General features: G+C 50.2%; 2 protein-coding genes across 5 annotated transcripts; one reads left to right on the top strand and one right to left on the bottom strand.

The window, feature by feature from the left end:
* Positions 1 to 13,099: 13,099 nt before the first annotated feature.
* On the top strand, positions 13,100 to 14,897 carry LOC144485997 (uncharacterized). The gene is made up of 2 exons (XM_078204104.1): positions 13,100 to 13,257; positions 13,392 to 14,897. The coding sequence occupies exons 1-2, from the start codon at positions 13,173 to 13,175 to the stop codon at positions 14,198 to 14,200; spliced, it is 894 nt and encodes a 297-aa protein (XP_078060230.1). The 5' UTR covers positions 13,100 to 13,172; the 3' UTR covers positions 14,201 to 14,897.
* A 4,549-nt stretch (positions 14,898 to 19,446) lies between these two features.
* On the bottom strand, positions 19,447 to 79,781 carry LOC144485998 (tectonic-3-like). Of its 4 annotated transcripts, none has more exons than XM_078204105.1 (16): positions 79,016 to 79,742; positions 77,699 to 77,819; positions 73,638 to 73,753; positions 72,148 to 72,266; positions 70,740 to 70,769; positions 60,218 to 60,280; positions 59,427 to 59,532; positions 50,406 to 50,524; positions 49,145 to 49,174; positions 48,365 to 48,436; positions 37,604 to 37,852; positions 36,060 to 36,151; positions 34,992 to 35,093; positions 31,023 to 31,179; positions 29,774 to 29,911; positions 19,447 to 20,881 (listed from the first exon to the last, which is right to left on the bottom strand). In XM_078204105.1, the coding sequence occupies exons 1-16, from the start codon at positions 79,737 to 79,739 to the stop codon at positions 20,663 to 20,665; spliced, it is 2,457 nt and encodes an 818-aa protein (XP_078060231.1). In that variant the 5' UTR covers positions 79,740 to 79,742; the 3' UTR covers positions 19,447 to 20,662. The 4 variants fall into 4 exon arrangements, with proteins under 4 accessions (XP_078060231.1, XP_078060233.1, XP_078060234.1 ...); XM_078204107.1 differs by having other exon boundaries at positions 37,604 to 37,726; XM_078204108.1 differs by lacking the exon at positions 60,218 to 60,280 and having other exon boundaries at positions 37,604 to 37,726; positions 79,016 to 79,781.
* Between the last annotated feature and the right edge of the window lie 30,924 nt (positions 79,782 to 110,705).

The raw sequence follows: 110,705 nt of genomic DNA, 5'->3' as shown, positions 1-110,705 counted from the left end.
CCCCCTCCCACCAGCTCCCCTCTCCCCCCAGGGTCCCTCTCCCCCCCAGCCCCCCTCTCCCCCCCCACCTTGCCCCAGCCCCCTCTCCCCCTCACCCCAGCCCCCTCGCCCCAGCCCCCTCTCCCCCCTCTCCCCCCTCGCCCCAGCCCCCTCGCCCCCTCTCCCCCCTCGCCCCAGCCCCCTCTCCCCCCTTGCCCCAGCCCCCTCTCCCCAGCCCCCTCTCCCCAGCCCCCTCTCGCCCCAGCCCCCTCTCCCCCCAGCCCCCAATCCCCCCTCGCCCCAGCACCCCTCCCCCCAACCCCCATTCCCCCCAGCCCCCTCTCCCCCCTCCCCCCTCGCCACAGCCCCCTCGCCCCAGCCCCCTCGCCCCCCCACCTCGCCCCAGCCCCCTCTCCCCCCACCTCGCCCCAGCCGTTTCTCCCCCCCACCTCGCCCCAGCCCCCTCTCCCCCCCCACCTCGCCCCAGCCCCCTCTCCCCCCCACCGCGCCCCAGCCCCCACTCCCCCCCTCACCCACCCCACCCAGCCCCCACTCCCCCCCTCACCCACCCCAACCAGCCCCCTATCCCCCCCTCACCCACCCCACACCAGCCCACTCTCCCCAACCTCGCCCCAGCCCCCTCTTCCCCCCTTTGCCCCAGCCCCCTCGCCCCAGCCCCCCCTTGCCCCAACCCCCTCTCCCCCCCTCTCCCCCCCCACCTCCCACTTCCCCCGCAGCTCCCTCTCCGCCCCCCGCTCCCTCTCCCCCTCAGCTCCCTCTCCCCCCCCCGCTCCCTCTCCCCCTCAGCTCCCTCTCCCCCCCCCCAGCTCCCTCTCCCCCTCCCACCAGCTCCCTCTCCCCCTCCCCCCGCAGCTCCCTCTCCCCCTCCCCCCCAGCTCCCTCTCCCCCTCCCCCCCAGCTCCCTCTCCCCCTCCCCCCCCAGCTCCCTCTCCCCCTCCCCCCCCCCAGCTCCCTCTCCCCTCCCCCCCCCCAGCTCCCTCTCCCCCTCCCCCCCCAGCTCCCTCTCCCCCTCCCCCCCCAGCTCCCTCTCCCCCTCCCCCCCAGCTCCCTCTCCCCCTCCCCCCCAGCTCCCTCTCCCCCCCCCCCAGCTCCCTCTCCCCCTCCCCCCCCCAGCTCCCTCTCCCCCTCCCCCCCCCTCCCCCCCCCAGCTCCCTCTCCCCCTCCACCCCCAGCTCCCTATCCCCCTCCCCCCCCAGCTCCCTCTCCCCCTCCCCCCCCAGCTCCCTCTCCCCTCCCCCCCCAGCTCCCTCTCCCCCTCCCCCCCAAGCTCCCTCTCCCCCTCCCCCCCCAAGCTCCCTCTCCCCCTCCCCCCGCAGCTCCCTCTCCCCCTCCCCCCCCAGCGTCCTCTCCCCCTCCCCTCACAGCTCCCTCTCCCCCTCCGCTCCCTCTCCCCCCCCAGCTCCCTCTCTCCCTCCCCCCCCAGCTCCCTCTCCCCTCCCCCCCGAGCTCCCTCTCCCCCTCCCCCCCGAGCTCCCTCTCCCCCTCCCCCCCCCAGCTCCCTCTCCCCCTCCCCCCCAGCTCCCTCTCCCCCTCCCCCCCAGCTCCCTCTCCCCCTCCCCCCCCAGCTCCCTCTCCCCCTCCCCCCCCAGCTCCCTCTCCCCCTCCCCCCCAGCTCCCTCTCCCCCTCCCCCCCGAGCTCCCTCTCCCCCTCCCCCCCCAGCTCCCTCTCCCCCTCCCCCCCCAGCTCCCTCTCCCCCTCCCCCCCCAGCTCCCTCTCCCCCTCCCCCCCAGCTCCCTCTCCCCCTCCCCCCCAGCTCCCTCTCCCCCTCCCCCCCCAGCTCCCTCTCCCCCTCCCCCCCCCAGCTCCCTCTCCCCCTCCCCCCCAGCTCTCTCTCCCCCTCCCCCCCAGCTCCCTCTCCCCCTCCAGCTCCCTCTCCCCCTCCCCACCCAGCACCCTCCCCCCCCCCCAGCCCCCTCTCCCCCTCAACCCCCAGCTCCCCCTCCCCCTCCCGCCCCAGCTCCCTCTCCCCCCCCCGCCCCAGCTCCCTCTCCCCCCCAGCTCCCTCCCCCCCTCACCCCCCAGCTCCCTCTCCCCCTCCCCGCCACCTCTCCCCCCCACCAGCCACCTCTCCCCCCCACCAGCCACCTCTCCCCCCCACCTCGCCCCAGCCCCTTCGCCCCCCCCTCACCCCCACCACCCCAGCCCACTCTCCCCCCCCCCTCGCCCCAGCACCCTCTTCCCCCCTTCGCCCAAGCCCCCTCGCCCCAGCCCCTCTTGCTCCCCTCGCCCCAACCCCCTCTCCCTCCCCAGCCCCCTCTCCCTCCCCCCTTCACCCCCTCTCCCCCTCACCCTCCCCAGTCCCCTCTCCCTCCCCCCCTCACCCCCTCTCCCTCCCCCCCTCTCCCTCCCCCCTCGCCCCAGCCCCCTCTCCCTCCCCACCTCGCCCCAGCCCCCTCTCCCTCCCCCCCTCGCCCCAGCCCCCTTGCACACCCCCTCGCCCCAGCCCCCTTGCACACCCCCCAGCCCCCTCTTCCCCCCTCGCCCCAGCCCCCTCTTCCCCCCCCCTCGCCCCAGCCCCCTCTTCCTCCCCCCCTCGCCCCAGCCCCCTCTTCCTCCCCCCAGCCCCCTCTTCCTCCCCCCTCGCCCCAGCCCCCTCTTCCTCCCCCCTCGCCCCAGCCCCCTCTTCCCCCCACTCGCCCCAGCCCCCTCTTCCCCCCCCCACCTCGCCCCAGCCCCCTCTCCCTCGCCCCAGCCCCCTTGCACACCCCCCTCGCCCCAGCCCCCTTGCGCACCCCCAGCCCCCTCTTCCCCCCCCTCTTCCCCCCCACTTCGCCCCAGCCCCCTCGCCCCAGCCCCCTTGCACACCCCCTCGCCCCAGCCCCCTCGCCCCAGCCCCCTTGCACACCCTCTCGCCCCAGCCCCCTCTTCCCCCCCCTCGCCCCAGCCCCCTCTTCCCCCCACTCGCCCCAGCCCCCTCTTCCCCCCCCCCCTCGCCCCAGCCCCCTCTTCCCCCCCCCCTCGCCCCAGCCCCCTCTTCCCCCCCCTCGCCCCAGCCCCCTCTTCCCCCCCCTCGCCCCAGCCCCCTCTTCCCCCCAGCCCCCTCTTCTCCCCCCCTCGCCCCAGCCCCCTCTTCCCCCCCCTCGCCCCAGCCCCCTCTTCCCCCCAGCCCCCTCTTCTCCCCCCCTCGCCCCAGCCCCCTCTTCCCCCCCCTCGCCCCAGCCCCCTCTTCCCCCCCCTCGCCCCAGCCCCCTCTTCCCCCCCATCGCCCCAGCCCCCTCTTCCCCCCCTCGCCCCAGCCCCCTCTCCCCCCCCATTCGCCCCAGCCCCCTCTTCCCCCCCTCGCCCCAGCCCCCTCTTCCCCCCCTCTTCCCCCCTTTGCCCCAGCCCCCTCGCCCGAGCCCCCCCTTGCCCCAACCCCCTCTCCCCCCCACCTCCCACTTCCCCCGCAGCTCCCTCCCCCCCCCCCCACCTCCCACTTCCCCCTCAGCTCCCTCTCCCCCTCCCACCAGCTCCCTCTCCCCCTCCCCCCGCAGCTCCCTCTCCCCCTCCCCCCCCAGCTCCCTCTCCCCCCCCCCAGCTCCCTCTCCCCCTCCAGCTCCCTCACCCCCTCCCCCCCCAGCTCCCTCTCCCCCCCCCAGCTCCCTCTCCCCCTCCAGCTCCCTCACCCCCTCCCCCCCCAGCTCCCTCTCCCCCTCCCAGCTCCCTCTCCCCCTCCAGCTCCCTCTCCCCCTCCCCCCCAGCTCCCTCTCCCCCCTCCCCCCCCAGCTCCCTCTCCCCCCCCAGCTCCCTCTCCCCCTCCAGCTCCCTCACCCCCTCCCCCCCCAGCTCCCTCTCCCCCTCCCAGCTCCCTCTCCCCCTCCAGCTCCCTCTCCCCCTCCCCCCAGCTCCCTCTCCCCCTCCAGCTCCCTCTCCCCCCCCCAGCTCCCTCTCCCCCTCCCCCCACAGCTCCCTCTCCCCCTCCCCCCCCAAGCTCCCTCTCCCCCTCCCCCCGCAGCTCCCTCTCCCCCTCCCCCCCAGCGTCCTCTCCCCCTCCCCCCCCAAGCTCCCTCTACCCCTCCCACCAGCTCCCTCTCCCCCTCCCACCAGCTCCCTCTCCCCCCAGGTCCCTCTCCCCCCAGCCCCCTCTCCCCCCCCACCTTGCCCCAGCCCCCTCTCCCCCTCACCCCAGCCCCCTCGCCCCAGCCCCCTCTCCCCCCTCTCCCCCAGCCCCCTCGCCCCCTCTCCCCCCTCGCCCCAGCCCCCTCTCCCCAGCCCCCTCTCCCCCCTTGCCCCAGCCCCCTCTCCCCAGCCCCCTCTCCCCAGCCCCCTCTCGCCCCAGCCCCCTCTCCCCCCAGCCCCCAATCCCCCCTCGCCCCAGCACCCCTCCCCCCAACCCCCATTTCCCCCCTCGCCCCAGCCCCCTCTCCCCCCTCCCCCCTCGCCACAGCCCCCTCGCCCCAGCCCCCTCTCCCCCCCACCTCGCCCCAGCCGTTTCTCCCCCCCACCTCGCCCCAGCCCCCTCTCCCCCCCACCTCGCCCCAGCCCCCTCTCCCACCCACCGCGCCCCAGCCCCCACTCCCCCCCTCACCCACCCCACCCAGCCCCCACTCCCCCCCTCACCCACCCCACCCAGCCCCCTCTTCCCCCCTCGCCCACCCCACCCCGCCCCCACTCCCCCCTCACCCACCCCAACCAGCCCCCTCTCCCCCCCTCACCCACCCCACACCAGCCCACTCTCCCCAACCTCGCCCCAGCCCCCTCTTCCCCCCTTTGCCCCAGCCCCCTCGCCCCAGCCCCCCCTTGCCCCAACCCCCTCTCCCCCCCTCTCCCCCCCCCCCACCTCCCACTTCCCCCGCAGCTCCCTCTCCGCCCCCCCGCTCCCCTCTCCCCCTCAGCTCCCTCTCCCCCCCCCGCTCCCTCTCCCCCTCAGCTCCCTCTCCCCCCCCCAGCTCCCTCTCCCCCTCCCACCAGCTCCCTCTCCCCCTCCCCCCGCAGCTCCCTCTCCCCCTCCCCCCCCAGCTCCCTCTCCCCCTCCCCCCCCAGCTCCCTCTCCCCCTCCCCCCCCAGCTCCCTCTCCCCCTCCCCCCCCAGCTCCCTCTCCCCCTCCCCCCCCAGCTCCCTCTCCCCCTCCCCCCCCAGCTCCCTCTCCCCCTCCCCCCCCAGCTCCCTCTCCCCCTCCCCCCCGCTCCCTCTCCCCCTCCCCCCCCCAGCTCCCTCTCCCCCCCCCCAGCTCCCTCTCCCCCCCCCAGCTCCCTCTCCCCCTCCCCCCCCAGCTCCCTCTCCCCCTCCCCCCCAGCTCCCTCTCCCCCTCCCCCCCCCCCTCCCCCCCCCAGCTCCCTCTCCCCCTCCACCCCCAGCTCCCTATCCCCCTCCCCCCCCCAGCTCCCTCTCCCCCTCCCCCCCCCAGCTCCCTCTCCCCCTCCCCCCCCAGCTCCCTCTCTCCCTCCCCCCCAAGCTCCCTCTCCCCCTCCCCCCCAAGCTCCCTCTCCCCCTCCCCCCGCAGCTCCCTCTCCCCCTCCCCCCCCAGCGTCCTCTCCCCCTCCCCTCCCAGCTCCCTCTCCCCCCCCCAGCTCCCTCTCTCCCTCCCCCCCCAGCTCCCTCTCCCCCTCCCCCCCGAGCTCCCTCTCCCCCTCCCCCCCGAGCTCCCTCTCCCCCTCCCCCCCCAGCTCCCTCTCCCCCTCCCCCCCCAGCTCCCTCTCCCCCTCCCCCCCCAGCTCCCTCTCCCCCTCCCCCCCCAGCTCCCTCTCCCCCTCCCCCCCCAGCTCCCTCTCCCCCTCCCCCCCCAGCTCCCTCTCCCCCTCCCCCCCGAGCTCCCTCTCCCCCTCCCCCCCCAGCTCCCTCTCCCCCTCCCCCCCGAGCTCCCTCTCCCCCTCCCCCCACAGCTCCCTCTCCCCCTCCCCCCCAGCTCCCTCTCCCCCTCCCCCCCCAGCTCCCTCTCCCCCTCCCCCCCCAGCTCCCTCTCCCCCTCCCCCCCAGCTCCCTCTCCCCCTCCCCCCCCAGCTCCCTCTCCCCCTCCCCCCCCAGCTCCCTCTCCCCCTCCCCCCCCAGCTCTCTCTCCCCCTCCCCCCCAGCTCCCTCTCCCCCTCCCCCCCAGCTCCCACTCCCCCTCCCCCTCCAGCTCCCTCTCCCCCTCCCCACCCAGCACCCTCCCCCCCCCCAGCCCCCTCTCCCCCTCAACCCCCAGCTCCCCCTCCCCCTCCCGCCCCAGCTCCCTCTCCCCCCCCCGCCCCAGCTCCCTCCCCCCCTCACCCCCCAGCTCCCTCTCCCCCTCCCCGCCACCTCTCCCCCCCACCAGCCACCTCTCCCCCCCACCTCGCCCCAGCCCCTTCGCCCCCCCCTCACCCCCACCACCCCAGCCCACTCTCCCCCCCCCCCCTCGCCCCAGCACCCTCTTCCCCCCTTCGCCCCAGCCCCCTCGCCCCAGCCCCTCTTGCTCCCCTCGCCCCAACCCCCTCTCCCTCCCCAGCCCCCTCTCCCTCCCCCCTTCACCCCCTCTCCCCCTCACCCTCCCCAGTCCCCTCTCCCTCCCCCCCTCACCCCCTCTCCCTCCCCCCCTCTCCCTCCCCCCCTCGCCCCAGCCCCCTCTCCCTCCCCACCTCGCCCCAGCCCCCTCTCCCTCCCCCCCTCGCCCCAGCCCCCTTGCACACCCCCTCGCCCCAGCCCCCTTGCACACCCCCCAGCCCCCTCGCCCCAGCCCCCTCTTCCCCCCCCCCTCGCCCCAGCCCCCTCTTCCTCCCCCCCTCGCCCCAGCCCCCTCTTCCTCCCCCCAGCCCCCTCTTCCTCCCCCCTCGCCCCAGCCCCCTCTTCCTCCCCCCTCGCCCCAGCCCCCTCTTCCCCCCACTCGCCCCAGCCCCCTCTTCCCCCCCCACCTCGCCCCAGCCCCCTCTCCCTCGCCCCAGCCCCCTTGCACACCCCCTCGCCCCAGCCCCCTTGCGCACCCCCAGCCCCCTCTTCCCTCCCCTCTTCCCCCCCCACCTCGCCCCAGCCCCCTCGCCCCAGCCCCCTTGCACACCCCCTCGCCCCAGCCCCCTCGCCCCAGCCCCCTTGCACAACCCCTCGCCCCAGCCCCCTCTTCCCCCCCCTCGCCCCAGCCCCCTCTTCCCCCCCCTCGCCCCAGCCCCCTCTTCCCCCCACTCGCCCCAGCCCCCTCTTCCCCCCCCCCTCGCCCCAGCCCCCTCTTCCCCCCCCCTCGCCCCAGCCCCCTCTTCCCCCCCCTCGCCCCAGCCCCCTCTTCTCCCCCCCCTCGCCCCAGCCCCCTCTTCCCCCCCCTCGCCCCAGCCCCCTCTTCCCCCCCTCGCCCCAGCCCCCTCTTCCCCCCCTCGCCCCAGGCCCCTCTCCCCCCCCATTCGCCCCAGCCCCCTCTTCCTCCCCTCGCCCCAGCCCCCTCTTCCCCCCCTCGCCCCAGCCCCCTCTTCCCCCCCTCGCCCCAGCCCCCTCGCCCCAGCCCCCTCTTCCCCCCCCTCGCCCCAGCCCCCTCTTCCCCCCCCTCGCCCCAGCCCCCTCTTCCCCCCCCCTCGCCCCAGCCCCCTCTTCCCACCCCCTCGCCCCAGCCCCCTCTTCCCCCCCCCTCGCCCCAGCCCCCTCTTCCCCCCCCCTCGCCCCAGCCCCCTCTTCCCCCCCCTCGCCCCAGCCCCCTCTTCCCCCCCCCCTCGCCCCAGCCCCCTCTTCCCCCCCCCCTCGCCCCAGCCCCCTCTTCCCCCCCCCTCGCCCCAGCCCCCTCTTCCCCCCCCCTCGCCCCAGCCCTCTTCCCCCACCCTCGCCCCAGCCCCCTCTTCCCCCACCCTCGCCCCAGCCCCCTCTTCCCCCACCCTCGCCCCAGCCCCCTCTTCCACCCCCCCTCGCCCCAGCCCCCTCTTCCCCCACCCTCGCCCCAGCCCCCTCTTCCCCCACCCTCGCCCCAGCCCCCTCTTCCCCCACCCTCGCCCCAGCCCCCTCTTCCCCCACCCTCGCCCCAGCCCCCTCTTCCCCCACCCTCGCCCCAGCCCCCTCTTCCCCCCCCCTCGCCCCAGCCCCCTCTTCCCCCCCTCGCCCCAGCCCCCTCTTCCCCCCCCCTCGCCCCAGCCCCCTCTTCCCCCACCCTCGCCCCAGCCCCCTCTTCCCCCACCCTCGCCCCAGCCCCCTCTTCCCCCACCCTCGCCCCAGCCCCCTCTTCCCCCACCCTCGCCCCAGCCCCCTCTTCCCCCACCCTCGCCCCAGCCCCCTCTTCCCCCACCCTCGCCCCAGCCCCCTCTTCCCCCACCCTCGCCCCAGCCCCCTCTTCCCGCCCCCTCGCCCCAGCCCCCTCTTCCCCCCCCCCTCGCCCCAGCCCCCTCTTCCCCCCCCCTCGCCCCAGCCCCCTCTTCCCCCCCCCTCGCCCCAGCCCCCTCTTCCCCCCCCCTCGCCCCAGCCCCCTCTTCCCCCCCCCTCGCCCCAGCCCCCTCTTCCCCCCCCCTCGCCCCAGCCCCCTCTTCCCCCCCCTCGCCCCAGCCCCCTCTTCCCCCCCCCTCGCCCCAGCCCCCTCTTCCCCCCCCCTCGCCCCAGCCCCCTCTTCCCCCCCCTCGCCCCAGCCCCCTCTTCCCCCCCCCTCGCCCCAGCCCCCTCTTCCCCCCCCCTCGCCCCAGCCCCCTCTTCCCCCCCCCTCGCCCCAGCCCCCTCTTCCCCCCCCTCGCCCCAGCCCCCTCTTCCCCCCCCCTCGCCCCAGCCCCCTCTTCCCCCCCCCTCGCCCCAGCCCCCTCTTCCCCCCCCCTCGCCCCAGCCCCCTCTTCCCCCCCTCGCCCCAGCCCCCTCTTCCCCCCCCTCGCCCCAGCCCCCTCTTCCCCCCCCTCGCCCCAGACCCCTCTTCCCCCCCCTCGCCCCAGCCCCCTCTTCCCCCCCCTCGCCCCAGCCCCCTCTTCCCCCCCCCTCGCCCCAGCCCCCTCTTCCCCCCCCTCGCCCCAGCCCCCTCTTCCCGCCCCCTCGCCCCAGCCCCCTCTTCCCGCCCCCTCGCCCCAGCCCCCTCTTCCCCCCCCTCGTCCCAGCCCCCTCTTCCCCCCCCCTCGCCCCAGCCCCCTCTTCCCCCCCCTCCCCCCAGCACCCTTTTTCCCCCCCCCTCGCCCCAGCCCCCTCTTCCCCCCTCCCCCCAGCCCCCTCTTACCCCCCCTCTTGCCCCAGCCCCCTCTTCCCCCCCCTCCCCCCAGCCGCCTCTTCCCCCCCCTCTTGCCCCAGCCCCCTCTTCCCCCCCTCGCCCCAGCCCCCTCTTCCCCCCCCTCGCCCCCGCCCCCTCTTTCCCCCCCCTCGCCCCCGCCCCCTCTTCCCCCCCCCTCGCCCCCTCTTCCCCCCCCCTCGCCCCCTCTTCCCCCCCCTCGCCCCAGCCCCCTCTTCCCCCCCCCTTCGCCCCAGCCCCCTCTTCCCCCCCCCCTTCGCCCCAGCCCCCTCTTCCCCCACCTCGCCCCCTCTTCCCCCACCTCACCCCCTCTTCCCCCACCTCGCCCCCTCTTCCCCCCCTCGCCCCAGCCCCCTCTTCCCCCCCCTTCGCCCCAGCCCCCTCTTCCCCCACCTCGCCCCAGCCCCCTCTTCCCCCCAGCCCCCTCTTCCCCCCCCAGCCCCCTCTTCCCCCCCCCAGCCCCCTCTTCCCCCCTCGCCCCAGCCCCCTCTTCCCCCCCTCGCCCCAGCCCCCTCTTCCCCCCCTCGCCTCAGCCCCCTCTTTCCCCCCCTCGCCCCAGCCCCCTCTTTCCCTCCCCCTCGCCCCCGCCCCCGCCCCCTCTTTCCCCCCCCTCGCCCCCGCCCCCTCTTTCCCCCCCTCGCCCCCCTCGCCCCAGCCCCCTCTTTCCCCCCCCTCGCCCCCTCTTTCCCCCCCCTCGCCCCCGCCCCCTCTTCCCCCCCCCTCGCCCCCTCTTCCCCCCACTCGCCCCCTCTTCCCCCCCTCGCCCCCTGTTCCCCCCCCTCGCCCCCTCTTCCCCCCCCTCGCCCCAGCCCCCTCTTCCCCCCCCCGCCCCAGCCCCCTCTTCCCCCCCCGCCCCAGCCCCCTCTTCCCCCCCCCGCCCCAGCCCCCTCTTCCCCCCCCCTCGCCCCCTCTTCCCCCCACTCGCCCCCCTCTTCCCCCCCTCGCCCCCTCTTCCCCCCCCTCGCCCCCTCTTCCCCCCCCTCGCCCCAGCCCCCTCTTCCCCCCCCGCCCCAGCCCCCTCTTCCCCCCCCCGCCCCAGCCCCCTCTTCCCCCCCCCCGCCCCAGCCCCCTCTTCCCCCCCCCTTCGCCCCAGCCACCTCTTCCCCCCCCGCCCCCAGCCCCCTCTTCCCCCCCCCTTCGCCCCAGCCCCCTCTTCCCCCCCCCCCCCCCAGCCCCCTCTTCCCCCCCCCCTTCGCCCCAGCCCCCTCTTCCCCCCCCCCTTCGCCCCAGCCCCCTCTTCTCCCCACCTCGCCCCAGCCCCCTCTTCCCGCCCCCTCTTCCCCCCCTCGCCCCAGCCCCCTCTTCCCCCCCCTCGCCCCAGCCCCCTCTTCCCCCCCCCTCGCCCCAGCCCCCTCTTCCCCCCCCCTCGCCCCAGCCCCCTCTTCCCCCCCCCTCGCCCCAGCCCCCTCTTCCCTCCCCCTCGCCCCAGCCCCCTCTTCCCCCCCCTCGCCCCAGCCCCCTCTTCCCCACCCTCGCCCCAGCCCCCTCTTCCCCCCCCTCGCCCCAGCCCCCTCTTCCCCCCCCTCGCCCCAGCCCCCTCTTCCCCCCCTCGCCCCAGCCCCCTCTTCCCCCCCCCCCGCCCCAGCCCCCTCTTCCCCCCCCCCCGCCCCCAGCCCCCTCTTCCCCCCCCCCGCCCCAGCCCCCTCTTCCCCCCCCCTCGCCCCAGCCCCCTCTTCCCCCCCCTCGCCCCAGCCCCCCTCTTCCCGCCCCCTCGCCCCAGCCCCCTCTTCCCCCCCCCTCGCCCCCTCGCCCCAGCCCCCTCTTCCCCCCCCCTCGCCCCAGCCCCCTCTTCCCCCCCCTCGCCCCAGCCCCCTCTTCCCCCCCCCTCGCCCCAGCCCCCTCTTCCCCCCCCCTCGCCCCAGCCCCCTCTTCCCCCCCCCTCGCCCCAGCCCCCCTCTTCCCCCCCCCCTCGCCCCAGCCCCCTCTTCCCCCCCCCTCGCCCCAGCCCCCTCTTCCCCCCCCTCCCCCCAGCCCCCTTTTCCCCCCCCTCGCCCCAGCCCCCTCTTCCCCCCCTCCCCCCAGCCCCCTCTTCCCCCCCCTCTTCCCCCCCCTCTTGCCCCAGCCCCCTCTTCCCCCCTCCCCCCAGCCCCCTCTTCCCCCCCCTCTTGGCCCAGCCCCCTCTTCCCCCCTCGCCCCAGCCCCCTCTTCCCCCCCCTCGCCCCCGCCCCCTCTTTCCCCCCCCTCGCCCCCGCCCCCTCTTTCCCCCCCCTCGCCCCCGCCCCCTCTTTCCCCCCCCCTCGCCCCCGCCCCCTCTTTCCCCCCCCCTCGCCCCCGCCCCTCTTTCCCCCCCCCTCGCCCCCTCTTTCCCCCCCCCTCGCCCCCGCCCCCCTCTTCCCCCCCCCTCTTCCCCCCCCCTCGCCCCCTCTCCCCCCCCTCGCCCCAGCCCCCTCTTCCCCCCCCCTTCGCCCCAGCCCCCTCTTCCCCCCCCCTTCGCCCCAGCCCCCTCTTCCCCCCCCTTCGCCCCAGCCCCCTCTTCCCCCACCTCGCCCCCTCTTCCCCCCGCTCGCCCCAGCCCCCTCTTCCCCCCCCCTTCGCCCCAGCCCCCTCTTCCCCCACCTCGCCCCCTCTTCCCCCCCTCGCCCCAGCCCCCTCTTCCCCCCCCTTCGCCCCAGCCCCTCTTCCCCCACCTCGCCCCAGCCCCCTCTTCTCCCCCCTCGCCCCAGCCCCCTCTTCCCCCCAGCCCCCTCTTCCCCCCCCCAGCCCCCTCTTCCCCCCCCAGCCCCCTCTTCCCCCCCCCAGCCCCCTCTTCCCCACCTCGCCCCAGCCCCCTCTTCTCCCCCCCTTGCCCCAGCCCCCTCTTCCCCCCAGCCCCCTCTTCCCCCCCCCAGCCCCCTCTTCCCCCCCCAGCCCCCTCTTCCCCCCCCAGCCCCCTCTTCCCCCCCTCGCCCCAGCCCCCTCTTCCCCCACCTCGCCCCAGCCCCCTCTTCTCCCCCCCTCGCCCCAGCCCCCTCTTCCCCCCCCCTCGCCCCAGCCCCCTCTTCCCCCCAGCCCCCTCTTCCCCCCCCCAGCCCCCTCTTCCCCCCCCCCAGCCCCCTCTTCCCCCCTCGCCCCAGCCCCCTCTTCCCCCCCTCGCCCCAGCCCCCTCTTCCCCCCCTCGCCCCAGCCCCCTCTTTCCCTCCCCCTCGCCCCCGCCCCCTCTTTCCCCCCCTCGCCCCCGCCCCCTCTTTCCCCCCCCCTCGCCCCCGCCCCCTCTTTCCCCCCCCTCGCCCCCTCTTCCCCCCCTCGCCCCAGCCCCCTCTTTCCCCCCTCGCCCCCGCCCCCTCTTTCCCCCCCTCGCCCCCGCCCCCTTTCCCCCCGCCCCCTCTTTCCCCCCCCTCGCCCCCGCCCCCTCTTTCCCCCCCCTCGCCCCCGCCCCCTCTTTCCCCCCCCTCGCCCCCGCCCCCTCTTCCCCCCCTCGCCCCCTCTTCCCCCCCTCGCCCCCTCTTCCCCCCCTCGCCCCCTCTTCCCCCCCCTCGCCCCAGCCCCCTCTTCCCCCCCCCGCCCCAGCCCCCTCTTCCCCCCCCCGCCCCAGCCCCCTCTTCCCCCCCCCCGCCCCAGCCCCCTCTTCCCCCCCCCCGCCCCAGCCCCCTCTTCCCCCCCCCCGCCCCAGCCCCCTCTTCCCCCCCCCCCGCCCCAGCCCCCTCTTCCCCCCCCCCCGCCCCAGCCCCCTCTTCCCCCCCCGCCCCAGCCCCCTCTTCCCCCCCGCCCCAGCCCCCTCTTCCCCCCCCCTTCGCCCCAGCCCCCTCTTCTCCCCACCTCGCCCCAGCCCCCTCTTCCCCCCCCCCCTTGGCCCAGCCCCCTCTTCCGCCCCCCCCCTCGCCCCAGCCCCCTCTTCTGCTCCCCAATAATGCATTCCACTGCCCCTGCACTCTCTTCCCCCTACTCTCTACCCACCCACTCTTCACTTCCCTCCCACTGGCTCCCTCTCCCCTCCCCTGTTCCCTCTCCCCACTCCGCTCCTCCTCCCCCTCTCCACTAATCCACTCTTACCACCTCCTCCACTCCCCCTTAGTGCAGCCATGCCCCGCCCATCCCCTCACTAACTCAGTCCCCTTCTCTTCCCTCTGTCTGCAGGACAAGCTGGCCCAGAAACAGAGGAACCCCCAGAGCTGTGGTGCTGAGCGACCGGCCTCCATTCAAGCCCCAACCCAGATGGAGCAGGAGGCCCTGGACATCGTGGAGATCTACAGCCGGCGGAGCATCGAGAACGGCGAGGCGGGGGGCCGAGTCCCACAGGGTGGCTTCTGGATTTTCTTTATCTGGCTGGCTTTCTAGCCGGGGGGGGGGGGGCTTGCATGTCCTTGGAGCTGCTTTGTGCTGCAGTTGCTTCCACCTGGCTGACCCTTGTCCTCCTTCTCCCTCTCGTTCCAGGTCTGTCTCATTACTTGGCGCTCACGGGGCAGGAGCTGGAGGAGCAGCACCACCTGATGGAAGAAGCCCCCTCGCCAGCTCCGTCCTTCCAGTACACCAGCAGAGAGATCAGCGTCTCCGACGGCAGGGACAGCGAGCTGGAAGAATCGGCGTCGGGCGAGTTATTCAGCCATTGTGAGCAGGAGCTGAGTATCCTGGAGAGGACAGTGCAGGAGGCAGACGGCCATGGGGCTGGCTCAGACTCCAGCTACGCCGATGAGGACAGAGACGCTGACTTGAGCGGCCCGGCCTTCAAGCGAAAGATCTTCCATGTGCACCACCAGTTGCTGGAGGCTTTGGGCAGCCTGTCTCGGAGCTGCCTCACCCTGTCTGAGAGCGTCGAAGACTCAGCCTCTATCCTCTGCGGCATCCTGCCACAAGGTATCAGCGCCCTGCAGTCCACCATGGAGCGGGTGGTCAGCTCGGTGGAGGCTGTAGCCGGCCCCCCGGCCCAGGAGCCCGCCGCACCGGCCCTGGCATCGTTGATCGAGGCCCAGACGGGTGCCATCCAGAGCCTGGCCTGTGCCATCTCCTCCGGCCTGGAGAGGCTGTGCACGCGCGTCGACCGGGGCTTCGGGCAGGTCACTGACCTCCTGCAGGCTGCCCTTCCGCAACTCGGAGCCGGCACGGCAGCAGGAGGGGTGCCTGCCGGCCTCGCTCGGGGTGCCTCACCCCATCGCCAAACGCCCACTGCCCTGGAGGCAGGAGCGATGCCGCAGGGTGAAGTCAAGGCCCCTCGTGTCCGAGCTACGAGAGATCGACGGACATGAGTTTCTCACCCGGGGCTGGATTGTATCTCATTTGGCACATATTGAAAAGGCAGGGGAGATGAAGGAACCAATTTGTTGAATAAAAAAAACATGAGGCTAGTAAAAAGAACACTTAGCAGAAACACTGTGCAAAACGAGAGCTGGGAGGTGGGCGTAATATTGGCTCATGGTCTAAATCAATGAAGTGTTACCCCTCTGCAGTTCTGACTTTATCTCTGGGTGGCCCATGTGCCAGACTAATCAATAAACTAACAGCTCCGGGGACCCAGAGGCAAGTGGCAGACTGGATCCAAAAGTGGCTCAGTAACTGAGGAAACAAAGCATTCCAGCTAACAGATGTGCTGGAGACTGTTTCTGCCAGGGCTCTGGAAAAGATTCCTTGCTATGTGCGTGTGTTAAATATCAATCATTTAAGACTTAATGTTGGGAGTGTAAGTGAGACGTTTGCAGACAGCATCAAGAAGAGCCGCGCGGTTGAGAATGAAGAAGATATCAGTGGACTGAGGGAAGATATCAGTGGACTGGACCCATTGAATTCCAATTTCTGCCAGTCAGACGTGGAAGATAATGACATTTTCATAATGTAGCTGAACTAGTAATCCAGGCAAATTCTCTGTGGGGGAACAGGTTCAATTCCCACCATGCCAACTGGAGAAATTTGAGTTCAATTAAATAAAGTCTAGAATTTTAAAGCTGGTCTCAGTAACACTGACCATGACAGCTATCATGGATTGTGGTATTTTTGTTTAAAAAGAGAATTACAGATTCCCATCACCCTGCAGATGAAGAAGTTTCTCCTCAATTTCCCCCTCAAGCTCCTGCTCATAAATCTGTGCCCCCTGGTTACTGACCCCTCCACTAAGGGGATACGTTTCTTCCCATCTACCCTAGCTATCTCCCGCATAATTTTGTACACCTTGATCAGTTCCTCTCTCAGCCTTCTCTACTCTCAGGAAAACCCCAGCCTAACCAGCCTCTCTTCATAGCTAAAACGCTCCAGGCCATGCAACATCCCGGTGAGAATGAAGAAGATATCAGTGGACTGAGGGAAGATATCAGTGGACTGGACCCATTGAATTCCAATTTCTGCCAGTCAGACGTGGAAGATAATGACATTTTCATAATGTAGCTGAACTAGTAATCCAGGCAAATTCTATTGTTACACCATGGGCGGTTTTGAATGCCACTTTGTTAGTTGAGAAGAATAGGAGAAACTGCAAAATTATAAGCTATTAGTCTGACAGCAGTTGTCAGCAAAATACTAAAGGTTGTTATTAAGGACAGTGTGACTGAACATCTGGATCATTTTGAGTATAGATTTGTAAAAACTAACATTTGATACTTCCAAGCATTACTCAAACTAGCAGGATGTGAGAAGCTCACTCCCTCCCCTCCCGAAACTGCGCTGGGACTGCAGCTTTCCACTCTCGAAACATATGAATTAGGAGGAGGCCACTCAGCCCCTCGAACCTACTCCACCATTCGATAAGATCACATTGTAACCTCAATCCTACATTCCCACACCTGATAACCTTTCACCTCCTTCCTTACCAAGAATCTATCTAATGTTGCCTTGGAAATATTCAAAGATTCTGCTTCCACTGCCTTTTGAGGAAGAGAGTGCCAGAGACTCACCATCCTCAGAAAAAATTCTCCTCATCTGCCTTTTAAATGGGCCATCCCTTATTATCTCGCTAGTGCAGTCACATCCTTCTGATAACCAGAAGGATGTGACTGCAACCAGAACTGCACACGGTACTCTCGCTGTGGCATAACGAGCGTTTTAGACAGCTCCACCATAAACTCCCTGTTCTGATATTCTATACCTCGGTTAATAAAGGCAAGTATCCCATCTGCCTTCTTCACCACCTTATCTACCTTCCCTGTGGAGAGCTACAAACATGCACCCCAAGGTCCCTCTGGTACTTCCTGGCATCCTACTGTTCACTGCATATTCCCTTGCCTTGTTAGTCCTCCCAAACTGTATCTCTCACTTTTCAAGGTAAAGAGCCATTGCATCAATCCACTAAATTGCTCGATCTCAGTTTTGGATCCATCCTTGGCCTCGTCTGTTGCCCCCAGAGCACGAGCGTACACGCTGATGGCCCTGACTTGCTGATTTACCACTTAGTGAAACCAGGCAGTCACGAGGCCATTGTCTATCCCATGGTTGGGGAGGCAGCTGCTGAAGCACCAGACAAGATCGGGGCGAGGGCCAGCTCCTCCCTCTTCTAGAAGGCCCTTCCAGGAATATGGTTCTCAGGTCCATCCGTCACCTTGTTTCTCCATGAGGGTCCTGATGGTCCGGGATCCAAAGTTCATTTTAACGAGTGGAAGGTACCTGTGGATGAGTTTTACAAACCCCAGACCCAATCTTGACCCCTACATGGTCTTGACAAGATTGGTGCCGTGATCAGATTTCAGGCCAGACTCTGCCATGAGACACCAGTGCAGTCCGTACCTTTGTACACCAATGTGGTTGACTCTTAAAAGTTCTCGCTGAGGTGGCTCCGGAAGTTGTCCAATTGTACCAGGGATTGCCATGACCTCTTCAAGATAATGGACAATCATCGCTGGCCTTGCAAGTGATTTCTTATTGTTACACCATGGGCGGTTTTGAATGCCACTTTGTTAGTTGAGAAGAATAGGAGAAACTGCAAAATTATAAGCTATTAGTCTGACAGCAGTTGTCAGCAAAATACTAAAGGTTGTTATTAAGGACAGTGTGACTGAACATCTGGATCATTTTGAGTATAGATTTGTAAAAACTAACATTTGATACTTCCAAGCATTACTCAAACTAGCAGGATGTGAGAAGCTCACTCCCTCCCCTCCCGAAACTGCGCTGGGACTGCAGCTTTCCACTCTCGAAACATATGAATTAGGAGGAGGCCACTCAGCCCCTCGAACCTACTCCACCATTCGATAAGATCACATTGTAACCTCAATCCTACATTCCCACACCTGATAACCTTTCACCTCCTTCCTTACCAAGAATCTATCTAATGTTGCCTTGGAAATATTCAAAGATTCTGCTTCCACTGCCTTTTGAGGAAGAGAGTGCCAGAGACTCACCATCCTCAGAAAAAATTCTCCTCATCTGCCTTTTAAATGGGCCATCCCTTATTTTTAAACCTTGACCCCCTGGTTCGAGATTCTCCCACAAGAGAAAACATCCTCTCCACATCCACCCTGTAAATACCGCTTAGGAATCACAGAAACCCTACAGTGCGAAAGGAAGCCATTCAGCCCATCGAGTCTGCAACAACTCTCCAGGCCCTTTCCCATAACCCCATGTCTTTAACCTACACAACTTGGGGCACTATGGGCCAATTTAGCATGGCCAATCCACCTAATCTGCACACCTTTGAACTGTGGGAGGAATCCCATATAGACACAGGGAGAAAATTCAAACTCCACACAGTCAACCAAGGCTGGAATTGAACCCAGGTCCCTGGTGTCGTCAGGCAGTAGCACTAACCACTGTGCCACCGCCATCTAACACGTTTCAAACAAGTCATCTCTTACTCTTCTAAACACCAGCAGATACAAACATAACCACTCCAACCTTTCCTCATAATACAACCCACCCTTTCCTAGTAAACCATCCCATGAATCTAAATTTGTTGATGGCACTTGGTTAGATGGCACTTGGTTAGATGGCACTTGGTTAGATGGCACAGTAAATGGCGCAGCTCGAAGTGGAATCTTTCACCTGATGAGATGCCTGGAACGCATGCAGCTTGCCCCGAAGATCCAAACGGTAGTCCCAGCGATGCTGTCTGAGTTCAACACCAATCTCCTGTGGCTCTGATCCTCGGTCAGCGGATCACTACATAGAATCACAGCACATTTACCAAGACAGGAACAGGCCACTGGGTCCTGCTGACCTTGCATTCTTTCTTCACACAGCTCACCTTTAAAAAATTCTTCTTCTGCCATGGGATGTGGGCATTGTTGGCAAGCTCAGCATTTGTACCCGCACCCGCCTTGAACTGCCCTGGCATTTCAGAGGGACGTTCAGGGTGGACTACGTCTTGGATCTGACATAGGCCAGACTGGGTAAGGATTGCAGATTTCCCTCCCCAAAGGAGATTAGTGAAATTGTTTTTACAACAATCGGCAATGGTCTCCCAGTCACCATCAATTCCGGATTAGCTGCTGCAGTGGGATTTGAACCCAGAAGATCAGCCTGGTCCTCCAGATTACTAGTCCAGCGATATTAACCAGTCCACCATGGTCTTTCCCTCAGCATCCCCTTAAACACATCTTTGGTTACCCTAACTCTGTGATACCGACCTTCCCAATATTTCATCACAAGGATTGATTGAAGACTGTCGTGTATTTATGATCCCTTCTTTTCATCTCCGTCAGATTTTTGCTGCATCCACTCTATCGAACCCATTTAGAGTCACAGAGGTCTATAGAACAGAAGGCCCTTTGACCCATTACATCTGTGTCAGTCACAACCCAACTATTTTAATCCCAGCACTTAGTCCATAGCCTTGTATGCCTAGGCATTGCAAGTGCCCATCTAAATGCTTCTTAAATGTTGCAAGGGTCTCTGCCTCCACCACCCATTCGGGCAGTAAATTCCAGACACCCAGCACTTTCTAGGTGAGAAAACTTTTCCTCACATCCCCTCTGAACCTCCTGCAATTTACCTTAAATCTAACAGATTTAATAATCATAAACGATCTGTTCAGATCACCCCAAACCCCCCACCACCGCCACCAAGCTTTGCATTTCAAGAGCAAGCAGTCTCAACCTATCCAGGCCTTCTCTGATGAGATAGATGCCGAGTAAGTTTGAAGGGCCAAATGGCCTACTTCTGCCCCTATCTCGTGTATTCCCAAGAGACAGTGGGGCATTCCACAAAAGACTGAAAAGCAATTTCTTTTTAATTTGGTCCCAGGAAGGGGGAGGTGGTCCTTGGTAGGGCCTGCTGGAGCGACGAGGTTGGAGGGGAAGGGGGGCGGAGGGGTGGGGGGGAAGACAGTGGTTCTTGGTAAGTTCTGCTGGAGGGGGGGGGGTGGTCCTTGGTAAAGCCTGTTCTCGATCTTCAATCCCCTCCTCAGCCATTGGGAAGGTGGCAAAGGTTTTTTTTAAACAAACCGCTGAGAGTTATTCCACAGATTGCATGCCATGTTTCCCGAGCCAATTGCCAGGTGACCAAGAACCTCTCAAATCAGCGCAGAAGCCCCCTTGACACAGGATTTGCATCACAAACGCACAAGACAGCTGTCAACCGTACAACTAAAGAATCATATTTATTTACAGAGATTCCAATCTGGACCAATATAAAGATGACACACTCGTAACTGAGCTACAGGACAGGATCTGCTGGACTGCCCATAAAGCAGTACAGTGGGAAAACCACACAACCCACAGATACCGTGGAGAGTGCAACTTCTGGTGATCACTTTTCTGTAACGGAAGGGTGAGCTGGACTCAGGTTTGGTCCCCACTGAATCAGGAAGGGGCTGTGGGGCCTGGGATGTGAGAAGTTGAAATCCCCAAAAATTATCAGCAAGGAGAGTCAGAGCATTGAAGCAGGAAAAGTGAGGGACAATGCTCAATGTCCCATTGCAGAGACACAGAGCCACTTCCCTAATGTCCGAGTGCAGAGGGATTGAGAATTACTCCCCTAATCCCAGTGCAGAGACAGTGAGTTACTCCCTAATCCCAGGGCAGAATCATAGAATCCCTACAGTACAGATGGAGGCCATTCAGCCCATACTGACCACAATCCCACCCAAGCCCTATTCCCATTATCCTCATTTACCCTGCTAATCCCCCTGACACTCAGGGTCAATTTAGCATGGCCAATCAACCTAACCCACACATCTTTGGACTGTTGGAGGAAACCAGAGCACCCGGAGGAAACCTACGCAGACACAGGGAGAAAGTACAAACTCCACATAGACAGTGACCCGAGGCCGGAAATGAACCGGGGTCCATGGCGCTGTGAGGCTGCAATGCTAACCACTGTGCCACCGTGCTGCCCACAACAATGAAATAAGGTGAGGCTGAGAGAGCTGGGAAAGTGAGGACTACTCCCCTCATTCCAGTGCAGAGACAGTGAGAGTTACTCCCCTAAACCCAGTTCAGGCAGTGAGAGTTGCTCCCCTACTCCCAGTGCAGATATAGTGAGAGCTACTCCTTTACTCCCAGTGCAGAGTGAGTGAGAGCTACTCCCCTAATCTCAGTGCAGAGACAGTGAGAGCTGCACCCCTAATTCCAGTGCAGAGAGAATGAGAGCTACTCCCCTAATCCCAGTGCAGGGAGAGAGAAAGAGTTACTCCCCTAATCCCAATGCAGAGGAATTGAGAGTTACTTCCCTAATCCCAGTAAAGGGACAAAGCGAGATCTCCTGTTGCAGTCTGCTGCTAACCTTTTTAATATCTTGCTCCCACCGTATTGGAACAGGCTGAAAGCTCAGCGGATTTAAGTAGTGGGGACTCACCGCTGACCCAGCAAGCTGGTCACAATGACAGTGCAGACAGTACCCAGTATTGAACCTGCCGCCACACCTGTTCCACTGCTGATGACTTTGAAGGGATTAAAAAAATCGAAGGGCAGCTTCTGTTCGATGGTTGGCTGGTCTCTAGGTGCTGGAGGATATCGCGTGGTCTCGATGAAAGTGACAGAGGTTTTCAAAGATGCTCTTCTAGTTGAACACTTTAAAAAATACAACCACAGATTAGTTTCAGATACGTCCCTTTGCCTTCCCACAGACTCCCCCAATTAACTGTTGAAAGTTCCTGTCTGATACCATCAAAATTGGCCTTGCCCCAATTTAGAATTTTAACTTTTGGGCCAGACCTATCATTCTCCATAGCGATCGTAAAACTAATAGAATTATGGTCACTGGTCCCAAAGTGATCCCTCACTAACACTTCTGTCACCTGCCCTTCCTTATTTCCCAAGAGGAGGTCAAGTTTTGCCCCCTCTCTAGCGGGCCATCCATACTGAATGAGAAATTCCTCCTGAATACAAAGAACAAAGAAAATTATAGCACAGGAACAGGCCCTTCGGCCCTCCAAGCCTGCACCAACCATGCTGCCCGACTTAACTAAAACTCCCTACCCTTCCGGGGACCATATCCCTCTATTCCCATTTCAGTCATGTACTTGTCAAGACGCCCCTTAAAAGTCACTACCGTATCCGCTTCCACTATCTCCCCCGGCAACGAGTTCCAGGCACCCACTACTCTCAGTGTAAAAAATCTGCCTCGTAGATCTCTTTTAAACCTTGCCTCTCGCACCTTAAACCTATGCCCCCTAGTAATTGACTCTTCCACCCTGGGAAAAAAGCTTCTGACTATCCACTCTGTCCATGCTTCTCATAATCTTGTAGACTTCTATCAAGTCTCCCCTCAACCTCTGTCGCTCCAGTGAGAACAAACCAAGTTTCTCCAACCTCTCCTCATAGCTAATGCCCTCCATACCAGGCAACATCCTGGTAAATCTTTTCTGACCCCTCTCCAAAGCCTCCACATCCTTCTGGTAGTGTGGCAACCAAAATTGAACACTATATTCCAAGTGCGGCCGAACTAAGGTTGTATAAAGCTGCAACATGACTTGCCAATTTTTAAACTCAATACCCCGGCCGATGAAGGCAAGCATGCCGTATGCCTTCTTGACTACCTTCTCCACCTGCATTGCCACTTTCAATGACCTGTGTACCTGCACCCCCAGATCCCTGTGCCCATCAATACTCTTAAGGGTTCTGCCATTTATTGTATATTTCCTATCTGTATTAGACCTTCCAAAATGCATTACCTCACATTTGTCCGGATTAAACTCCATCTGCCATCTCTCCGCCCAAGTCTCCAACTGAGACACTCAACAATTTTCTCTCCATCCAAGCCTCTAATGCCATGGCTGTCCCAGTCAATGTTGGGAAAGTTAAAATCCCCTACTATTACCAACCTATTTTTCTTGGAGCTATCTGTAATCTCCTTACATATTTGCTCCTCAATGTCCGTCGACTATTTGGGGGCCTATAGTACAACCCGATCAAAGTGATTTCCCCCTTCTTATTTCTCAGTTCAACTCATATAGACTAGGTGGGTGAACCCTCGGATATATCTCCTCTCAGTACTGCTGTGATGTTTTCCCTAATCAAAAGTGCAACTCCCCCTCCTCTCTTACCTCCTGTTCTATCTTTCCTACAGCATCTGTACCCTGGAACATTGAGCTGCCAGTCATGTCCCTCCCTTAGCCATGTTTCAGTAATAGCTATAATATCCCAGTCCCAAGTACCCATCCATGCCCTGAGTTCATTTGCCTTGCCTGTCAGGCCTCTTGCATTGAAATAAATGCAGTTTAATCAGGAGTTCTCTTGCTCTCTGTACTGCTTTTGCCTGACCTGTCTAGTACTTGGATTACTGACACTGCCTTTACTATTTAATCTGCTCTCTTTAACTTCTGTGCTGTCCTCAACCTTCTATTCTGTCTGCCTTCTGCTTTGGGTCCCACCCTCTGCCAAACAATTTAAACCCTCCCGAGTGGCTCTAACAAATCTCCCCGCCAGGATATTCGTCCCCCTCCAGTTCATGTGTAACCTGTCTCTCTTGAACAGTCATGATGTGGAGATGCCGGCGTTGGACTGGGGTAAGCACAGTAAGAAGTCTCACAACACCAGGTTAAAGTCCAACAGGTTTATTTGGTAGCAAATACCATAAGGGTATTTGCTACCAAATAAACCTGTTGGACTTTAACCTGGTGTTGTGAGACTTCTTACTACTCTTGAACAGGTCAGCCCTTCCCCAGAAGAGATCCCCATGATCCAGAAATCTAAATCCCTGCCCCCTACATGGGCTCTCAAGCCACACATTCTTCTGCCTAATCTTCCTATTCCTACTCTCAACAGCATGTAGTAGACCAGAAACTACTCTCTTTGAGGTCCTGCACAGAGTAAAGTTCCATCTACACTGTCCCCATCAAACACTCCCAGGACAGGTGCAGCACAGGGTTGGATACAGAGTAAAGCTCCCTCTACACAGTCCTCATCAAACGCTCCCAGGACAGGTACAGCACAGGGTTAGATACAGAGTGAAGCTCCCTCTACACAGTCCTCATCAAACACTCCCAGGACAGGTACAGCACAGGGTTAGATACAGAGTGAAGCTCCCTCTACACAGTCCTCATCAAACACTCCCAGGACAGGTACAGCACGGGGTTAGATATAGACTAAAGCTCCCTCCACACTGTCCCCGTCAAACACTCCCAGGCCAAGTACAGCATAAAGTGAGATACAGAGGGGATGATTTTACTATTTTTTTTCTAAGTGCTGGGCAGACTTGAAACAGAGAGTTTCAGATCCGTCTTTTGGGCACGTTTTCAGGCCCCCCCATACGCACTCTGCCTGCAACGTTTTGAGTAAGTCTGTTGCTCGCTGCAGAAGCCTGTGGGCTGGGCTTAACGTGCCCGAAACCTTGCAGAGGGAGGTGTTGCCTCTGACGCTGCACATACACATTAGCAGTAGCGGGGGTCTTACTAGTGCAGACTGCCTGAAGCAGCTCCCCCCCGGAAATTGCAGGTGCCCACGGCCCGAGATACAACCCTTGCGGACTGCCTCCCTACCGATCACAGACCTGCCGCCTACCCCCCCATTAGTTCCTTTCCCTGCAGAGTGGCAGCAGGCCCCCTCCCCCATTAGCCCCTCCCCAATTAGCCCCTCCCCAATTAGCCCCTCCCCAATTGGCCCCGCCCCCTGGGCATTGCCCATGTGCCCAGTGGGCTTTGCCCAGATGCCACAGTGGCACTGCCAGTCTGGCACTGCCCAAGGGTCACCCACTCCCCCTTGCCCTTGGCCTCCCCGGGGGTTCTCAATGGCCTCCAGTTCCACTAAGTCGACTGCTCCCTGTTCATGGGGAGCATGTTTATTCCTCGCCGGCGAGAATCTTTTCCGGCGAGGTTACAAAGGCGGGCGGGCTCGGACGATTGAGCGCCAGGCTCACTAAGCGGATGTAAAACAACATTACAATAAATTTGAATGCATTAACCTGCCCCTCGCCCAGTTCCGGTAAGAAGCTGACCGCACCGGAAATCCGGCACTTGTAAAATGGCACCAGTCGTGAAAAGCGGCGCCAAACGCACTAAGCGCTTTACACCCAACTTTACCACCACATCACGCCCGAAAACGGGTGCTACGCGATTGGAAAATCGCCCCCGAGTAAAGCTCCCTCGACACTGTCCCCATCAAACACTCCCAGGACAGGTACAGCACGGGGTTAGATGCAGAGTAAAGCTTTCTCTGCACGGTCCCCATCAAACACAGTAAGAAGTCTCACAACACCAGGTTAAAGTCCAACAGGTTTATTTGGTTGGATTTTAATCTGGTGTTGTGAGACTTCTTACTGTGTTTACCCCAGTCCAACGCCGGCATCTCCACATCATGCCCATCAAACACTCCCAGAACAGATGCAGAATAGGGCTAGATACAGAGTAAAGCTCCCTCTGCACTGTCCCCATCAAACACTCCCAGGACAGATGCAGAATAGGGTAGTAGAAAGCTTCTTGGGGGATTCCAACGCAGTGCTGGGCGTGCAAGATGAGGCGTGCTCCCTTGCCTCAGACTGCATGTCGTGGGAAGGATAAATGAGAATGTTCGGAGATGAACTTTGCTGTGACCACAGCCTGTGTGTAACCATCACCTTTCAGAATACACCAGACAACAAGGTGTGCTGAGACATCCAAAGCACCAACTAGGTCACATCATCAGGGGAAGTGTCACTCTGAACAGATTTCTCAACACACTGCTAACAAGCATTGAAATCATAGAAATCATAGAAACCCTACAGTACAGAAAGAGGCCATTCGGCCCATCGAGTCTGCACCGACCACAATCCCACCCAGGCCCTACCCCCATATCCCTACATATTTTACCCGCTAATTCCTCTAATCTATGCATCCCAAGACCTAAGGGGCAATTTTACCATGGCCAATCAACCTAACCCACACATCTTTGGACTGTGGGAGGAAACCGCAGTACCCGGAGGAAACCCACGCAGACACGAGGAGAATGTGCAAACTTCACACAGCCAGTGACCCGAGCCGGGAATCGAACCCAAGTCCCTGGAGCTGTGAAGCAGCAGTGCTGACCACTGTGCTACCGTGCCGCCCCCCACTGTGCTACCGTGCCGCCCCCCACTGTGCTACCGTGCCGCCCCCCACTGTGCTACCGTGCCGCCCCCCACTGTGCTACCGTGCCGCCCCTTTGATTGCCTCTTTCCAGTCAGGTGAAAATGTAATGCTTGAAACTGTGAGGGCAGGAATGGAGTGAGGTGGAGGATGAATGTGTGGCTGAGGGACTGGTGCAGGGGGCAGGGATTCAGGTTCCTGGACCATTGGGACCTCTTTAGGGGCAGGTGTGACCTGCACACAAAAAATGGGTGGCACTTGAATCCCAGGGGGACCAATATCCTGGCGGGAAGGTTGGCTAAGGCTACTGGGGAGAGTTTAAACTAGATAGGTTGGGGGGAGGGGATCGAGACAAGGTGACTGGGAGCGAGGAACTTAGTTCGCAAACAGAGAAGGGTTATAGACGGTGCAAGAGGGAGGATGGACTGGGGATAGAGAAGGGGAGAGCTCAGACCAAAGGATTGAGATGTGCTTACTTTAATGCCAGGAGTAGAGTGAATAAAGGGGATGAGCTCAGAGCGTGGATCGATGCCTGGAAGTGTGATGTGGTGGCCAGTACGGAGACTTGGATGTCTCAGGGACAGGACTGGATACTACAGGTGCCGGGATTCAGATGTTTCAGGAAGGACAGGGAGGGAGGCAAGAGAGGGGTGGAGTGGCACTGCTGATCAGGAACAGTGTCACAGCTGTAGAGAAGGTGTATGCTGTGGAGGGATTGTCGACAGAGTCTCTGTGGGTGGACGTTCGGAGTGGGAAGGGGTCGATCACTTTGCTGGGAGTTTTCTATAGGCCGCCCAATAGTGACAGGGAGGTGGAGGAGCAGATAGGGAAACAGATCCTGGAGAGTTGCAATAATAGCAGAGTTGTTGTGATGGGAGACTTTCATTTCCCAAACATAGATTGGAATATCCCTAGGGTAAGGGGATTGGATGGGGAGGAGTTCGTTCGGTGTGTTCAGGAGGGTTTCCTGACACAGCATGTGGACAAGCCTACAAGAGGAGAGGCTGTACTTGATCTGATACTGACCAATGAACCTGGACAGGTGTCAGATCTCTCAGTGGGAGAGCATCTTGGGGATAGCGATCATAACTCTATCTCCTTTATGCTTGCATTGGAAAAAGAGAGGATCAGGTAAGCTAGGAAAGCGTTTATATGGAGTATGGGGAAATATGAAGGCATAAGGCAGCAAATTAGAGGAGTAAATTGGAAAGAGGTATTCTTGGGGAAATCTACTGAAGAGAGGTGGCAGTTTTTCAAGGTATGTCTGTCTAGGGTTCGACAGGACAATGTTCCGAGCAGACAGGGAGGAGTTGGTAGGTTAAAGGAACCGTGGTGCACGAAAGCTGTGCGGGACCTAGTCGAGAAGAAAAGGAAAGCGTACAAAAGGTTCAGAGAGCTTGGCGAAGATAGGGATTCCAGATGAGTATACGGCTTGTAGGAAGGGACTAAAGGAAGAAATTAGGAGAGCCAGAAGGGGTCACGAGAAGGCCTTGGCAAGTAGAATTAAGGAAAGCCCTAAGGCGTTCTATAAATATGTGAAGAGTAAAAGGATGAGATGTGAAGGAATAGGGCCCATAAAAGGTGAAGGCGGGAAAATCTGTACGGAACCAGTAGAAATGGCAGAGGTGCTTAATGAGTATTTTGCCTCGGTTTCCACAGAGGAGAAGGACATGGATGGATGTACTGTGGGCTTGCGGTGGACTGAAAAGATTGAGTATGTGGACTTTAACAAAGAGGTTGTGCTGGAATCTTTGAATGGCATCAAGATAGATAAGTCACCGGGTCCGGATGTACCCCAGGTTACTGTGGGAGGCGAAGGAAGAGATTGCAGAGCCTCTGGCGATGATCTTTGCGTCGTCGATGGAGACGGGAGAGATGCTAGAGGATTGGAGGATTGCGGACGTGGTTCCTATTTTCAAGAAGGGGAATAGGGATAGCCCAGGAAATTACCGACCGGTGAGTCTAACCTCAGTGGTTGGTAAGCTGATGGAGAAGATCCTGAGGGACAAGATTTATGAGCATTTAGAGAGGTTTAGTATGCTCAAGAATACTCAGCATGGCTTTGTCAAAGGCAGATCGTGCCTTACGAGCCTGGTGGAGTTCTTCGAAAATGTGACTAAACACATTGACGAAGGGAAAGCGGTAGATGTGGTTTATATGGATTTTAGCAAGACGTTTGATAAGGTCCCCCATGCAAGGCTTCTAGAAAAAGTGAGAGGGCATGGGATCCAAGGGGCAGCTGCCCTGTGGATCCAGAACTGGCTTGCCCAAAGGAGGCAGAGAGTGTGTATAGATGGGTGTTTTTCTAATTGGAGGTCGGTCACCAGTGGTGTGCCCCAGGGATCTGTTCTGGGATGTTTGTCATTTTCATAAATGACCTGGATGAGGAAGCGGAGGGATGGGTTGGTAAGTTTGCCGACGACACGAAGGTTGGTGGGATTGTGGATAGTCTGGAGGGATGTCAGAAGGGACATAGATAGGATGCAAGACTGGGCGGAGAAGTGGCAGATGGACTTCAACCCAGATAAATGCGTAGTGGTCCATTTTGGCAGGTCGAATGGGATGAAGGAATACAATATAAAGGGAAAGACTCTTAGTACTGTAGAGGGTCAGAAGGACCTTGGGGTCCGCGTCCATAGGACTCTAAAATCGGCCCCGCAGGTGGAGGAGGTGGTTAAGAAGGCGTATGGTGTGCTGGCCTTTATCAATCGAGGGATTGAGTTTAGGAGTCCGGGGATAATGATGCAGCTATATAAGACCCTCGTCAGACCCCACTTGGAGTACTGTTCTCAGTTCTGGTCACCTCATTACAGGAAGGATGTGGAAAAGATTGAAAGGGTGCAGAGGAGATTTACAAGGATGTTGCCTGGATTGAGTGGCATGCCTTATGAGGATAGGCTGAGGGAGCTCAGTCTTTTCTCCTTGGAGAGATGTGGGATGAGAGGAGACCTAATAGAGGTATATAAGATGTTGAGAGGCATAGATCGGGTGGACTCTCAGAGGCTTTTTCCCAGGGTGGAAATGGCTGCTACGAGAGGACACAGGTTTAAGGTGCTGGGGGGTAGGTACAGGGGAAATGTTAGGGGGAAATTTTTCACACAGAGGGTGGTGGGCGAGTGGAATCGGCTGCCGTCAGTGGTGGTGGAGGCAAACTCAATCGGGTCTTTTAAGAGACTCCTGGATGAGTACATGGGACTTAATAGGATGGAGGGTTATAGGTAGGCCTAGAAGGTAGGGATATGTTCGGCACAACTTGTGGGGCCGAAGGGCCTGTTTTGTGCTGTAGTTTTCTATGTTTTAATGAAACTTTCAATCAATACAGAAATGCTGTCCTCAAAGCTACATTGACCAAACTGCCGACATTGAAAACCCAACAATTTGACACATTCCTATTCCGCAAATCCTTGATTCAATTCACACTCCGCAAACCTGAATTCAGTTCCCATTCCCCAAAACTGAACATCTGAATTCAATTCCCATTCTCTAAAACAGATAATCTGGATTCAATTCTCACTTCGTAACCTGGATTATCCGGATTAAATTCCCATTCCGTAAATCAGATTATCCAGATTCAATTCCCATTCTGTAATCCGGATTATCCAGAATCGATTCCCATTCTACACACTGCTTCACGTTGGATCACAGAATATATGTCAAAGAATCTGGCCATTCAGCCATATCAGCCAATTCCACCATTTCTGTTCCATTCCACCTGCTTTAGTCTGTGCTCTACTTTCTCATCTAAATCTGCCATCCTCTCCATCTATTCCCTCCTCCCTCACCTCTGCTTTGTCTAAACTGCCCTCGAATGCATCAATAGAACTTGCATCAGCCGCACTCAGAAGATAAGCCCCTCACCCCAGGAATGAGTTGAGTGAATCTTCTCTGAACTGCTCTGAACTCAATGATATTTTGCTCTTCAACTAAGGAGACCAAAACTGTACATGGTACACCAGAGGTGGTCCCACCTTTACTACTTTTTTCATTCCATTTCCCTTATGCTAAAGTCATAGCGTCATTATGAAGTCACAGTTTTGGATAGTGAACATCAAATCAGATTTTGCAACATAGTAATCCCGTCTTTGCTCTTTCTGCCAATTACCTTAACCCTCATGTCCTCTAGTTCTCTTGACCTTCCTTCCAGTGAAAACAAATTTATTTTCTCAGAATCCACAGCAGCTCCATCAAATCCACCCTACCCCCTCTCCGCTTAACCTTCTGTGCTCTCAGGGAAACTCCTCCAGTCTCTCCTCGCAACTGAAGTTTCATCGCTGGTATCATTCAAGTAAGTTTCTGTCTCCCCTCTAAGGAGTTCAAAAGTGTGATGCCTAGAATCGGGCAGGTTTATCAAGGGCAACGGGCCACACCATTGATTTCAAAAGGGATCCGCACCTTTTCCTCAGCTGTTTCCCACTGAACATACCTGCACCTCCTGCTGCTGGTATTGGAAGCGGGCACCGAGCACAGCCGCCTGGGGGTTGGCGAGGGGGCCCAGGCTGGCCCATAGGATCTGTATGTCCAACGCCAGGGACAAGACACAACTGACCTGGCATATCAGATCCTGCAACAGGAAAATGATGTAATTAGTATCTCAGACACGACAGAACAGTAAATCATAGCGATTCGAAGGGCACTTTATTCCTAATAGTCCAACCTCGAAGTCCTATGTGGATGGTAGCCTTGCTTTCAGCTGCCCCGTTAAATAAGGCAGCCCCAGCTATGCCCTTTGACCCTCAGATGCATGGCCTTAAGATAGACAGCCCCACTGTCAGGAGAACTTTTGCGAGGAAGACTTCAAGCTCCAAACCTAATTAAAGGGGTGCAGACATTTCCAGAGGACTTTTTGCAAAGGAGACAAGAACTGTTCTCTAAACTCTCTGCCATGTACTTCCAGACATTTGCTCTGTAATTTTATCCTCCTTTGGGAATGGCAGAATCTTCTCTCCCTTCTCAGGAAACTTCTGGATCCTTCTCCCTGCTCGCCGAGAATGAGCCAACCCATCATTCCCTCTCTCCCAGTAATAGACAATCCATTATTGCCCCTTTCCCAGGAATGCCTCATCCCATCATTCACCTCTCCTAGGAAGCCAAACCCATTATTCCCATCCCATGGCATGGCATTCACCCAGTCCAGCGGGAATGATCCAACCCTTTTCCTATCTTCTCATTGGGAATGAACCATGTTGCCGGGAATGATCCGACCCTTTCCCCTCGGTCTCCACAATACCAAATTCTTCTCCTGGGAAATGATCCAACTTTTAAGATGGCAGAACCCTTAGGAGCATTGACAGGCAGAGAGATCTGGGTGTTCATGTCCATCGATCACTGAAAGTGGCAACGCAGATGGGTAAGGTAGTCAAGAAGGTATACAGACGGGTACATGAATAGGATGGGAATGGAAGGATATGGACTCCGTAATTGCATACGGTTTTGATCGGTGTAGGCTTGGAGGGCCGAAGGGCCTGTTCGGTACTGTACTGTTCTTTCATTCTTTCCCCAGGATTGACCCAACCCTTTTCCCACCACTCCTCGGTACTGATCCACCCGCTTCTCCCATTTCCGCAAGGTCCCTCCCGGGAATTGATCTAACCCCTCTCCCTCCTGCATGGCTTGGTTAATGGATGAGTATCAGTTGGGCATTTCAGTGAGGGTCAGGGAGGGGGGAAGTTTACCGGGGCCATGGGCGTGAGGTTGACGATCCGGGTCAGACTCTCTGGATTTTTACCGCTGGCGTTCCCCAGGATGCCGAGGGAATCCGGGGGATTGTTCCCCAGGAGGAGTAGGTTGATTTGTGTTTGGTGCTGGCTGCACGTCAGGTCAGGGTCGAAGCTGAAAATTGAAACAGAAATTATTTTCAGGAGTACATTTTTATTTTCTTTTGTGGGATATGGGTGTCACTGGCTGGACCAGATTCATCGCCCATCCCTAACCAGACCTTGTGAAGGTGGTGGCGGGCCACCATCTTGAACCTCCGCCAGTTCTGAGGTGTAGATACACCCGCAGTGCTGTAAGGTAGGAAGTTCCGGGATTTTGACCCAGTGTCGGTGAAGGAATGGCCGATACATTTCCAAGTCAGGATAGTGAGTGGCTTGGAGGGAAACCTCCAGGTGATGGTGTTTCCAGGTATCCGTTGCCCTTGTCATTCTAGATGGTAGTGGTCATGTGTTTGGAAGGTGCTGCTGAAGGAGTCTTAGTGAGTTACTGTCCAGTAGATCATTCCTGGGAAGGTGGTGAGAAGAGCTGGATAACTGCTAACCAGCAATGACTGCCCATCTCCAGTTGGCCTGGAACCACCGGCAGGGGACTGCCTTCTCAGCTTATTGGAACAAAGTGTATTCTTAGATTACCTCAAAGAGGCAGTCACAGGTCCACCATGTTGGTGTGGGACTGCAATCACACGTAACAAGAATCCAAGGAGAGGCCTGATTCAAGCCCTCCTCTGTGTTGCAGCCAATTCTGAGCCCCGTTCTTCAAAAAGGATCATAGAATCATAGAAACCCTACAGTGCAGAAAGAGGCCATTTGGCCCATCGAGTCTGCACCGACCACAATCCCACCCAGGCCCTACCCCCATATCCCTACATATTTACCCGCTAATCCCTCTAACCTACGCATCTCAGGACACTAAGGGGCAATTTTAGCATGGCCAATCAACCTAACCCGCACATCTTTGGACTATGGGAAGAAACCGGAGCACCCGGAGGAAACCCACGCAGACACGAGGAGAATGTGCAAACTCCACACAGACAGTGACCCAAGCTCGGAATCGAACCCAGGTCTCTGGCGCTGTGAAGCAGCAGTGCTAACCACTGTGCTACTGTGCCGCCCTTATATATTCTCTCCTGGGAGGATATATTAGCTTTGGAGGGGGAAAGATAACAAAAAGGCATTCCAATATAGATACAGGTCTGGTATCCCTTTCAATGTAGAAGATTAAGGGGCATTCTAATTGAGGACTCGGCAGAGTAATGAGAGGAAAAACTCTGCGTTGTAGAGTTTTACAGTGCAGAAAGAGGCCTTTCTGCCCATCATGTCTGTCCCAGCCATCAAGCACCTATCTATTTAATCCCATTTTCCAGCACTTGGTCCATAGTCCATGCCATGGCATTTCAAGTGCTCATCTAAATGTTTCTTAAATGTTATGAGGGTTCCCGCCTCTACCACCCTTTCAGGCAGTGAGTTCCAGATTTCCACCACCCTCTTGGTGAAAAGGATTTTCCTCAAATCCCCTCAAAATCTCCTGCTCCTGATGTTAAATCTATGCCCCTTGGTCACTGACCCCTCTACTAAGGGGAAGAGTTCTTTCCTATCTCCCCAATACATCGTCCCTCATAATCATAGAAATCATAGAAACCCTACAGTGCAGAAGGAGGCCATTCGGCCCATCGAGTCTGCACCGACCACAATCCCACCCAGGCCCTACCCGCTAATCCCTTCTTTTTTTTACCCGCTAATTTACCCGCTAATCCCTCTAACCTACGCATCCCAGGACTCTAAGGGGCAATTTTTAACCTGGCCAATCAACCTAACCCGCACATCTTTGGACTGTGGGAGGAAACCGGAGCACCCGGAGGAAACCCACGCAGACACGAGGAGAATGTGCAAACTCCACACAGACAGTGACCCGAGCCGGGAATCGAACCCGGGACCCTGGAGCTGTGAAGCAGCAGTGCTAACCACTGTGCTACCGTGCCGTAATTTTGTACACCTCAGTCAGGTCCCCTCTCAGCCTTTCTCTGCTCGAAGGAAAACAACCCCAGCCTAACCAGGCTTCCCTCATAGCAGAAACGCTGCAGCCCAGGCAACATCCTGACGAATCTTCTCTCCAGTATGATCACATCCTTCCCATAGTGTGGCGGCCAGAATTGCACACAGTATTCTCGCTGTGGCTTAACCAGCATTTTATACAGCTCCACCATAACCTCTCTGCTCTGATGAGGGCATTCTGACCCAGAACCTTAAAATTATAGTTCATATCGGCATACCTTTCACACAAGCAACCAATCAGCAAAGCTAATAGATTATCATTTATAGTGAGGGGAATTGAATACACAAGTAGCGAGGTTATGCTTCAGTTGTACGGAGCATTGGTGAGATCACATGTGGAGGAGGACTGTGTACGATACTGGTCCCCTTACTTAAGGAAGAGTCGAAGTGCTTTGGAAGCTGTTCAGAGAAAGTTTACTGGAGTAATGCCTGGAATGGGGGGGGTTGTCTTATGAGGAAAGGGTGGACAGGCTAGGCTTGTGTTTACTGGAGTTTAGAAGAGTAAGAGGCAACTTGATTGAAACTCTGAGGGGTCTCGACAGGGTGGATGTGGAGAGGATGTTTCCTCTTGTAGGCGAATCTAGAACTAGGGGTCACTGTTCAAAAATCAGAGTTTGCCCATTGAAAACAGAGATGAGTTTTTTTTCTCTCAGAGGGTTGTGGGTCTTTGGTACTCTCTTCCTCAAGTGTAGGTTGAGGCGGAGTCTTTGAATATCTTTTGAGACAGAGGTGGATAGAATCTAAAGAGCAAGGGAGTGAAAGGTTATTGGGGCGGGGGGGGGGGGGAGCAGCAAGAATGTGGGGTTGAGGTTTCATTCAGATCAGCCATGAGTTTAGCCTTCCCACGATTGAAGTTGAAGAGATTTCTCTGGATATTAGATGGAAGGTCTGACAGTTTGGACTCGGGGGAGGTCAGGACGTGCTTGGGAAGGACAGCTGGGTGCTATCGGCACACACCTGACAAGTAATGCCATGTTTTTGGGAATCAGGCGAGTTGCAGTCCACCCAAACTGGACAGCAAAGGATACACCTCACAGGAAGGTGTATGGTGAAACACATCAAAGGCCTATTTTCTCAGGAGGCTAAGGAAATTCCACATGTCCGCCACGACTCTTACCAACTTTACAGATGCATCATAGAAAGCATTCTTTGGTATGGCTCCTGCTCTAAGACCGCAAAAAACTACAAAGGGTTGTAAACGAAACCCAGTCCATCACACAAACCAGCCTCCCATCCACTGACTCTGTCTATACTTCCCGCTGCTCAGAAAAGCAACCAGCATAATTAAGGACCTCACGCACCCCGGACATTCTCTCTTCCACCATCTTCCATTGGGAAAAAGATACAAAAGTCTGAGGACACGTACCAACCAACTCAAGAACAGCTCCTTCCCTGCTGCCATCAGACTATTGAATGGACCCACCTCATATTATGTTGACCTGTCCCTACACCCTAGCTATGACCATAACACTACATTCTGCACTCTCTTCTTTCCTTCTCTATGAACGGTATGTTTTGACTGTATAGTTTGCAAGAAACAATACTTTTCAGTGCATCCCAATACGTGACAATAATAAATCAAATCAAATCAAAGGCCGCAGGCATCTCGAGAAGGCCAAGGTGGGAACCCTCCACCTTCTGCCACCTGAGATGTCAGTTGTGACTCCAAGTACCTCGGCACTACAGTAGGTGGAAAACCGATTGGAGGGATTCACAGATGGAGGTCCAGGAATAATGGGCATGGCCTGGGCAGCAACAAACTGTTCTGGGACATTGGAGAGGAAAGGGAGGTCAGATACTGGATGGTAGTTGACAAGAAGAAAAAGGTTTGATTTGGAAAGGAGGGGGACTGAGTACCTGTGGTCTAAATCTCACCTGTACAAACAGCTGGTCCTCATCTGGTGCGTGAACAATACGGGGCTCCGAATCAGCTGGGAACAGGATCCGTCACCGGTGCTCCTTAGGACGGACAGGCCAGTGCAATAAGTGGTCAAGGATCCTCACGTATGCTCAAACCTACCCGATGTCTCGCTCCTCAGTGGCAAGACGGTCTGTTCAACCCTGGCTGCTTCGCAGGAATTGAGGTAACATAGATTCAGCAGTTCACAAAGTCGCAACTCTCTGTCAACCCAGGCCCGTGCCCAGTCAGGGATACAGTGAGGACTGACCCAGCCCAGAGTCCAGTGCCCAGGGGATACAGTGAGGACTGACCCAGCCCAGAGTCCAGTGCCCAGGGGATACAGTGAGACTGACCCAGCTCAGTGTCCTGTCCCCAGTGGATACAGTGAGGAAGGACCCAGCTCAGTGTCCAGTGCCCAGGTGATACAGTGAGACTGACCCAGCTCAGTGTCCAGTCCCCAGTGGATACAGTGAGGAAGGACCCAGCTCAGTGTTCAGTGCCCAGGTGATACAGTGAGGAATGACCCAGCTCAGAGTCCAGTCCCCAGTGGATACAGTGAGGAATGACCCAGCTCAGTGTCCTGTCCCAGTAGATACAGTGAGACAGACCGAGCTCAGTGTCCAGTCCCCAGTGGATACAGTGAGGACTGACCCAGCCCAGTCCCCAGTGGATACAGTGAGACTGACCCAGTTCAGTGTCCTGTCCCCAGTGGATACAGTGAGGACTGACCCAGCCCAGTGTCCAGTGCCCAGGGGATACAGTGAGGCCTGACCCAGCCCAGTGTCCAGTGCCCAGGGGATACAGTGAGACTGACCCAGCTCAGTGTCCAGTGCCCAGGGGATACCGTGAGGAATGACCCAGCTCAGTGTCCAGTGCCCAGGGGATACAGTGAGACTGACCCAGCTCAGTGTCCAGTCCCCAGTGGATACAGTGAGGACTGGTGCTGACCAGTGAGCATTGCCATGTGACTCCTCACTCTCAGCATCAGGAATCGCTATTCCAGCATTTTGCAATGCCAGGCTCCACAGAACGTTTAAAGATATGTAGCCACACCACCAGTAAAGGCCAGGACGGGTTTCCCTTTCAGGTATCCAGGATTCCCGCTCCGACTCTCACCTGTGCCATTGGTTAGATCCTGATCACAAATGGGAAACAAGACAGTTCACTTCTGCATCAGGTCAGTCAGACAGGATTAATGAAAATAACATATAACAGCACGGTGAAAAATACCTACAACTTTACAATAAGAGCACTGCAAAAATAGCTACGACTGTACTGTACCATTACGAAGAATACCTCCAATTGTACTGTAACAGCACTGTGAAAAATACCCACAACTGCACTGTAACATAAAAAAATATCTCCAACTGCACTGTAACATTAAAAAAATCTCCAACTGTACTGTAATAGCACTGCAAAAAATACTTAAAACTGTACTGTAACAGCACTGTGAAAAATACCCACAACTGTACTGGACCATTACAAAGAATACCTCCAACTGTATTGTAACAGGACTAGAAAAAAATACCTAAAACTGTACTGTGACATCACTATGAAAAATACCTATAACTACTGTAATAGCATTACAAAAAATACTTCCAACTTTATTGCAACAGCACTACAAAAAATACCTACAACTGTACTGTAACAGCACTGTGAAAAATACTCACAACTGCACTGTAACAGCACTACGAAAAATGCTTCCAACTGTACTGTAACACTACAAAAAAATACCTACAACTGCACTGTAACAGCACTACAAAAAATAACCAACTGTACTGTAATAGCACTGCAAAAATACCTACAACTGTACTGTAACAGCATTGTGAAACATCCCGACCCCTGTATTGTAACAGAACTGCAAAAGATACCTACACCTGTACTGTAACAGCACTTCAAAAAATACCTATAAGTGTACTGCAACAGCACTGAAGAAAATGCCTACAACTGTACTGTAATAGCACTGCAAAAAGTACCAAACACCATACTGCAATGGCACAGTGAGTAAACACCAAACACTGCACTACAATGCCATGGTGACTAAATCCAAACACCATACCGTAATGGCATGGTGAGTAAATGCCAAACACAGCAGGATGAGGAGGGACCAAACACTGTACGGCAACAGCTTAGTGAGTAAATACCAAACATTCATTTGTAACAGCGCTGTACTATAACAGCAGAAGGTGCCGGTACACTGTCCCTCACTGCAATCTAACGGGACCTGTGCCCTGTCCCTCACTGTAAAGTTACAGGAGATGCCTGTACATTGTCCCTCACTGTAATCAAAAAGGAGACTCCTGTATACTGTCCCTCACTGTAATCAAAAAGGAGACTCCTGTATACTGTCCCTCACTGTAATCTAATGGGGCCTGTACACTGTCCCTCACTGTAATATTACAGGAGACTCCTATACACTGTCCCTCACTGTATTACAGGAGATTCCTCGACACTGTCCCTCACTGTAATATTACAGGAGATTCCTCTACACTGCCTCTCACTGTAATCAAATTGTCCATTTGCTGAAATGAAGCAATTTCTCGCTCTTCACGTGTTGAATCGAGAACAACCTGGAACTGGAACTTACGCTTCGGAAGGCAATGTGAAAGCTCTGCTGGATGCTGGTCTCAGACAATGGGATATCGTTGAGGTCAAAGCTCACGCTGGCATGAGTGATCCCATCATGCCCGTACTCAATGTTGTAGGTCACCTGGAAGGAACAGCAAATGTCAGCCTCCCAGGCTGTGACACAGGAACAACAGCTCCTATTTAGAAAGTGTCTTTGGTGCGGAAAGACGTCCCATTTCACAGGAAGGCTAATAGGGAATAACTGGAGCTGAGACACAGAAAGAGACAGGAGGGACACATGAGGAAAAATCAAGTTCAAAGTAAAGTTCCCAGACCATGTAATAGAACAGAGAGTATAGAAGGTGGCAGGAACCTAACTTCAGGCAGAGCAAAAAAGGTGACAAGTATGAGAAGGGAGGTGGTCAATGCAGGACTGAGGGTGTTGTACCTAAATGTGCACAGTATACGGAACAAGATAAATGAGCTTGTTATGCACATTGAAATTGGCCGGTACAATGTTGTGGGCATCACAGAGGCGTGGCTGCAAGGGGATCAGGGCTGGGATCTAAATATGCAAGGATATGTGCCTTATCGAAAGGACAGGCAGATGGACAAAGGGGGTCAGGTTGCATTGTTCATAAGGAATGAAGTTAAATTGATAGCAAGAAGTGATATAGGATCAGAAGGCATAGAATCTCTGTGGGTAGAATTGAGGAATCACAAAGGTAAAAAGACACGGAGTTATGTACAGGCCCCATAGTAGTCAGGATGTGGACTGAAAATAAATCAGGAGGGAGAAAAGGCAATATTACAATAATCATGGGGGACTCCAATATGCAGGTGGATTGGGAAAATCAGTTAGGTAGTGGATCCCAAGAAAATGAATTTGTGGAATGTCTAAGAGATGTTTTTTTTGGAGCAGCTTGTGACAGCCTACTGGGGAACAGGCAATTCAGGATTTGCTGATGTGTAATGAGGCAGACTTGATTAGGGAACTTAAGGTGAAGCAACCCTTGGGGAGCACCGACCACAATATGATCGAATGTACCCTGCAGTTTGAGGGGGAGAAGATGGAATCAGATGTAACGGTATTACAATTAAATAAAGGTAACTACAAAGACATGAGGGAGGAGCTGGCCAGATTGGAGGGGGAGCCTAGCTGGGAAGACCATGGAACAGCAATAGCAGGAGTTTTTGAGGGTTATTCAGGAGGCACAACAGAAATTCATCGCAAAGAGGAGGAGGAAACATGCTAAGGGGAGGACAAGGCATCGATGGCTGACGAGGGAAGTCAAGGACAGCATAAATGCAAAAGAAAAAGTATACAAAGTGGCAAGGATTAGTGGGAAGCCAGAGGATTGGGAAGTCTTTAAAAGTGAGCAGAGGACAACTAAAAAAAACAATAAGGGGGGAGAAGATGAAATACGAGTGTAAGCTAGCTAGTAATATAAAAGAAGATGGGAAGAGCTTTTTCTCAATATATAAAAGGTAAGAGAGAGGCAAAAATAGACATTGGACCACTGGAAAATGAGGCTGGAGAAGTATTAATAGGAAACAAAGAAATGACAGAGGAACTGAATAGTTACTTTGCATCAATCTTCACGGTGGAAGATAGCAGTGGGATGCCAGAGCTCCAGGAGAATCAGGGGACACAGGTGAGTGTTGTGACCATCACTAAAGTAAAGGTTCTGGGGAAACTGAAAGGTCTGAAGGTGGATAAATCACTTGGACTGCATGGAATACACCACAGGGTTCTAAAAGAGATAGCTGAGGAAATTGTGGAGGTATTGGTGGTGATGTTTCAGGAATCACTGGAGGCAGGGAGGGTCCCAGAGGACTGAAAAGTAGCTAATGTAACACCGCTGTTTAAGAAGCGGGGGGAGCAACAGACAGGAAATTATAGGCTGGTTAGCCTGACTTCAGTCATTGCTAAGATTTTAGAGTCCATTATTAAAGATGAGATCGCAGAGTACTTGGAAGTGCATGGTAAAGTAGGACTGAGTCAGCACGGCTTTGTCAAGGGGAGGTCATGTCTGACAAGTCTGTTGAGAGCTCTTTGAGGAGGTAACAAGGAAGTTAGATAAAGGAGAACCAGTGGACATGATTTCATAGAATCATAGAAACCCTACAGTGCAGAAAGAGGCCATTTGGCCCATCGAGTCTGCACCGACCACAATCCCACCCAGGCCCTACCCCCATATCCCTACATATTTACCCACTAATCCCTCTAACCTCCGCATCTCAGGACACTAAGGGGCAATTTTTAGTATGGCCAATCAACCTAACCCGCACATCTTTGGACTGTGGGAGGAAACCGGAGCACCCGGAGGAAATCCATGCAGACACGAGGAGAATGTGCAAACTCCACACAGACAGTAACCCAAGCCAGGAATCGAACCCAGGTCCTTGGAGCTGTGAAGCAGCAGTGCTAACCACTGTGCTACTGTGATTTATTTAGATTTCGAAAAGGTCAATACGAGACTGTTAAATAAGTTAAGTGTCCATGGTGTTAAGGGTAAGATCCTGGCATGGATAGAGGATTGGCTGACTGGCACAACGCAGAGATTGGGATAAAGGGATTTTTTTCAGGATGGCAGCCGGTGACTAGCGGTGTGCCTCAGGGGTCGGTGCTGAGATCACTACTTTTCACACTATACATTAATGATTTGGAAGAAGGAACTGAAGGCACTGTTACTAAGTTTGCAGATAATACAAAGATAAGTAGAGGGACAAGTAGTGTTGAGGAAGCAGGGGGGCTGCAGAAGGACTTGGACAGGTTAGGAGAGTGGGCAAAGAAGTGGCAGATGGAAAACAATGTGGAAAAGTGTGAGGTTGTGCACTTTGGAAGGAGGAATGGAGGCATAGACTATTTTCTAAATGGGGAAATGCTTAGGAAATCCGAAACACAAAGGAACTTGGGAATCATTGCTCAAGATTCTCTTAAGGTTAACGTGCAGGTTCAGTCAGCAGTTAGGAAGGCCAGTGCAATGTTAGCATTCATGTCGAGAGGGCTGGAATACAAGAGCAGGGATGCACTTCTGAGGCTGCAGAAGGCTCTAGTTAGACCCCATTTGGAGTATTGAGAGCAGTTTTGGACCCTGTATCTAAGGAAGGATGTGCTGGCCTTGGAAAGAGTCCCGAGGAGATTCACAAGAATGATCGCTTGTCGTATGAGAATGGTTGAGGACGCTGGATCTGTACTCGTCGGGATTTAGAAGGATCAGCGGGGATCTTATTGAAACCTACAGGATACTGTGAGGCCTGGATAGAGTGGATGTGGAGAGGATGTTTCCACTAGTAGGAAAAACTAGAACCAAAGGGCACAAACTCAGGCGAAAGGGACGATCCTTTAAAACAGAGATGAGGAGAAATCTCTTCAACCAGAGAGTGGTGAATCTGTGGGATACTTGCTGCAGAAGGCAGTGGAGGCCAGATCATTGAGTGTCTTTAAGAGAGAAATAGATAGGTTCTTGATTAATAAGGGGATCAGGGGTTATGGGGAAAAGGCAGGAGAATGGGGATGAGGAAAATATCAGCCATGACTGAATGGTGGAGCAGACTTGATGGGCCGAGTGGCCTAATTCTGCTCCTATGTCTTATGGTCTTATGGAATAGGTTAGAAGAATAAAGGGGTAAGTGAGCTGGAGAGTTCTCGAGAGGGAATTTCGGAGCTTCACACCCTGGTGGCCGATGGGCTGGCTCCCCCTGTGAAGTGAAGGAAATCAGGGCTGGATGAGGGGTCAAAACGGGAGGAAGGCAGAGTTGAAGAGCTGGAGGATGTTACAGTGACAATGACCTGCAAGGGCATGGTCTGATTTGAACACAGAGATGGAGTTGGAAAAGAGTTTCAAAACAACAACAGGTTAGAGAGAGGCTGTATTGCCTGTCCAGTGTTAAGGTGATGGATACCACCTTAATGCTGGGGAGCCGGGGGGTGGGGGGGTGGGGGGGGGGGGGTGGGGGGGTGGTGGAGTCAGAAGTGAGGGGGCCAGGATCCAGTTATCCTGCTGATTGTGGGTGCCAACGCTATCAGTAGAATTAATAAAACAGAGTCTCTGGAGGAACATAGCAGCGAGGGGCTAAATTAAAATAACAGAATTACAAATCTCTGGACTGCTACTTAAGAAACAGGCAAATTGACATGTGGCTCAAAGGCTAATGTGGGAAAAATTAGTTTCCATTCATGGGGCACTGGCAACGTACCGGGGAAAGAGTGGGGTGTACCAAGGGACAGCCTTCAGCCAAAAAGCACTGGGACCAGAGAACTGGCAAATTGTTTAACTAGGGCTGTAGAGAGCGTTTAAGGGTGCGGACTCCTCGTGAGAGAAGGTTTGGAAAGTTAAAGAGAAAGGATATAACAGCTGTGCAAGGTAGTGACATGGGTAATGGTAACCAGAGTGCGACAGGAAGGGACAGGGTGTACAAAGACAAAAGCGTACACCAGCAAAACACAGTCAGGATAGATAAAAATAGTCATAAGACAGAATTAAAGGCTCATTATCCAAATGCAGCATTTGTAATCAGATGGATGAATTGATGGCACAAATAGGAAAAAAATGATACATTAGCCATTGCAGAGACATGGTTGCAAGGTGATCAAGGCTGGGACCTGGATATTGAAGAGAATTTGATATTTCGAAAGGAAAGCCAATGGCGGTGTGGTAGCTGTGCTTATAACAAATGAGATCAGTACAAACATGAGAAATAATCTTCGTTCAGAAGATCAAGATGTAGAGTCAGTTTGGTTAGAGATAAGAAATAGCAAAGGCAATATGTCACTGATAGGAATAATTTCTTGGCCCCCTAATAGTAGAACATAATATAAATCAAGAAATAATAGGGGATGGCAAAAAAAGTACTGTGATAATTATGGGAGACTTTAATCTTCACAACGATTGGACAAATCAATTGGCAAATGTACGCTGAAGGATGAGTTGATAGAGTATATGCTGGACATTTTCTCAGAATACATTCTGGAAGCTAGTGAGGAATGGACTATTTTAGACTTGGTAATGTGTAATGGGACAGGATAAATTAAAGACCTCATAATAAATGACTCTCTAGGCAAGAGTAATCATAACATGCTGGAATTTCACATTCAATTTGACAATGAGAAATATGAGTCCAAAACTAACTTTGTACACTTTAAAAAAAAGGCAATTACAAGGATATTAAGGCTGAGCTGGATAAAATGGACTGGGGAAATAGGTTAAAAACAAAGGTGATAGAAACACAGTAGCACACATTTAAGGAACTATTTCATAACCCACAAATCAAACCCAGCCAAGTAACTCTAATCTCAATCATCGGTAAAGTGAGGAAGCGGTGTCATCAACAGTGCTATCAGAGCAACACTTTCTCAACAATAACCTGCTCACTGACGCTCAGTTTGGGTTCTGCCAGGGCCACTCAGCTCCTGACCTTATCACAGCCTTGGTTCAAACATGGATAAAACAACTGAACTCTAGAGAGGAGGTGAGAGTGACTGCCTTGGACACAAAGACCCCATTTGACCAAGTGAAGCATGAAGGAGCCCTAGCAAAACTGGAGTCAACGGTATCAAGAGGAAAAACTCTCTGCTGGTTGGAGTCATACCCGGCACAAAGGAAGGCGGTTGTGGTGCTTGGAGGTCAGTCATTTCAGCTCCAGGACATCACTGCAGGAGTTCCTCAGGGTAGTATTCCTGGCCCAACCATCTTCATCTGCTTCCTTCCAGAAGGCTGGAAATGAGGATGTTTGTTGATGACTGCATAATGTTCAGCACCATTTCGCGACTCCTCAGACACTGAAGCAGTCCATGTCCAGATGCAGCAAGACCTGGACAAAATCCAGGCTTGGGCTGACAAGTGAGAAATAACATTCGCGCCACACAAGTGCCAGGCAATGACCATCTACAAGAGAGAATCTAACAATTGCCCCTTGACTTTCAGTGACAATACTATCACTGAATCCCCCATTATCAACATCCTGGTGATTATCATTGACAAAAATCTCAACTGGATCAGTCATATAAATATTGTGGCTACAAGGGTAGGTCAGAGCCTAGGAATCCTGTGGCAAGTAATTCACCTCCTGACACCCTACAGCCTATTTCACCATCTACAAGGCACAAGTCAGGCACAATTCAGAAGGGTGATGGAATATTCGCCACTTCCCTGGACGAGTGCGGCTCCAATAACACTTAACAAGCTTGACACCATTCAAGACAATGCAGCCCAGCTTGATCAGCACCCCATCCACAAACACTCACTCCCTACACCACCAAAGCACATTGCAGCCGTACCATCTACAAGATGCACTGCAGGACCTCACCAAGGTTCTTTAGGCATCACCTTCCAGACCTACCACCTCTACCATCTAGAAGGGCAAGAGCAGCAGATACATGGGAACACCGCCAAGTCAGGATGGTGAGTGAGTTGGAGGGGGAGGTTCCCCTCCAACTCACTCACCATCCTGACTTGGAAAAATATCGGTCGTTCCTTCACTGTCGCTGGGTCAAAATCCTGGAACTCCCTCTCTAACAGCACTGTGGGTGTATGATACCTGCCCTGGGAGTGTTTGATGGGGACAGTGTAGAAGTCCCTCAGGAACTGCAAGCAGTTCAAGAAAGCAGCTCCCCACTATCTTCTGAAAGGCAATTAGAGATGGGCCTAGGCAGTGACATGCACATCCCTTGAGCGAATAAATAAAAAACAAACCAAAGATATATTCTAGTGAGGAAGATAAGGGTGGTATCAAATTGAAACGAAAAACGTAAAGCACTGTGAAGATTAGTACGAGCCTGACGATTGGGAAAGATTTGCGAAGCCAACAAAGGATGTCTAAATGAAGAGTAAAGAGTAGCTTTATTAAAGAAGAGGAGAAAATGAGCAACAAATATTAAAGAAGAGTTACAGCTTCAACAAGTACATGGACAGGAAAGAGTAACTAAGGGGAGCACTGGTCTCTGAGAGAGGGGTGTGTGCGTGCGTGTGTCTCTTTCCTTTGTTGGACAGTTGGACCTTTGCAAGTCAGTGTCCAGACAGGTGTGGTCAGTGCTTACTTCAAACAGAAGCACGGAGAGGAAAGAAACTCAAAATTGACCAGATCACAACCAGAGCAGGTGGGCGAGTGGATCTATGAAAGAGGACTCTGGATGGGAAATTCCAAATCAATGTCCCCATGCCAAATAGTTACAATTTTAACTTTGAAAAGGAATTATGGGAGATTTATAAAAATTTTAAAAATCAAAATGATAGATTCTAGGTTAAAAGATTTAATAGATATTAAATAGATTTAACAGCAAAATGGACTATTATTTAAATGGTAAAAAATTGCAGCATGCTGCTGTGCAGAGAGACCTGGGTGTCCTTGTGCAGGAATCTCAAGGAGTTGGTTTGCAGGTGCAGCAGGTAATTAAGAAGGCAAATGGAATTTTGTCCTTCATTGCTAGAGGGATGGAGTTTAAAAACAGTGAGATTATGTTGCAGCTGTATAAGGTGCTGGTGGGGCCACACCTGGAGTACTGTGTACAGTTTTGGTCTCCTTACTTGAGAAAGGATATACTGGCACAGGAGGGGGTGCAGAGGAGATTCACGAGGTTGATTCCGGAGTTGAGAGCGTTGGCTTATGAGGAGAGACTGAGTACACTGGGGCTATACTCATAGAACATAGAACATAGAAAGCCACAGCACAAACAGGCCCTTCGGCCCACAAGTTGCGCCGATCACATCCCCACCTCTAGGCCTATCTATAGCCCTCAATCCCATTAAATCCCATGTATTCATCCAGAAGTCTCTTAAAAGACCCCAACGAGTTTGCCTCCACCACCACCGACGTCAGCCGATTCCACTCACCCACCACCCTCTGAGTGAAAAACTTACCCCTGACATCTCCTCTGTACCTACCCCCCAGCACCTTAAACCTGTGTCCTCTCGTAGCAACCATTTCAGCCCTTGGAAATAGCCTCTGAGAGTCTACCCTATCCAGACCTCTCAACATCTTGTAAACCTCTATCAGGTCACCTCTCATCCTTCGTCTCTCCAGGGAGAAGAGACCAAGCTCCCTCAACCTATCCTCATAAGGCATGCCCCCCAATCCAGGCAACATCCTTGTAAATCTCCTCTGCACCCTTTCAATGGCTTCAACATCTTTCCTGTAATGAGGTGACCAGAACTGCGCGCAGTACTCCAAGTGGGGTCTAACCAGGATCCTATAAAGCTGCAGCATTATCTCCCGACTCCTAAACTCAATCCCTCGATTAATGAAGGCCAGTACGCCTTCTTGACCGCATCCTCCACCTGCGAGGCCGATTTAAGAGTCCTATGGACCCGGACCCCAAGGTCCTTCTGATCCTCTACACTGCTAAGAATGGTACCCTTCATATTATACTGCTGCTTCATCCCATTGGATCTGCCAAAATGGATCACCACACACTTATCCGGGTTGAAGTCCATCTGCCACTTCTCCGCCCAGTCTTGCATTCTATCTATGTCTCGCTGCAACTTCTGACATCCCTCCAAACTATCCACAACACCACCTACCTTGGTGTCGTCAGCAAACTTACCAACCCATCCCTCCACTTCCTCATCCAGGTCATTTATGAAAATGACAAACAGCAAGGGTCCCAGAACAGATCCCTGGGGCACTCCACTGGTCACTGACCTCCATGCAGAGAAAGACCCCTCCACAGCCACTCTCTGCCTTCTGCAGGCAAGCCAGTTCTGGATCCACAAGGCAACAGCCCCTTGGATCCCATGCCCTCTCACTTTCTCAAGAAGTCTTGCATGGGGGACCTTATCGAACGCCTTGCTGAAGTCCATATAGACCACATCCACCGCTCTTCCTTCGTCAATGTGTTTGGTCACATTTTCAAAGAACTCAACCAGGCTCGTAAGGCACGACCTGCCCTTGACAAAGCCGTGCTGACTACTTTTGATCATACTAAACTTCTCTAGATGATCATAAATCCTGTCTCTCAGGATCCTCTCCATCAACTTACCAACCACTGAGTTTAGACTCACCGGTCGGTAATTTCCCGGGCTGTCCCTGTTCCCTTTCTTGAATATAGGGACCACATCTGCAATCCTCCAATCCTCCGGAACCTCTCCCGTCTCCATCGACGATGCAAAGATCATCGCCAAAGGCTCCGCAATCTCCTCCCTCGCCTCCCACAGTAACCTGGGGTACATCCCATCCGGTCCCGGCGACTTACCAACCTTGATGCCATTCAATAGTTCCAACACATCCTCTTTCTTTATGTCCACATGCTCGATCCTTTCTGTCCACCGCAAACCAGCAGTACAACCACCCAGATCCCTTTCCACCGTGAATACCGAGGTAAAGTATTCATTAAGCAGCTCCGCCATTTCTAACGGTTCCGCACAAACTTTTCCCCCTTCACCTTTTAAGGGTCCTATGCCTTCACATCTCATCCTTTTACTCTTGACATATTTGTAGAAAGCCTTGGGATTCTCCTTAATCTTACCCGCCAAGGCCTTCTCATGACCCCTTCTCGCTCTCCTAATTTCCTTCTTAAGCTCCTTCCTACATCCCGTATACTCCTCTAAATCCTTAACACCTCCTAGCTCTCTGAACCTTCTGTACGCCTCTCTTTTCTTATTCACCAGGTTCATCACAACCTTCGTGCACCACGGTTCCCGTACCCTACCAACACCCCCCTGTCTCATCGGAACGTTGTCATGCAGAGCTCCAGACAAACATTCCTTGAAAATCCTCCACTTTCCTTCGGTACTTTTCCCCAAGAATGCCTCCTTCCAATTTACCCGTCTAATTTCCTCCCTGATGACACTGTATTTCCCTTTACTCCAGAGAAACACTTTCCTAGCCTGCCTGATCCTATCTCTTTCCAATGCTATCGTGAAGGAGATAGAATTATGATCGCTATCCCCAAGATGCTCACCCACCGAGAGATCCTCCACCTGTCCAGGTTCATTAGCCAGCACCAGATCAAGTACAGCCTCTCCTCTAGTAGGCTTATCCACATACTGTGTCAGGAAACTCTCCTGGACACACCTAACAAACTCCTCTCCATCCAAACCCCTAGCCCTAGGGATATTCCAATCTATGTTTGGGAAATTAAAATACTCATTGGAATTCAGAAGAATGAGGGGGGATCTTATAGAAACATATAAGATTATGAAGGGAAAAGATAAGATAGAAGCAGGGAAGTTGTTTCCACTGGCGGGTGAAACTAGAACTCGGGGACATGGCCTCAAAATAAGGGGAAGCAGATTTAGGACTGAGTTGAGGAGGAACTTCTTCACACAAAGGGTTGTGAATGTGTGGAATTCCCTGCCCAGTGATGCAGTTGAAGCTACCTCATTGAATGTTTTTAAGGCAAGGATAGATAGATTTTTGAACAGTAAAGGAATTAAGGGTTATGGTGAGCGGGCGGGTAAGTGGAGCTGAGTCCACAAAATGATCAGCTATGATCTTACTGAATGGCGGAGAAGGCTCGAATGGCCAGATGGCCTACTCCTGCTCCTAGTTCTTATGTTCTTATATACTATATATATATATATAAACATATACAATTACAAAAAGATACAATATATTTATATACGCTCATATATAGTCTTCAATATTTTTCTATCCAAAGGAAAGCTTAAAAAAAGACAAATACAGGAGGAAATGTAACAATTTGACTGCATCACTAAAGAAATGAATTGGAATGAAAAAGGGACGCCTGAAAAACATAAAAATGAATAAAGTAATAGAAAGCAATCGGAGTTCCTCACTTCCCACACATTGACAAACACACTGGTGTTTGTTCTCTTACCTCTGACACCACATCATGGCACAGATTATCTGACACAGACGGTGAGGATGGCATTTCATTTCCAAGGTTCACCTGTAACACAGGAAGAGCCAGAGACTGAAAGAAAAATCCTGGCATCCACTCACTTCCCCAGGTGGAGCCTGGGCATCAGACAGAGCACAGAGTACAACATCGATTAAATACAGCATAAAGCCCCCCATCAAACACTCCCAGGACAGGTACAGCACAGGGGACAGTGGGAGCGGGCGACGGGGCGAGAGTGAGAGAGGGAGACAGAGTTGAGGAACAGCAAACAAGGGAATGAGAGATGGTGTGTGGGAGAGAGAGTGCAAAAGAATAATGAGGCAAGATTTAAGACGAAAGAAAGTTGATTAAGAGACACACAGCGAGAACGAGAGAGATGGAGGAACAAACAAAAAGGGAGAGATGTGGAAAAAGAGAATCTCAAGGACAGAGGTAATGGCTGGGATTTTCTGGCTCTTGCTGAACCTCCCCCGGTGGGATCTTTTGATGCTGCCGAATTTGACTGCCGTCCCATGGACGATGAACCGTTTAAGTTGCCACCGACACCGCCAGGACTGGAAAAATCCCAGCAGCGACCAGTGCCATTCAAGGAGGGGTGGAGGGAGGGAGGTGGTGGTGGTGGGCGTGGGGGGGGGGTGGTAGTTTGGGTGCCTGAGGGGGTGAAGGATGGGGTTACAGGGTTGGAAAAGTTCCGTTAAAAAATTCAACATAAAGACAGATTCTAATTGCAATCTCTTAACGATTCAGCTGTCTTACCATGGTCCCTGGATTGGTAAGATTCGGGCTCTGCAAGACAAAGAGCAGAATGAGACCAAGATAAATCTCAGGGCCCGAGTCAAAACCCAAAGGTCCCCCCACAACATCCTGACATGATGTGAACTTGTCCACATCAGCTCAGCAGAAATTCTGCTTCCGTATCCAAACTCGCACTCAAGTCTCGAACAGCCATGAGCCCACCCACTGCAATCCTTTCGCTTCCAATTGGATTGCACTTTTAGAACCATAGAACCATAGAAAATTACAGTTCAGAAACAGGCCTTTTGGCCTTTCTTGTCTGTGCCGAACCATTTTTTGCCTAGTCCCACTGACCTGCACTTGGACCATATCCCTCCACACCCCTCTCATCCATGAACCCGTCCAAGTTTTTCTTAAATGTTAAAAGTGACCCCGCATTTACCACTTTATCCGGCAGGTCATTCCACACTCCCACCACTCTCTGCGTGAAGAAGCCCCCCCTAATATTCCCTTTAAACTTTTCTCCTTTCACCCTTAACCCATGCCCTCTGGTTTTTTTCTCCCTCAGTGGAAAAAGCCTGCTTGCGTTCATTCTATCTATACCCATCAAAATCTTGTACACCTCTATCAAATCTCCCCGCATTCTCTACACTCCAGGGAATAAAGTCCCAACCTATTCAATCTCTCTCTGTACTCATCTTCTCAAGTCCCGGCAACATCCTTGTGAACCTTCTCTGCACTCTTTCAATCTTATTTACATCCTTCCTGTAACTAGGTGACCAAAACTGTACACAATACTCTGAATTCGGCCTCACCAATGCCTTATATAACCTTACCATAACACTCCAACTTTTATACTCGATACTCCGATTTATAAAGGCCAAAATCAAATCAATGTTTTCTTATCCCTCCAAGCTTGGCCCTCCCTAGCTCAGTAATCTCACGCGGTCGACATCCCTCGACCATCTCCTCGGCCTCCAGCACTGGGGAGTGGCTATGCCCAATTTTCGTTGTTCTGGCAGTAGTGGCTTTACTGTCAGCACCTGCACTCCAATCGCTGGAATGCTCTCCCTAAACCAGTCTCTGTTCTTGAAGAGCCTACTTGCGACACGCTTTTTGAAAAATAAACCTGTCCAAACATTTCTATCTATATGATTTGCGGCCAAAATCTTTTTGATATCAATCCTGAGAAGCACCTTAGGGCGTTCTGGCATTTCATAGGCACTATATATAAATAAAACCGGGCTGCTATTGGGAAAAATCAATGTAACCTCTGCCTCACCGGTAACAGGTAAAAGTTCTTAAAGTACGTTTCTGCATTCAGAGCCGTTAGGAAAATGCAAGTAGCATTCAGATTTCCAACCCGCCGAGTACACCTGGAGCTACGATCCTGCAGGAAACCTAGATAAATATTTAAACAGGAAGAAGTTGTAATATCACGTGATATCAAGAAATGGCTGAAGTACTGATACTGCACAGGCTATAGGCCCTGACAATATGCCAGCAATAGTACTGAAGACTTGTGCTCCAGAACCTATTGTGCCCCTAGCCAAGCTGTTCCAGTACAGCTACAACACTGGCATCTACCCGGCCACATGGAAAATTCTCCTGTCCATAAAAACCAGGACAAATCCAAGCTGGTTAAGTAATATGCCATCAGTCTCGATCATCAGAAAAATAATGGAAGGGGTCTTCCACAGCGCAACCAAGTGACATGTATTCAACAATAACCTCCGCACAGACACTCAGTTTGGATTCCGCCAGGGTCCCTCAGCTCCTGACCTCATTACAGCCATGGTTCAAACATGGGCAAAAGAGCTGACCAGAGGTGATGTGCAAATGACTGGCCTTGACATCAAGGCAGCATTTGACCGAGTATGGCATCAAGAACCCTTGTGTGGCACAAATATTGCTTGCCACTTTTTAGTCTGAGCCTGGCTATCATTCAGGTCTTGCAGCATTTGGGCATGGGCTGCTTCAATTGTACAATCATCGGCGAACATCCCACTTCTGACCTCATGGTGGAAGAAAGGTCATTGATGAAGCAGCTGAAGATGTTTGGGCCTCAGACACGACTCTGAGTGACCCCTGCAGTGATGTCCCGAAAATGATTAACCTCCAACCACAACAACCATCTCCCTTTCTCTGGCTATGACTCCAACCAATGGAAAGTTGACCCCCCGATCCCATTGACTCCAGTTTTGCTAGGGCTCCTTGATGCCACATTTGGTCAAATGCGGCCTTGATGTCAAGGATTGTCACTCTCACCTCACCTCTGGCATTCAGCTCTTTTGTCCATGTTTCAACCAAGGCTGTATTGAGATCAGGAGCTGGTGGGACCTAAGCTGAGTGTTCGTGAGCAGGTTATTGCTGAGTAAGTGCCACTTGATAACACTGTCAATGACCCCTTCCATCATATTGCTGATGATCGAGAGTAGACAGATGGGGTGGTAACTGACCGGGTTGGAGTCTTTCGAGAACAGGTCGGGTGATTAAATAGTGAGTGAGTCGACAACACTGGGTCTATGGGGAGGACACAGTAAGAAGTCTCACAACACCAGGTTAAAGTCCAACAGCAAAAGCCACTAGCTTTCGGAGCGCTGCCCCTTCGTCAAGTGAGTGAGAGTTCTATCCATAAACAGGGCATATAAAGACACAAACTCAATTTATGAAATAATGATTGGAATGCGAGTCTTTACAGGCAATCACGTCTAAAAGGTACAGACAATGTGAGTGGAGAGAGCATTAAGCACAGGTTAAAGAGATGTGTATTGTCTCCAGACAGGACAGTTAGTGAGATTTTTCAAGTCCAGGCAAGTCGTGGGGGTTACAGATAGTGTGACATGAACCCAAGATCCCAGTTGAGGCCGTCCTCATGTGTGCGGAACTTGGCTATCAGTCTCTGCTCAGCGGCTCTGCGCTGTCGTGTGTCATGAAGGCCGCCTTGGAGAACACTTACCAGAAGATCAGAGGCCGAATGCCCGTGGCCGCTGAAGTGCTCCCCAACAGGGAGAGAACAGTCTTGCCTGGTGATTGTCGAGCGGTGTTCATTCATCCGTTGTCGTAGCGTCTGCATGGTCTCCCCAATGTACCATGCCTCGGGACATCCTTTCCTGCAGCGTATCAGGTCGACAACGTTGGCCGAGTTGCAAGAGTAGGTACCGTGTACCTGGTGGATGGTGTTCTCACGTGAGATTATGGCATCCGTGTCGATGATCCGGCATGTCTTGCAGAGGTTGCTGTGGCAGCGTTGTGTGGTGTCGTGGTCACTGTTCTCCTGAAGGGTGGGTAGTTTGCTGCGGATAATGGTCTGTTTGAGGTTGTGCAGTTGTTTGAAGGCAAGAAGTGGGGGTGTGGGGATGGCCTTGGCGAGATGTTTGTCTTCATCAATGATATGTTGAAGGCTCCGGAGGAGATGTCGTAGCTTCTCCGCTCCGGGGAAGTACTGGACAACGAAGGGTACTCTGTCCACCGTGTCCTGTGTTTGTCTTCTGAGGAGGTCGGTGCAATATTTCACTGTGACGCGTCAGAACTGTCGATCCATGAGTCGAGCGCCATATCCTGTTCTTATGAGGCCCTCATAAGGCATCTTAAGATGCCCTCATAAGAACAGGATATGGCGCTCGACTCATCGATCGATAGTTCCGACGCGCCACAGCGAAAAACCGCACCGACCTCCTCAGAAGACAAACACAGGACACAGTGGACAGAGTACCCTTCTCCAGAGCCTTCAACATGTCATTGATGAAGACGAACATCTCGCCAAGTCCATCCCCACACCCCCACTTCTTGTGGGCAGTTCAAGAAAGCAGCTCCCCACTATCTTCTGACACCACACAACCCTGCCACAGCAACCTCTGCAAGACGTGCCAGGTCATCGACACGGATGCCATCATCTCACGTGAGAACACCATCCACCAGGTACACGGTACATACTCTTGCAACTCGGCCAACGTTGTCTACCTGATACGCTGCAGAAAAGGATGTCCCGAGGCATGGTACATTGGGGAGACCATGCAGACACTACGACAACGGATGAATGAACACCGCTCGACAATCACCAGGCAAGACTGTTCTCTTCCTGTCGGGGAACACTTCAGCAGTCATGGGCATTCAGCCTCTGATCTTCGGGTAAGTGTTCTCCAAGGCGGCCTTCACGACACACGACAGCACAGAGCCGCTGAGCAGAGACTGATAGCCAAGTTCCGCACACATGAGGACAGCCTCAACCGGGATCTTGGGTTCATGTCACACTATCTGTAACCCCCACGACTTGCCTGGACTTGCAAAATCACACTAACAGTCCTGTCTGGAGACAATTCACATCTCTTTAACCAGTGCTTAACCCTCTCTCCACTCACATTGTCTGTACCTTTAAGACTTGATTACCTGTAAAGACTCGCATTCCAATCATTATTTCGTAAATTGAGTTTGTGTCTTTATATGCCCTGTTTGTGAACAGAACTCCCACTCACCTGACGAAGGGGCAGCGCTCCGAAAGCTAGTGGCTTTTGCTACCAAATAAACCTGTTGGACTTTAACCTGGTGTTGTCAGACCTCTTACTGTGTTTATCCCAGTCCAACGCCGGCATCTCCACATCTATGGGAAGAGACAGAGGGGGTTTTAAACAGGCTGCGGCATTTATAATATTAAGTGGGGATTTGATCAAAATTGTCAAGATGTTCATGGGAATAAATCAGGCAGATAGAGACAACTACTGCTGCTGGTGAGAAGCCCAATGGCTTCGCGGCATCAGTGAAAAATTAGAACCAGGTTTTCCAGGAATCATTTTGAAAGGACATTCGCAAAGCATGGTTCAAAATTAGAAATCTATTCAGCAAATGGCAATTGATGAGAGATCAATTGTTAACTTTAACACTGAAACTTGGTAGATTGTTTTAATGAAAGGTATTAGGAGCAATTGGGCAAAACACACACGTGGGCGTTCAGATGCAGATCAGTGCTAACCCCAATGATTGATAGAACAGGTTTGAAGCAGTAAATAGCATACCCCTGTTCCTGTGTGTGTGTGTGTGTGTGTGTGCATGTGTGCATTGGACATGCATGTATGCGTGCATGCATGTGCGTGCATATGCATGTGTTCATGAGTGCAAGTGTACATGTGTGTGCATGCATCATTTGATTTATTAGTGTCGCAAGTATTGGGATACAATGAGAAGCATTGCTTCTTGCATCCTACACAGACAAAACATATACCATTTATATAGTGCATAGAACATTACAGCGCAGTACAGGCCCTTCGGACCTCGATGTTGCGCCGACCAGTGGTACCAATCTAAAGCCCCTCTAATCTACACTATTCCAATATCATCCATATGTTTCTCCAATAACCACTTGAACGCTCTTAATGTTGACGAGTCCACTACTGCTGCAGGCAGGGCATTCCACGCCCTTACTACTCTCTGAGTAAAGAACCTACCTCTAACATCTGTCCTATATCTATCACCCCTCAATTTAAAGCTATGTCCCCTCGTGTTAGCCATCACCATCCGAGGAAAAAGGCTCTCACTATCCACCCTATCTAATCCTCTGATCATCTTGTATGCCTCTATTAAGTCACCTCTTAGCCTTCTTCTCTCTAACGAAAACAACCTCAAGTCCCTCACTCTTTCCTCATATGATTTTCCCACCATACCAGGCAACATCCTGGTAAATCTCCTCTGCACCCTTTCCAACACTTCCACATCTTTCCTACAATGCGGCGACCAGAACTGTACGCAATACTCCAAGTGCAGCCGCACCAGAGTTTTGTACATTTGCAGCATGACCTCCTGGCTCCGAAACTCAATCCCTCTACCAATAAAAGCTCACACACCGTTCGCCTTCTTAACAACCCTATCAACCTGGGTGCCAACTTTCAGGGATCTATGCACATGGACACCCAGATCCCTCTGGTCATCCACACTACCAAGTATCTTACCATTAGCCCAGTACTCTGTATTCCTGTTACTCCTTCCAAAGTGAATCACCTCACACTTTTCCGCATTAAACTCCATTTGCCACCTCTCAGCCCAGCTCTGCAGCTTATCTATGTCCCCCTGTAACCTGCCATTTCCTCCGCACTGTCTACAACTCCACTGACTGTAGTGTCATCCGCAAATTTACTAATCCTTCTACGCCCTCATCAAGGTCATGAATAAAAATGGCAAACAGCAGTGGCCCCAAAACAGATCCTTGCGGTACACCACTAGTAACTGACTCCAGGATGAATATTTCCCATCAACCACCACACTCTGTTTTCTTACAGCTAGCCAGTTCCTGATCCAAACCACTAAATCACCCTCAATCCCATGTGTCCGTATTTTCTGCAAAAGCTTACCATGGGGAACCTTATCAAACACTTTGCTGAAATCCATATACACCACATCAACCGCTTTACCTTCATCCACCTCTTTGGTCACCTTCTCAAAGAACTCAATAAGGTTTGTGAGGCACGAACCTACCCTTCACAAAACTGTGCTGACTATCCCAAATCAAATTATTCCTTTCTAGGTGATTATAAATCCTATCTCTTACAATCCTTTCCAATACTTTGCCCACAACAGAAGTAAGGCTCACCCGGTCTATAATTACCAGGGTTGTCCCTACTCCCCTTCTTGAACAAAGGGACAACATTTGCTATCCTCCAGTCTTCTGGCACTGTTCCTGTAGACAATGACGACACAAAGATCAAAGCCAAAGGCTCTGCAATCTCCTCTCTAGCCTCCCAGAGAATCCTAGGATAAATCCTATCCGGCCCAGGGGACTTATCTATTTTTAACCTTTCCAGAATTGCTAACACCTCCTCCTTATGAACCTCAATCCCGTCCAGTCCACCAGCCTGCATCTCAGTACTCCCCTCGACAACACTGTCCCTCTCCAGTATCAATATTCATTTAGTGCCTCTCCTACCTCTTCAGACTCCACGCACAACTTCCCACTCCTGTCCTTGACTGGCCCTAATCTTACCCTCGTCATTCTTTTACTCCTGACATACCTATAGAAAGCTTTAGGGTTTTCCTTGATCCTACCTGCCAAAAACTTCTCATGTCCCCTCCTGGCTCTTCTTAACTCTTTCTTTAGGTCCTTCCTGGCTAACTTGTAACTCTCAAGCGCCCTAACTGAGCCTTCACGTCTCATCTTAACATAAGTCTCCTTCTTCCTCTTCACAAGAGATTCAACCTCCTTAGTAAACCACGGTTCCCTCACATGTCTGCTTCCTCCCTGCCTGACAGGTACATATTTATCAAGGACGCGTAGTAGCTGTTCCTTGAACAAGTTCCACATTACAATTGTGCCCATCCCCTGCAGTTTCCTTCCCCAACCTATGCCACCTAAATCTCGCCTAATCGCATCATAATTTCCTTTCCCCCAGCTATAACTCTTGCCCTTTGGTATATACCTATCCCTTTCCATTGCTAAGGTAAACGTAATCGAATTGTGGTCACTGTCACCAAAGTGCTCATCTACCTCCAAATCTAACACCTGGCCTGGTTCATTACCCAGTACCAAATCCAATGTGGCCTCGCCTCTTGTTGGTCTATCTACATACTGCATCAGGAAGCCTTCCTGCACACATTGGACAAAAACTAAATTACTTGAACTACTGGCGAATGCTCTACGGACGAATGGAGCGGTAACTAGGGGGCATAACTATAGGGTTCATGGTGGGAGATATAGGAAGGATATCAGGGGTAGGTTCTTTACGCAGCGAGTGGTTGGGGTGTGGAATGGACTGACTGCAGGGATAGTGGAGTCAGAAACTTTAGGAACATTTAAGAAGCTATTGGATAGGCACATGGAGTACTTCAGGATGATAGGGAGGAAATAGCTTGATCTGGGTTTCAGACAAAGCTCGGCACAACATCGTGGGCCGAAGGGCCTGTTCTGTGCTGTACTGTTCTATGTTCTATGTTCTATATAGCTTTTCCAGTCAATATTTGTAAAGTTAAAGTCCCCCAGAACAACTACCCTGTTACTTTCGCTCCGATCCAGAATGATCTTTGCAATCTTTTCCTCTACATCTCTGGAACTGTTCGGAGGTCTATAAAAAACTCCCAACAGGGTGACCTCCTTTACTTTTTCTAACTTCAGCCCAAACTACCTCAGTAGATGAGTCCTTATCAAATGTCCTTTCTGCCACCGTAATACTGTCCTTGTCTAACAATGCCACACCTCCCCCTCTTTTACCACCTTCCCTGCACTTACTGAAACATCTAAACCCTGGAACCTGCAACAACCATTCCTGTCCCTGCTCTATCCATGTCTCCGAGATGGCCACAACATCGAAATCCCAGGTACCAACCCATGCTGCAAGCTCACCCACGTTATTCCAGATGCTCCTGGCGTTGAAGTATACACACTTCAAACCACCTTCCTGCCTGCCAGTACACTCCTGCGACCCTGAAACCTCATCCATGACCTCACTACTCTCAACCTCCTGTACACCGGAGCTACAATTCAGGTACCCACCCCCCTGCTGAATGAGTTTAAACCCTCCCGAAGAGCATTAGCAAATTCCCCCCCCCCCCCCCCCACCCCCCCACCCCCCAAGATATTGGTACCCCTCTGGTTTAGGTGCAGACCATACTGTTTGTAGAGGTCCCACCTACCCCAGAAAGAGCCCCAATTGTCCAAGTATCTGAAACCCTCCCTCCTGCACCATCCCTGTAACCATGTGTTCAACTGCTCTCTCTCCCTATTCCTCTCCCCACTATCACGTGGCACGGGTAACAAACCAGAGATAACAACTTTGTTTGTTCTAGCCCTAAGCTTCCACCCTAACTCCCTGAATTTGTGCCTTACATCCCCATCCCTTTTCCTACCTATGTCTTGAGTGCCTATGTGAACCACAACTTGGGGCTGGTCCCCCTCCCCCTTAAGGATTTCGAAAACACGATCCGAGACATCGCGGACTCTGGCTCCTGGGAGGCAACACACCAACCGCGAGTCTCTCTCGTTCCCGCAGAATCTCCTATCCATCCCTTTAACTATGGAGTCCCCAATGACTAATCCTCTACACCTCTCCCCCCTTCCCTTCTGAGCAACAAGGACAGACTCTGAGCCAGTCACCTGTACACCATGGCTTACCCCTGCTAAGTCGTCCCCCCCAACAGCATCCAAAAGTGTACTATCCCCAATTTCTACTACATTTCTTGTTTCTCCCCCAACTTGGACGGCTCCCTGTACCTTGGTGCTGTGGTCAGTTTGCTCATCTTCCCTTTCCCTCCCCTTCTGAGCTGCCGGGCTGGACTCTGCGCCGGAGGCACGGCCACTGTTGCTTCCCCCAGGTAGGCTGCTCCCCCCAACAGCACTCAAACAGGAGTACTTATTTTTAAGGGGCACAGCCACTGGGGTACTCTCTAGTACCTTAACCTTCCCATTCCTAACCGTGACCCACTTGTCTGTCTTCCGTGGCCCCGGTGTGACCACACGCCTGTAACTCCTATCTATCACCTCCTCATTCTCCCTAACCAGACGAAGGTCATCGAGCTGCAGTTCCAGTTCCCTAACATGATCCCTTCGGAGGTGCGAGAGAGGGCGCGAGTGTGTGAGTGAGTGAGAGTGAGTGAGAGCGAGTGTGTGAGTGTGAGAATGTGCGTGAGTGAGTGTAAGAGTGTGAGTGTATGTCTGTGTGTGTGTATGTATGTGTGTAAGTGTGTGAGTGTGAGAATGTGCGTGAGTGAGCGAGTGTAAGAGTGAGTGTGTGTGTGTATGTGTGTAAGTGTGTGTGTGTGAGAATGTGCGTGAGTGTAAGAGTGTGAGTGTGTGTGTATGTGTGTAAGTGTGTGAGTGTGAGAATGTGCGTGAGTGAGTGAGTGTAAGAGTGTGAGTGTGTGTGTGTATGTGTGTAAGTGTGTGTGTGTGAGAATGTGCGTGAGTGAGTGTAAGAGTGTGAGTGTGTGTGTATGTGTGTAAGTGTGTGAGTGTGAGAATGTGCGTGAGTGAGTGAGTGTAAGAGTGTGAGTGTGTGTGTATGTGTGTAAGTGTGTGTGTGTGAGAATGTGCATATGAGTGAGAGTGTGTGTGTAAGAAAGTTAGTGATTGAGTGTGTGTTTGTATGTCTGAGTGAGTCTGTCGGCCTGTGTGTGAGAGTGCGTGGCTAAGTGCGCACGGGCGATTGCGTGTGGGCAAGAATGCTGGGATTTTGTGTGTGTTAAACCTCAATGTTCTGCATTTTGTTCCCTTTATTAGAAGGCAGCAGCAGCAAGGTGAGAAGTGAATGATGGTGTGGTGCAGTCACTGGAGGAAGAAGCACACATCGCTCATTTTGGATGATACAGTGTCGTGGGGGTTTGGTACCTGCCGGATTCCTATCGGTGCATTCCCCTCCTGTCAGTGCCGTCGGCAGCATGAGAAATCCTATCGCCGAAGCATCTGAAAAAAACGTAAAGATCCGGTCCCCAACCTGGACAGGAGCAGGCAAAAAGCGAGAGGTGAAGGACACAAACTGAACATGTAATCTATCCCCCCTCTAACACCTGATCATAAAGCAGGCACAGCCAGCGGGAAGGTGGGTAGAAGGTTGATCTTTATTGCAAGGGAGATGGAATATAATAGTAGGGACAACTGCACAGCGCCTTTAGTGAGACTCCACTGAGAGAACTGTGTACATTTTTGGTCTCCTTGCTGAAGAGCCATGGATAGAAAGCAGTTTCAAGAAAATTCACTCGGCTAATGCCTGCGATGAAGGGGTTATCGAGTGAGCCAAGGCTGGGCAGGTGGGGTCAATGCTCATTGGAGTTCAGAAGAATGAGAGGTGATCTTATTGAAACATGTCAGATTCGGAGGGGATTGACCCTTGACAGATAGCAGCTGAAAGGATGATTGCCCATGTGGGAGAGCCTGGGACCAAGTAAAAATGAGGGCTCTTCCATTTAAGTCGGGGGTGAAGAAGAATCCTAATTTTCTCTCGGGGATTTTTGGAGTCTGGAATTCTCTCCTGCAGCGAGTAGTGGAGGTTGGGTCATGAAATATATCCCTAACCGAATGAGACAGATTTTTGACCTATAAGGGAGTTCGGGGTCATGGAAGGGAATGAGCAAGCTGGTAAATGGAGGGAAAGCCAACATTCAGATCAGCCATGATCTTACCTGCAAGGATATTTGACCCAATGCGATTGCTAAAGTTGAAATCGTGCTGCCAGAGGGATCAGGCTTTAAGCAGAAAGATGACAGACGTATGAAAAACAGTTCACACGGGGTACATTTTTTTGTCTATATTCACTTACAGGGTGTGGACGTCACTGGCTAGACCCAGCATTTATTGTCTATCCCTAACTGCCCCTTGAGAAGGTGCTGGTGAGCCGCCTTCTTGAACAGCCGCAGTCCCTGAGGTGTCAGTACACCCACAGTGCGGTTAGGGAGAGGGTTCCAGAATTTTGAACCAGCGACAGTGAAGGATATATTTCCGAGTCAGGATGATTTGGAGGGGAACCTCCCGGCAGTGGTGTTTCTGGGTATCTGCTGTTCTTGTCCTTCTAGACAGTAGTGGTGGCAGGTTTGGAAGGTGTTGCCAAAGGAATATTGGTGAGTATCTGTTGTGCATCTGGCAGATGGTACACACAGATCACTGTGCGTCGGTGGTGGAGGGAGTGAATTTTGGTGTATGGGGTGCCGGTCAAGCGGGGCTGTTTTGTCGAACTTCTTGAGCATTGTTGGAGCTGCACTCAACCAGGCAAGAGGGGAATAGCTGAGAAGAGGAGGAACCTTTACATTATAGTCATGGCAATAAAATCTGATTTAAGGTAAAGGACTGGTTTCAGATTCATCCTTTCCTCAATACATGACCATTTTATCATAGAATTCCTACAGTGCAGAAAGAGGCCATTTGGCCCGTTGAGTCTGCACTAACCACAATCCCACCTAGGCCATATCCCCATAACCCCATGTATTTACCCTGGTAATCCTCCTGACACTAAGGGACAATTTGGCATCATCAATCAGCCGAACTCGCACATCTTTGGACTGTTTCTTTTTATTATTGGCACCGTGAGGACTGTAGTGGCATTTTTTTGTTGTGTAGAACATAGAACAGTACAGCACAGGCCCTTCGGCCCTCGATGTTGTGCCGAGCTTTGTCCGAAACCAAGATCAAGCTCTCCCACTCCCTATCATTCTGGTCTTTCTTGCCTTACTGGCATGAAAATTTTGCTGTTGGTGGTTTGGTAGCTAGAAGCAAGCCGTGGCTCTATCTCTATCTCAAGGAGTGCTGCGAGCTACAGGACGGTGAAGTCAGAGTTTCAATTCTCCATTCAAAGGACTAATTCACAGCAGGGTTTACAGGATCCAGCATCACATGAGCATATGTATTTTCTGTGCTAAATCAAAACCTGAGGTGCATGTTAGTAAAAATATTGTGTTGGAACAGTAATTGTAGCTGTTAAGGTTTATATATCATGGTTGTTTTTATTCCTTGTTTGTAATTGGTAAAACGTTATTGCTAATTGTCTTATTATATGTTAACTATATTCTTAATTAAACTTTGTTTGATAAAAGTTCCCCATTGGGTCATTCGAATCATACCTGGAGTGAAACATTTAATACTTACCCGTGCCAAACTTCAAAGTGCTAAACATGTGACCTAGGCTGAGTCCATCAAGCACTTCAGAGTTTCTGACCTCGATCATAACTGGGGGCTCGTCCAGGATTAAAAACTATATTCTTTGATTGATTTGGGATTATTGCACTCAACGACAATGAGCAGTGAGCATATTTGTGTTTTCTTTTCACGTGTTGTATTCAGGTTTAAATAGGAAGCGCCTTTTGAATAATGGCTCTTTCAGATGCTCAGAAGTTCCTGGGAGTGAAAGAAGTCACTCAGGGTGGTTTACAAAAGGTGACCAAAACAAAGCTTTTGGAATTGGCTAAAATATTGCAGTTGACATTACCTGACAGGATAAAAGGGGGAGATAATTGTGATGATAGCTCAGCATTTAAAATTGCCAGAAACAGTCAGAATCATTGGGAATGGCTAAAATTCAATTACAAATGATGCAGCTTGAACATGAAAAAGAATTAAAGCAGTTTGAATTTTAAATAAAAGAGAGAGAACAGCAAAAGCAAATGATGCAATTGCCATAGAAAACGTCAGAGAAAGGGAGGAATAGCAAGCAAAAGAATTGAAACAGTTTGAATTGCAACAAGAAAAAGAAATGTGACTGCTTGAATTACAGATAAGGGCAAAAGAAAGGGAAAGGATAATGCTCGCAACACAAAAAGAAAAAGAAAGGATAGCCCGAACAGAAGTAAAAGAAAAAGAGAGAATTTAAATTTCAGAAACTGGCAATAAAAGTGAACATCAATTTAAAATGACGGAGGTAAAGGGAAAAGAACCGTCTGGAAGCAGTGATGAGGACAATGAGAAAGAGCCATAGCGTCATAATCAAAGGCTTGGTGGGAATATATTTAAATATGTTCAAACATTGTATTTGTGAAAGTGGCCAAACAAATGAAATGGCCACAGACCATGTGGGTAATGCTGATTCGAACAAAGTTGGTAGATTAAGCTAGTGGGGTATCAGAGGAGGTATCTGGGAATTATGAGGAGGTGAAAAAAGCCATCCTAAGTGCATATGAACTCGTGCCATAAGCCTACAGACAACCTGGTCAAACATATATAGAATTTGAAAGGATCAAACTAAGTAATTTTGATAGGTGGATAAGAGCTTTGTAAATAGACCAGACATATGAAGCTCTTTGAGAAACTATTATTTTGGAGGAGTTTAAAAATTCACTTCCTGACATAGGGAAATCTCATATGGAAGAGCAGAGGGTTAAAACTACGAGGTTAGCAGCAGAAATGGCAGATGATTATGAATTGGATCATATATCAAAGTTTGGTTTCCAACATCAGTTTCAGCCTGTGAGATAGAAACTGGGCAAAAGAAAAATCCTCAGGTGGCAAAAGTAAAGGAGATCTTGTGGGAGGTAATAAAGACAGTGTACCTCAGGTTAAAAAAGAAACACACCAAGGGTGGAAGAGAAATGAAAAGCCTCAGATGTTTTCACTGTAATAAATTAGGCCACGCAAAGTCTTTACAACAAACGTTGTTTAAGAAAAGCACTGGGAAGACTGACATGGTAAAACAGGATAAGCCAGTGGAGTTTGTTAAAGTGGTAAAGGAAAGTCCAGCTGAAGCTAAAGAGATGCAAAGGAATGTACAGCCTGGTCCGAGGTTGATTGATAAGGTGCCAGATCTCTTTTAAAAAATTACTTTGCTGGGTAAAGTTTACTCAAGTGTACCAGGAGGAGGAATAGGTAAAGAAGTTACAATTTTAAGAGATATGGGAGCAAGTCAATCGTTGATGGTAAGAGATGAGGAGTTGTGCAGTTTGGATTGAGCATTGCCAGAAAAGGTGGTATTATGTGGAATTCAACTTAAGAGTCATGGTCCATTATATAAGGTGAGGTTAGAGAGTACAGTGAAGAATGGTGAAGTGGTAGTAGGAGTAATAGAGAAATTAACTTGTCCAGGAATACAGTTTATCTTGGGTAACGATGTCACTGGATCACAGGGAGTGATGCCAACTGTGGTTGAAAAGCCAGTGGAAAATCAAACAAGTTGTTAAAGGACGCATATCCTGGAATTTTTCCTGATTACGTGGTAACAAGATCACAAAGTCACAGATTAAGATGAGAAGAAATCAAAGAGTGAAAATAAGAAGGTTGAAGTTCAATTATCAGAAACAATTTTTAAATCAGATGGTTGGAAAAAATCAAGAACAGGTGGAGGATGAGGTGGATATTTTTAGCTCGGGAAAGTTGGCAGAGTTACAACAGGAAGATCTGGAAATAAAACAATTGTATCAGAAAGCCTACACGGAAGAGGAATCTGTGTATGCACAAAAATGTTATTACCTTAAAAAATGATGTCTTAATGAGGAAATGGAGACCTTTATATATTCAGGCGGGTGAAAAGTGGGCAGAAGTTCATCAAGTTGCATTATCAGTATGGTAAGAAAGGAGGTGTTGTGGTAGACATGAGGTACCAGTAGGAGGTCATTTTGGAGTAAGGAAAACTCAAGCTAAAATACAAAAACGTTTTTATTGGCCTGGACTGCATAAAGATGTGGTTAAATTTTAATGGCCATGTCACACATGTAAGGTAATACAGAAACCTCAAGCAGTGAAAAAACCAGGACCTTAATAATACCCATTCCAGCATTTGTGAAACCTTTCACAAGGATCTTAATTTATTGCACAGGACTCCTCCCTAAACAAAAAGTGGAAATCAACATCTATTGACTATAATTGATGTGTACGAGGTTTCCAGAGGCCATCCCATTACACCATATTATAGCGAAAAGGAGTGTAGAGAAGTTACTTAAATTTTTACAAGATATGGTCCTCCCACAGAAATACAATCAGATCAAGGATCAAATTTTACATCAAAGTTATTCAAGGAGGCAATGGATAGCTTGGGAGTAAAACAACTTAAATGAATCAGAATCGCAGGGAGTGTTAGAGTGGTAGCCTCAAACTTTAAAGACAATGTTGAGGGCTTATTGTCAAGATTATCCGGAGGATTGGGATAAAGGAATTCCATTTGCTCTTTGCAATTAGGGATGCACCTAATGAACCAACCAAATTCAGTCCATTTGAATTGATTTTTGGTCATGAGGTAAGGAGGCCACTTAAATTGATTAAAGAGAAATTGGTGAGTCAGCATTCTGAGACTATATTATTGGACTATGTATCAAATTTTAGGTAAAGGTTGAATAGAATAGGTGAATTGGCTAAACAACATTTAAAAGTGGCATAGCATGTGATGAAACAGGAAGCAGATAAGGCATCAAAAATCTAGTTTTGCTAGTAGGGATAAAGTTTTAGTATTGTTACCAGTGGTCAGTTAACCTTTAAAAGCAAGGTTTGTGGACCTTATCAAATTGAACAGAAATTGAGTGAGGTGAATTATTTGATAAGTATGCCAGATAGAGGGAAAACTCTCAAGTGTCTTGTGACTATGCTCAGACAGTATTTTGATAGGGAAGGAAAGCAGAAGTAGGATATGTTAGTGGTTATAACTCAGAATGAAGAACCAAATCCAGGTGATTCTGAATTTGAGATCCCTCAAATTAAATTGGATAATGAGGAAGCTATCAGAAATTGGGATAAATTATTGAGTTACTTTCCAGAGGAAAGTTGATATGTGGGGATAAGTTGGGACGAACTAGAATGGTTACACATTAGGTAGTGGTAGAAAATGCTGTTCCAATTGAACAACATCTTTGCAGACATAACCTTTTGAAGTTGGCACAGGTTCAGAAGGAGAAGCTGATGTTTATTCAGTCTGAGATGGAAAAGCCGAAAGTCTCGATCGATAACATAAAACTGGTGAAGGTAGAGGAGAACGAGTTGCTGGACAATAATGTGATTAAAGAAAGTGAGTAGGTATGGAAACTGATACAACTCAAATTGACTCTTTTGGAATCTATTCCTGAGTTGTTCAAATGGCCTGAACATAAATTGCAAGACTGTCAAAAACAGTTCATCATCAATGCAAAGAAAAGTATAGATGACTCACAGTCATATGTAATCCCTAAAGGAGTGAAGAGTGGAAGTATCATAGTACTGTGGATCAAAGGAAAGGACAACAATGTGAAATAAGACTGTTTGCCAAAATTCTGCCACTATCTAAAATGCACTGCTGGCATAATGATTCTGTAGAGTTTGTACAGACGTGGCTATCCAGTGAAACAGTACTGTACACAGCTGGTGTTCGAGTAAATTACAGTGGTTTTCGCAGCAGCGCAACTGCCACAGTGATCTTTGAAGTCGTGGTCGAAATAGGTTCCGACACAGTGGAAGACAATCTGCTGTGTGTCTTTCCCGAAGAAGGTGTAGATGTAGAGCAAACAAAGGATTCGAATTGCTTGGCACAGAAGCTAAGGCCAATTAACAAGAAAGGGGACAGAGATAAAATGACCTTTCTGAATGATCCTGACTACATATAATGTGTTATCCTTCTGATCCTGCCTAGTTCTTGGAGGACAATACCAGAGCCAATTTTGTATCGTAACAGGAAAAAATGAGCTCGGATTTGGAATCAAAGCAGGATTAAGGACTGAAGGAGAATTGTGGAAAGGAGCAGTGATAACATGTGATAAAAAACTCCAGACTGCAAGAAGCGTGTGTCTGTCTCTCACTGGTATTGGAAATTTAGCTCTTGGTGGCTTGGCTAGCCAGTAACTAGAGGCAAGGAGTGCCTCTATCTCTTGGAAGTGGTTTGCTCGCTAAAAGCTACAGGCCAGCAGTGGCTCTATCTCTACCTCGAGGTGTGCTGGGAGCTCCAGGACAGGGAAGTCAGAGTTTCAATTCTCCCATCCAAAGGACTAAGTCACAGCAGGTGTTGCAAAGCTGCAAGATCCAGCATCACATGAGCGTACTTACTTTCTGTGTTAAGTCTGTGTTAAGGAGATGTATGTTTGTAGGGCTGCCTGTGTTGGATCAGTAATCATAGCTGTTAATGTTTATACAATATCATGGTTGCTTTTTTTTCTTGTTTGTAATTGGTAACAGTTATTGCTAATTGTCTTTTTATATGTTAACTGTATTCTTAATTAAACTTTGTTTGACAAAAGCTCCTTCATGGGTCACTTAAATCATAACTGGAGTAAAACATCTTATGTTTACCCGCACCAAATTCAAAGTGTAAGACTTATAGTCTAGGCTGACTTCATAAAACACCTTGGAGTATAACAATTCATAGATATGTCTAAAGGGCTGGAAATGTAATTTGGAAAACGGAAGTTTATAACTTTCATAATTATAAATATTATTAGCACTTGATTATTAATACAGATGCTTAAATCACTGTGGGAATAAGATTGTTGTGCACTTCCCAGGCCACAGAATAAAGAGATAATATAACTTGTTAAACTTGACTCGGACTGAATAAGCCCTTGTCTAAGAGACACTCAACTCCAAATGATAGACCACTATTTAACCAGCCAGGGACCTGGGTTCAATTCTGGCCTTGGGTCATGTCTGTGTGGAGTTTGCACGTTCTCCCCGTGTCTGCGTGGGTTTCCGCCAGGTGCTCCGGTTTCCTCCCACAGTCCAAAGGACGTGCTGGTTAGGTGCATTGGCCATACTAAATTCTCCCACAGTATACCCGAATAGGCACCAAATTGTGCCGACTCTGGGATTTTCACAGAAACTTCATTGCAGTGTTAATCTAAGCCTACTTGTGACACTAATAAATAAACTTAAAACAGTTACTGATCTATACTCAGCCCCCCTCAAGGAAAGGGATATAGTTTGAGCAGAAGCATTGTCTAAAAGCTGAGACAATGTGCGTAATTAGCTAAAAAAAACAATGGGCTTATTCTTATTTAATTATTGACAAGTTATAGACCAATTGGACATATTCCATACAATGGATAAGGTGGGATTTCAATTTGTAAGGTACAAAAAAGGTGTCTCGAGAAGCCATTTTAGGAGGCAGAGTTAGAAAAGAGGAGAGGAGAGGCGAAGAGAGAGTGATGTTTGTGGGGAGCTGTTTTTGACCATTTTCAGTGTGGTCACTTCACGATCTGGTCTGAGAAGGATGGTGAGAAGTCTGTACAATTGTTAAAGTTAAGCGTTCACCCCTTAATGTTAATTACTGCCAATTTCCGTTAATTGACATTTTGCTTTTTACCTTTTAATTATTAATTTTTTAATGGTGAATAAAACTTCTGAATTCACCATTTAAAGTGTTCTTTCTTGCCATATGGTTAGATCTCTAGAGCCTGATGTGATTTGTGTTGGGGGGGGGGATATTACTGAAAACAAACAAACCCCATAAATCTTAGTTTATAGTTCAAAACACTCTTATAATGCCCAGAGTAAGAAAGAACAACGGAGTTTAACAGGGTGGATAAGTTGCATGTGAAGGTAGGGTCTGAACGGATCATTAGCTTAAGAACTTGGCAAACAGCCAAAAGTCAACAGTTGTGAATTTGAAAGGGTAGTTGTAAGTAACACAAGGAGAAAGTTTCGTCCAGGAGCAAGACAGAGCAAACTGGGCTGGGGAGGGAAGGGGAGAGGTGGGCGCAGAGTGACACAGAAAAATGATCAGCGATTGACACTAAAATAAATGTAAAATACTGTGGATGCTGGAAATCTGAAAAAAAAAACAGAAAATGCTGGATAAACTCCACAGTTCCAGCAGCATCTGTGGAGACAGAAACAAGAGTTAACGTTTCAGGACCGTATGACTCTTTTTCACAACTGGAGAGGGGTAAAAAATCTGATGGATGATATAATTGGAGAGGGTGGGTGGAGAAAGTGAAGCAGAATAGATTAGGGATAGATAGAAACAAGTAAACTCCAGTGTTGCACGCATTTTGCTGGAGTGGGGCATCTTGTCCTGCGTGTTAGTTTACATAGAAACTAGAAGCAGGAGAAGGCCATTCGGCCTTTCCATAAGACCATAAGACATGGGAATAGAATTAGGCCACTCGAGTCTGCTCCACCATTCAATGATGGTTGATATTTCTCTCCCCATTCTCCTGCCTTTTCCCCATAACCCCTGATCCCCTTATTAATCAAGAACCTCTCTCTCTTAAAGACACTCAATGACCCGGCCTCCACAGCCTTCTGCGGCAAAGAGTTCCATAGATTCACCACTCTGGCTGAAGAAATTCCTCCTCATCTCTGTTTTAAAGGATCGTCCCTTTAGCCTGAGGTTGTGCCCTCTGGTTCAAGTTTTTCCTACTAGTGGAAACATCCTCTCCACATCCACTCTGTCCAGGCCTCGCAGTATCCCGTGAGTTTCAGTAAGATCCCCTCTCATCCTTCTAAACTCCAACGAGTACAGAGCCAGAGTCCTCAACCGTTCCTCATACGACAAGCTCTTCATTCCAGGGATCATTCTTGTGAACCTCCTCGGAAGCCTTTCCAAGGCCAGGACATCCTTGGGCGGCACGGTAGCACAGTGGTTAGGGCGGCACGGTAGCACAGTGGTTAGCACTGCTGCTTCACAGCTCCAGGGGCCTGGGTTCGATTCCCGGCTTGGGTCACTGTCTGTGTGGAGTTTGCACATTCTCCTCGTGTCTGCGTGGGCTTCCTCCGGGTGCTCCGGTTTCCTCCCACAGTCCAAAGATGTGCGGGTTAGGTTGATTGGCCATGCTAAAAATTGCCCTTAGTGTCCTGAGATGCGTAGGTTAGAGGGATTAGTGGGTAAAATATGTAGGGACATGGGGATAGGGCCTGGGTGGGATTGTGGTTGGTGCAGACTCGATGGGCCGAATGGCCTCTTTCTGTACTGTAGGGATTCTATGATCTATGATTCTATGATCCTTCCTTAAGAGACGGGGCCCAAAACTGCTCACAATACTCCAAATAGGACCTGACCAGAGTCTTATACAGCCACAGAAGTACATCCCTGCTCTTGTATTCTCGCCCTCTTGACATGAATGCTAACATTGGTTTTGCCTTCCTAACTGGCAACTGAACCTGCACGTTAATCTTAAGAGAATCTTGAACAAGGACTCCCAAGTCCCTTTGTGTTTCTGATTTCTTAAGCATTTCCCCATTTATAAAATAGTCAATGCCTCCATTCCTCCTTCCAAAGTGCATCACCTCACACTTTTCCACATTGTTTTCCATCTGCCACTTCTTTGCCCACTCTCCTAACCTGTCCAAGTGCTTCTGCAGCCCCCCTGCTTCCTCATTACTACCTGTCCCTCTACATATCTTTGTATCATCTGCAAACTTAGTAACAGTGCCTTCAGTTCTTTCTTCCAGATTGTTAATATATATTGTGAAAAGTTGTGGTCCCAGCAGCAACCACTGAGGCACACCACTAGTCACCGGCTGCCATTCTGAAAAATATCCCTTTATCCCCACTCTCTGCCTTCTGCCAATCCTCTATCCATGCCAGGATCTTACCCTTAGCACCATGGGCTCTTAACTTATTTAACAGTCTCCTATGCGGCACCTTGTCAAACGCCTTTTGGAAATCTAAATAAATCACGTCCACTGGTTCTCCTTTATCTAACTTCCTTGTTAACTCCTCAAAGAACTCCAACAGACTTGTCAGACATGACCTCCCCTTGACAAAACCGTGCTGACTCAGTCCTATTTTATCATGCATTTCCAAGTCCCCTACGATCTCATCTTTAATAACATACTCTAAAATCTTGCTAAAGTCAGGCTAACCGGCCTATAATTTCCTGTCTGCTGCCTCCCTCCCTTCTTAAACAGCGGTGTTACATGAGCTACTTTCCAGTCCTCTGGGACCCTTCCTGCTTCCAGTGATTCCTTCGATCCTGCTCCTGGCTGATCATCCAATTCAATATCCTGATCCCCCCCTTTCCTCCCATACTCCTTGATCCCTTTAGCCCCATGAACTATATCTAATTTCTTCTTGAAATCACACAATGCAAACTCTCCCCATTTAAATGTCAGCTTTCACTTCAAAGACTGGCATCAGAAGGGTAGAAATCTGTTACAGCTGGACAGAACCCGGAAACAACCCCATCGAGGATACTGCGATCGGGTCTGGCTGTCTCAAAGCTGTGGATCGTCCCCGGAGTGGCACTGTACAGGTTTCCCAGGATCGGATCAAGGCGAAAGGATGAACTTGGTTTTCAAAATGAAGGAGGTGATCACAAATTTTCAACTCACCTTATAGACATCCCTGGATACCGCCGAGATCTGTATGGAAAAGACAGAAAATACTGTGATGATTATATACCAACTGGAAGGAACACCTCTTAATTTGAGAGGTCAGTGTGGAGATTGGGGGATGGGAGTCATGTACGTTTGCATGGAGGGGCTTGCACCCTCTTGAACCTGAGCTTATCTCTCCACTCCAGCCCTACAATGATCATCCTTGTGTTCAAATCCCTCTGTGGTCTCACCTCTCTGTCTCGGCAATCAGTTTACTTATTAGTGTCACAAGTAGGCTTGCATTAACACTACAATGAAGTTACTGTGAAAATCCCCGAATCACCAGATTCCGGCGCCTTTTGGGTACACTGAGGGAGAATTTAGCATGGCCAATGCACGTAACCAGCACGTCTTTCGGACTGTGGGAGGAAACTGGAGCACCCAGAGGAAACCCACGCAGACACGGGGAGAACGTGTAGACTCCACACAGACAGTGACCCAGGCTTGGAATCAAACCCGAGTCCCTGGTGCTGTGAGACAGCAGTGCCAACTGCTGTGCCACCGTGCTGCCCAACATGGCCACAGAACTTCTGTCAGATCTCTGTGTCTTTCCAGTTCTGGTCTCTTGCACATCAGCAACTTAATTATTTAGTTAGTTAATGGATAGATGCAAAAATCTCCTGTAGCACAGCCAGCAATTGTGAAAGCTCAGAAAAAGCTATGTTAATACAGCCCCTGCCAGCACCACAGGACGTCCCAAAGGGCCTGCAAGGTTGGTCATGTTTTTCATGCAGGAAATACAATTCCTGATTTGCATACAGCAAGATCCCAGAGCCAACAATGGGATCATTATCAGCTAACCGGAGTGAATTTGATTGACAGAACAGATTTCTCTCTGTCCCATGTGGAATCTCCAAGTAGATTTAAGTCTCCTGGATCTCCGATGTGGCGAATCAGAATCCGTTTGGATCATACTCGCTCTGCATGTTTAGCATCCCAGGAAATACCATCCGCCTCTGAAGCCACCTTCACAAACACACAAACTCTCCTTCACTCTGCCCCAAACGCCACCCTCATCCAGTAACTCCTAAAGCCCCCTCTACTCAGCCTCTTCTGCTCACCCCGAATGCCGCTCCACTTAACCCACAAACACCTCTCTGCTCACCCCCTTGCCCCCAGTGAGTGAGGACAGGACAGGGCATCCCGTGAGCAAGGATGGGAGAATCACACGAGCGCAGATAGGATGAGATATCCCGCAAGCACAGACCAAGCAGGGGAATCTAACCAGCGCAGAAGCAATAGGGGGACCCTGTGATTGCGGACAGGATAGGGCGATAACGCAAAGATGATGGAGTCTCGGAAAGCAATCCCATCATGTGAAGCTTAGCAGCACAGGATTGCTGGTGACAGAGTATGGCCTTACCCAGCTGCCGTTTTGCTGCTCCGAGGGCACAACGAACGATCCTCTACCAAACTGCGAAACCAGCAATGGCAATCTCTCTCTGCTGATGGACTGTGGTGTGAGAAAATAATTTGTTTTTGCTGCAAGAGAAAGACAATGTTTCATTCGGATTTCTGCACAATGATTTCTAAACATTGCTGCACACATTACACAACCTGTATCACCAGTAACAAAAACTCAGCCCCACAATGGGACAGGAGCAGAGGCAGCAAAGAGCTCTCTCTGATAGAGGAGTTACTGTATATACTGTCACTGGGGAGGTGATGACCAAGTGTTATTATCACTAGACTATTAATCCAGAGACTCAGCTAATGTTCTGGGGACCCGGGTTCGAATCCCGCCATGGCAGATGGTGGAATTTGAATTCAATAAAAAAAATCTGGAATTAAGAATCTACTGATGACCATGAAACCATTGTCGATTGTTGGAAAAACCCATCTGGTTCACTAATGCGCTTTAGGGAAGGAAATCTGCCGTCCTTACGAGGTCTGGCCTACATGTGACTCCAGAGCCACAGCAATGTGGTTGACTCTCAATTGCCCTCGGGCAACCAGGGATGGGCAATAAATGCTGGCCAGCCAGCGATGCCCATGTCCCACAAATAAATTTTTAAAAATTCATCTGCAAAGTTTATATAATTCATGTATGGCAGGTGGGCATTGGTGGCTGGGCCCAGCATTTATTGCCCATCCCTAATTGCCCTGGAGAAGGTGATGGTGAGCTGCCTTCATGTTCTTGAAACGCTACAGTCCCCGAGGTGTAGGTGCTCCCAAAGTGCTGTTAGGGAGCGGCGGGGGTGGGGATTCCAGAATTTTGACCCAGCGACAGTGAACAAAAGAAAGAGATCTTAAACCCATCTGCCCTATCACACCCTGTAAGAATTTTGTACGTTTCAAAATGATCACCTCTCATTCTTGAAACTCCAGCAAATAGAGGTCTAGTTTCCTCAATCTCACCTCATAAGACAATTTTCCCACCCCAGGGATTAGTCAGGTCAACCTTTGCTGCACGCTGTCCATGGTAAGTATATCATTCCTTTGATAAAGTTACCAAAACTGTCCATGATACTTCAGGTGAGGTCTCACTAAAGCTCTGTGCAAATGCACCAAGACATCTTTACTCCTCTCCTCCTACCCCCGGCAACGAAGGCCACCTCCTTGCTTCTCTGAAGAACAGTCGGATGGACTCATAGCATCAACTCAGCTTCTCAGATGCCGCCAGATCAGCTCAGCTTTTCCGGCACTTTATATTTTGATTTCAGACTTCCAGCTGCCACCCCTGTCTTAAAACCTACCTGATCGACCCAGGTTTCAGCTGCCTTTTGTATTGGGGCTCAGTGTCAAATATTGTTTGATAACAACTTGTGAAGCACAGTGGGAAGTTTTACTCTAAGCTGCTATAGAATTGCAAACTGTTGTTGTTGCTCTGGAAGTGTCTTTAGTGTTACTTACGGTTGTTAACAATTACACAGAAGAGAGTGCCCATATCGCCCTCGTTGATAACAGTCTGGAAAGGGCTGTTACTGGTGAAGATCACCGATTCCTCGATGCAAACCTGGCTAACAACCCTAGAGGTGAAAGAGAAGAGAGCAATGATTGCAGCCATTTGAGACAGGCAATGGAAGAGGATTAGTTAGTAATGAGAAGCAATTCAACCACACAACACACTGAGCTCATCCCCAAAATGCCAGGGATCTGAATCTGGTAACAGAAGACCATTCAGCCCCTTTCGAGTCTGTTACACAGTAACAGGAGGAGGCCATTCAGCCCCTCTCGAGCCAGTTACACAGCAACAAGAGAAGGCCATTCAGCCCCCCTCAAGACAGTTGCTAAAAGAGGTGATTCCCCTCCCTGCCGAGCCTGTTACACAGCAACGAGGGGAGGCCATTCAGCTCCCTCTTGTGCCTGTTCTACAGTAATAGGAGGCCATTCAGACTCTCAAACCTGTTACACAGGAACAATAGGAGACCATTCAGCCCCTCCAGCCTGTTACACAGGAAGAGGAGGAGGCCACTCAGCCAATTAAGGCAAAATGCTGGAATCTATTCTTAAGGACATAACCGGGCACATGGAAAATTAAAATATTATGAAGTGAGTAAACGAGGAATTCTACAAGGGTTGACAAATCTAATAAAGAGTGTGCTAAGAACTTAATTATACTTCGACACTAGTGGATGCCACATATTTGGATTTTCAAAGAGCATTTGATAAGGTGCGAGACATAGAGGGATGCAGGTACAAAGTGAAAGAGTGATGATATGGGGCCTGGGTGGGACCAGACCAGGAGTATTATAGAAAGATCTGGCCTCCTTACCTAATACTTGCCCAGAGAGAGCGCAAAAAATGCAGTGGACTGATTCCTAGGAGGTACTATCCGGAGAGATCAAATAAAGGTGAAGTGAAAGGGCAAAAACCTGGCTAGCTGACCACACTGTCAGAAAATGTGAAGTTATGCATTTTAGTCGGAAGATTAAAGTGGCGACTCTGAAATGCTCCTCGGAAACGGCTGAGGAAGCTACTCGGTTCAAGGGGCAATTTGGGAAGGGCAACAAATGACGAACGCACTTAAGAGCAGGAGTAGGTCACTCAGCCGCACTAGCCGGAGCTGCCTCAATACCCAGCACTGGATAGTAACGACACTGACCCCTGTACAGTGCCAGCACTGGATAGTAACGACACTGACCCCTGGACAGTGCCAGCACTGGTTTGTAACAACACTGACTCCTGTACAATACCCAGCACTGGATAGTAATGACACTGAACCCTGTGACAGTGCCAGCACTGGATTGTAACAACACTGACCCCTGTACAAAACCAATAGTGGATTGTAATGATACGGATTCCTGTACATTACCCAGCACTGGATAGTAATGACACTGAACCCTGTACAACACCAGCACTGGATTATAATGACACTGACCCCTGTACGATAGCCGACACTGGATTGTAACAGCCTGACTCCTGTTCATTACCCAGCACTGGATTGTAACAATCATGACTCCTGTACAATACCCAGCACTGGATTGTAACAATCATGACTCCTGTACAATACCGGACACTGAATTGTAATGACACTAAACTTGTACAATGCCCCGCACTGGATTGTAATGATACTGACCCCTCTCAATACCCAGCACTAGATTGTAACAACACTGACCTCTGTATAATAACCAACACTGGATTGTAACAACACTGACTCCTGTACAGTACACAGCACTGGATTGTAACGACACTGACCCCTATACAATAACCAATACTGGATTGTAACGACACTGACTCCTGTACAGTGCTAGCACTAGATTATAATGACACTGACCCCTGTACAATAGCCGACACTGGACTGTAATGGCACTGACTCTGTACAGCGCCAGCACTGGATTGTAACAACATTGACCCCCTTACAACAGCTGACACTGGATTGTAATGACACTGACTCCTGTACATTACCCAGCACTGGATTGTAACAACACTGACTCCTGTACAATACCTGACACTAGATTGTAACAACACTGACTTCTGTACAATACCCAGCACTGGAATGTGACAACACTGACTTCTGTACAATATCCAGCACTGGATTGTAACGACACTGACCCCTGTACAATACCCAGCACTGGATTGTAACGACACTGATTCCTGTACAATACCCAGCACTGGATTGTAACGACACTGACCCCTGTACAAACCCAGCACTAGATTGTAACACTGGCTCCTGTACAATACCCAGCACTGGAGTGTAATGGCACTGAACCCTGTACAATATGCAACACTGGATTGTAAGAAGGAGACAGGTTAGAGTGGGTTAGACTGGCAGAGAAATTGAGATGGCCGGTGTCACATCGGCGGTTCTCGGTAAGAGACCAGAGGGAAGGGTGCAGGTGGAGGGGGAATGCTGGAGGTGGGTGAAAGGGTCCATTGAATGGGGGGAGGACTCCTGCCCAAAGAAGTGAACATGGAGCCGAAAGCGGCAGAAGAAGAATTCAGCATCAAGCTGAGCCCGAAATTCATAGTGATGAGGATGCAATGGTACGAAGCTGAGTCCTTTGCTGAGTACATCATGTTCAGCCTCAGAGGGCATGGTGAATACATGGCAGGGGCTGGGGTTAGGAGGGTTGGGGTCCAAGGGACAGGAAGGGGGAGGGTCCTGGGTGGGCGTTGGCATCGATGAGTTGTTGGAGCTTACGTTCCTTAAGATCTGAAAGGAAGATACAAATTTTCTTGCTAGGATGAGACAAAGAATGAAATAAAACTGGGGATAAGGACAGCTTTGAGATAGAGTGAGTTGGTGCTGCTGGAAAGAGATATCAAGTGTGTGCATTTGGTGGCGCATGGCACTGAATGCGGATCTCAGGATGCGGTGAGAACAGCAGTCTGCGGAACATTGTATGTCCTGGAGATACCTGTAATCCTGGGTGGATTCAAAACATGAGGGAGGGAACTGCAGTTGGAATGGGGTGTGTCAGAAATGGAGACAGTCGCTAAGGAAGGCAATATGGCAGCGAAAGTGAGTTTTGGTAAACACCTTGTGGAACACCAGGAGGGAAGTGGAAAGCAATGAAGGTAGACAGGGTAAAAGAGACAAATGGAAATTCTGACAGAGAAGAGAGCAGTACCTCTTCAGGGTAGACATTCCTGGAAGAGAAGTGGCAGTGAGTTAAACTCTAAGATAAAAGTAAATTACTGTGGATACTGGAATCTGAAACAAAAACAGAAAATGCTGGGAAATCTCAGCGGGCCTGACAGCATCTGTGGAGAGGGAATAGGGTTAATGTTTTGAGTCTGGATGAAGAGAAGAGAGTTCCAGAGACACCACTCACAAATAAATTATCTCTCCTCCTCTCCGTCTTAACTGGGTGCTCCTTTATTCTTGAACAGCGATCCCTAATTCTAGATTCTCCTACAAGAGGAAACATCCTTTCCAATCCACCCTGTCAATAGCCCTCAGGATCTTAAAGGTTTTAATCAAGTCGCCATTTACTCTTCTAAACTCCAGCGGATACAAACCTAACCTCTGCAACCTTCCCTGGTATTAGTCTGGTAAACCTTCACTGAACTGCTTTCAACACATTGACATCTTTCCTTGCATCCCAAGGAGACCAATACCGTGCACAATATTCCTGCTGTGGTCTCAGCAATGCTCTGTACAACTGAAGCATGACGTCCTTATTTTTATCATCAATTCCCCTCACAATGATAACATTCTATTAGCTTTCCTTACTACTTACTGTACCCTCTTTTTAGGTCAAACCAAATAAACAAACTCAGATTAAGTCAGGACAAAGTAAAAGGGGCAGCTCCCCAAAAAGGAGGGACTCATCTTTTGTGATTCAGACTGCCCTCTGAAATGGCATTTGGTTCAGGGGCAAATAAAGGTGGAGCAACAAATATTAGCCTTGCCAGCAATGCCCCCCATCCCACGAAAGAATTTAAAAAGAGGTTACAGAGATGAGGGGGAAGTTAAGGACCAAGCAGGGATCTGAGCATGCTAAAATCAAAGCATTTAAGACACTTACGGTTGACTACCAGGCAGACATGAAGAGAAGGCATTAATGTCCATAGGAGAGCAGTCAGTATCACAGCAGCAGTCCAGTTCACAGCTTCCGTCAATCAGGTCACAGATACAATAGGGAACGGCTGGAAGCAGACACAAAGAGAGAGAGTTCTTAGCAGTGCCTGGACGATCCCAAAGAACAACCCCCCCCTCTCCACCTTTTCCGAATCCACAATCCCTTGCTTCTTCATATAGCAAAAATCCATTTGCAACTTAGACAGAGAAACAGCTAAATCCGATGAGTTCGACAAGGCAGCTGAGGCAAATTGTTTAAAAGAGAGTGATTTGGAACACTCAGTCTGAAAAGAGGGGAGCAAGCAAGATAAAATATAAATAGTTGCAGCTGAAAACTCGACAAATTAGGAGCAGGAGTAGGCCACTTGGCCCCTCAAGCCTGTAGATGTTGGAGGTGAAGGGGAGGGGGGAGAAGGGGAGGGGGGGTGAAGGGGAGGGGGGGTGAAGGGGAGGGGGGGTGAAGGGGAGGGGGGGTGAAGGGGAGGGGGGGTGAAGGGGAGGGGGGGTGAAGGGGAGGGGGGGTGAAGGGGAGGGGGGGTGAAGGGGAGGGGGGGGGAGGGGGGGTGAAGGGGAGGGGGGTGAAGGGGAGGGGGGTGAAGGGGAGGGGGACTAATTGAGATTTGAGATGGGCTGAAAGAGCATGGAAGTCAGCCAATCATTGATTGATTCATTGTAAATTTTGGGCTGTGCCTCATGTTCTGTTTGACGGGATGGTCAAGGACTGAACTGCACGCCCCCCACAGGCATTGCCAGACTCCCTGGTCTGTCCACTTCTCTGCTACCATGTTCATCTCCTGCACGCTCTACATCCCAAATGTCTCTCCTGAGTCAGAGATCAATAGATTGCTAATCAGGGCTTCAGGAATATTGAACAATGACTGGGGTGGGGTGACGGTGTGTGTGTGGAATGACCTCCTCCCCGGAACAGATGCTCCTCTCATTGGAGAATCTAGAACTAGGGGGTCACAGTTTAAAAACGGACACCCACTGAAAAAAGAGATGAGGATACAATCTTCTCTCTGAAGATCGTGAGTCTCTGGAACTCTCTTCCTCAAAGGGCAGTGGAAGCAGTCTTTGAATATTTTTAAGACAGAGCTAGATAGATTAACAAGGAGGTGAAAGATTATCAGGGGTCGGCAGGAATGTGGGTTTGAGGTTAAATCAGATCAGTCATGATCGTATTGAATGGCAGAGCAGATTCAAGGGGCCGAGTGGCCTACTCCTGTTCCATATTTGTATGCTTGTATGTTATCCTGCACATTACCTGCCGTGAGGCTTTTCTCTGTCACATGATCCGGCTTCTCTGGGTCAGGTGTCCCCCTGGTGTCAAATCTCCCGGGTTCAGGGCTCTCGGTGTCAAGAGTGCTGGGGTCAGGGGTCCTATGGTCAGAGGAGCCGGGTTCAGGGGTGCTCTGGTCAGGGGAGCCAAAGTCAGGGGTCCTGAGGTCAGAGGTCCTATGATTAGGGGAGCTGGAGTCAGGGGTCCAAGTGTCAGGAGAGACCAGGTCAGGGGAGCTGGGGTCAGGGGAGCTGGGGTCAGGGTTCCCATGGTCAGGGGAGCTGGGGTCAGGGTTCCCATGGTCAGGGGAGCTGGGGTCAGGGTTCCCATGGTCAGGGGAGCTGGGGTCAGGGTTCCCATGGTCAGGGGAGCTGGGGTCAGGGTTCCCATGGTCAGGGGAGCTGGGGTCAGGGTTCCCATGGTCAGGGGAGCTGGGGCCAGAGGAGTGACGGTCAGGGGTCGTGGGGTCAAAGGAGGCAGGGTTAGGAGTCCTGGGGTCAGGGGTCCTGGAGACAAGGGAGCCAGGATCAGGGGTCGCTGGGTCGGGGGTGGCGGGTCCTGCCGCCTCCCTGCCCACTCCAGGGTCGGATCCGTATTCCGGGCCTCCCTGCGCGGCTGCGGGAGCTGCCTCCAGCAACACGCCCACCACCAGACCGAGGATGACAAACCCAGAGAGACAGAGGGGGACAGACGGAGACATCACCATCATCCGGGACACAGAGAGCCGTCACCGTGGAAACGGCGCGCCAGTGCCGTCATCGCGCAGGAGGCGTGGCCGCGCCCCATCGTGACTCGGAACGGACTGGGACCGCCCATTGAGCGGACTGGGACCGCCCATTGAGGTCACTGGGACCGCCCATTGAGGTCCAGCCTGGAGTTCACTCTGAAGCAGCGGCGTTGGACTGGGATAAACACAGTAAGAAGGATCACAACACCAGGTTAAAGTCCAACAGGTTTATCCTGTACACACAGGATCTGCTCAGATGAGGAGGATCGCAACAGACACTGACAGACGCTGAAAGATGCCCTCATAAGAACAGGATATGGCGCTCAACTCATCGATCGGCGGTTCCGACGCGCCACAGCGAAAAACCGCACTGACCTCCTCAGAAGACAAACACAGGACACAGTGCACAGAGTACCCTTCATCATCCAGTACTTCCCTGGAGCAGAGAAGCTACGGCATCTCCTCCGGAGCCTTCAACATGTCATTGATGAAGACAAACATCTCGCCAAGGCCATCCCCACACCCCCACTTCTTGCCTTCAAACAACCGCACAACCTCAAACAGACCATTGTCCGCAGCAAACTACCCACCCTTCAGGAGAACAGTGACCACGACACCACACAACCCTGCCACAGCAACCTCTGCAAGACGTGCCGGATCATCGACACGGATGCCATCATCTCACGTGAGAACACCATCCACCAGGTACACGGTACATACTCTTGCGACTCGACCAACGTTGTCTACCTGATACGCTGCAGGAAAGGATGTCCCGAGGCATGGTACCTTGGGGAGACCATGCAGACACTACGACAACGAATGAACGAACACCGCTCGACAATCACCAGGCAGGAGTGTTCCCTTCCAGTCGGGGAACACTTCAGCAGTCACGGGCATTTAACCTCTGATCTTCGGGTAAGCGTTCTCCAAGGCGGCCTTCACGACACATGACAGCACAGAACCGCTGAGCAGAAACTGATAGCCAAGTTCCACACACATGAGGACGGCCTCAACCGGGATCTTGGGTTCATGTCACACTATCTGTAATCCCCAAGACTTGCCTGGGCTTGCAAAATCTCACTAACTGTCCTGGCTGGAGACAATACACATCTCTTTAACCTGTGTTTGGCCCTATCTCCACTCACATTGTCTGTACCTTTAAGACTTGATTACCTGTAAAGACTCGCATTCCAACCATTATCTTGTGAATTGAGTTTGTGTCTTTATATGCTCTGTTTGTGAACAGAACTCCTCATTCACCTGATGAAGGAGCTTAAGACTCCGAAAGCTAGTGCTGCCAAATAAACCTGTTGGACTTTAACCTGGTGCTGTGAGACTTCTTATTGTGTTCACTCTGAAAGCAGAGAGCAAAAAGAGTTCCTCTGCTACTGTTAACAAATGGTGAATTTGTTATCCTATAATCCTGCTCTTTCTTTTAAGCAGTTAATCCTATTGTTATTCCCTCATTTAACGTGTAATTTCTAATTTATTTTCATGTTTGAAGCTGAGCATTATTTAATATGTATAAATGGACACGGGTTTCATCATAGAATCCCTACGGTGCAAAAGGAGGCCATTTGGCTCATCAAGTCTGTACTGACAACAATCCCACCCAAGCCCTATTACCGTAACCCCACGTATTTACGTTGCTAAACCCCCTGACTATAAGGGGCAATTTCGGGTGGCACAGCGGCTAGCACTGCTGTCTCACAGCGCCAGGGACCCTGGTTCAATTCCCAGCTTGGATCACTGTCGGTGTGAGTTTGCATGCTCTCCCCGTATCTGCGTGGGTTTCCTCTGGGTGCTCCGGTTTCCTTCCACACTCCAAAGATGTGCGGGTTAGGTGGATTGGCCATGCTAAATTGCCTCTTAGTGTCAGGGGGACTAGCTAGGATAAATGCAAGGAGTATGGATTAGGGCCTGGTAGGATTGTGGTCGGTGCAGACTCGATGGGCCGAGTGGCCTCCTTCTGCACTATACTCTATGAATTTAGCATAAGCAACCAACCTAATTCACACATCTTCGAATTTTTGTTTAAATCTGCATTACATTATTTTATAACTTTACGTGTGACATGCTTGTAAGCATCTGTTTTAATTTAGAATACGGAAGCTGAAATATGATTGGAAAGGAGAGAGGTCAGAACTTCTCAAACGTTGGGCGAGATTCTCCAGATTGCAGCTGTATGTTTCCCAGTGCCGAGATTCTCCAGCTTCCCAGCCATATTAAGCCTAAAAGTTTTATTTATTAGTGTCACAAGTAGGCTTACATTAACACTGCAATGAAGTTATGTGAAAATCCCCTAGTCGCCACACTCTGGTGCCAGTTCAGGTACACTGAGGGAGAATTTAGCATGGCCAATCCACCTAACCAGCAGGTTTTTGGAGTGTGGGAGGAAACTGGAACACCCGAAGGAAACCCACGCAGAGAAAGTGCAGACTCCGCACAGACAGCGACCCAAGCTGGGAATCAAACCCAGATCCCTGGCGCTGTGAGGCAGCAGTGCTCACCACTGTACCACTGTGCTGCCCGCAACAAGTTCCCCGATGGCAACTTTCTCTGGTCTCCCAGCTGTATATTTCCTGGCGGCAGGAGGCAGCGAACTATTCGCCAGTGGTGGGATTCTCCATTCCCACTGCTATCAACGGGATTTCCCATTGATGTCACCCCCCTCCCCCCCAATAAATAAGTAATTTTATTTATTAGTCACAAGTAAGGCTTACATTAACTTTGCCATGAAGTTACTGTGAAATTCCCCTCGTCGCCACGTTCCGGCACCTCTTCGGGTCATTTTTAGGACAAACTGCCTTTCAGATTAGCTTACTGAGAAAGTTGAAATTTGAGTACACATTTCACTGTCTTCGACAGTAAATCATTCCAGCACCAATCCTGGTCGGAAATATTCTTGAAACCTGCCAGCAGGGTAGGGCTGCAAGCAGGACTGGAGAATCCCACTGGCGTGAATGGCCAAAGAATGCCAGCCTTATTCGCAGAAGGTTCAGCAAATGTGGGTTCACATTTTGGGCTGTGAAAAATCTAAATGGGTTTATTGTTAGTATTCTTCTGCCCTTTTTAACTCATTTATAAATATCTTACATTTAATTGCTCTGTTCTCATGTTTCAATAAAGTATTTGTATAATTTCATATTTAAATGTTTTGTTTCATTAAGTCATTAGTAGAATTTTGTAAAGTTTAATGGACAACATGTCAACAAAAATAATGTTACAAATACAAAACTTTGACACCGTGTTAGCACTTAAACCATTTTACTTCAGCAGCTGCAAAATGACATTCCGTTTAATTGCCTCATCCTTTCAAATTCCTTGCAATAAAATAGACTTTTTCTCTTGAGTGCAACAATCAATGATTTTTTTTACACAACAGTTCTGCTGACTCTGTAAACAAGGAGGTAAGGGATGGATGTGAGGAGGGGTAAGGAGGGGAGGGAAGGGTTTGGGCAGAAAATTGTGCAATTTACACGAAGCCTGACTCTCTCATATCTCTGTGTCTACATCAAAACCTCAACAGAACTTTTAAGAAGCCAAGCTGAAGCGTGATGTGGTGGTAGAACATGATTCCAAATTTTCAATCTGCACTGGATTCTGCAATACCTATCAGAGAGATAGTTCACATCAGCTAACGACTTGCATGTAACATTTCAAGGAACGCACTTTGCTGAAACTTTTGAAATTACCAAGTTGCATACTTCACACTGTAATTGTAGAACTCATTTCACCCTATATCTTAAGTGGCTTCTAAGGATCAATTGCATCAGGGAGTCTCTTAAAATTGGGTTAAAACAACTCTGCTTAAAAGACATAGCAAAATCTAAATGGACTTTAGCTGAAACTTATTACAGACATTGCAAACCCACTTTGCTACGTATGAACGTACTTTTTACTGGAATTAGTATGTCATGACAAATTTTATGAAACATCTTTCACTTTCTGTGCATTACATGTATTTTAAACATCTTTTAAACACATTTACAGAAAAATACCCACCCAGAGAATGTCTGCTGCCTCTACTCATTGCAGCTGGACCAGATAATAAATGCAAATAAGTAAGTGTAAATACTCACCTCTCATCAGCACAAGTGACAGAAGTTAGGGAGAGGCAGCAGCGCAGCGCTTCAATACCGGCAGCTCTACAAAGCAGAGTCGGAGGTTTCAACGTGGCGCATGTCCCTGCGGTTGGACTTCCGTATTGTTCCGACATGCCTGCACAGCGCACAATCCACATATATCAGGACATTTCAGGCCAGCGAGAGAAATAGATAGCAAGGGGGGGAAAAGAGAGATTTGGACAGGCTGAGTGAGTGGGCGAGGATCTGGCAGATGGAGTATAATGTTAACAAATGCGAGGTTATTCACTTTGGAAGAAATAATAGCAAATTGGATTATTATCTAAATGGAAAGAAATTACAACATGCTGCTGTGCAGAGGGACCTGGGGGTCCTTGTGCATGAGACGCAAAAACCCAGTCTGCAGGTGCAACAGGTGATCAAGAAGGCAAATGGGATGTTGGCCTTTATCGCGAGGGGGATAGAATATGAAAGCAGAGATGTCTTGCTGCATCTGTACAGGGCATTGGTGAGGCCGCAGCTGGAATACTGTGTGCAGTATTGGCCCCCTTATTTGCGGAAGGATATATTGGCCTTGGAGGGAGTGCAGAGAAGGTTCATCAGGTTGATACCAGAGATGAGGGGTGTTGATTATGAGGAGAGACTGAGCAGATTGGGTTTGTATTCGTTGGAATTTAGAAGGCTGAGGGGGGATCTTATAGAGACCTATAAGATAATGAAGGGGCTGGATAGGGTAGAGGTGGAGAGATTCTTTCCACTTAGAAAGGAAACTAGAACTAGAGGGCACAGCCTCAAAATAAAGGGGGGTCGGTTTAGGACAGAGTTGAGGAGGAACTTCTTCTCTCAGAGGGTGGTGAATCTCTGGAATTGTCTGCCCACTGAAGTGGTGGAGGCGACCTCGTTGAATATGTTTAAATCACGGATAGATGGATTCCTGATCGGTAAGGGAATTAGGGGTTATAGGGATCAGGCGGGTAAGTGGAACTGATCCACTTCAGATCAGCCATGACCTTATTGAATGGCGGGGCAGGCTCGAGGGGCTAGATGGCCTACTCCTGCTCCTATTTCTTATGTTCTTATGTTCTTATGAAACAGAGAAAGAAATAGAGGTAGAGAGAGGGTAACAGAGAGAGAGAAATAAATCGAGTGAGAAATAGGTGAGATAGAGAAATGGAGAGATAGAGGAATTGAGAGAAAAATAGATGTACAGAGAGTGCCATAGAGGGTGCAATCTTATGAAAGAATTCTAAGTGCCGCATGAGCGAGAAAACAGCAGTGTTTCCTACCTGTTTCTTGGAAGAGTTTGAAAATGCAATCTTCCAACACTTTATTGGACAGAAGTGCAATTCTCTCTTGTAGGGGCGGAGTGACAAGCAGCAGCTCTGTCAGCCGCTGCTCCAATCAAGGGAGCTCATAGATGTGAGCACAGCTCCTCAAAATTCAGGGGCTCTGCAGTGCTGCTTTCAATGGAATCCGTTTGATGCTGGACACCAGGGTGCTTCTCCACTGTCTGTACTGCTATCCATAGCTCAAAACCACTGCGCCAACATCCAGGTGGCTGAATCCATCCACAGAATCCTAGAATCAAGGGTTCTGTGGATGGAGAGAAACCGACTACAACAATGATTTTAATGACAATATTGGTTTCAAGGAGCAATTGTGAGTGAGAGTTAAGCACGCTGGGATTTTGATCAAGCTATAGTGAAGAAGGGAAAGGGTTAATGTTTTTTGTACCTAAAAGGTTGAACTTTGTACTTAGAATGTATCACAAGCACAACCCTTCATTGTGGCTAATCTCCTCAGGCTTAGACTGCTTTCCCTCAGGTTTATACTGTTTTTGACATGAATAAAGTTATTCTTGTTTGTACTGCTTCTGACATGAACACCAGTTAACTTTTATTCTTATAACAATAAATAGTCAAATGTAAATATAAATGTGAATGTGTTTGCAGACATGCAAGTCTTATCTTTTCTACAGACTTGCATGGTAAATGTAAACAGAAGAGAAGATTAAAAGATGTGGAGTGCGATACGGCCGTTTGAAGAGGAACTCCCGCTGAGGCAGCTGGAAGAGCATTGGAACTTCAAAGGGGAACCGCGGGAAGAACAGGAAACAGAAGACCTGCGCTTCGTGTGCTGAGGATGCCAGATACACTGGTTTACGGTCAAGAAGCTATCAATGTATTTTTTGTGGTTGGTCTGGAAGCTTGCTTCGTGACCAGCAGTTGTAAATTGTATTTCTGAGTCGTGACTGGTCTGGGGTTTGATTCATGACCAGACCAGTGTTTGTGTCGTGACTGGTGCTGGGAGCCATAATGTATATATATCCCCACTTTTCTGTGTTCAGAGAGAACTTTGGCTTCCGCTTTCAAGGGGTCAAGTTCTCCTGCAAGCTTGTGAGAATAAAGCCTTACTGTATTTTGACTCAGACTAGCCTCAGAGGTATTTTTACCGACTTCAATAGTCAAACACAGATGCAAGCTGTAAATTTGCTGTGAGCTGTCCTCTTGGTCTGGGAGCTGTGATCTGAAACTTCTTGTCTTGACCATATATGGGAAGTTGTTTGAACTAAGCTCGACAAGGTGGAGTCACACCCATATATGGGCTAAGGCAATGTGACTACATGCCATTTAAACTAAGCATTATGGAGTTTTCTAAGTAAGTAATAGGTCTAAGGTGAGAGGGGAGATATACAAAAGGGTCCATAGGGGTAATTTCTTTCACAGAGAGGGTGGTGAATGTCTGGAACAAGCTGCCAGAGGCAGTACTAGAGACAGGTACAATTTTGTCTTTTAAAAAGTGTTTAGACAGTTAAATGGATAAGATGGCTATCGATATGGGCCAAACACAAGCAACTGGACTAAGCTTAGTGGTTAATCAAAGGGACGGCACTGACAAGTTGGGCCGAAGGGCCTGTTTACTTGCTGTAAACCTCTCTGACTTTATGAACTCCATCGGCCTGGTTGAACAATGTGATCGGGTTCTGGTTAGACCATTGGCCAGGGAACCTTCTGGAAGGTTAGGACAGTTTGGGGATAAAAGTCTTTGTCTTCAGTGATAACTCAGAGATCAACCATCACAAGAGTGACCTGAAGAACATCTTCAGAGAAGACACCGCCACACAGAATCTACATTGGGAACGGTCCAAGCCATTTCATTTTAAACCAGGTAGTATCGGTTTTTGATAAAGAATTAATGTTCAGTTAAAAGCTCATGTTCAGTAAAAGAGTTAAAGTGTTGCAACAATTGTAAATTTGTGTTGGATACATAGAGTGTTAAATAAATGGAAGTTTGTTCAAATGAATTTGAGTTGACTCCTGTCCTTGGTTTGTCACATTAAACTGAATGCCTGGAAAGAGTTTTAGTATCCTGGATGGCTTTCGATAAGAAGTAGTTGAAGCAGCTGCGAAACTGGACTTTTTATTTGCCAAGTGATTAACAGTGACCCAAGCAGTTTCTTTAGTGTGACAAAGAAATGGCAGATTTTGAAGTAAGGTTATTCAGGGGGTAGTGTGAACTCTATTGTTGACCACAAGGCAGGGCTAAGACCTAAATCCTGGAGTACCAGGGTGGTGTTCAACGTGCTCCTAATACAAACTGACTTTGAGGGATTGACTGGGATTTTAGCAGTAGCTGCACCCATATCAATCGCTTCTTGTGCCCCTGGGACTAAGCCTTGAGAAATGGGAGACGCCATGAGTAGGAAGAGTTTCTATGAAAGTATCTGAACATGAAATGGCCCAAGGGCAGAATATTGTAGCAAGTTGCTAGCGGGTCTGGGGCCCGCAGGTCAGAGATGTTGGAATGAGGTGTACACTCAAGGGAACATGCTTCAAAACTGAGTAAAGCTATTATGATAGCTAGCTCGTTAAAAGAGTTGCAGAGTAAAATGTCAGAAAAAGTGAAGTTAAAAGATGAATACTGGCCCTTTGGCCCACGATGTTGTGCCGAACCTTTTCCGAAGGTTAAGGGGGAAAGTAGGAGAGCAGAGTAGAAAAGAATCAAATAAATATATTTCACGTGGGTCAGTTCCAGGCTCAATGTGAGAAAGCATGTCAAGAAACCCAACATGCCAACTGTGATCGAGTCAAGCCCAAAGGGGTTGTGACTGAGCTGAGTGAAAAGTGCACAAATTTGCAGGCTGCGATTAAAATTCTGCATCAAGTTAGTAAAGAGAATAGAAGGTCTGGTGCAGATCACTCAGTGTCAGCAAGAGATTAATAAAGTAAAATCTCAACTGTAAATACAGATAGGGATGATGTCTGTATGTGAGACAGTGGAGGCTGAGAGAAATAGTGATGGAGTAAATTGGAGATATCTAGAACAGGATGCCCAGCAATGCCATACTTGGCGATGATTGGGGACCCCATCTCCCTTTCCAGATCACTCAGTGCCCTAAGAACTCAGTGCTCCTGGTCCAATGTACCCTGTGACTACCAGTTACAAGGAGGGCATGGAATTACCAGGAGATGATGTTGACTGGGAAGGAATGAATGCCTTGCAAAACAAAAGGGAGGGGAGTTAGCAAGCAGTGTGGTGTTACAGAATGAAGAGAGAAAGGAGTTATGTCCTCTCATCTTACCAAGGAAATATTGTAAATTAATTGATAAGATGCAAAAGTTTCCTACACATCCACCTCTGCGCAGTTAGCATGGTGGGAAACGCAACTCAGTTCCAAAACAGACAACACAGGTTTGGAAAAAACTAATCAACAGCCTGGGGAAGATTGCTTTTTATTGTTTTATTCGGAGTGCACATTTAAAATGCAAATTTGATTCAAAGAAACTTGAAAGCTGAGCTGTTAACCTGATTTGTTGTTTGTGTTGTAGTGTGTGTGAGTGTGTGTGTGTGTGTTGTAGCGTGCGTGTGTGTGTGTGTGTGTATGTATATGTATGTGTGTGTGTTGCTGCGTGTGTGTGTATGTATTTGTGTGTGTGTTGCAGTGTATGTGTGTGGGTGTGTTGCAGTGTATGTGTGTGTGTTTCAGTGTATGTGTGTGTGTGTAACTGTGTGTGCGTGTGGCAGCATATGTGTGTGTATGTATGCGTGTGTGTATGTGTGTGTTGCAGCATATGTGTGTGCGTGTGTTGTAGCGTGTGTGTGTGTGTTGCAGCGTATGTTTGTGTATATGTATATGTGTGTATGTTGCAGTGTATGCATGTGTGTGTTGCAGCGTGTGTGTATCTGTGTGTGTGTGTGTTGCAGCGTATGTGTGTGTATGTATGCGTGTGTGTGCGTGTGATCTTTTCTTGTTTGAGTTTTTAGTTAACACTGTCTGGTTGCTTGTTCAATGTGTGTGGTTGTTGCTGAATTAGATTGAGAAGTGGAGTTGTTAAAGCAATTCCGAGAGTGGTGATTGTGGGATCAGAAAATGTGATGCTTTACCTTTTTGTTTAATGTTAAAGGTGGCTGTGAGAGAGTGCTAAGCTTAGGTTTAAAATTTCTTGAGAATTTACCTTTTCTTTGAGTTTTGATTACAGTTTTGAAGAAAGAAGAATGAATGAAGGCTATTGTCTTAATCCATTCCTTTATTTCCTTTGAATGTTTTATTTTAATTGCAGTTTAAATCATTAAAATTGAATGAAAGCAAAATGCTCTGAAGATGTTGTGTGTTTGGAAGATTCCTGGAGTGAATGTGTGTGTATCTAATAAAGAATTTATGTGAATTTTCTTTGTTATGTTATTTGTTTTAATGTTTTATTATTTGCCCCCTAACTGTGATTTTACAATAGTGGCTTGGATACAGAACTTAGTATCAAATGAGAGTTCTGAGTTGGATTCAAAGTGTAATTAGAAAGATAAAGGTTTGCAATTCCTTCATCTTGTACATAATTGATGGCCACATCATAGAATATCAACAGTGCAGAGGGAGGCCATTTGGCCCATCAAGCTTGCACCGAATGATGATCCCACCCAGGCCCTATCCCCATAACCCCACTTCTAATCCCCCTGACACTAATTGACAATTTATCATGGCCAATCTACCTAACTCGCACATCTTTAGGCTGTGGGAGGAAACCAGAGCACCCATGGGAAACACACACAGACACAGACATAATGTGCAAACTCCACACGGACAGTGGCCCAAGCCGGGAATCGAACCTGAGTCCCTGGCACTGCGAGGCAGCAGTGCTAACCACTGTACTACCATGCCACCCATATATAATAATATATTTTCATATATACTATAATATATGATAATAATAATTCATGTATAATATCAATATATATGTGTGGAAATTACTTCATTTGGAAAGTAAATTGAAATTTTAAAATCAAATTTGCAAATAACCAATTTGAATTTTGAGTAATCCTGGGTTCAAATTGTGAAAGAAAGGATTTAAATCTGGGCAGGAAACAAGCTTTAAACCATCTCTGTTTGTGTTTAGGATTTTAATGTGTGGTAATGTTTGAAACCATTCAACCTTTTGTTTTTTCAACTGGAAGAGATTTCACTATTTTCACTTTGATTAATTACATAACTAATTTGGCAATTGAGAATTTATAAACACTGGAAATCATGAATGTTTAATTTGCAGAGATTTCGAGACCAAATTAATTAATTTGGCTCCAAGCCGAATGTATTTAATGTGTTTTGTATTTAAATAGTTGGATCATGAAGTGCAGATAAGAAACAAGTCCAGCAGCTTCAACACTTCAAGGTTGTTTATCACAATGTAATGATGGTTGAGACCTCAGGGCTTTGCCTTTGTGGAAGGGTTTAACGCATTCAGATTTTCTCCCTGTTATCTTCTGAATTGAAGTGATTGGTTACACTTGATTGTCGACACTACTGTTTCTGATAGTTAATTGATTGAATAAATTGAGTGCATTGAATAGGCAACTCAGAGGGCAGCATGTTGGCACAGTGGTTCACACTGCTGTCTCAGTGTCAGCGACGCAGCTTCGATTCCCACCTTGGGTCACTGCCTGTGCGGAGTCTGCACGTTCTCCCCGTTCTCCCCATGGGTTTCCTCCGGGTGCTCTGGTTTCCATCCACAGCCCTGGTTCGCTACATTGTCCATGCTAAATTCTCCCTCATTGTACCTGAACAGGCGCCGGAGTGTGGCAACTGGGGGATTTTCACAATAACTTCATTGCAGTGTTAATATAAGCGTACTTGTGACACTAATAAATAAACTTTAAAAGCGTATGAAAGGGAATTACCTAAATTTTAAGGGGATAAATAAATTTTAATTTTGACAAATAAAGGGTAATGGAGAGTCTGTGTGGATTTTATATTTTATATAGGAATCTAAAATCTTCCTTTTGTTCTTGAAGAGAGGTCATTTGAATCTGGGATAATTTTTATAAAGTAATATGTGTGTCGTTTTGTGTGTTATCTATATTGAGAAAATGTTACCTAAGGTAATGCACATGTGAACATACGTGTCAAACATGTTTTGATTTGATGTCCCTAAATGCTAATAAGTTGGAACTTTCTGTGAAAGAATAAGGGACCTTAAGTGTTTATGAGTAAGGTGAGTAAGGTAGGGTTTATGAGTAAGGCTGAAAAGTGTGAGTTGATACAATCTGGAATGAGTAATTTGACAAGAAAGTACTCAATAAATAGGAGGACACGAGGAAGTTCTCTGGAACAAATCGACCTTGGTGTGTTTATCCACCGATCTCTGAAGGCAAAGGGCATGTTAATAGGGTGATGAAAAGGCATCTGGACATTTGCCTTTATCAACCGAAGCATAGATTACAAAAGCAGGGAAGTCATGTTGGAGTTGTATAGAACTTTGGTGAGGCCAAAGCTAGAGTATTGTGTGCAATTCTGGTCACCACATTAATGGAAGGACTGCGGGGGTTGCAGAGGAGATTCACCTCAGGATGCTGCCTGGGATGGAGCATTTAAGTTATGAAGACAGGTTGGATAGGCTTGGGTTATTTTCGTGAGAGCAGAGAAGACTGAGGGGGCGACATGATAGAGGGCAGCACAGTAGCACAGTGGTTAGCACTGCTGCTTCACAGCTCCAGGAACCTGGGTTAGATTCCCGGCTTGGGTCACTGTCTGTGTGGAGTTTGCACATTCTCCTCGTGTCTGCGTGGGTTTCCTCCGGGTGCTCCGGTTTCCTCCCACAGTCCAAAGATGTGCGAGTTAGGTTGATTGGCCATGCTAAAATTACCCCTTAGTGTCCTGGGATGCGTAGATTAGAGGAATTAGCGGGTAAAATATGCAGGGATATGGGGGTAGGACCTGGGTGGGATTATGGTCGGTGCAGACTCAATGGGCCGAATGGCCTCTTTCTGTACTGTAGGGTTTCTATGATAGGTGTACAAGATTATGAGGGACATGGACAGAATTGATAAGGAGCACTGTTCCCATTAGTTGAAGGGTCAGCCACGAGGGGACATAGGTTCAAGGTGAGGGACAGGTTTCGGGGGGATGTGAGGAAAGATCTTTTACCCAGAGGGTGGTGACGGTCTGGAATACACTGTCTGGGAGGGTGGTAGAGGCGGGTTGCCTCACATCCTTTGAAAAGTACCTGGATGAGCACTTGGCACATCACAACATTCAGGGCTATGAGCCAAGTGTTGGCAGATGGGATAAGGTGGGAGTTCAGGATTTCTAATGTGTTGGTGTGGACTCAATGGGCTGAAGAAACTCTTCTGCCTCTTCTATGATTCTAAGTTCTGTAAGTGGAAAAGTAGTGTTCAATCTGGGAGTGTCACTAACATTGCAACAAATGACAGGATTTTCCTATTATTTAGTTCTCTGGGGTTATGGAAGTCAAAACGTTTGGAAGAGGAACAAAATAAACCACTTGCGCAGATCACGCTATTCATTTGCTAAAAAATACACGGTCAAGAGTTGATGAGCTAATAGAGGAATTTCCTCTACAATTTGTTAAACTGACATAAAAATCACTTGAGTTACTTCTTGCCTGTACATTGGGTTAATCGAGCCTTAAAAGTGCAAAGCATGTGCATGCTAATGGGAGACAGATTTCTGAGTTGTGATTATTGGGAATTTAGATTTACAATGTTAGCAAAGTGACAAAAGGATTCATTACGCAGATAAGGATCATTTTAAAAATCAAATACATCAGGGATACATTAGATTGTTCCACTGGAGCAAGCAGAGAGGGAGTGATTGGAGGCAGGAGTGCTGGTGAGAGATTGATTGAATTATTTATTTATTTAATTAGTCAGTTAATGTGTGTGTTTTTTTTGGCCTTTACTTTTGTAGTAGTGTTTTTCCTAAGTTTAAAGTGAAAACCGGAAGTGGGCTGCTAAGGAGTCTGGGAAGGGTTTTTTAAGCGCGCGAAGTTTTAAAGGTAGGCTGCAGTATACAGCGGGCAGCATCGGGAGCGGGCAGTGGAGTGTGTGGGAAGCAGAGTGTGAGCTATAAGGGCTTTGGCTCACAGGGCTTCGGGGGACAGGGCGAGCAGGGGTGAGTTTAATTCATTTTTGCTGTTTCCACCTGGTACTGGCAAGGTATCTAGAGGGGATGGGTGTGCAGGCAGTGCTATGTTCCTCTTGCACTATGTTTGAGGTGAGGGATGACGTCAGTGTCCCTGCTAATTACATCTGTGGGAAGTGCACCCATCTGCAGCTCCTCCAAAACTGTGTTAGGGAACTGGAGCTGGAGTTGGATGAACTTAGGATCATTAGGGACGCAGAGGTGGCCATAGACAGAAGCTTTAGGGATACAGTTATTCCGAGGAATGAAAACAGATGGGTGACGGTGAGAGGGGCTGGGAGGAAGCAGTCCGTGCAGGGATCCCCTGTGGTCGCTCCCCTTAGCAACAAGTATTCCACTTTGGATACGGCTGAGGGGGACGACATACCAGTGGTGAGCCGCAGTGAGAGGATCTCCAGCACTGTGTCCGTCTCTGTGGCTCGGGAGGGTAAGGGGCAGAGCGGGAGGGCAATAGTTATTGGGGACTCGTTAGTTAGAGGGATAGAGAGGAGGTTCTGTGGCAGCAAAAGAGACTCACGGATGGTATGTTGCCTACCGGATGCCAAGGTCCGTGACGTCTCAGACCGTGTTTTCCGGATTCTTAAGGGGGAGGGGAAACAGTCACAAGTTGTGGTACACATTGGTACCAACGACATAGGTGAGAGAAGGGACGGGGATTTAAAACAGGAATTTCAGGAGCTGGGCTGGAAGCTGAGAGCCAAGACAAAACATGTGGTCATCTCTGGTACGTTGCCGGTGCCACGTTATAGCGAGTTGAGGAACAGGGAGAGAGTGCAGTTAAACATGTGGTTGCAGGGATGGTGTGGGAGGGAGGGTTTCAGATACGTGGATAATTGGAACACATTCTGGGGAAGGTGGGACCTCTACAAACAGGACGGGGTGCACGTGAACCAGAGGGGCACCAATATCCTGGGAGGGAAATTTGATACGGCTCTTCAGGGGGGTTTAAACTAATTTGTCAGGGGAGTGGGAAAAGGAGTTGTAGTCCAGAAGTCAGTGTTGAGGGTGGTGAGATATTGGGGAAGGTATCAGGGTCAAGGGTGGGTACCGGTAGACAGGAAGGTGGGTTGAAGTGAGTCTACTTCAATGCAAGGAGCATCTGGAACAAGGTAGATGAACTTGGGGCGTGGATTGGTACTTGGGACTATGATGTTGTGGCCATTACGGAGACGTGGGTAGAACAAGGACAGGAATGGTTGTTGGACGTTCCGGGGTATAGATGTTTCAGTAAGTGTAGGGAAGCTGGTAAAAGAGGTGGAGGAGTAGCATTGTTAATCAAGGATAGTTTCACGGCTGCGGAAAGGCACTTCGAGGGGGATCTGCACACTGAGGTAATATGGGCTGAGGTAAGAAATAGGAAAGGAGCGGTCACGTTGTTAGGAGTTTACTATAGGCCCCCAAATAGTAATAGAGATGTGGAGGAAGAAATTGCTAAGCAGATTATGGATATGTCTGGGGGTCACAGGGTAGTTGTCATGGGGGACTTTAACTTTCCAAATATTGATTGGAACCTTTGTAGGTCAAATAGTTCGGATGGGGCAGTTTTTGTGCAGTGTGTGCAGGAGGGTTTCCTGACACAATATGTGGATAGGCCGACAAGATGTGAGGCCACATTGGATTTGGTACTGGGAAATGAAACAGGCCAAGTGTTAGATTTGGTTGTGGGAGAGCACTTTGGAGATAGTGACCACAATTCGGTGTCTTTTGTTATTGCAATGGAGAGGGATAGGGCCGTATGGCAGGGCAAGGTTTATAATTGGGGGAGAGGTAATTCTGATGCGATTAGGCAAGAATTAGGGGGCATAAGTTGGGAACAGAAACTGTCATGGAAAAGCACTAATGAAAAGTGGAACTTTTTCAAGGATCAAATACTGGGTGTCCTTGATAGGTATGTCCCTGTCAGGCAGGGAGGAAATGGCCGAGTGAGGGAACCATGGTTCACGAAAGAGGTGGAATGTCTTGTGAAAAGGAAGAGGGAAGCTTATGTAGGGATGAGGAAACAAGGTTCAGATGGCTCGATTGAGGGTGACAAGTTAGCAAGGAACGAGCTGAAAAAGGGGCTTAGGAGAGCTAGGAGGGGACATGAGAAGTCCTTGGCGGGTCGGATCAAGGAAAACCCCAAGGCTTTTTACTCTTATGTGAGGAATAAAAGAATGACCAGGGTGAGGTTAGGGCTGGTCAAGGACAGTAGTGGGAACTTGTGTATGGAGTCAGTAGAGATAGGCGAGGTGATGAATGAATACCTTTCTTCAGTGTTCACCAAGGAGAGGGGCCATGTTTTTGAGGAAGAGAAGGTGTTACAGGCTAATAGGCTGGAGGAAATAGATGTTCGGAGGGAGGATGTACTGGCAGTTTTGAATAAACTGAAGGTCGATAAGTCCCCTGGGCCTGATGAAATATATCCCAGGATTCTTTGGGAGGGAAGGAATGAGATTGCAGAGCCTTTGGCTTTGATCTTTGGGTCCTCGCTGTCCATGGGGATAGTCATGATGTGGAGATGCCGGCGTTGGACTGGGGTAAGCACAGTAAGAAGTCTCACAACACCAGGTTAAAGTCCAACAGGTTTATTTGGTAGCAAATACCATAAGCTTTCGGAGCAATGCTCCTTCGTCAGATGGAGTGGTCTCTGTTCTCAAACAGGGCACAGACACAGAAATCAAATTACAGAATACTGATTAGAATGCAAATCTCTACAGCCAGCCAGGTCTTAAATGCACAGACAATGTGGGTGCAGGGAGCATTCAACACAGGTTAAAGAGATGTGTATTGTCTCCAGACAGTACAGCTTGTGAAATTGTGCAAGTCCAGGAGTCAAGCTGTGGGGGTTACTGATAATGTGACATAAATCCAACATCCCAGTTTAGACCGTCCTCATGTGTGCGAAACTTGGCTATCAGTTTCTGCTCAGTGACTCTGCGCTGTCGTGTGTCATGAAGGCCGCCTTGGAGGACGCTTACCTGAAGATCCAAGGCATTCAGCTGTCTGTGCATTTAAGACCTGGCTGGCTGTAGAGATTTGCATTCTAATCAGTATTCTGTAATTTTATTTCTGTGTCTGTGCCCTGTTTGAGAACAGAGACCACTCCATCTGACGAAGGAGCATTGCTCCGAAAGCTTATGGTATTTGCTACCAAATAAACCTGTTGGACTTTAACCTGGTGTTGTGAGACTTCTTACCATGGGGATAGTGCCAGAGGACTGGAGAATGGCGAATGTTATTCCTCTGTTTAAGAAAGGGAATAGAAATGACCCTGGTAATTATAGACCGGTTAGTCTTACTTCGGTGGTTGGTAAATTGATGGAAAAGGTCCTTAGGGATGGGATTAATGACCATTTAGAAAGATGCGGATTAATCCGGGATAGTCAGCACGGATTCGTGAAGGGCAAGTCATGCCTCACAAACTTGATTGAATTTTTTGAGGAGGTAACTAAGTGTGTTGATGAAGGTAGGGCAGTTGATGTCATATACATGGATTTTAGTAAGGCGTTTGATAAGGTCCCCCATGGTCGGCTTATGATGAAAGTGAGGAGGTGTGGGATAGAGGGAAAGTTGGCCGATTGGATAGGTAACTGGCTATCTGATCGAAGACAGAGGGTGGTGGTGGATGGAAAATTTTCGGATTGGAGGCAGGTTGCTAGCGAGTGCCATAGGGATCAGTGCTTGGTCCTCTGCTCTTTGTGATTTTTATTAATGACTTCGAGGAGGGGGCTGAAGGGTGGATCAGTAAATTTGCGGATGACACCAAGATTGGTGGAGTAGTGGATGAGGTGGAGGGCTGTTGTAGGCTGCAAAGAGACATAGATAGGATGTAAAGCTGGGCTGAAAAATGGCAGATGGAGTTTAACCCTGATAAATGTGAGGTGATTCATTTTGGTAGGACTAATTTAAATGTGGATTACAGGGTCAAAGGTAGGGTTCTGAAGACTGTGGAGGAACAGAGAGATCTTGGGGTCCATATCCACAGATCTCTAAAGGTTGCCACTCAAGTGGATAGAGCTGTGAAGAAGGCCTATAGTGTATTAGCTTTTATTAACAGGGGGTTGGAGTTTAAGAGCCGTGGGGTTATGCTGCAACTGTACAGGACCTTGGTGAGACCACATTTGGAATATTGTGTGCAGTTCTGGTCACCTCACTACAAGAAGGATGTGGAAGCGCTGGAAAGAGTGCAGAGGAGATTTACCAGGATGCTGTCTGGTTTGGAGGGTAGGTCTTATGAGGAAAGGTTGAGGGAGCTAGGGCTGTTCTCTCTGGAGCAGAGGAGGCTGAGGAGAGACTTAATAGAGGTTTATAAAATGATGAAGGGGATAGATAGAGTGAGCGTTCGAAGACTATTTCCTCGGGTGGATGGAGCTATTACAAGGGGGCATAACTATAGGGTTCGTGGTGGGAGATATAGGAAGGATATCAGAGGTAGGTTCTTTACGCAGAGAGTGGTTGGGGTGTGGAATGGACTGCCTGCAGTGATAGTGGAGTCAGACACTTTCGGAACATTTAAGCGGTTTTTGGATAGGCACATGGAGCACACCAGGATGATAGGGAGTGGGATAGCTTGATCTTGGTTTCAGATAAAGCTCAGCACAACATCGTGGGCCGAAGGGCCTGTTCTGTGCTGTACTGTTCTATGTTCTATGGTCTATGTTTGAGTCAAACCTACAGCCTCAGTACCTTCTTTGGTACGTGAGCCTCCTAACTCTGGATTTAACTGTTATTTCACTGCCCCATCTCACCCAGTGATATATTCTTGCCCGGTGAATACCCTTGGATCTAAAAATGGTTTAGTAGTAACGACTATGAACAAGGTACTGGATGATATTGTTTGTTATGAATTGGATTTCAATAAAATTCATTAACCAGATTGGTGTCCCCCTCGACTTAGGGAATTATATTTCTATCTAACACAGAGGTTGTTCAATCGAGAACTGATAAGGAGCAGAAATGATCTGTTGGTTTAAAGGGTTGTCAGAGGAGGGAGGGGCAGCGCAGTGGTTAGCACTGCTGCCTCACAACGCCATCAACGCCATGGACCCGGGCTTGATTCCCGACTTGGGTCACTGCCTGTACGGAGTCTGCACTTTCTCCCCGTGTCTGTGTGGGTTTCCTCTGGGTGCTCCGGTTTCCTCCCACAGTCTGAAAGATGTGCTAGTTAGGTGCATTGGCCATGCTAAATTCGCCCTCAATGCGTACCCAAACAGGCACTGGAGTGTGGCGACTTGGAGGATTTTCACAGTAACTTCATTGCAGTGTTAATGTAAACCTACTTGTGACACGAATAAATAAACTTCAAACTTGATTAATGATTTAGCAATGGCCTATAGTGCAGGAGTATCCACGGTTAACATTCTTAATTTGGCAAATCTAGATAATAAACTTTAAATGTTAACCCGGCAGGTTAAGCAAGTAATGGCTACGATAAATACCAATAATCAGAATGCTGTATCAGAATCTTTGTTTCTACAACATGCTAATGAATGTGTTTGAACAGTGTGAGAAAGGCATGCTAAAATAATGAATCCGATTATTAAAGAGAAGGCAATTGATGGGAAATAGCAGAGTAGAACCTTATGGAACCTTTATGGTAATTGCCTGATAGAGCAACTGGACTACTCTGGCACGGCCCTCCAGTACAGTCCCCTGAGGGTCACCCACAATGTGGTCTGCGGCGCACCCACAACCTGGAGGAGGGGGAGGGGGAGGAGGGGATCGTCATCACAAGGCACTCCAGCATGGGGGCCACCAGCTCCAACCCCCACCACCCCAACCCCCCTCCCCACAGGGGCCTTAAATGCTCCCCCCATCCTCGTTCACACCCCCCACCCTGGGTCCCATTGACATCACACCAGGGCGATGGTCCTGGGTTGGCCATGTCAGCGAGTTTCATGTCCAGACAGGAAGGTGATGATGACTCGCTGTGCTGCATATAGTGATGCTGCCCTGGTGCAAAACAAGTGTGACTCATACGTGCTCTCTGAGTGCACACTGGGCCCACGTATGAGTGAAAGTCGGGTGGACCATCGTCCAGTGCAATTCCCCGGGGATGATGGTGGTGGGTTGTGGGGCATCCCAGGGTCCAGTGGGTGGTGGGGACGCCAGGCCAGACGGTGTGACAATGTGTGCCTAAAGGGCACCCACTGCTGGGACTGCTTGGGATGAGCGCTTGAAGTCTCACACCAATCGGGTATGGCACAGGTGCTGGCAAATGGGGATTGCATTCTCGGTGGGCTGAACAAAGAACAAAGAACAGTACAGCACAGGAAACAGGCCCTTCGGCCCTCCAAGCCTGTGCCGCTCCATGGTCCAACTAGACCAATCGTTTGTATCCCTCCATTCCCAGGCTGCTCATGTGACTATCCAGGTAAGTCTTAAACGATGTCAGCGTGCCTGCCTCCACCACCCTACTTGGCAGCGCATTCCAGGCCCCCACCACCCTCTGTGTAAAAAACATCCCTCTGATATCTGAGTTATACTTCGCCCCTCTCACCTTGAGCCCGTGACCCCTCGTGATCGTCACCTCCGACCTGGGAAAAAGCTTCCCACTGTTCACCCTATCTATACCCTTCATAATCTTGTACACCTCTATTAGATCTCCCCTCATTCTCCGTCTTTCCAGGGAGAACAAACCCAGTTTACCCAATCTCTCCTCATAGCTAAGACCCTCCATACCAGGCAACATCCTGGTAAACCTTCTCTGCCCTCTCTCTAACGCCTCCACGTCCTTCTGGTAGTGCGGCGACCAGAACTGGACACAGTACTCCAAATGTGGCCTAACCAGCGTTCTATACAGCTGCATCATCAGACTCCAGCTTTTATACTCTATACCCCGTCCTATAAAGGCAAGCATACCATATGCCTTCTTCACCACCTTCTCCACCTGTGTTGCCACCTTCAAGGATTTGTGGACTGGCAAACCTGGGTCCCTCTGTGTTTCTATACTCCTGATGACTCTGCCATTTATTGTATAACTCCTCCCTACATTATTTCTTCCAAAATGCATCAGTTCGCATTTATCCGGATTAAACTCCATCTGCCACCTCTCCGCCCAATTTTCCAGCCTATCTATATCCTGCTGTATTGCCCGACAATGCTCTTCGCTATCCGCAAGTCCAGCCATCTTCATGTCATCCACAAACTTGCTGATTACACCAGTTACACCTTCTTCCAAATCATTTATATATATCACAAATAGCAGAGGTCCCAGTACAGAGCCCTGCGGAACACCACTGGTCACAGACCTCCAGCCGAGCCTCTCCCATGCAGACCGACACTCTGATCCCCTCTGGGTCTGATCGGGTCAGGGTCCCGTCATCCCTGTGGGAGGCGAATCACAGACAGGTGAGTCACAGCTGTGTGTTGCAATAACATTTCCTGGTGAAATTTCACGGTGGATATTACTGCATCCCGAACTAAAAGGCAGTCCTTCATCCGTGCCCTCTTGGCGACCCTTCTCAATCAGAGGTGGAGGTGTTCAGCTGCGTTCCACGCCCCTTGGCTTGTGATGCCCTTGGCGGACATCTCCTGGGGGGTCGGGACCTGGAGACCCCAGCGGGGTTTCTGGGGTCATGGACGTATCCGTGCCACACTGATTTGATTTGATTTATTATTGTCACTTGTATTAGCATACAGTGAAAAGCATTGTTTCTTGCGCGCTGTGTAGAGAAAGATCATCTTAATATAGAATAGGTCCATTCAAAAGTCTGATGGCTGCAGGGAAGAAGCTGTTCTTGAGTCGGTTGGTACGTGACCTCAGACTTCTTTCCCACTGCACCTAAGATGTATCGATGTCAGAATGTCTATGAAGGCCAGAGACTCCTGGGTGGAAGGGAGAGAAGCATGGCCTTCGAGCCTTTCCTCCTCCCTTGGGGTGCCACTGGTCCACTAAGTCACGCCATGGGAAGGCAGAGCAGCTGGGCGGAGCTCCTGAAACCCTGTATTGCCTGGTCCTGGCAGTCCTGGGGGCCCAACTGCACTCGAGAGAGAAATAGAGAGAGAAATAGTGAGCATGAGAAATAAAAAGGGAGAGAGAGAAATAGAGAGAGAGAGAGAAACAGAGATAGGGAGAGAGAGATAGGGAAATAGAAAGGGAAATAGAGAGAGAAAAATAGTCTTTGAGAAATAGAGAGAAACAGAAAGAAAGATAGAGAGAGAGAAATAGAGAGAGTTGATCGGCGTGGTGAGCCTGTAAGATTGCATGCGAGGGGAAAAATCCAATTTGGCCCCGTATTGCTCGAAATGTAGCCGGCCCTGTTTTGCCGGCAGGATCCGCTTTACACCCTTTCTGCACAGAATTGACTTAAATTCAATCCTATTAGTGAGCCCAGGCTGGCATCTTCCACCCTCCTGGAATTTTCCCCCTCACCAGTGTCACCTTACGCCAGTGAGAATCACAACTGGTCTCCGCAAATGGAGATCAGGCGACACAGCCATGAGTGGCCGGGAGAGGGGAAGGAGCTCGACAAGGAAGGGGGAAGTCGCTGGAAGGGAAGGGGGGGCAATGCAAGGATTCAGATGCCCCAATGCTGCCCACATGTGTTGGTGTGGGGGGAGAACATGTCGCTGATGATGATGGTGTGACTCCAATGTCCGTGGGTGGTTCCGGGGGAGGGTTGGTGGGGAGAGGTCTCTCAATTCACTGAGCAATGGTGCCCGAGCATTCTGAAGCCAGCTTCACTGGTCAGATTCTGCTCCCCCCACTCCCCTCAAACCGGTACGAGCTGCCATGCTGTCAAAACAATTGTCAGCGTGTGGGAAGATTGCAGTGATAAGCTTCCCCAAAAGCTTCCATATGAAGCACACCCATTTTCACATTTTTATGATTCTTCGGGTGCAATCTTACCGGCTCACTCCGCCGGCTGATAACGTGCAGAACGTTTGCGCCTGGTTACGTGCTGCAAGCAGTGCGACTGCTCCTGTTTTGCCGGCAGGGCAAAAAGGGCGTGAAGACGATTTGCATATGAATGCAGTTGGCACGGCACTGTCCGGCTTCGCTGGCACTTATCTCCTCCATGGTCATTCCTCTCGCCGGTGAGAATCACAGATGGTCTCCACCAGCAGAGACAAGATGTGATGGCCTCACCAGCAGAGGCCAGTGAAACTCCCCAGGGTGGTCAGGAGCAGGGCCGGGCAATGCCAACTGGGCACCATAACTGCACCAAAGCTAAGGAGGGGAGCCTGAGTGCGGGTGGGACGATGACAGGGAGGGCTGTGTGGGGGGGGATCCACGTCCTTCAGATATGACTGTGTAACAGGACAGTAACGAATGCCCATTGTGCAGGAGGACTCCCACACGTGCATTAGTCTTTTTAAAATTTTGATGGTGGCAAATTTGTGCATAAACACTCAGAAATGTGTTCCTATCTCCTGGACAGTCTTCGTACCGTGTTGTCTCCCAATAACATGAGAGGCAATGAGACTGACCTTGTGACCAGTTGGAGCATCTGTGTTGATGGCTCATGGCTGCTCTTTGTGCTGACGGTTACCATCATCACCAAAAGGGTGTTTGACAGGATTCATTTTCACTCCACAGACACAACGCCAGCGATTCCTGGCTTGGTCGCTGTCTGTGCGGAGTTTGCACGTTCTCCCTGTGTCTGCGTGGGTTTCTCTGGGTGCTCCGGTTTCCTCCCACAGTCCAAAGATGTGCTGGTTAGGCGCATTGGCCATGCTAAATTTGCCCTCAGTGTACCCGAACAGGTGCCCAAGTGTGGCGACGAGGGGATTTTCACACTAACTTCATTGCAGTGTTAATGTAAGCCGACTTGTGACTAATAAATAAACTTTACTTTACGTTCCTTGATTTCTCTTGTCCTTGTATCTGTGGTAACTCCAACCCATCTTCCGAATGTGTTTGCCACCTCCAGCAACAGCACCAACAAGAACTATACTAGCTGAGGAAACCATTTCCTCACAACATGATGGCAACTTGAGATGAGTTTTCTTGGACTCAGGATTGTGGGCGATTACTCTGAGTATAATCACCAGTGGCATCACGGTATTGTGACCAGTAATCCAGAGACCGAGGGCAAGATCTGGGTGACCTGGGTTCAATTCCCACAATGCCAGATGGTGAAATCTAAATTCAATTTTTTTAAAATCTGAAATGAGGGAATGATGTAATGTTGTAACATAAAACCCATCTGGTTCACCAATCTCCGTCAGGGAGGGAGGGAGACCTGCCTTCCTAACCCGGTCTGGCCTCCATTGCTGCATGGATGACTCGAAATGGAGGGACATTCGGGGCAATTAGGGAGGGACCAGTGATGCCCACTTCCCTTTAATGAACAAAAAAAAGAATGTGCATGTTTCCCATGGTGACTCACAGGTAACACACAATTGTACCTTGACTGGCACAGTGCCCACACAGAGGGCATTTCCAATGTTCAACTGAGCATTCTGACCACAGTCAATAAACTGACCAGTGTGGATACCCCCTGCTGCAATGGATAACCTCTTTTGAAAATTAAAGAATGACAGAACGCCAACTTATATCCTTGACGATACTCTTGACATCGCCATGATGTTCATCCACAGCTCTCATCTTTGCAGAACCTTTCCTGGGTTCCACATGGGCTTTGAACACAGAACCTGCACTCTGGCCTGTGATCACCAGACCCAGTGGGCACTACATGAGTAGGTGCAGTTACAATGTGACTGCCCATCCCAAAGCAGCAAATCATTAATAAATTGGCCTTGATAAGGAAGAAGAGGTCGGTAAAGATGTCGGTGGAAGTGGAGATGGGAAAGATCATGGATGGGGTTAAAATTAACTGGCAGATGGACCGGGATAGGCTGACCCTGCTTTAATTGGATATGTCGCCACGTCCCCATTGCCCGACAATTGGTGTGGTTAAAGGAACTGTGGGTCAAAACTGCCCGAGGACGCATGATCTCCCATGGTTACGGAAGAGATGCCCACGGATTGGAGAGTGGAACATTTCATATTTTTGTTCAGGGAACAGAGGGTGTAAGGAGATTTCCCATAACTGGGGGTCGGTGAGTTTAACATGAGGTGTGGAGAAAGTTTCAGAAACCATAATCAATGGAAAAATCCAAAGTGGTCTTAACGTGAATTGAATTTGAGATCTCTTGTTTAATGGAGGTGCTGTATCAGAATGAATTTAGCATTAGTTTGAGCAACTATATTAATCTGGGGGGTGTATAGTGTGAGGTGCTGTATTTAAGGTACTCTATCAGATTGAGTTTAGCATTAGTTTGAGTGACTGTATTAATGGGGGGGTGAACAGTCTGAGGTGCTGTATTTGAGGGTAGTTACAGGTGCTCTCATTAGTTTGAGGATTTGAGACTTGCTGGTGGTTTGAGTTGTTGATCAGGTCATTTCTGCCACCCTGAATCAGGAGATTTGTCCCATTATCAGACAGTTAAGAGGCTTCAGCAATTTCACTGGAGTTCTCTGATTTAATCTCAGCAGCAAGTATCTCTCCATCACAAGAGGGAATTAACCTGGTTGTCGTAACTCAGTTACTCAATTTGTTTTCTTCTTAAATCAGAATGTCGCAACTTCCCAGTCCCCTGCGGTGATCCCACAGGATTATAAAATCACACGGCTACAGACGCAAAGACTTGGAGTTGAACTCAAAGTGTTTGGCTGCAGTGCAGACACTTCAGGGTGAAGATGCTGGAGGTATTTACCATTGTGGATAAAGTCTATTATATGATCATTGCTGTTATTGGTGTCCCCGGTAAGTGAGGATAACACGTTCCTGTTGCATTAATCTGTGGATTCCCCGCCCTCTGCTCTGTATCTGATAACATTGAGTCATCATGGCAATATGGACAATCAGTGATAGGGGTTAAATGTCCCAATGTTCACTTTCCAGACAGGAATACCTGAGCCTCCTCTTTCACTGATGAATTGTATTGAGAATGAGCCAGTGCACGGAATGGGGGACACCTGACCCCAGTGTCAGCGTTTCACTGGGATGTATTTGTCACTCAATAGGCCAGTTAGCAGATCCTTTGCTTCTGTCTTCACCACAGAGGACACAAGAAACATTTCAGTGATCGCTGGTTAGAAGGAGGTGGCGGGAGCTGGTTCAGTTGCTCAGAGTAGAGAAGCGGGAAGCATTGATCATGCCCCTTGTCCAATTGAACTGCAGCAATGAGAAAACAGATGAGAACAATTCACTGGCAGCGAGACAGTGCTGAGAAATCATTCTGTAACATTACCTATTCTCATTCTAACATGCTGACTGTCAACACTTCGATTGCTCTCCCAGATATGGTGCTGAGAATCGACTGGTTGAGAGTTCAGTCTTATTGCGATTTGTTGAAATGCAGACTGCCTCTTGTCCTGGTTGTTGAATGTGATGCTAGTGTACTTTTAAAATGATTTTTTTTTAAATCATGTTCGCTGCAGCGACTACAGCTTTGGGTTTTGTTCATTGTTGCTGGGCTGTCTGGCTAGAAATCCTTGTATTACTGCTTCAATGGTTTAAATGGGATTTTGTTTATTTTTACCCTGGTCCTCAGGTACTTTCTGGGATTTATAACCCTGTATTGTTCGGGGCAAGACTGGTTGGCAGGTCATGTGTTTTGAACAGTTTTTTATCTTCATAGTGAGTTCAAAGTGTCACTTTAAATTTGCCTGCTGGCTGCAGTTTTAGTTTAGAAGGGGTGTTGGTGGGTTGCTAGTTCGCACCTGGAGCCTTTCCCTCTCCTTGGTGTTTTGGGAAGCTGATCTGCTTCCAAGCTTGTCTGTGTGTGCATCAAGAGAGCTTCAGCATTCAACCAAAGAATTAAATTCCAGCATCACGTGAGCACTTGTATTTTCTGTGCTAAACCTGGGGCAAGGGTTTTGTATCGGGAAGTTTGTTTGATTGGAACATTTGCTTTTTTTCATCAAGAGTTATACTATATCCAGGTTGTTTTTATTCTTGTTTGTAATTGATAAAAGTTATTGTTAATTTTCTTTCTGTACATATTAACTGTACTGTTCAGTAAACGTTGATTGATAAAAGCTCCCTCGTGGGTCAGTTGAATCAAAGCTGAAGTGAAGCATCTTATGCTCACTTTAGCCAAATACAAATTGCAAAACCTATGATCCAGGCAGACTTCACAAAACACTTTGGAGTTTCTGACCTGAATTACAATAATGAATCTACTTCACAGCTGATGAGAGTTTGACCCTCCAGTTCTTATCTATAGAAACATCAAATCTCGACAGTGCAAAGAGAGGCCATTCGGTCCATCAATCCCGCACCAACTCATCAAAAGAGCATCTCACCCATGCTCACTCCCCTCTGCCCTATCTCCATAACATTGTACATTTTGCATGGCTAATCCACCTAACCTGCATTAGTTTAGATACTAAGGGACAATTTACCATGGCCAATACACCACCAGCACACATGCATTCTGTAAAATATCGTCAATTAAATCTCCATGGGAACATTGATGGACTCTCCCGCTTACCCAAAGAAACATCAATAAACAATTTGGATGGAAACATTTCCTCCTTCGAGCAAGTAGATTACACTCCTGTATCCGCAGGACAAGTTAAGAAGCATAGCAGAAATGATCCACTGCTGTCAGAGGTTAGGGACATGGTGCTTTGTGGCAAGACCCTGGGAGAAATCCCAGAGTTGAAGCCATATTTTACCTGAAGACTTGAACCATCCGTACAGGCTGGTTGTTTCCTCTGAGCAATGAGAATCATCAGAGTGAAATCGAGGAGAAGACGGGGATATGTTTGTCTTGTATAAAAGTTCAGAAACTACCACCACTAATGCCATTACACACATGGGAATGGCCAGAAGGGCCATGGCAAAGTGTTCATGTAGAATATGCTGGACCATTTGAAGGATGAAGCTTTCTCATAGTGGCTGACCTGCTTTCGAAAAGACCTGAAGACACCATAGAGTCATAGAGGTTTAAAGCATGGAAACAGGCCCTTCGGCCCAACGTGTCCATGCCGCCCTTTTTTTTCAATCCCTAAGCTAATTCCAATTGCCAGCATTTGGCCCATATCCCTCTATACGCATCTTACCCATGTAACTGTCAAAATACTTTTTAAAAGACGAAATAGAGACAAAACACCATGATGAGAAGTACATCCTCGGAGAGAGCAATAGAGAGATTAAGTGAGATTTTTGGAAGATGGAGTTACTCTGAACAACTTGTGAGTATTAGCTATGAGGAGAGGTTCGAGAAACTTGGTTTGTTCTCGTTGCAGTGACGGAGATTGAGGGGGACCTGATAGAAGTCTACAAGATTATGAGAGGCATGGACAAAGTGGATAGTCAGAAGCTTTTTCCCAGGATGGAAGAGTCAATTACTAGGGGGCACAGGTTTAATGTGCGAGGGGCAAGGTTTAAAGGAGATGTACAAGGCAGATTTTTTACACAGAGGGTGATGGGTGCCTGGAACACGTTGCCGGGGGAGGTAGTGGAAATGGATACGGTCGTGACTTTTAAGGGGCGTCTTGTCAAATACGTGAATAGGGTGGGAATAGAGAGAGATGCTCCCCAAAATGTCGTGGGTTTTAGTTCAGTCGGGCAGCATGGTTGGTGCAGGCTTGGAGGGCCGAAGGGTCTGTTCCAGTGCTGTAAATTTCTTTGTTGTTTGTTCTTTGAAAATGGCCCACAGTTCATTTCACAAGAATTCATACACCATTTGAAGGAGAATGGGATCTTAACACATCCGGTCCGCTCCTTATCATGCTGCAGCTAATGGGTCATCAGAGCAGCTTGTTCAGACAATGAAACATTCATTGAAACTAACTGGTGAGCCAGGATCATTGTCTAAAAACTAAGCCATTCCACTCAGGTGGATGAGGGTAAAGCAGTTGATGTGGTGTCTATGGATTTCAGCAAAGCATTTGATAAGGTTCCCCATGGTAAGCCTTTGCAGAAAATACGGACACATGGGATTGAGGGTGATTTAGTGGTTTGGATCAGGAATTGGCCAGCTGTAAGAAAACAAAGGGTGGTGGTTGATGGGAAATATTCATCCTGGAGTTCAGTTACTAGTGGTGTACTGCAAGGATCTGTTTTGGGGCCACTGCTGTTTGTCATTTTTATTAATGACTTAGATGAGGGTGTGGAAGGATGGATTAGTAAATTTGCGGATGACACAAAAGTCGGTGGAGTTGTAGACAGTGCGGAGGGAAGTGGCAGGTTACAGAGGAATATAGATAAGCTGCAGAGCTGGGCTGAGAGGTGGCAAATGGAGTTTAATGCGGAAAACTGTGAGGTGATTCACTTTGGAAGGAGTAACAGGAATACAGAGTACTGGGCTAATGGTAAGATACTTGGTAGTGTGGATGAACAGAGGGATCTGGGTGTCCATGTGCATAGATCCCTGAAAGTTAGCACCCAGGTTGATAGGGTTGTTAAGAAGGCGTACGGTGTGTTAGCTTTTATTGGTAGAGGGATTGAGTTTCGGAGCCAGGAGGTCATGCTGCAACTGTACAAAACTCTGGCGCGGCCGCATTTGGAGTATTGCATACATTTCTGGTCGCCGTATTATAGGAAAGATGTGGAAGTGTTGGAAAGGGTGCAGAGGAGATTTACCAGGATGTTGCCTGGTATGGTGGGAAAATCGTATGAGGAAATGCTGAGGGGCTTGAGGTTGTTTGCGTTAGAGAGAAGAAGGTTAAGAGGTGACTTAATAGAGGCATACAAGATGATCAGAGGATTAGATAGGGTGGATAGTGAGAGCCTTTTTCCTCGGATGGTGTTGGCTAGCACGAGGGGACATAGCTTTAAATTGAGGGGTGAGAGATATAGGACAGATGTTAGAGGTAGGTTCTTTACTCAGAGAGTAGTAAGGGCGTGGAATGCCCTGCCTGCAGCAGTGGTGGACTCGTCAACGTTGAGAGCGTTCAAGTGGTTATTGGATAAACAGATGGATGATATTGGAATCGTGTAGATTAGAGGGGCTTTAGATTGGTACCACTGGTCAGTGCAACATCGAGGGCCGAAGGGCCTGTACTGTGCTGTAATGTTCTATGTTCTATGATGATATCCAGGAATGCAACACATTCGATGTCCCAAAGTTCTCCAGCATTGCTCATGATAAAACATCAATTACACACAGCATTTGATTTCTTAAACCGTCCAAGACAAGATAAATTATTGAGAAGAAACTGCAACATCAGGTTATACGACATGAGAATAGGGCTCACGACTGTGCTTATCATAAAGGTCAAGAAGCTTTGGCAAGGAACTATACCACCAGTGAGAAGTGGATAGCTGCCATCATATGAGCACAGACTGGACTGGCCTCCTACACTGTACAAACCCAGGATGATACAGTGTGGAGAAGACATGCAGACCATCGTTAGCAACCAGAACCACTTTGTCAGAGACCGAATCAATCGACAGTCCACAACAAACTTTGCCGAGTGAAGATCTGGACCTACCAGCATTCCTGACACTCCCAGGAACAACTGTGGAAGACTGTACACCAGTTGAGGACATTTCAACACCGAGTCAACCTCCGAACGCTATGTCTACGACAGTTGAGACAACAATGGACGATGTCCAAACTAAACTAAAAACATCTAAGATTGCAGTCAACATGAAAAGCAGACACTTGAGTTTCACCGCCTACCACCCAGAAAGCAACATCCTCCGAAACGTCGAACTTATTGACTGTATTGTCTACTAATTCTTCACATTGAGAATTTTGATTGTAAACATTATAGTTTCATTGCAGGAAACTCTGATTTAAAGAGGGGGGAGAGTGCTGTGTATTCATGTTGTTTCTTGTGGGAACAACGTCACTTAGATGGGCAATAACAAGACATCAGTGGCCTTTTGCACGGTCAAAATGGCCGTCTATCCTAACAGCACGGGGTTAGATACACAGTAAAGGTCCCTCTACATTGTGTCCATCAAACACTCCCAGGACAGAACAGCATGCGGTTAGATACAGAGTTAAGCTCCCTCTACATTGTCCCTCATCAAACAGTCCCAGGACAGGTCCAGCACTGGGTTAGATACAGAGTAAAGCTCCCTCTACACTGTGTCCATCAAACATTCCCAGGACAGGTACAGCACGGGGTTAAATAGAGTAAAACTCCCTCTAAACTTTCTCCATCAAATGCTCCCAGGACAGGTCCAGCACAGGACAAGATACTGAGTAAAGCTCCCTCTAAACGTTCCTCATCAAACACTCCCAGGACAGGTACAGCACAGGGTTAGATACAGATTAAATTCCCCGCGACACTCTCACCAGCAAACACTCCCATACTCAGTGACGGAGCTTCCACATCCAATGGGACAGAGAATTCCAGACTCACCAACATCTGAGTGAAAACATCCCTCCTTATGTACATCCTGAACAACCTTTCTCTTATCCTGAGGCCATGTTGCCAGATTCTCACCCCCACTCCCTCTCACCCCCAGCCAGGGGAAACATCCATTTTGCATTACCCTGTTGAGTAAACTCAGAATATTTTGCCTTTTAATGAGATCA

This window comes from Mustelus asterias, unplaced genomic scaffold, assembly GCF_964213995.1.
Source record: "Mustelus asterias unplaced genomic scaffold, sMusAst1.hap1.1 HAP1_SCAFFOLD_262, whole genome shotgun sequence".
NCBI classification, from domain to species: Eukaryota; Metazoa; Chordata; class Chondrichthyes; order Carcharhiniformes; family Triakidae; genus Mustelus; species Mustelus asterias.
Note: the sequence above shows the minus strand (reverse complement) of the source record. Positions and strands in the feature narration are given on the sequence as shown.

Bases quoted from the DNA above. Each gene is read 5' to 3' on its own strand.
- LOC144485997 (XM_078204104.1), top strand. From the start codon at position 13,173: ATGGAGCAGGAGGCCCTGGACATCGTGGAGATCTACAGCCGGCGGAGC. The intron at 13,258-13,391 runs GTGGCTTCTGGA...CTCTCGTTCCAG, and splicing joins GGGGGGCCGAGTCCCACAGG to GTCTGTCTCATTACTTGGCG.
- LOC144485998 (XM_078204105.1), bottom strand. From the start codon at position 79,739: ATGATGGTGATGTCTCCGTCTGTCCCCCTCTGTCTCTCTGGGTTTGTC. The intron at 77,820-79,015 runs GTAATGTGCAGG...GTCTGCTTCCAG, and splicing joins AGAGAAAAGCCTCACGGCAG to CCGTTCCCTATTGTATCTGT. The intron at 36,152-37,603 runs GTAAGTTCCAGT...ATTTGTGATCAG, and splicing joins TTCACATTGCCTTCCGAAGC to GATCTAACCAATGGCACAGG.